A 144,179-nucleotide genomic window follows, 5' to 3' on the forward strand; every position below is an offset into this window, starting at 1 on the left:
ACATTACATTACTTCAAGAACAAAATGCACATTTCCTTCATTTTTATCTCAAACTGAAAAAAAAATAATTGTATCTCTCAGCCATGAAAACACATCCAGTATATATTTTAAACTAATTATTAAGGGTTGATACAGAGTAACACAGCAAGTTAAATTGCATGAGCATAGAAATTTCACAGGTAACACTTTGCAATAAGGGTGCATTAATTAACATTTGTTAATGCCACATTAATTATAATTTGGTGCCATATTTATAAATGTTATCAAGACAAATTTCTTAACAGTTACTCAATGCTTTTAATTATATTAATTCACTGTAAGTTAATTATTATTACTGTATAAACTAATGCAGTTAGCATCTATTAAATCCTGCATAAATTAAAACTTTAGCTATCATGAACACCATGAGTAAATGACCAGTGTTTTCCAGTTTCTCTTGAGTGTTTTTATGAATTGCTAGAAACACAAGACAAGTTTTGAGAATGAGTAACGCAAACACCAGTTTGTTAAACAACAAATTCTTCACAAGGTGTTGTGATATCAAAACTCTTCTGCTGGTGTCCAGAGAAAATACTGTTCAGGACAGCAGGAAGACAAATAACCTTTTTTTTTCTCAACCAAATCACAAGTTCACACCTGCGGTTATTTATAAAACTGAAAATAATGAAAAACTGATGAAATACTTGAGTCAGTCTGTTTACTACTCCATATATTTCCTGTCATTCACACACCCCCACAGCACGGCTGCATGTCCCACTCTCTCTGATTACAGGCTGGTTACAGTACATGTGGGTCCACTTTTTGAAACTCAGCATATTTTGTCACAGTTAATTAGCCAAAACTGCAGAAGCATTTATCTCTTCCCTGGGAACAAGAATGACAGTGTTGTTAGTAGAGCACCCTCTGCACTCGTTCAAATATTTTTGCAAACCTTTCTATGTGATTGAATAACGTCAAGAGAATCAGAAATCACTAAAACATCACTGAATGGAGTTACGATCGCTGCCAACACATTCTCACTCAGTTTTGTATGTGCAGGGCTCAACAGTCAAGTTAGCAAGAATAATTATGCAACGTAAATCAAGGCAGAAAACCTACTTGGGTAGGTTTAGGAAAATATCATGGGTTTGGTTAAAATAAGTACATAAGTGACATACATTACATAACCAGTTCAGATGATCATGGCGCAGCTGTAACATGACACAGTCCTGCCCAATGGAGTCGAGATATTACTGTGAGTGGTACATTAACCAGGTAAAAAGGAGGTGGAGAAGATTTTTCTTTTATTAATTTTAGTCTTGACTTTATATTTTGTGGTTATGGCTGTTGAAATACTACTGCTTTTGTCCAGTGGGGCCTTCAGAATCAACACAATAGGAAAGTTCCTTGTAGCTTTAATTTCATTCCCTAAACATGGGCAATAACAGTTTTTCTCATTGTTTTTATGTATTGTTAGAAACAAAAGGCCAGTTTTGAGAACAACTGACAAACACACCAGTTTGTAAAACAACAAATGCTCCAGTCTACAAAGAGAACACTGTGACTTCAAGACCGCAAAAACACAAAAACTTTCTTTCTCACCAAGGACCAAATCACAAGTTCACACCTGCCGTCATTTCTGAAACTGAGAATACTGTAAAACTGATGAAATACTTGAGCCGGTCTGTTTACTACGGCATATATTGCCTGTCGTTCACACGCCCCCGCAACACGGCTGCACGTCCTGCTCTTTCTGATCACAGGCTGGTCACAGAGTGTGTTTATAGTACATGTGGGTTCACTTTTTCAACCCACCTCTGCATATTTTCTCACAGTTAATTAGTCAAAACCTCAGAAGCATTTTTCTCTTCGCTGGGAACAAGAATAACAATATTCTCAGCAGAGCGCTCGCAGTTGTGGAAATAGTCTGCAAACTTTTGATTGATCGCTAAGTGAAAAGAAAATTATAGAAAGACAATTAGCAATCATTAAAATGACACTAAATGCATTTGGCAACACGTTCTAACTCTAGATATATCTTGAAGGGCTCCATGGTCAACTTAACAATAATAAATATGCAACTTCTAGGTGGACTTTCAACATAAAGGTACAAACACTACTTAGGTAGGAAAATATCATAGTTTTAGTTGAAATAAGTACCTAACTTACATAAGTTCATGTACATAATATTAGCTACATACATATCTATATAATGTAAACCCCCCCTTCCTCTATATGTGGACTTTCTTGCTATTACGTCACCTGACTTTGACCCACATTAAAATATAAAGTACAGTGGCGCCTCCAGAAATAATGCCCCAGGGGTAACTACAGCATCATAGTTTGAAGTATATAGGGACCCTGACTGAGCTGTTACATTTGACGCATTGGAAGTGAGAACGAGCTGTCTCTGCAGTCTTGGCAGAAGTGCATTAAATCACAGAGAAAAACTGCAATATCTCCGTAACCCTGTTCTCGAGGCATTGCTCTCTGCCAAATTGTCCGTTGTGCTGTCCCAGCTGTGGTGGCGCTCCCCTCTCATCGTGTTATTCCTGCCATCCTTTTTGGACTTTTTTTTTTTACTGCCCTGCTCTTCTACTTTTAGCTTGGTTGCGAGCTTTGGTTCTGGACTGCGAGCGAGTTAGGCCTACAGAACCTGAGCTGTTACATAACCAAAATTGTTTTCATGTAGATAAATTTAAAAGAAAATCTATTTGAATGTAAACATAGAAAGCAAACTGAAATCTGTTGAAGGCACAGTACTTCATGCACTGAATCTCAAGTGAGGGTCCACAGTAGGTTAGCATGTGAGTGACAGAACATCAGATATACCACTGGCAGGGAGTAGCGAGACCACCGTTATCTCATATATCCTTTCTTTCTGCCTCTCTAGTGACACTTCCACGCTGTCTTGCAGCCATCCAAGCGAGTTTCATATTCAACCCAACTGGCGTCAAGAGACCAGTAAGGGAGGCAGGGGTGGAGCGAGGTACGGAGAGACATAGGAGGAGGAGATACGGAGTGAGGAATGATGGAGGAAATGTGAGAGACAGCAAAAAAGGTGGGAGGGGGATAGTAAGGGAGGATGGAAAAAAAAAATCCAATAGAGGTTTTGAATGCTCTCCAGAAAAGGCATTAAGGAGTTACTTAGCTAAATCCATTACGCTTCACAGGATGTGACTGCCTCTCTGCTCTAAATCAAATAATGCATCCAGGTAATTGTTCTCACATTAGACAAACTACATCCTACTTCTATCCCCCTGAATGCTTGTTCAGCCGGCCCCGTCTATCTGGGAGGAGAGATGGTCAAAGCGGGGATGAAGAATGAAACGTATGATGATGGTTTATGATGCTGGTGATGCAATACGCACTATGAGGACAGACTGCGTTGAGGAGATGAAATGCACTATAAGGAAGCAGAGACAACAACAAGGATGACAGCAACAGTGGTGATGATGATGATGACATGTTTGCCTGTCTTCATAAAGCCAGGATTTGCTGATTGTGCCTGGGGATTTTTCAGCAGTGCAGTTTCTCCGTTACACACTGTTATACATGGACCCATACAATACTGTACAATGCCATTCTACCGCTGAGTAGCACCACTGGCAGCTGAGAAGGATAAGTACCTTTCTCAAAGTCAGCATGATATGCATTTTTGGAGGACCATTGAAAACCTGAGACAGGTTTAGAAATCCCAGATGACAAAAAAATGTCAGCAGTGTACAGGAAATACTTGTTAGGTCAAGCTTTCAGAATAGCTGCAGAAAACATTTTCTATGACCTTCTGTGTTGGCAGCTGCAAAAATACTCCTTCAGTAAGAGACGGCGGAGGTAAACTCAAGGTTTCCCATCAGTATCAGCACAACAGAAAAATACACCACTCTTCAGAAAACTGTAAAATATTGGGTTGCATACTGTACAGGTGCATATAAATATTAAGTGGGAAAAAAAAAAGATGAACAACAAGGGAGATATTTCATGTCACGGTTGGTCAGGACAGTGAACACGGGGGAGGCTTGTTTTGCTTGTGACAAACATAAATTGAATCACAACAAAGTCTGTGGCAACTAGTAAATTCTATACTGCCCGAACTTGTTGTTTGTCTGTTCCTCTGTTGCCTGTCGTCCCAAAGTTTCAGAATGACCCTGTAAGCAGTGTAAAAGCTGTCAGTCTCCTGCATGAGGCACACAGCACAAGGGGAGATGGATGGATGCTGTACCGCTGCCAGGGGAGAGCTGACTAAGATCAATGGGAATAAATTACAATGTAATAGATGTGTATATATTTCTCACTTTGCCCCTGATGGTCTGAATACCTCCCTAGATTTGTCGCTAATCTCTTAATTCATACATTAAATATTTTGGCAGTGAAAAGAGACCCATAGCTACAGATGGGCAGTGGACCAACTGCAGACTGCAATTAAAATGTAAATGTTAACCAACCAATGAGAAAATGTATTTAAATGCCTAAATTGGAAATATAGTCACACAATAACACAAAAAATAAGTCTCTGAACATTTTATTGTATGTATATATAATGTATTATACCCACCACATGCCAGGGCATAACCTACACGGGGCATGATTTTTCTATTAACCATTGTAACTCAAAATGAACCCATTGAACCCGGTAAACTGCAGCCAGTATCTGCCAGCAATGTATGAAAAGCAGAGCCTCTCATTGCTAGTTTACTGGAAAGCTCACACACCACAAGCTCAATAGGAAAACTCTGCTTTCATACCAGAGATCAGATGAGATGGAGATGCCTACGGAAGACAGGGAGTTGCAGGTAGTTCATATGTGCACTAGACTCTGTGACTTCTAAAAGTTTAATTTCTTTGATCCATTTCATCTTTCTTCAAGTTGCACGTGACACATTATCTATTCACAGTGCTACAATAACGCACCATATGTGATCTGTCAGTTCTATTATTCAAAAAATATGCAGTATGGCTGTATCTACTCAAAATGTGAAGATGAGTAGGCGTCAAACAAAATAGAAAGTAAGACAGCATTTTATGCATATTCAGTCCTGTTCTTGCAGAGTTTAGCGTGAGGAACATTTTAATTTTTAACTTTTGTATTGGTTACCGTAGTCCCTAAATGAATGTAAACATGCAGGAAATGGGATTCATGTTGCTATTTTGTTCTGGCGGAGAACTTCCAAAAACTCAACAGTGGCGGCTCTAGAATTTCACTCGAGGGGTCCAGGCCGGGGCCACTTGTCTTGTCAGAGGGTTAAATTCAACACGGGTGGTAATAGTACACAGAGTAATGGCACAGAAGAAACAGCATAAAATAGATAAAAGATCAGTATTTGTTTCAGCAGCTAACGGTTTCAGTTATTTGTTTCACTGACTGACCGGAACTTCGCTGCAAGAAAGTGAGTGAATTTTATTATTTCACACTTCTTAAACCAAGTGAGAGACTTCATTTATTTGAAACAGTTAGTGTAAACGTGTCTTCTACAGAACGTAAGTCCAGCTCAATAAGGAGTTTGTTAATATGGACTAACGCATAATTTAGAAACTCATATAGTATATAATACACTAGCGCCCAAATCAGAATTTACAACACGCTGCAGGCAGACCGCATTAGTCCTCATTCGTTCTGCTGCAAGTAAGAAAAATGACTGTGCCACAGCAAATGAATTACTCAAACCGTCAACGTGTGAAGCCCAAATTGACCTTTACATAGCGCCTATCAAAGGGCTGCATTGCATAATTGAAAATCTTTAAAATATAAATGGACAGCGAATCTCATCAGGTTCCAGTGTAGAACATCAACAGGAGTGGACCCGTGTTCTGTCCTTGCGTTCTGAGTTAAGTCCACTTCTTTGGCTGGACAGGTTTTTGTACTTTAACCAGAAATGATTTCAGTATCACTTACTCCTCCACCACACACACACACACTCTGCCCGCTCACTCTGTCTAAAGCCAAGAGAATGAGATATTCCTTTAAGACATTTAAAAGTGTTTACAACTGCAACATAAGTTATGTTAATCCCTCTCTCCTGTTCCACAATGTCTTGCCCATTCATTATCTTTCATTATCTAACACTGAAAATTACTATTTTTGGATTTCCACCAGCTTTTTTTTCTCTTTAGAGGAGCTATCCGAGATGCACACTTTTACAGAACTGAGCTCTTATAGTCAGTTATACAAACCAACATTAAATTACAATCTGACCTTGAATATTTTAACGTCCTTTGCAGCTTTCTGAAGCATTCCTGAATCGAATGAAATGTTGTTTAATTCAAAGTGTGCACTGTGTCTCCATGACCTTGCCTCGTTCAGTCTAACTCTGCACACATGAAAAACTCTCTGGAAGTCGCACACAAGAGAGTGGAGACAAATCTTTGAAGTCATCAAGCGACACCTCCTGGAGCTGTTCCATTTGCCATTTCCACGGGCCAACTTTTTGAATAGTGTGACAGCGCTCAAGGCTATTTTCTGGGGATATAGGCCCATCTTTTGCTTCAGAGCGCTTTTATGAAATAGAACCCATTTGGGTGTAAAAGACCAAACTGTTTTTCCAAAGAGTCAGAATGTTTGGTGCCCCATTATGTGACATGAGAGCAGCTGAACAAATGGGAGGTTGATCATATAGTCGTGCTCGTCTGCAATTCAGTTTTGGGGTTCACTTGCTCATAAATATTAATTGGACTGTTCAAGATTATCAGAGCGTTGGATTTTCTTTCACATTCAAATATTATACCTGGTCTCAGTTGAAATTAACATAATATGATTCAATAGTGTAATAATTACAAAAACATATTTCATGAGTGGAACAATTTTGCAGCATTTACTGCAGTATGGAAAGATTAAGAACAGTTGACAGTTGTAAAGAAAAGAAAAGAACAGAAAACAAAAAACAAAAACTTTATGCATCTTAAAAGAAAGTTATTGATCCTGACACTGCTCCAAAACTACAGCAACAATGAAGAGTAGTAAATATAAACTAAAATATGAATATGATAATATAATGACAATATGAGTACCCAAGGGACAAAAAACATCACCGTAATATGTATCAGCAAAAAACAGTAAAAAAACATGTTACCCTAATAAGAGCCAACAAGCTATAATTTGTATCAAATTACACAAGAAATCATATATTCTTTATTTTAAAAAATAAGCTAGCTAACATGCTGTACTTTGTATCAATTACCCACCAAGAAAGTCTAATAAGGGTCACAGAAAGTCTAACAGTGGGAAATAATACACTTCAGATCATAGCATAGTTCTATTGTAATATGTCTCTAATTCCCCTCTAATAATATCTCATAAGGTCTAAACAATAATTAATAAAATAATATGTAATGGTTTCCATGGCCTGATGGGGTGGTCTACTATGTAATAAAATATATTATTTCTGGTTTATGTCTAATTCCATACAAATTATCAAGTTAGCAGTTATTAGTGTAACATGGTTTTTATGGTCTGATAAAAATATATATATATATATATATATATATATATATATATATATATATATATATATATATATATATATATATACATATATACATAATATTTCTTCTTTTTTTATATAATATTTCTACTTTTTGTCTACTTTCACACAAATCATGGCTTCTCAGCTCTTATTAGGCAACAGTTTTTTTTCCCCGTTTAATAAAAAAAATGTATTATTTCTGCTTTTTGTCTTATTAGTGAAAGTACAGTATACAGTATTAGTAAGACTGTCACAGATTATTGTTCTGGGTTTTCTGTATATCGGTGCTTTTGTGGACAATAGTTGTTCTGCTTGGATTGTTTAAGAATATTTCTCAAACAAACTTTAGAATTATGGGTGAAATTACTAATTCAACAAAACAAATTAACCACAACAGTTTGGAGGATTTGTGAACGCGGCAGCTCATCACCTAAAGCCTGTAAAAATAAAACATAACCTGGGGTGTTGCCGTGAACTCATGCACTCCCAAAGCTGTGTCTGACACACTACATTTGCACCAAATGCATCGCGTTCAGCCCAAGGCACTTTGTCTTCTCCCTAAATTAGACACAAAGCATGTTTCAGTTCCCCAGGTAAGAGGAAACGGCCTTGGGTTAGGCGACAGGCATGAAGACACTCCCACTGATCCAGAATACATTTGGCTGCTTTATAAACAAAAGCACTGATGGTAAACTCTTTGAAGCGTCGGAAGAGCAACACAATGAAATCTGTAAAAATTGAGAATGTGATCTCATATTGTCATCAACAGCTCCTGCTGTTCCTAAATATCATCACCTTATCTTATTTTATGTGTTAGGTTGTTTCTAACTGAGTTTTTATCTTTGTCTCCCTGTTATTTTTCAGATATGACAGTGGCTGCCGGCAGATTTTCCATCCTTGATGTCTCAAAACCACAGTCCTGTCCTTCATGTGTCTCCAAACATCACCCCGGCGGCGCGCTTCACCTCCGGTAATTCTTCTGGTGGTATTTCTGAGTGAGAAGCCCAAGGTTCTGAATTCATAGAGGCACACGACACATGGTTATAGCTTTGCTGTCTGAGTTCATACAGCAAGCCAGGCTGGCACCGGGGCTCCCGCCAGGGCCTTTAAAGGCCGCTGATCAGAGGAGCAGAGAGGGACAAGTTTCCACAGGCACCCCACTGCTCTGTGGAGAGGGATAAAAGACACAGAGGCAGGCAGATGACCTGCACTTTCCAGGTTTACAGCCAGATCTCAGGGTACACAAATACAGGTGGGTACAGAGGCTGCTGGTTCTGGACCAAAACAGAAGCTCATGAGGAAAAACAGTGATGGTAGCCAAAAACATTTATTATCTTTAAAGCTGCACTAATCAATATTTTAATATCGACAGTGGGTTGGTGACAAACCTACAAAGAATTATCACCCCTCTCTGTAGTTTCCTCCAGTTCTCCATGTCTTTAACTGCACTGTTTAGGTTTTACAGGCTGAAAAGTTGCCGTTTTGGTTCACTTTTAGCTGCAGCAGATAGCCGTTTCCAGCAAACAAAAGCTGAGATGAAGCCACTGTACACTATCTGTCCACCACCAAATGGCAGCCAGTTAGGTTGTAGCCGATGAACATGGAGCATTTAACAGCAAACAAGCCAGACAGTAATTGGCGAAGACCAAAACTGAGCTAAAAGTAGCATGGCTCCAAATTAATGCTTCTCCGTTTCTGCTGAATGATTGAGTAGGCAGTTTGCTTTTTACAAAAAAAATCAAATAAAGCAGGATTCAACATGTTTCATGTAATTAAAATGGTTTGTCAAGACATTTTGAAGTAAAACAGTTTTAAGAAATATCTGGAGACGCCCTTAATAATAAAATTCTCTTGGGTTTTAGCCAGACTGGCCACTCCTTAAAGGAACGTATGTGCTTTGGATCTGGGTACCGCTGATTGTAAGCAACAACTTTTGGCATAATTTGGTGAATATCTTTAGTCTTTAGAACACACTGAACATAAGGATGGAAGGGTGCTATGTTTGTTTTTATTTTTAATTTTAATCTCTGCCAGGCATAAGCCTTGTTTGTGTGTGTGTGTGTGTAAATCTGGATCAATCAGACAATTTTTTTTTGTCACTGACAAACAATATGTAGAATTACAGCTTCTAATCAAAATGCTGGCGATTACAAAGGGGCTCCAACTGAAAGTCTTTTCGGGTTGTCTGGCTGAGATCTGCGGTGTCCTGAGTGCACTCTTGTAGTTTTTCTTTATTTTTCTTTATTTTTATTTTCTATATTTTTTTGCCATGAACCTGAACTGAACAAAGGAACAAAAGAAACACTTTGCTCGTCTATTAAACAAGACAGGCGCGTTGGAGAGAAAAGACCAAAAAGTTGAACCATGGACCTGAGTTGAAATTAAAATTTGCTGTAACTGTTAATTAAAGCTCACTACAGCTGCCATCCTCTTTGAAGAGCGCACAACACATTTTTCGCTGCCAACTTTCAAGCCTACAGGGGAGGAGTTTTTGAGGTTTATGTAGCTCTGAGTCTGAATCTATACAAGCTGAGGACAATTTCTGTGTGCAATTTTTCATACTGAACTTGTTTAAATAATACCCCTCATTTCTTATTTGTCACAGAAACTTAAAAACTGCATTTTCAACAGTTTTAAGGTGTATTCAAGGAGTTAAAGGCCCTGGGTTGTTCGGATATGTCAACACTGGCTGTTGTTATCCTCCTTATCATAGACAAAATGTGAGCTCCCCTCCACCATGAGCACAACAAGGCCGAGAAAATTATCAACTGTTGTTTTGAGTAAACAATATGCCGGCTATGCACAATGGGACAGAGTGCTATGGCCTTGGGTTGAACAAGATGTTATGTAAGCATCCTGATGGAGGCACAGAAAAGAGTGATGAGCTTTGGATAATGCCCTCTCCTACGCAATGAATTTAAATCAAAGGCATTAAAAACCTCTGAGGTGTGTGAAGATGTACTGCACTGATTAGGCGAGGAAGGCCCTATATTCATAAAAAATAAAACTGTGATGCTGAATGAGAATATTTTTCTTCTCTACTCCTTTTGAATGTCATCGTAAAATGAAAGTGATGTTTCGCTCAGCCTGCATAAAAACAATGTTTCCAGTGAAAGCCACAGTTACACTTTCATCTCTATTCCTTGCAGGTAATACTGTATGATGAAAAGTATTTCGTGGTAAATGTTTGAGAGTCGTTTTATAGGTTCAGAGATTCAGTTTCTACTGGTTGCAGTGATCCTTTTTACCTATATTCTTGTGAATACAGAACCAAAAGAAGATATTTAATATTCAGACTGGTAACCTTTATTGTTTTTTGAAATATACACTGAATCTGATGGCTGCAACATTTTTAAACAACATTCAGTGAGCATTTGGCAGCAGAGGACACGAATTGCTAAAATTTTGAAACAAAATGCAAAATTCCTTCCCATTCTTGCTTGATATACGACTTAAGTCACTCAACAGTCCAGGGTTCCTGTTGTTGTATTTTGCTGTATGATAGTCATTATATTGTCTGCATCAGTCCAGCCAGGTTGACATATTTCATGACGTCCCCATGTTGCTAAAGAATAACAAAGACATAATAGTGCTCTTCTCTCCCAGCCGCAGTGGTGTGAGTCACAGCCTTTGGCCACCATTAGGAAACCCCTTATGATATTATCAAAATGAGACATAAAAATACAGCCTTGAGAATCAGCTGCCCTGCTGTTTTCTTAATGACTTAGGTGACATTCTCCCATCTGAAGGTCTACTGAATGTATGGTAGTGATGACAAATGGACAAAAGAGCAAATTGACTAAATGTCTCCTCCTCTGTGTGGTGCTTTGGATGCCATTAAAAACACAGAGACACAGGGTTTATAGCTGATGCTCGGTATGACTGTGAAGTGTTTCCCCGGGGACTGTCCATTTAGTGACAATGGGCGCCAGCGGCCTATCCTCTTTCTGACACGTGCATCAAGCTACATTAGAGCTTTTTGTGTTATCTGTGATTGAAGTAAATATGCATCTTTACAGCTATTTCGATATCCCTACACTCTAAGAAATAAGGGTTCCGAAATGAGTCTTCGCCAAAGGCTTAACCCATTGAATCCCCTTTTGTGGTTTTTAGACGAAACCCTTGAAATATAAAAGGGTTCTTGGTGGTATAAGTATAGTAACCACCTGTATCTTGCTAGAATACAAGTTGTGTGAGTGTACAGAATATTGCAGGTAAGTACGTTTGAGACTTATAGTGTTGGCAGATATTTTATGTGTCATGGAAGTTCGGGAGTGAGTGGGGGTGTTTATTTGACCCCTATGTCATTCTGTATCCATAGCCTGCAGCATGCAGCCACATCACTCTGAAGTGCTTGTGTTTCTGTGTTTCCAGAGTGAAAGACAATGAATAAAGGGATTGTTTTAAACCCTTGGAATATGTAAGGGTTCTCCAAAGAACCCCCTTCCACAAGGAACTCCTGGCATGTAAAAGCGTTCCCAGTAGCATCCCCTGTTTAGGCTGTACATGAAGCCCTTGGAATATAAAAGTGTTCTCAATAGGGCCTCATGGGTGGGTTCTTTTTAGCACCCTTAGAAGGTGGAAGTCTTCTCCATAGAACCCCCAGAGAGGTTTCTGGGTGGAACCATTACACCATGGAAGGTTTCACTGTAGAACCTGTCATATAGGGTTCTGGGTGAAACCTTTTACAGATGGTTCTAGGTATAATCCTTTATGCTGGGTTCGACATAGAACAAGCTCCATGTGGAACCTTTATAAAGGATTCTACTGGGAACCAAAAATGGATCCCCTATGAGAACAAGCCAAAGATTATTATATGGTTCTGGTTAGCATCTTTATTTCTAAGAGTGTAAAAAAAAATGGACCAACAAGATGATACGGGTTCTCAAACTAAGTGTTGAAGGTTTTTTTGGAACCTGGATCCTGTGATGAATGGGGGATGGCAAAGCATTAGGGTTCCTCGGATGACAAAGTGGGCCTCTGGCACATCCTCAGCTACAAACAGAAAAAGAGAGGCCACCTTGAAGGTGAAAATACCAGCAACACTTGCAGTGTTGTGGAGAACAACTTTATTTTTGAAACATCAGGGTGTGATGAAGGCCACAGGCAGAAATGCATTTGTTTTCCATTAGAAAGTTGTTCTCTGCAGCACTACAAGCACTGCTGAAATTTTCAAGGCATTAGCATTCTGACAGGGGAACTGCTAATCTTGATGGCAACTGTTGTGTAATGATAGGGAGATTTACTTTTGATAGAAAAATGCATCATACTATAAGTACATCCCAAAGCAGATAAATATTTTGGCATCTGCATCCAGTATGTGTGTGTCTGTGCGGCAGAATTTCTGTGCTGCAGCTTTTTCGCACTTACATTTTTTTTTTTCCTTTTTCAAGAGGATTTAGAAAAAAATAGACAGATTCCTGAGGGTTCAACACAGAAATAATCTAAAAACACTTCACATATTCCAGTACACCTCTGTTTGTTCTTGCTTGTCTGTATTCTGCTTGCAACCTGCACCATTCTTTCATTCTGGCATTTTTTCCCTCATATGTAATCTGTAGTATCTGCATCAGTGACTTTGGGCTCAATTGTGGTTTGTGTTTGATAAAGCCGTGACCCTGAAGAGAACATAAAAGCCTCAGAAATAATACCACAGCTGAAAGCAGAAACTCCCTGTGATCTACCTTTGGGAGTGGAGATTATACCTGCTTAACGTCAAGCAGACCAAATACCATATAAAGAGGCTATGAAATCAGCCAGCTAAATTTCCCCCTAATCACAGTGGAGAGGTTAGATGCTGGCAGGCGCCGCACAAGCCACAGTTCAGGAGCATGTGCAAGCCTCGTGGAAAGCAGATGACTGAGCTTGACTGTTACAGGCTTATAGAGCAAACTGAATTTCTAAATAATCCTTATGTTCTGTTCAAGCTATATACAATGGAAGGTTCACTGGATCAGAACAATTTAGATAGAGCCAGATCCATTGTCTTTTTGAACTTTCTTTCAACTCATTAACTCCACTCAGTATGTTAATCACTGAATGATGAAAACTCTCAACTGCTGTAAAACCTCACAGAAGAAGAAAGCAACAAGCACGATCACGTTCACTGTGAGCAGGAAGTCAGACTCAGTATTGACTGAAAGATCAAAATCAAGAAAATCGATACACGGTTGAAACATAGCAATAATACAGCTAAATATATATGAAGACAGATGTGAAAGGAAAAGAAAAGCAGAGCCAACACTAGAAGTGTGCATTCAATAGATCCCTGCCAGGCAACTCAGTGAAGCACCTACTGCAATGCCACCCCAACTGCCAGATGCAACAGAGATTTGCAAAGTTCAGCCAACATCAACATGACCTCCATTCCAGTCCATATACATTGTCCCAGGCTGAAATAATATTTCAAACTAAAGCAGCTGTTGATCACTTGCAGTAAAGAAGAGAGAGAAGTCAGCTCTCAATAATAGTCAAGTTGCAGTTTACATCCATGTCTGTCCAGACTCATATAATGTATGTAGTGAAGACTTTGAGGGATTTTAATATGGAACTTAACACTACATTGAAACACTGAAGTAATTTAAGAAAAAGGTATAAACTTTTGAAAAATGGACTATACAGTGAAAAGTTTTCAGTCAGAAACATGCTGTCTTTACTCAGATACTATTTTTACAGACGAGCACAGAGGACTGATAGAGAGGTGAAGATTGTGATGTCACAGTGAAGTTGACCTTTAACCTTTTGGATATAAAATGTCATCACGTCATGATGAAATGTCATCATTTTATCCAGTCCAGTAGTATCTGAGATTAGCTGCAGGCAAGTGCCATGTCTGTTGATCACTCACACGCGCACACACACACACACACACACACACACACACACACACACACACAAGCAAGCAAGCAATTGCTTGAAAACAAAACACTGTCAATATCAGGAAGAGAATGCTTTAATGAGATTTACCTCAATGAGCTAATCTTGACAGCGCAGTGCTGTATTGTATCTCTTTATACAGGTATGGAATAGCCTACAAAAACAAGATAAAAATATATACCAATGAAAGACTTTCATAAAATTGCACACACACATAAAAACACAAACAATTCCATTCATAGATTAAGTAAGCAGGTTTGCATTAAAAAGTATTTAGCCTTGTTTAAAACGGATATTGCAGGTTTGCTTTTTGGCCAAATGTGGTCTGAAGCAGCTGCCTGATGCGAGTAGCTGAAAGGAGGGGTGAAGGGGATGTGAAGGGTCCTTAATAATGGAGCCTGCCTTTTGTAAAGCTCTGACAGTCAGGTCTGAATGGTGCCAGTGATTTTTTTTCGTAAAGGTCCTTGAAAGTATTTTTTTTTTCTCTGTGAGAAAGTTGGACCAGGATGCAATGTTGAATTCTAGGATTGATAACATTCAAACCTTTTAGTCTCCCCGGGAGAAATATGTGCTGGCGGGCCGACCCTGTCTGCATGTTGCGCGAAGGACAGGCGGTGGTCGATCCCAGTGCCCAGGTACTTAAAGATCTTGATCTGTTCCACCGCCTGCCTGTGAACAGCATGCATTTCACTGCTTAAAAGTAGAATCTGTAGGATTTGTTTGAGCTGCTCATAAATGCACCAGAAAGATGCCAGAGGAGTGCTCTATGAACAGGGATGGGTTAGTGATGTTGAGTCTAAAGCCAGAGTTGTCAGTGTCACAAAGGTGGCTCTTTTTTAACCTGGCTAGATCGCCATGGCAACTTTGGCTGAATTGATAACCGGGTACGGAGCAGGAGTTTCAGATTAAATCAGCCACTTTTTTTAAACAAATTATTTTCCTGGCAATATTCTTTATGAGCAACATAGATTCTCAGCTGCGGGAGGATGTTATATGTGCAAAGTTGCTCAGCTGTATGTTATTACTGCCACTGAACAAATCCATGTAATGTAATTACAAACTGCACGTGTCATGTTTCCACAGGAACCTCAGTTGGTGATGCAGAAAATCATTTTGTCGTCTTTGCATCTGGTCACATTAAAACTTTCAGTTTTACACAGCAGAGGATCCATACACTAAAATAATGATGACACAGCCTACAGACACTCTGAATTATAATTTTAAGCTTGATCTTGACTTGCTGCCAAATCCATTTTGCCCTGCTGGTATTACAGCTCAGAACACTGATTAGATAATTGATTATAGGCTATCCTATTTATCACAGATAATATTCAATCTACTCTGATTTACTTTCAAACTAAGTGATTTCCAAATCTCCTGCATTATGAGACAGCGTCAGACCAACAGTTTCAGTGGTTTAATGTGTCAGTTAGAAATAAACGGCAGGCATCAAGAGCACATGAAGTTGATTAGAGTAAGTTTCTGACAGGATTCCTCTGTTGCCTTATTTGCAGTAAAGTGCTGCTTTCTGCCATTATACGTTTTCATATTTTCCATAGATCTCCATTATAACTACCTGTTCATCTTGACTGAAGTAAGCGTCTCATGATCAGTCCATATGCCAAAGAGGAAGAGGAAGAGTTAACAAAGAAAGTTGTGAAACCACCATCACGTTATCTCTGACAGGGGTTTTTAGGTTTTGTCAAGCTAGCTCATGCAAAGAAAGCTCGGCTTTGTTGAGCTTCTTTCGTAGTACAGCCCTCAGGACACTGAATACCAACATTTTGGGTTGGTCCTGAGTTTCCCCAAGCACAGCAAAATAATGAGGAACAAAGAAAATACATAAAACTACTCCGATACCCCACACTCGATACCACGTCACGAAAAGTAGCCGCTCAATTCAAGTAAATGCACGATGCAGAGTTCAAGGCGTTTGCTGATGCTTACCGTCTTTTTTTGGACGCATCCTCGTTATCGTCAGCAAGAGACTCGCTGTCCTCAACATCATCCATTAATGACCGCAGACACTTTGGAAACTGTCCGTAAAATCCGATGTAAATCCATGTAAAACTGAAATACATGCACAGAGTGCACCTGTAGGCCGCAGCCAGCCGCTGTCCAATAAGTCCTGGCGGGTGAAAACTTCACTTGATGTCTCGACAAATTAATCCGAAGACGAGGAAAAAAACACCGTCTGCAACCCTCGTTTCTTCGTAATAAGTTGCTACAACTTCTCTTTGTGTACTTATTCTTCACGAAAACGGCCTGACAGCACGGGACACGCAACTTCACTCTTCAGGGTTCACAGCAGGGGAAACCAAACTGTTGCACACATGGCGCCACACTCATACCTGTCCCCCCCCTAAACAATGACAGGTAGGAACTAATTACCTCTTAGACAAGAGGGACATGAAGAAGAAACTTAAATACTACACACGTAAATGTGTGATTAAAATACGACTTAAAATGCTGTAAATGTTAATGAAATAATTATCATATATAACACCATTTATAATTGTAAACTTAATTCTGCAAGTCCATAATAATGTGAAATTATTATAGTGAAATATATCATAGAAATAGTAAACTCCACAGCTTAATAAGGAACACAAAATCAGTAAAGTAACTTACTACAAATAACCTAAAAAAGTAATGTCTACAGTAACTATGATTACATTTGTAGCAGGAAACAGCAATGATGATTTGTTATATTTAGAAAGTGACCATCTATTGAAAATAAAACATGTTTTAAAAGTTATTGTAAGAACTTTAAAGGCATTATTAAGTACTCAGTATCGGCAAGTACCCAAATGTAAGTACTTGTACTTGTACTTGGTCTGAAAAAAAGTTGTATCGGTGCATCCCTAATTAAAAGAGATTATGTTTATATAAGTCTATACATTATTTTTAAGGAAAATGTTGTATATTTTGCCTTTAAATTAAGTACAGCATTCTGCCTAACAACACTTGTCCTAAAACATCAGTTATTCATCACATCTGCCTGCTTAGACAGTTATTATCCTCGAAGGCCAGTATTTACAGTGAGATCCACCCATGACCTAAACATAGTGCACATAGTTTGCAAGGCTAAAAGCAAACAGCATGAGGGTAAAAGCATGTTTAGGCCTGTCATCATACCTGAGAGTTGATTGATTTGGTGGGCTCTGCACCCTTCAGGTTGACAGATCTGACTGCCCGCAAATCTGAAACAGTTCACACCCTCTGCAGCTGTCTGTCCACAGCGAGGTGGTTGTTGGCATCTCATGTGAAGCCTTTGTACTGATGTTATCCTCCATTGTGATTACATGGTGTTATTCAGCTGCACACCTCCAGGGTCTCAAGCTGTAACTTGAGATTTTGAAAACAAACACCAAAGATGCAATATTAAGAAGAATTCATTCATTCGTTCAAATAGGAAGACATGTTTTGTGACCACGAGCAACATGAGTTGCATGTTCCTTTCACACACAGTCAATATCCTGGGTAGAGTATTTGAAAGAAGTGGACATGGCCTCTGGGTCTGAAAAGTGATGTCACTGGGGAAGTGCCTCAAACTTGCATTGTTTCTATTGGCCAGCAGGGGGCAACTCCACTGGTTTCAAAAAGAAGTACAATCACCTATGAGAAAATGACCATACTTCTCACTTGATGCATGACCTATACACTTTCCTAATGTATTTATGGTCTCAATTACTAGTTTCAAGTCATCTTCAATACAGCATGATGTTCATTTTGTAAATTATAGTCCTATTGAGAGCAACATCCAGAAAAACATGGGATACCCTTGATACGTCAGAGAGAAAGGACAAAAGTCAATGTAACATGACTAAAACTTTAATACATTACCTCATCCCTGAACATGATTTCTACCTGAGTCTTGTCAGACAGATTCTCATCATCTATGGTGGTTGTTTTACAGTGACGATAACAACTCCCATGACCACGTCATAAAGTCAACACTTTATTGTTTGTTTATCTTTTGTTATTGCATTAATGTTAGAGAGAACCCTAGCAGCAGAACTTACATATTGTCTATTTAAAGTGAAGTGATGCACCTTACTAACAAAGCAAGCTATAGCTAGCTAGCATTTGCTGATAACTCACTTTTCCTCACCTCCACCCTCACCCATCGAAACGTCACTCCTGGTGCCAAGAACTACAATGGCAAAGACCAAACTGCCAATCCTAAGGCCTAAAAATGATGGTCCACCAACTAATTGGTGACACCATGTTCCTTTTTAAAAAAACCTAGATGCAATAAGATTCTGCTGAGTAAGTCATGTTTCAAAATTTCTTATTTTCAAGGCCACTCCTGAGAATGTCCATTAGTTTGTCCCTGTAATCCCATTGTGTTACTAGTTAACCTGATATATAAAGTATGACAGAAACCATTATGAAGGTAAAAGCAAACTGCAGCAAATCAAGAGACACAGAGATGTTATACTTAATGGAGGCCCTCATTAAAACAGCAGAGAGCACCAAATCACACAGCATGACAAGTTGTTAGTTAAAGGATCTATTTCTAAATGGGATCTAATAAGGATAGATTTCAAAGGAAAATTGAGCTATATAACAGGCGGGGAAATAAAAAGCCAAAGTCAGTTGGGCTGAGGACAATTTAGAGACAATGTGGAATCCAGTCCGGTGGCATCAGATGTGGTTTAAAAATTTTAGTAATGACAGGCCACAGAGTGCTTTCTCATGTTCAAATCCAAAAGCTCTCAGTAAGGAAGAGTTTAATAAACAGACCACCTGGCCTTAAACTGCACCTGTCTTTTCTAGTTTTCGGGCTCTTTATTTATTATTTTTGTGATCGCTGCAGGAGAATCATAGTGAAAGCTTCTTGTGAACAAGTTTCAAAATTCGTTGCGTATGTTTTTCTCCCACTGTTTTTAGATTCCTGAAGTTACATCACTTTGGTCCGAATGCCAGATTGCTTTTCATATCCAATAGTGCTTACAGTAGTTCATTCTGCTCCCACAGCTTGATGCTAACCGAGTGGGGCTGTGACAGCATATGTGTGGGTTGTAAAACTGGAATGGTAGTGGAACTGGGCATCTGTGTGTTCAATGATGCCATTATAGGAGACTATACCTCCCCCAGCTCTTATCTAAAGATGACACAACCTATCATCACAGCCAGACTCACACATGCCACTCTGTCTGCAGAGAGAATGGCTGCCATGGAAGATGAAATCATTATTGAATTTCTGAGCAGATATGTCACAAAACTAAACCTTCACATGCCAGCAATGTCAGCGCCTACAATGTGCTTACAGCAATGAAAACACTGCATGCTGTATAACAGCTGTTATTTATATTATGCTCCATTGTAATACATTCAATAGATTTCATGCACTCCAACATGACACTATAGTCAAATGCTTGGTTTTTGCTAACTATAGATTAGAATCCGACCGATAAGGATTTTGGGGGCCAATGGCAACACCATTATTAGGTTAAAAAAAAAACATTATATCTGCCAATATTCTTTATATAGAATATAATGTTCAGAATATGTACACAAAGATTTTTTGCAATGATCCCTCAAAAGTGGTTAACACTTTTTGACAAAGATATATAGGGATATTTTACAGTTTGAATTGGGTGTCCAATAATGAGTATGATGGTCCAGTTAGCAAGGTGAAGCCATAGACTGTATATTAAAAAGGTTGAAACTCCATTTAATATACAGTCTGTGTTTGAAGCGAGTTGTCCCTCCCCACACCCCCCTCTCTAGACAGAAGAAGCTTAGGCGGCTGCAGGGACACAACATTGTAAACTGACAATAATACACAATGATAAGTCCTAGACTGCAAGTTGATCGGCTGTCAGGCCAATATTGGGCCAATAATATCAGTCAACCAGTGTGTCAGTCAGGCTGTATTACTGAAATTGGGATCAGGTCTGTGTAATATAAGTGTCTAACACTAATTTCACATATAAGCTAAGGCCTGTATAAGATTTATAAACTGATGTCAGTAAAGGTAACTACCTGCATGCATTTTTTCAATGTTATGAACACACACAGATGAACAATTTCTCTGGAGGTAGGTCAGTGCATGAGAGCCCAGGTGCATCCATGATAGGAGGCTGCGCCAATTTGGCTCAAATTTGTGCTGTGACTATTGAACCAAGTGGATCCAACCTGACATGTCTCTCGCTTTCTCTCTTACTGCGTGCATGTGAGAGAAAGAGAGAGAGACGGTCAGAGGGTATGAGAGAGAGGACGGAGGCAGATTCTTCCAGGGATATTAACAGGCTGCCGCAATCAGAATAAACGTTCAGTATAAGCCATATAGATTAAAAATAGACATTTACTCACATATTGTAACAGCAAATGAGCAAACAGAAACCCTCTCCTGCACCCATCCTGTCTTTCATGTATCTAATTATCAACCAACTGTGAATGTCTCCCACTAACATCCACATGGGTTAATTAACTGTTACAATTTAGTGGCCATTGGGTAAATCAGCATTTATCTAAATTACGGCCTCCATCTCAGCTGGATCAATACCTCTTACCGCTAACCAGCATCTCTGACGCCAACATTTGGGTCATGACCTGCATGGCCAGAGTCTGTGACAGCTGTGGTGACATGGCCACAGGGCAGAGAGCGATATCCAGCCCTGGGGACCAAATGATATAGTCTGTGTGTGTGTGTATGTGTGTGTGTGTGTGTGTGTGTGTGTGTGTGTGTGTGTGTGTGTGTGTGTGTGTGTGTGTGTGTGTGTGTGTGTGTGTGTAGATATGTAGAATATTTATGCAGGTAATTAGAGATTACCCTTCTCTGCTATTTTCTCAGTTCATAATAGCAAAACAAATAGAGTTAAATATAGTTATGTTTTGCAAATATTTAGGTGGCTGGGTAGATAATTAGGCAGATGCTATTAGCACCCAGATGCCAGTATCCAACAGTAATATTTGCACAGACATGACAGGCACAAACCATGATCTTTTCCTAAAACTAACCAAGTCATATTGTTGCCTAAAACAAACTACAACTAAGAAATGAATAATGAATGAATAATAAGATGTGAAAATAAGTCACCATATGTGTATATATGACAGAGATAAACTTGCATGTGGCTTAAAGAGCAGTGGACCTTGAGATTATCAACAATGCAGTTGGCATCTTTTGACCATGCAGTCAGATAAGCTGGGTGCGCTGCTGCGGACCACTCCGGGAGGAGAGGAGGAGAGTAGCTATAACACTGTTTGTGCCCTCATCTTACAGACACCCGCTCCACCACAGTATTGTGGATCAACTTGTTGCACTTCATGTGTGGACCGTGCTCTGTGCTGACAAGATGCAACATGCAAGACTCGAGCAAGATGAAGGGAAGAGGACTCGGCTGACTTTACAGCAATAATACTTCATGTACAAACTCAGTCAAAAGTAATGGACGATGTTTACCAGAAGCAGAACTGCTGAGGTAAAGATGTTGACCATATTATCAGCATCTTGTAGTTGTTTACAATCAATGTGATGCAAATTCAATAAATGCACTACAGAATTATTTCCTGGGTGCATATGTGTATATGTACATGTATTATTTTATTGTTTTATATTTAATCTACTCTACATTTTATTTATTTTCTGTACATATGTTGTATGTAATATGAAGGAACTACTGCACTTACTTTGTTGGGCATCCCTGTGTTGTGTGATGATATCTTATAAAAGATAACAAAGGGTGTTAAAACATGACCTGAATGACTGTCATGTGTTCCCTGTTTGGCTTGTGAAACCTTTGATCACATTAAAAGAAGTGTTGAGGTACAGTAAAGTCAGGGAACGTACCTTGCCAGCTGTTTATAGTGGTATACATTTAATATTACAAGAGACTTCCTCTCTTTATCTATTCTTTATTTGAGAACAGTTGCTAGTTTACTCTGCTTTGATGAGTGCTGCATGGCTGATGAAGCATCTGTCAATTTCCTTAAGATGATTAACCTACGCTGAGCCTCACTTGCCACAAATAAACACATGATGGTGTTTTCAAATCAGACACACCTCATCTTCCATGCGTGTCACACTTATGCGGCAGCAGCTGCAATCAACTTTGATTGCCATAGTCAAATTTTAATAACTAATGTTGAAAAACAGAGAGCAGACTGTCTAGTTATCATTCTGGGTGAATGAGTTTATAATGCTAGAAACATAGGAAAAAAAAAACGGCAACTGTGTCCTCACGGGACAGTAAAAGTGATAGTGCGGCATGTTCAATGCCTGTACGCCTGTGGAATAAATGTTCAGAAGGGAATTTGGGCTAATGCACCATGACAAGACGACGAATCTGCAAGCACCTGCTTGTTTCCACTGCACCTGCCACTCTCCTTAGTTCTCGCTGTTTCCTCCATTCAGCTTTCACGCTGGTAGGTTTTGATTTGAAATGAGATCAATCAACACTATTTTTGTATGTTTTTGTGTCACCGGACAACAACACTTTACTGGAAAAGGACAAAATATAAAAACAAAGAAAACATATTGGCATTGATATACTGTATATACATGTGTGGATATACTGTATATATACTGTATATACCCTCTACAGGTTACATTAATGAAAATTTCAGTCACCTGATCCGATCTTGCAAATTACAATATCATCTTAATTAATACAGAACACTTGCTCAATGTCCAATCATCAATCATATCAATCATACTTGTACATATTGTTTCTGCTTTTTTTATTTATTTATTTATTTTTTCATATGTTATTGTCAGTTTTCTATTTATGCTGTTTGGACTCACAGTACTTTATTTACTGTCTATTTATATGCATAGTATTCTTTATTTACATTTTCAGTACTGTGTTTGTTCATGTATCTACACATACACAGCAAATTCCTTGTATGTGCAATAAAATCAGTTCTAACTCTGATGAAGCCAAGTTGTTCCTCCCATCTTTTAGTGAATATACAATATAAAACAAATGCTGCTCAGATGAAAGTATACGGTATACACACAGTTGAAAATAGAAACTTGGCAGATGTAGAAGTGTCCTTGACTCAGTAAAAACACAAGGCAGGACAATGCTGGGGACATGGGACTGACTTTGCTCTTGTCATTTACATCACACACTTATCCCTAACAAGCACCAATTGCCGTTTTTACATATTTATTCATTTATATTTTCTTACTCACTTATGAAGTACCATTTAAAACTTGCCATTCAAGCAATGTGTGTGTCTAAATAGATGAAGAGAGGGAGAGGAGAGGGAGCGATATGGTGAAGTGCAACAGAGGCATCAAAGTAATTTATGAGACAGTGTGGGACAGGATACCATTTTGTATTTTAGATTATGAACACATATTTTCTCTCAAACATCCCCTCAAGGAGTCCTTGGAAATAAGTTACACCCCACCAAAGCAGGAGCATTAGCATACTTATGTAAGGATTTTGAAATGGGTACTAGAGCACCTAACAAAGGACAATGCAAACCTCAGGATACACTTCCTGGATTGGTTTCAAAATATGTCAAAATACTTGGAAAGCCATATATATCATTGAAAGAATTGTGTATGCTGCCCAAATACAAATATATCCTCTGGCATGGGTTGTATTCCGTCTTAACCTACTTCAGTCAAACAGTCAATTAATGTTCTAAACAAACAGCAAACTCTTCAGATTTCTGGACTCCATTTTGGGCGGATGACAGTATTTATTTATTTATTTATTTACTGTTAAATCAACCGGGCTGTGAGAAGCAGCATTACTCTGATTTAAGCAGCAACAAACTGACGGGAGCTGTCCTTGGTGCTGATTGGTGGTTTGTAATGCAGATGAAACTAATAGAGCTGTCCAAGGTGCTGAAAGCGTGACTGGACTGGACTCATGCCTGCAGCTCATTTAGGATTCCAAATAGATGTGCGTGGCAGCAAGGAACACTAGCACACACGCCCGTGCACACACATACACACACACACACTTCTCCAGCTGAAAGGATTTGTGTAATTACTTATATAAGAGTTTCTTTGTCTGCACTGTAGGTAGGAAAAGTGCCAGTGAACTGACAACTTTCAGTCTTCTATAGACTCTCTCTGTGGCCACTGATACCGTATAAAATGTTTATGTTTACTGGACATTAGCACATTAGGGACTCCAGGATGTCACCTTGGATAAGAGTTATCATAGATTTGTATTTTTCATTAGTTTTTATTTTTATTTCAATTTTAATTTTTGTTATCAATTCAGCTTAGTTAAGGTTGATGTCAAGAGTGGGTTTGCTCATCTCAGTCTTGTTTTTAATGTTTAAAAATGTTCAGTTTTGTTTTTTGTTTATTGTAATGTGTGGGCTTTGTCAGGGGCAAGATTTAAAAAGTTCAGAATAGGTATTAAAACACAAACACAACAATTTGCAAAGGCAAAAAAAGTTGAGTGCACATCGATTACAATAAATACGACATGACAGTACAGATAGCGCCGAATATTGGGACTAATGTCCATGCATCAACAAAAGAGATCAAATTCAAACAGGAAGTGTAATAAATAATGAATTATACATTGTAGCAAACAGATTTTGTAATATGAGCTTAAGTTTTAAGCCTTTGCTTTAAATTGGCTAGACAGATGAGGGAGGGTAGATTGATTCTAGCCTGAAAACTACAATAAGATAAATCTGCACACCTTTAAGCCTAGCTTATTGTTGGATCTAAGATTGTAGGTATTTTGCACAAATACAAATTTAGAGCATATGTACTAAGTTTGCACAGTATAGTAAAAAATATCTTGAATAATTTGACAGATATTGCAATTATGATATGACTGAGTGGAATTGGTGGGAATGATCATTTTACTTCACAATTTTTACTGAAAACTATTAAAATCATGATTATGTGACACTTTTGGGAAGATCAGACATGTTCTCTTACATCAGGAGAACAAGATTTGTACATTTGGATATGGCCACTGCACTTGGCCATACTGCGATTTTGATAATATTTTGATTCATATGTGCACCCCTAATATGTACATTTAAGTATACCACTGTTGCAGCCTGAGCGCAAGTGAAGGCCGCCCGACTAAAGTGACCTATGTGCAGTGACCAGATCTGTAGCCTGAGCTTGAAATATATCTCAAAGCAGCATGATAAAGTGGATCGAATAAGGCCAAGGAAGAGCAACAAACAAATAAAGCAAATAAACCTGTGTAAGTGCACAATATTGTTTCAGTTATTTTTTTTTCTAAAGTCTATATTTATTTTTATTTCAGTTGACTAAAATGTTTTTTCAAACCTTTTAGTTTTTATTATATACTATATATATATATACTATATACTATAATTATAGTATCTTGTCTAGATATCTTAGATCTTTTGTGAACACTGAATTTTTAATTTCTGACTCACATTATGGCAATAGTTACACATTTATGCAAGTTTATACACACAGTAGCCAATATAAATTTTCCCATATTGAAAATATAATTTTCATCGTATTGAAAATATGGGGGAGACCAGGGAGTGTTTAACACAGGGTTAGTTGTAACATCAGTAACCGTCAGTTTGACCAATTAGAAACGTGCTGCAGTGATGTCATCAATATTGTACACACTGATTTTCTTTTTTTTTTTATCTCACTGGAGAATGGCATGTCTCTTGCGGGTTTTCTGAACAAAAACTGCGATTGTGTGCTAAACATCCAAGTTAGTTTTATTGTAGTAGTAAATTGGGAACCACGCATCAAAGTTTGAGAGATCTAACGTGAACAGCCACCTAGTTACTGACGCTCGAACAAAAAGTGTTACTGCCGTCCCCGGTCTCCCCTACTCTATATTAAAAAGCATCACGTGGTACACAGCGATAGCGTCCCAGCAGTAAAAATATGAAACCACCATTTTTTCCCCCCGTAGCACCAAGCTAAGTAAAGGCTTTTTTTCCTCCTCTTCTGTGCACCCCTGCTTCCGCTCGGTGAAACCACGCATGTGTTGATCCGTGCTGCAGCAACGTGCATCAGCTCCTCTCTGACCCCAGTGTTAATCTGCATTCAGACTGAGGCTCCACTGCTTTCCTCAGCTGCTCCATATCAGTGTAGCTTATTATTACAAAAGTGGGGGCTTCTCCGTCTGTGGCTGGCAGTATTTTTTTTAGGGCCCTGTTTTAAGGCTGTCGATTCGGCGACAGACACGAAAAGAAACGAGCGATATACGAACGAAGCCAAGCTTTCGGCTCGCATCGATTTTGTTGTGGCTGATTTGACTCCACCGCACGTCCGTCCGTCCGCCCGCCCGCCTGCCTGCCTCCCTGCCTCGGGTCTAGATTTGGAGACCCGCTGCCGCTAACGTGCGTAATGTATCGTAGAGAGGAAACACAGTAAATAAGACGGACACGTCCATCTGCAATAAAGAGGAAACGAAGATGGTGATGATGGCTTCACCAAATTTAGCCTCGACAGCAATGGCGAAGCCTTCCCTCCCCCTGAAGCTGTTTCTCTGGGTGTTTATTGCCGTTAATCTCCCGACAAGGTAAGAAATCAATGCGTGATGTTTCATGTTAAAAATTACATGTCGGCTCTGTTGGGTTTTCTTATTTTAATAACACATAATTTCGCGGTGCCTCCCGTCCAATGCCAACACAAGCCTCCTATTAGTGTCACTCTGAACGGCGAGAATCTGTATTTTTTATTTTTATTTTAGCAGAAAACTAAAACATGTCGTGTGTTTATTCCATTATTATTACTGTGGATCGACACGGACGAGTGATATTAATTTTTAGACAGATACAGCGACACATGCATCACGTTATTGGGAGACTTCGTGCCTCATAATGTACATTTGGCAGAAAATTTGACGATACAATACCTATCTTTTATTTTCTTTTACAGATAAACATGTCTAAAAAGATAAAATTTGTCCAGTGTCTCTCACAATCTGTCCGGCGTTAGAAATAGCATAGTGGCAGGCTAATTTGCTTGGAGCTAAAGCTACATATAGTCTCTGCTAAGCTATCTTTAAGGATCAAGTCTATTCTAAGAGGCAAAGCCTCATTAACGGAGGCAAGAATATTTTACAGAGTCCTTTGTAATAAAGACAACTTGAGCATGAATGGCTACGTTTCATCCCACGTATTTGAAATAAAAAAAAAAAGCATTTCAAAATGGCAGACAATCACAGAGAATACAAGTGTAAAGGCACAATAAGGACAAGGATAACACATATGGACTGATTCTTGTCCTGCACGCACATACGGAGTGGACGGACTGCCATTTCTAGCCTTTCACCGAGGCAGGTTTGAGTTTGTTGGGAGAAGCTGCTCGGCTCGTCCCTGTCAAGACGTTATTCACCGAGCACTAAGATAAGAACAGTCGAGAGGAGGAAGGATGGTTAGGCTCCTCGCAAAGCTTTCGTCTTGCGCCGCTGCTGGAGGGTGAAAAATGGAGGCAGATAAATCAGTCGACGTTCAATCACCGTCAACCTCGGGGCTCACTGCCCAGCCTGCGTTGTCAGGCCCCTGCGTGTGTGTGTGTTTTGTAATTGTATGCACAAGTAGTGCTCACCATATGCTTGAGTAAACACTACACATTGTCCCATATTGCATGGCAGAGTTGAGATATATGGACAGGGTGTTGTGCATGAAACATAATGAACTGAGGTAGATCAAAGAGTGCTTCTTAAATAATCACAAGGCCAAAAGTAAGGTCTTTATGTACTCACCTGTGTAAAGGTATTACGGGTTGCTCAGACCTCAGCATGGCTGAAATACTGTATATAGGCTACAAGTCTTTTGTGTGATAATTAAAAGACAACTATTGGTCGGGAAGTTGCTTTGGAAGTCATTTGTGATTCATGTTTGAGACCTCTTACATAAGACATCTCTCAAGGCCTCCGGCATGCTTTCAGTAATCTATGCTACTTTGTGACTCATTGTGACAGTTACTATGTGTAGTGATGTCTGATGGCTATCAGCACACATTAACCCCGCCGCTCAGTCAAATGCTGTTTTTTGCATCGAAGGTATCGCAGCATCATCGAGGTTTAGCACAACACCCTCAAGTAGAAGTGGAAGAAATTTTGTTGTTGCAGGTGTTTCGGCATTGGTCGGTCGAGGCTTCAGAGGGCCCAGGATCCACTGGATAATAACGTGACAGGAAGCTCAGGTTTCCTGTTCAGTCTGGTGATGTTTGCTGTTCTTCAGACTCACCTCAAGCGTTTTAGGTGGCTGGTGAAATTCATTACATAACCAGTATTTGGGACATACTGCATTTTTTTTTGTTTATTTTCTAATTTTAGTCCCCCCCCACCCTTGACTGTACTAGAATACATTTAATACTAAGTTGTAATCCTCATTGATCAACAACAACCTGTATTAGTTTGTTGTGTCTGCATGTTTTTCCTTCCGTGTACCAATTCTGATACCTGAACTTTATGAATCGCCTGACACAGAGTATTGATCTGATACCAGTGTGTTTAAAAATATATATAATATTATCTTTTAATAGCTACTACTATATTCCTGATTCTGTATGCATGTGATAGAATTGCTGTCAATGTTTTATTGCCTGGCTCATGTTGAAAACAGTTGGCGTACAGGACACTGCTGCGAAGTAGCAGGGTCCTGTTTTGGCTTGGGATGCACCATATGGCGAAAAAATCATTACGATTAATTTGATAAGTATTGTGATTTCAATATGATTAACAGTTAGTGGGGATTATAGTTTTTGCAACAATTTTTATTTTCACTGAAATGGGTTTAAACACACTTTTCCTTTATCCCAAAAAATTGCAGCTTCTGTAATTTTAATATTGCACTTGGCCATATTGCCATTTCAATAATGTTTTGATTAATAGCACAGCCCTAGTTTCGGGGCTAATAAATTACGTGATATTGGACTCGGCATAGACTTGCATATAAGTGATCCAGCACCAGGCCTTTCTGATACTGAACAACCCTAGTTTGACGGACATGGATGCTGGATAAACCAGAACATTTTCCTTTAATGCCTGCTAAACAATAATATATTTGTTACAGTCCTACATAATTATATGAAAAATGAAAAATAAACAAAGGTTTAATCGGTTCAGTGGGGTGATACTGGTTGTTAACAATAAAAAGTAGTGAAAAATACTTTTTACTGCATATTTTCTCTAAATCTTTCAGGGTTTTACAACATCACTCTTTCCTCGTTCTCTGATGTGAAGATTTTGTGTTATGAACATAATTGTATCCCTCATCACCTATCGCCAACAATGCAGGTTCTCTAATGAAATGCAAAGTACATTTGTGGTAAAATAAAAAAAATCATCTTGCTAAAGAAGTAACAAACAAGTAACAGATACTTTGCCAACAACATATGCACCCACACAGTTATTTGCAGTTTGCATAATTGCAGATAAAACAAATGATAATAACCTGACTTAAATCTGTCATCAGCTGCTTACATGAGATATATGATCTGGATAAAATTAGCTTGCTAGCAAGAACATGCTATGATTGTAATACATGACATGAGGATAAAATTATCACAGCTAATAAATATGAATATAGATTTATAGCATTCTTTTGAGCTGCCAGCCTGGGAACCAGAAAAAAAAAGGAGCTCCTGTTTTCATTTGCTCTGGCAGATATGTTTGGCCCCCTTACACTCAGACAGAATTAGGGCTGGGAATTGAACTTCCATACTCTTTCAGGCACTGAATAAATTGCTCCAATATTATCAAAGATATCAAATTTCATTCGATACCAAATTTCAATACAAAAGGGGTAAATCTCAGCAGTGTCAGTGAGTCATTGAGGACACAGCATGCTTGTACCAAGATCTAATAATGCTGGTGATTGGCTGCTTGACATTACACATCCTAGAGGTATGCAGAAAAAAACCCCACATTACACCCAGAGACGGGGATCGTTGTTTTGTTATTTTACCACCAGGTCTTTTAACTGCATCCTCCTTTAAATTGAGAAATCGCTCCATGATGTGGAATGCGATTTTGTTTTTGTTGAAATTGATTTGTTATCGAAAAAGTATTGTTTAGGAACCGGTATCAAAGCAAAAACAATACCCAGCCCTAGACCAAATTCCACCAATGCATCCGGTCAGGCCAATCAGAACTGTTTATTTAAGATGGGATGGGGTCTTTATGATCATTGACAGGGGAGCGTCACTGGTCCAGTTTTCCACTGGTCTGGTCGCATGTCACACATTTCCCTGCATCTATCGTTTGCAGGTCTAAGCATCCAGTCAGCAATGCAAGCGCGACACCTCAAACACACAAAACTTAGACAGACGAGGTTCTGTTAGATCATGGCCTATTTCTTGCCTTAAATGTTTTCAGAAACATATTTTACTGTCCCTTTAGCTGTAATATGACAGCTACGTCACATGCTTTGTCGCTCTGATTGGCTGTTGCATCCAGAGACACCCTGGTCTTGGATACTGAAGATGAAGTGAAAGGTTCTGCGATGCCTGACTACTGAGCTGCCGTAAATGTGGATGATGTGAAATGAATTTCACAAGAGAACACATTTTATGATCATTTTATTAGGTCAGTCCTGAGTCCAACACGTCAATCGTTGCATCCCAGTTATTCCCAGCCAGCATCAGTTCCCACCAAATGGCCAGTGTTTATGAGTAAGTGCAGTCCATTTAAAATCCCATCTCTTTAAATGAGAAACCTGCAGTGAATTGGGCTCAATCAAGCCATGTCTCACGATGTCTCTTGTCATCGCTTGGGAAGGGTTGTGATGTATAATTTTGACGAGCTGTCAATCTGTCATGTATCCCATAATGACTATCATATGTATTTATGTTTTAGGAATTCTGAGACAAAGTTGATAGCACAGATATGTCAATCTTCTTTTTTTTTTCTGTTCATTTAAGACAGTTTGAGATGACAGTCAAAGCTCATAGCTGCCTCTTGCTTACAGTTTCTGTCATATTCGTCACCCAGGAGGTATTAAGGTCAGAGCGATTTTAGATTTCTGGGATAGATTTGGGAGGGGTGTGAATTAACAGTGGTGATGATTATTCCCTTTTACTCATCAGCTCAGTAAGTATTTCAATAAACCTGAAGTAGGGTAATGGCTATTGGCAAATAACATCCCTAACACAGTGTCTTATCTAATGCCTTTCCACCATGGCTATCTCAGCCCTGATAGTTCTGTCTTTGACTGGAGAGATCCTGTGGATAAAAATAGGTCTATTTGGCAACCTGTATTCAAAGAAGGTTTGTGCCTTTCTACTTTAAGGACACAAGTGCACAGCAGGTGAATTTAGGATACTTTTAAAAGTAGTCTGCACATGTTTTGTTTCCCTTCAAGGTAATATATATGGCCTGCTTTTACATGCATGGAGTAGTTTTACTAAACAGTCAATGGTGCATTAGATTTGTCCTCAATGCAATATGTCAGTGCATATAAAGCTCAGAAAAGGTTGAAAGCTCTGCGATTTAAATGCAAACGGAAAGTTTCGCCTCACACCCTCAAACTTTAAAACAGAATTGGACTCTGCTATCACTCTTACTTTTTTGACAAGCTTTTTAATCTGCCAACTAGACAGCAGATTTTATGTTGCTGTTAAGAGTTTCTGGTGTGCTATTTTATGTGTCTAGGACTCATTTCTTTTTGCTGTGGCATCAAAAGAGGTAGTGAATATTGTTTTGGTATACTAGTATGGTATTGAACTTTAAAATTTCGCTGTCATGACAACCCTAAAATGTAGTCAGTTGAAGCAAAAAATCCCAGTGCTAGCTATATTGACCGAGAAAATTGAGTTCTCCTGCTTTGGAGCCGTGCCAGCAGTGCCTACATGTACCAGGATGCATGCAAGCTTCTGAAGCCCTCACCCATGTTTTCGCTTGTATTAGCCTGGCCTTGAAATTCAAGCTGAAACAGCCTGTAGTTCTTCCTTAACTCCAACTACATCACTGTGACATCACTGGATGCAGGAAGAACAACACATTTTGCTGCATGAGAATTAAACTCTCTTAATCCTGAGGCCTGTAGCACACACTGAAGAATTTACTGTCTCCATTGACTACATTTACCATCGACTTCGTCTGGACGAAGCTTCCCTGCTGAGAGAGTTGGGCATGTTCGTAAAACCTCTCATTTAAACAGTCCAAGAAATTCCTGGCAACATTACAAATTGGCCTAATTTGTTTTATTGTACCTCTGAGAGAAACAAGTCAACCTTGCATGCCGATATTAGCTAATCTATTTGATCTGATTTAGACTGGACTGAGTGAAGCCTGTAAATACACTGCACTACACTGCACACTGGCAGAACTGGTTGACACAGTCCAGGTGATTGTTAACAGTCCTGTATGCAAGTACTATAACAGCAGATGTTTGTTTTGGCAAATTTGGCAGACCGATTAAGCAGAAACACAATTTACATCCATTTTAAATGATAACAGTTTGTTAATTAGTAAAAGCGGCCATTGCTTTGTGTTATTGTGTTTTGTGTAAGGAGGGTAGTAGCAGCACCTTGTTGTGCGAGAACGGTTTGTTTTTTTGTTGCCATAGGTGCAGGAACATTTTCATGTTGGTTGAGGGCTCATTAGATGTTTCTCCTTTATTAGCTCCGTGCAAAGATGATAAGTCAAGGGGACTTGATGTGGATACTAATTGTTGGCACATAGCCATTACCATAGCTGATATAACCCTTCTTAGACCTTCTTTTGAACATGTAAACTGCAGAGGAGGGGGCAGTTCTCTGCTGCTTTCCATAAAGCCTGACATGAGATTTTAATTGGGATCCGCTCCATAGTAGGGACAGGTTCTGACTGCACACGGAGCGGTGAGAGTGCTTTATGATGATGGTGCTAAATGTGAAGGGGTAGAATGTATGAAACTATCAGATTGTGCTGCGAACACAACACTTAATTCCAGTACTCTTCATCATAACATACCCAGCCACGGACATGCATATGCATGAAAAACAAACACGAGCACACACACACACACAAGCACGTAACAGCACGCACTCACTGGCGCAGACCTCTCTGTGGATCTTCAGGTACCAAATTAGTAGGCAAAACCTCAGATCTGCCTGCAGTGGAGAACACATGGCTCCTCCTTTGATGTGCTTGTCTTTGGAGCATTTCCATACACACAGAGATACTCTGGAAGATGAATATAGATGATAAAAAAGCAGCAACCTGAAAAACACGAGATATTTTCAAGTCCTCGTACCCCGCTCTGTGCTGTTTATCTATCTATTTATCTGTCTGTCTGTCTTTCTGGTTTGTGCCACAGACAGGTACTCCTGGATAATTTTTTTATAGCGTAAAGTAAGTCACATCTGAAAGTTTCCACCTGAGTAAAATAATGCAGATTTAATATTTTAGGCACTAGTGTTATGGTGGAGATGGATGGCACTTAATGGAACTTAATGCAGTCTGAGGAAGAGTGCTGGTCAAAACATTATTCCTCGCACCCTGCCTAAGAACACGAGAAAGCTATCAGGGCTTCTATCCTTGTGCTTTACCATGGAAACAGTGTCATTTTTTTTCTCACCATTACCGATTCTTTGTTATTTCATTCAGAAGTCTATTTTCCTCTCATTGCTCTGAAGGCTTGCTGAAAGCTCACAACTGTTTTTCAAGGTTGCTCTGTTATGCTGTTGGCCGCCTCTCTGATCTGCTCCAGTGGTTACCGGAGGTGCACAAGTTATACAAGAGCTGTGACGGCACAACTTAAAAATGCTTCACCTCTCTATTTATCCATCTATCACTTTTCTCTTTTGTCTCTGCCTTTGTTTCTGATGCATTGTGCATCCAAATGAGTCCCTGTTATTTATTGAACAGCAACAAATGCAAGTTCTCTTTCATCTGAGGCATGAACTGCATGTAATTAGTGAAGTAGGCCGCTTTATGACGCATATGCATAAAAGGAAGATAGCACAAATAGCAGGAGATAGGGAATGTGTGGCTGATTGCAAATTCTATTGGATATTACCCAGGCTCTTGAATTTTCAGTCTTGTTTGCATGGAAAATTAACTCATTCCAGAGAGTGTGTCCAAATTTACACTGCTATATTACTGCAAGGAAATACTGTAGTGGGAGATATATATTTTACTGTAATTACTCTAATTTCTACAAAAATCTTACCAATTTACTTGCAAAAACAAAAGAGTAGGGTTGCAAATTCTGTGCATTTCCCTTAACCAGTAGTTGACATGAACATGAGGTAAAAAAAAGGCAGTCCTCCAGTCCTTACACAACAAAAAATACCACCATACAAAATTAAAGTCAAATGCAGTACAGTTACTGCCACTAACAAGGAAAACCAAACCAAATAGTTTGAAATCTTAATAGATTTGGACAAATGGTACACAAAACATACATTATCAGTTAATGCATGTTTAATTGGTTAATCTTAATTGCAATTAATTGATTACCATTAACATCCCTGCAAGAGAGACAAAATAAAGTGCAACAAATGACCGTATATGTCCATTTTCTTACACTCAACGTAGAGGGAATTGAATAATGTGGCTTTTTCATTAAAAAAAAAGAGCTTGATGTTTGGTGGGCTGCTGCAGTACCAATATCCTCACTGCACTCTTGATAATGCTATGGTTGCATACATAAGATATACAAAAGTATTAAAGGTCCAGTGTGTAAGACGCACAGGAATTCATTGGCATGGCAGAAATAGAATATAATATTCATAAGTATATTTAACTTTGTGTGCCTGAAGATCATAATCATTGTGTTTTTGTGACCTCAGAATGAGCGATTTTTATCTACAGAGGGCGCAGGTCCTCCTCCATGGTGTCCACTATGGGTGGAATATTATGTGTTCATCTCAAATTATTCAGTTCAGGACATTTTGATCAGCATGCACTTTCCTCAGACGTTATGCCCTGTGGCCTAAGCTATCAAAATCTATTTATATTTACTACTAGCCTGTGTGGAACAGAAATTCTAGAGTGCGAGTTTAAACCAGAATGTTTTGGCAGCGAGCCTATTGTTGTGCATCAGTGGTAGCATGCTAGTCTGCTTCGCCTGGTCAGTCAAGCTCGGTAGTGTTGCTGCTTCTGGTTACAGTGAAAATGGACAAAGATGAATATCAAACAATGCCAACATTGTTCAGCTGAGGTTGGGTTTGTCTGTGGAAACATTTCCAACACATCATTTACTGCGTCACCTGAATGTGTTGATTAATGGAACGAGACTTAACGCCGAGTCCTTCTCTCCACAGCATTTAGACAGCCTCTCACTGCAGATTCAGACCAAAGCAACAACTAATACTATAGGAGTGTTTATCTCTGTGGATATGTGACCAGGCACAGTCTAAAAATACAGGATTTAAGCATCTGGTCAAAGTGCTTGAGCTCATCTACACTGAGCCTTCACATGTGCATGTTAGTTATTCTGTAGTGCTGCTCTGAATAGAATGGAATAGAATAACTGCCAAATAATAAAACTAGTAATCTAGAATAGAAAAATAAATAATAAATACAATGAAATATACTTTAGAATGTGAGTATTGTTTCACAAGGATAGCGGAAGTGGTAGTGGTATGGATGTAATATTGCTCTAGAAGTAACTAAGAGTAACACAGGAATAAAAGTAATATTGCACTAAATGTATGTTGCAAATGAAGTATTGCACAGTGGGTTGTCATGGAGGACAGTCCTGTGCATGAAAAGGATCTGAACAAGCACAATTTCAATAATTGAATGGGTCAGAGTCTTATGATATGGAGCATTACCTATCTATGATCATTATTTGTTTGTTTTTTTCTTATTAACAATATGATTTTGTTTGCCTTAACTGTTACAGTTGGCCACTGTTGAATGTTTGCATTTTTTCAAAATAAAGTACACAAATGTTATTTTCTACTTTTTGTTGTTGTTGTTGCACCAAAAACGTACCAAACCGTGACCCCAAAACTGAGGTGCATGTGAATTTCGTGTTTGGTTCTAGAGTCCAACCTGTTGCACCGACATGTCTCTGCAGCAGCCCACAGTGGACAAACCAAGCATTGGCTCTGGCATTTTTTTTGCCAGTTTTGCAGCCATGCTCCTTGAAAGGGAAGGGTGACGTGAGGTGTCTGCAGTTTGCAAGCTCACTGCTAGATGCCGCTAAATCCTAAATACTCGTCCTTTAAGACAAGATCGCTGTAAAAGACATAGACACATATAAAAAGAGTACAATAACATAGTAAAGCAGATTTAATAGCATAGTAGAGAGAGTACAAGATATGAATGAATAATCAGATTTAATTTAATTAAAGGCAATAGCAAAATGCAAAGTTTAAATCATTGACTTAAAAGAGCTTTGATTTGATATATATATATATATGTACAGAAAAGATATATATCTTTTTTTAAAAGGCATATTGTGTTTTGCTTTTGTTTTCATAGCTTTATCAATTCCTCTACCGCAGAACCTTTACAAAGCTTTCTTGAGATTATTATAATTAAAACTTAATCAGTCATACTTGCTTAAATAATTCACCCAGTCTTAGTTATCTTGTGATTTGTTTTTGCACTCTACTGAAGTCGCTAATCTCAGAAAAATCCCACCACTGAACTGCACTTTCTGAACTCTCTCCACACACGAAACATGTCTAGGAGGTAGTCCCAGACACTGATTGCGTAATGAACTGCTGCCTTAGTAAATCACACACTAATTACACACAGATAGTGCTAGCACAAATTGAATGAAAAGATTCAGTGCAGATTTGCCCTGTGCTTTTACATAAATCTGGCCCAAAGTCTCTTCACACACATTGTGTACACACTTTTCCACTCTTCTCTTTCTGTCACACGTACAGTACTCGCACGTCTCAACTGTACCCACTGGCAGTACCAGCCTCCCTTCTTATTGCAGACAGCATTATGTAGCACTAAGTCTCCTGACATAGAATAGTCGTATGGCAGCATGTTAATTCGCCCTAATGCATCATCATTGAAGATCATATACCTCCATCTTCTATTCAGGTGTCTAACCTGAAAAAGATCCATTCTAACAATGGATAAACCTCCGTTCCAGACATATAATTTACCACGAGAGTGCAGGAAAAACATTTGCAGCTCCGCCGTGGTTGTATTTGTGGTCGTGGGCTCTTGAGACATCATTATCCTTTCAGTTTGAGACGTCTAGGGCGAGGAAGTAAACTCAGGAAAATTGGCTTGTCTTCTGCAGCTCTCACAGAAACTTGTGGGCCCTAAAAACCCTCTTTACGACACGACAAACAGTTCTGCTGTCAGGTTCCTCAACCTTGCCTTCTTGGTATTTATTCATTATTTTTGCAGAGTTTGAAATTGAAGGAAAGCTTTAGCTGTTATTGAAGGTCATTGTAGAGGTTGCATTCAAATTCTTGTCCTGACAATAAGAGTATATGGACTTTTTACATTTCTTTTGAGAAGCAGTGACTTAGAATTCGATTTTGTTTTGCCATTTATCTTAAATATTACTTTTTGCGGTATTTAAACTGAGTACTTTGTGTGCAATGATTATAGTCCTTCATCACAAGCATGTCTCATTGGTCAAACTACACTTAGTCACTAAGAATGTATTCGGCCGCAGGTTATTTTTATGCTTTTTTGCCTTCATTGGACAGTTAGTTGATAGTGAAGAGGCAGAAAGTAGAGAGAGAGAAATGTAGGGAGAGAGAGGTATGACAAGGGGTATTACAAGCAACAGAGGTTCCCAGCTGGAATTGAACAGGTGACTTTGCAGTTATGGTGCACGAGCTATAACCATTCGATTACCAAAGTGCGCCCAGAATCAGTCTTTCAGACTAAATTGATTAAGATATTTGTGTGTCCAACCTACCACTGTGATGGTATGGATTTTTTTCTTACTGCTGGGACAAAACAACATCTTCCTGCAGAATGGCGGCTTACCGCAACTGCCTTCACAATTACAATTAATTACCGTTATTGGACTTTATTGAAGCATATTGTTATAAGTATAGCTAAGCTCCTTTAAATAATAGGGCAGTGCTTCAATGTGTGTGACGTGCAAGCGAGGGAGAGCAGACAGCGGTGCTGCTCATAGTGGAAATCTAAGAGCAAGTTGTTAATCTGGCAGTAAAAGAACAGTACAGGTTACAGCAGTGTTTCCCAAACCCTTTTTTTTCCAGAGGACCCACTTTTTAAAGATGACAAATCGTCACAACCCAATTCACAAGAGACCTTATCAATAAATCTTGGGAAGATTTGCCATTTTCACATCTTATATTATCTTGACACGTTATTAAAAAAAATTCTACACATTAATAATTTTATAAAGGAGAAACCAACGCATTTAGTCCAAGTTAACAGGCTGTCTCGTTTTTGTTTCCTCTCATCAGGAAAACAGTACAGGAAATTTTAGCTTACTACAGAAATGAGACAAAATAAATGCATTTATGCAGAATTAACAGGCTCCCATTTCTTCCTCTCATTAGTAAAACAATATACACATTGTAAGTGCTTTATAAAAAGGTGTGCTGCAGGTATAAATCTTAAATTTACTGAATTTCCTCCATGGTCTTTTATTTATTTGGCGGCCCAAATAAAATCTTCTGTGACCCAACTGTGAGTCAAGACCCAGTCTTTTGGAATGACTAGGTGAAAGTGTGTCAGTTAATAAACACTGCAGCCTCTCAAGACCAGGTTGTCTGTTATTTCCCAACTGCTGGAAAGGTGAAGGATTAGCTCCGATGTAAGCTGAACGGGAAAGGTTAACATTACGGTAAAGCTAATGCTAGCATTATACCTTAACCATGTTAGCTCCTATGTGATTGTATCCCTTTCAGAAGTTTTGTAAACCAGCCTTGAACTGCAACATCTTTTTTTGGAGACACGGTAAAGTCAATCAAGTATTGAGGGAAAATTATCCATAGTTGCTGCCCTTTCTTGAGATGTTTTGTTTAGTTTTGTTGAGGGCTGAAACATGTCTATTATTCTGCTGCGCTGCTGCGGACTGCAAACACCTCGTCTCACTCTTCAATTGTAAGTGTGTAGGAGAATCTCTGGTGGCCAAAACGTGAAAGGCTGTAGGTGTATCTAGAGCCAGTGTTTGGTTTTCCCGTTCTGGCCTTTTTAGAAACATGGTGGTGCAACATAGCGGACTCCGTACACGAGGACCTTTGCCCTCTGTAGATATAAACGGCTCTGAGATAATGGAAACACAACAATTCTTATTTTCAGTCGATTATACAGTTATGAAAACGTACTCATGAATATTATAGTCCATTTCTGCCATATTCTGTGAATAAATCCTTGTAAATCTTACATACTGGGCCTTTTAAAAATTACTATTAAACTAAAAAGTGTTAAGCAGAGATAACGCATCATCTCCTGTAAATCATTTAATGGCACATCCCTTCAGATAAAGTGTATTTCTTGTCACCTAAACGTTCTCTATATATCTATTTTGTGTCATTAGATGATATATGTATGAGCCTCATGCCTTTTCAGACTATGATTGTTTTGTGCTTTTATAATTTTTGCATCTCATACTAGTGTTCTGTGACATAAGTAAGACTGAGAAACAGGATTATGAAAAAAAAAGATTAAAATGTCATCTCCACACAGGGACTGCAAAGATCTAAAGCAAATAAGTTCAGCCCTTTCATCTCATTTTCATATCAAATATCAGATAGCACAGTTTCTTTACTCTGTCTTGTCTGGTTTGGTCTAAAAGTGTGATTGCCCTTAAATAGACCTGCAATTTTGAAATACATGATAGGGGTATTAATTTGAATTAAGCAAATGAGGCAGGTTTGAAGAGACGCTTTCATTTCGCAAATTACAAGAAATGCACAAGATGGTATTGCTGCAAGATTTTATGCATTTTACAGTAAAAAAAATGGATTGTAGACTAATTTACAATATAATGGAGACAAAAGGATTGTAACTCTGTAATAAAAAAAGCTTTGCCGGGTGGAAGACTAGAAAAATATGAATGTTTGATTAAAGACAACCTTATAATGTGATTAAATTGATTAAATTCATGTTCTGAATGTGTACCATGGTTTATTCATATGTTAATCCTACATAATGATTACTGGATTTTACTCTTCCTTTAACTCTTATCAGCATTTACATGCAACCACTTTATTTCACAAGAAATAGCAGAAACAAAATGGAAAGGGAAGATTAATCACATATGTTTCAGTGTGTCTAGCAATAGCAATGATGTGGTGATGAAAAGCCCTGAAATTCGTCCCAAGTTCATCTCCCGACCTTGGATTGAGAATTTCAAAACACTTTTCTCTCGCCGTGTCTCTCATCTCCCGGTATATCTTCATAGAGACAGCAGAGCCGACTAGGATATACACTGCCTGCTTGCTCTGCTTAAAAAAAATATTGATTGCATGCATTTTTTTTTCTCTCCCTCCCTCCCGCAGCTCCTTCCAGACTGATGACGATGATGAGGTGTCTAACAAGACGTGGGTGCTGACTCCCAAAGTGTACGAGAGTGACGTCACGCACATCCTAAACAGCCTACTAGATGGATACGACAACAAACTCAGACCTGACATCGGAGGTGGGCGCAGATTTTTCACGGATGATCCGTTTAGTCACAGAATCACAAAGACGTGCACCCACATTTATGGTTGAATTTGCATTCAAACCCATGCATGTGCTCATTAACTGACATACATGCTTTTACACAAGCACTTTACCCATTAACTGTAGACAAATAGAGACATAGCAGCTGTGATGTCACCCAGTGATTTCTAAGGGACTCTTAAAGCTTGGAGCCTGCTATTTTTTCACTTGTTGACAAAAGATAATCCGTGATTGTGCAATGACGTGAAGCCTGAAACAATTATCACTGGACACAAACCAGCCCCAAAATATCTTGAATTGTTTATCTCCTAATATAGAAATGATTCTCAAAATTGTCATGAAGAAATGAACATTAGATGAACAGAATATTTCTCAGGCTTCCTTTCTCCCTTTTGTGGAGCCAAAATTGAGCAGCAATTAGAGAAATTGCATCTTAAGGCACTTATGCAAACTGAGAGGAGACACTTACATATTATAAAAACACATCTAGTGACACTTACACTTTATATGCACATACTTACTCAGACCAGAGTTTTTAAAAAATAGAAAAGACACCAGTTTTGAGGAGGTGAGAACAGTGTTGCCAGATCAGGCTGTTCTCTGGGCTGCTTTGGGTTAAAATGGTCCTGGGCGGGTGGACTGAATTTGGGCTTGTTTACCGTAAGTTAGACTGTTTTTTAAATATGTTAAAAATCACAGTATGTTAAAAAATATGTCAGTAAAGTGTATTCCTTAGTTATGTGAACACATCCAGTCACTCAGCACAACTTCGATATGAAATAATTTTTATTCACTCTGCTGAGAGGAGACCTGTGGATCTCAATTCTGTTCTTACGTTAGAACAGAAACTGTCATCGCCAACCGCCACCATCATTTGTTTTTCTTTTGAGAACATGGGATTGCACATACTTTTATTTCATCTGTTTCATGCATGTGAAAATGGGGGCTACACTATATTTGGCATACTTGTAGAGCTTTGACCAAGTGAGATCAAATCTATTATTTTTTTACTTGAGCTGTCCCTTTATTTATTCTTTTATATTTAAGGCAGAGGGCAGAAAAGGCAAATATTTCATATATGCGTTGTACAATGTAACCTTCTATCTGCATTCTAGCCCATTTGTGAACACTAAAATTGTAGTTTTAGTATTATGTCATATTGAAAAATTGTTACGAACCACAATACTGTTGCTATTGTTTATGTATTCATTTGTATTGTTTATTATAGATACTATTTGGGTGTTTTTTTTGTCAATTTGGGTGGGTTTTGAGCAATTACTGAGCTGGAAAACATCAAACTAATGTGGCAAGACTGACTTAGAAGAGAACCTCGTGTTTAGGTTGATGACAACAATCTTTTGTCTTTATTCATGGGGCTTTAAAATGATATTATATGCCAAAGAGGTCAGACATTTCCATCAACATGAAGAGGAGGATATAAGAATTAATAAAATTCACCATTACAGGATTATTCAATCGTAGTGTTTAATATGAGCAAAGCAGGAAATCTCCATATTTGAGAGGTTGAAAACGGTATGTTCTGACATTTTTGCATGAAAAATTACTTAAACGATGAGTCAATTATCAAAATAGTTAAATAGTTTAATTATTAAGCACTTGCCCTGCTGGGCAAAATGATTAACCACGAAAATACTTTGCAGATTTATCAATAATGTAAATAATTATTAGCCCTGGTGAACAATAATATTGTTAACTGCAAAACAAAACTCTTAGCTGATGTTTGGATTTGAAACTGGATTCAGATTTGATAAAATGCTGTCAAACCCCAACCCAACAGAAATACAGGAACAGTATACCAAGGCACATGTGATCAACTTATTTGAAAGTAGTAAATTCACATTGAGAAAAGCATGCATTATTTCTGTAAATCTATTATTCTATCACTTTGTTTAAAAATGTAAAACGATGCTAAATTTGATGAAGGATGCATGAATTGTTGGAGACTCAAAACGCAGAGTTTAGGACTTGGACTCGACTTCAGACTTCACACTGTAGCGATGAGTTGAGACCCGCTTGTGACTTGGCTCACCGTGGTCGTAGCTAGTAATAATGTTAGTCATGCCACCTGACACATATTTTAATATCTCTGCGGCAAATTGTAAAACGATAAGAAATAATGACTTTTTAATGGCATGAAATGAAAACGGTCCAGTTGTAGCTGGATGGCCCGTTCATATTCACCGGCCGTAGAAACTGAACACAGAAGATTCAATATTCACAGCGTACAGTTCATTACTACACTGCACATGGCAGTACAAGGTGTGTGTATTTGCCTGCGTCCCTTCCATGAATATGTGTGCGTATGTTGTGTGTTGATAGGCAGACAGGCTGTATATAAAATATGTTGCTCATGAACACGCGTGTGTTATGGTCGAGATAGCACTCCGTCATGGTCCTGCAAGCCTCGTCTTGTCAGTGTGAGAGGGAGACAAGTAGCTTAGTCCCTTCACTTTGACAGACAGCTGGGCAGGTCTCCCTTGTCTACACAAGTACACATATATCCTAAAGCCTGTCACGTTCATCTGCAAGAGCTGAATAGGGAGATCTTCAGTACCCTTGAATACTTGATTCATGGGTCAGTATTCCTGGGAAAACTGGTTTAAGTCACAATCTGTCACATACACTTATAGAATAATAAAGATTTACCACTCTGTATGCTAGCGGTGAATTGCTTCTCCGCTCACTGTAGAGGCTCTGGGTAGTGCTGTATTAAAGCTGTTAAAGGCAAGAATAGAATGGCAAGCCGCGGTCTTATCAGTCTATGTCACACAGTTACAGTTTAAACACTTCATATTTGTCTTGTAGTGGAGTACACCCACAGGAAGAGGGAAATAAAATGTGAAAGAGGCGGCCTGCATCCAAACAGCGGAAGTGTTTCTTTCGGAGGAAGAAAATGTTGACCTTTTTTTTTTTTTAATTATTTTATGCTACAGTGACTTTCAATAGGATGATGATGTCATCCCCTCTGTACCCTGTATGCCTGTTCTCGCTTATTTAACTTGGAGGGCTGGGTTGCGACATGTGCGTGACGCCTTATGAAGCTATGACACAGACCACCAACCATGTTGCTGATTTTTGAGAAAATGGATAATATTTTTGAGAAAAAACATTTTCTAGTTTGCCTTCTGATGATATTAACAGCAGTGTAGAAGTGAATTGCACTCTGAAAATGTAGAGACACTAACTACCAAAAACAAAATAATAATTCCCTCATAGTGTTGCTTTAAACTTGCCGTTAATCTTTAAGGCTTTTTTCCCCATGTTTTCTAATAATTTCGGATATCTAGTCCGACAATGAATGCTAAAATTAAAAACTGAAAGCATCTGCTCCATACAAAAACAGTATAGTCACAGCACAGAGCAGCAGGAGTCACATTTCAGACTTTAAGCCATAAAATAATCACAGCCTGATGTGACGTTGACAACTGAATATGGTTGTACAGACCGCTGAAAGGACACTGACACAGATCTCCAGCATCAACAAATAGTTGTTGGGTGTAGGCAGACATTTTGAACACATTACCATGAAGGCGTTAGCAGTACTACTGTGTCAAAACTAAAGCTAACTTGGCTAAATGAAGCTTAAAGTATAACTTGCATGTTAAATGTCCTAATGAGATTTACGCATAATCTTGTGTAAAATGACATTTTTGTAACTTAATTTAAGATTGTTTTGACATAAAGACCAAAAATTATAGTAAAACTTGGTTTGTTGAAGCAAGGCTCTTAAAAAATGCTTTTTTCTTTTTTTCTTTTAGAAATGTCGCGTCATATGACTGAATGATCTATGAATGCAGTCCGTCTCAAACCAAATACACACAGTTTCATGTTCACTTTTCACAGTGGGAATTCCCATTGTGTGTTAGCACTGAGCTAACATACTGAGTGCTACATATTTAAACATATAAAAATAGATTCAGCAGTCAAAAAATGAATTCAGAAATCATTAAAAAATAATCACTGTTCTTAAGAGAATCTTTTTTCCCCTCACACTCCTAATCACTCCTGTCTGCTCCCAGATTCCACATCCTTCCTAGCAGGCGCTCAGCATCTCTACTACACAAACAGGACTCATCCCTCACTGGCTTCTATACCACAAACATGGCCATTTGATTTTAGTTGGGGGGGAAAAACACCAAGCCTGAGGTACCTCTTCTGGGACTTGACCTAATACAGCTTTAAAGCATGCCTAATGAACTGACTGAAATGATGGCACAGGATGAAAGCGGCGTATATATACTGTAAAGCCGCTACGCTGAGCTACTTTCGGGGCTTCTCCCATATATTGCACAATATGTACAATGCTGCATATAATGTGTCACATTTCGTGAAGGGCATCATCTTTATTCTTCAGACTTTAGAAGTGGGCTCGTGCTATAAATTGGAGAGCAGCTCAGATCTGCTTTGAGGTGCGGCTTCAACCCAGAGAGCCGCTGCATAGCTGGGCGGCTGGCTGCCGCCGTCTTAACCATCATCTTCAAACACACTATGATCTCGCTCTCTCAGCGTTGGTCTTCCAGCTGCTGCCAAGTTACACAGCTACAGAGGGGTTATAATTAGCTGGCTATACTGTCATCTGATCCACCAACCAATCAACCAGCCAACCATACCAAAGCAAAGCGAAGTTTCTCCTCCACTCCTCAGAGCGCTGAAATACTGTGGATTTAGATTCATCGCTGATTGTGCCACAGCTTCCCTTTGAAGTCCATTGTGATGCTCATTTAATTTTAATGCCCCTGGAGTCTACTGTACGTATGAAAACTAAAGCAAATAGGACAGAGACATTGAACGAGAGAGAGCGGGAGAGGAAATTCTTAATCCTTAATTCATAATACATCCATGGCATTGATCAAGGTCATTGCCTTCTAGAAAATAGATTGTTTCAAGTATTCACAAATATGGAGAGCAGCGACAAGGGCATAAAGTTATTGTACGCTGAGTTTAATGAATTCAAATGACACGACTAAATGTTTGGTAATGCACAGTGATGCGTTTGATGTCTGCTGAGTCTATGAGCTAATTCCATCAGCCTTTTAACCAGGATGCCTGTGCTGTGGTGGGTGTATTGGCATGTATTCTGTTGTCTCAGACACCAAGTTAAAAATCTTAGCACAGCCACTTCATGTTCACTGGCATCTTGGAATAATGTTTCCTTGGCATCTGTTTGTGCCTTTATGAACGACATCCAGTTTTCCAGTTGGCTGTACAAAATAACACAAATTTGTTTTTATTTATTAAAATTCTATTTATGCTATGCCCATAACTTTATATGTAATTTTACTAATAATCCAGTCCAAGGTTACATGTTTTGTGCATCACATTTTCAGTATGCAAAAATTCTAATTACGCCGATGCAATAATAATGCACTAGTATTCATAGCCACTCACTGATATAACTGGATAAAAACAATATGTAACAATTGCACGGCATTGCAAATAGCGAGTTGGAGCCATAGAAAGAATATTAAATAGGTTCAAATCCTATTTAATATAAAGTTGATGGTTGAACTGAGTTGTTGTCCCAGACTCTAGGAAGCTCAGGCAGGCTGCAGGAGCACAAGACAAGCAAAACATTGTAATGGGACAATAACAAGCGACAACAAGTCCTTAACTGTAAGTTGATAAGCTGTTTATAACCATCAGTTGTCTGTCGAAGCAAAACTAAGCCTGTTATCCTGAAAACAAAAGCCCACTGCTCTGAAAATACACACTTTGGAGTTTGAGTTCTGTCTGTCAGACTCTATTTACACATTGCATCTTAAATATCTACTCCTTCTAAGATTATTGATGATTTCTTATGACTCATGAACAGACACTTACTCACTCATACACAACATTCAGCATTTCGACAAAAAATAACACGTTACACCACAAGGAGAACACCACAGCTACAGTGTTGTTGTTGAAGAAGCCAATATTTCAGCTTGATATGTTTCCTTAACCTCTGATGACATATCATGGTCATTTTATGATATATTACAATAAATATATTATAGATTTATCCTTTAATTGTTGGGAACTTTATGCAAGATAAAGTATAAAGCAGGAGGAGCATTTTATGTGTGTATTCTCGAGTTTGTTCATGCATGTGAAAAGTGTGTGTCGAGGGCCATGGCTGCAATGCACACGCATGTTTGCCTGTGAGTGACATGAAAAATGGATGCAAACCTGCACACTCCCTCTGCCCATCTCTCACACTCACTGTAGCTCCCACATCAAGCCTTGAGGCCGACTGAGTCCCTCCTCTCAGACATAACGTCCAGTCATCCATAAACATACGCGTTAGATGGCAAAGTGTAGAAGCTGATCCAGCCTGACTTAGAGGATCTGAGAGAGCATGGACGTCCATTTGACACCCAGCTGTCCAGTTTCCTCAGCCATACTTTGTCTGACATCCGTCTGTCCATCACACTAAACTGGTGTAGGCAGTAGACCCCGAGAGGTGTAGTGCCTGGCGGGGTACACATGTAAACATGGAGGTTCGGGTGAATGTCTGCGTGTAACTTATTGCACTTTCCGGAGAAAGACAGTTCATTGTTGGGGATTTTTCCCAGGTTGTCAAATTACTAACACTTTGGATTGGTGGTTTGGAGATAGGGGTGTTATCATTAATCATTAATCGATTAACAGCTGTACAGATCAGTGTAAAAAGTTGAGACAATTCAAAATTTCAAAGCAACATTTTGCTATATTTTTTTGAGTTCTGAGCACAACTCAAGCTCTTTGTGTTTTAAGTGTACCAAGTTTTGTCAACCATAATCTTTAGTTGAGAAAATTTACCTTCCTTCTTTAGATAAATTTAAATGTTTGAGTTTAAGAAACCCACTTCTCAACAAAACATTACTGGTTGGTAAAACTTTAAGTAAAATCTATTGAAGTAAGTTGCCTTGAAATTTTGAGTTGTCTCAAGTGGTTTTTATAGTATATAAAAATGTATTAATTGATAACCAATAGTATAGAATAGTTATTGTGCCTCATTTGACATTGTTTTGACTGGCAGAGCTATTTGTTCAATAAGGGAACTTAAACACCAACTTAAAATGAGGAAAAAGGAGAGGAAACGCACAAAATTTGCAACCCTACTTGAAGGTGGTTGATGGTTCAGTCTCATTCCCAGGTCATGAAATACCTGTGTTTCTGGGAATGAGTCATTGGCCAAAGTCTCCCTTCATGGACCAGTTTTTATAAAGCTTGACAATAGAGTCAATTAGAGGAGGAGCAGAGGTCCAGTTTTCTCTCAGATCTCTTGAATTACATTATGCTAAAAGGTTATTATGGAACTTTTGTCCAGTGATGCCCCAAAATATACTGCCCACCCCAGCTTTAAAAGTTTCCAATGTAACTGCAACTCCAAGTTTATGTTGCACATCTGTCTGGTGGTCTCTGTTGGGCTAAGAATCGCAACCTTTCCTCAAGTCTTGTCAAGTCTAAACATTTAAGAGGAAGTTCTAACCTAAAAGTGTGTCTATGTGGGAGCGCAGGGGCACCAGCAGGTCTGTAAGAAAACAGAGTAACTGATTGGCTATCAAGAGGGTCTCGCAGGCCTGAAGCATGGATGGACAGGAAAAGGGATGGATGGGATGTTGCAGAGGGCACAAAGGTATTCTGGCAAACGGGTCGGGAGTTTGGCCGTAAATACAGACAAAGCGCTCGGTTCTTGGATGTTGGCAGGAAGCCTGTTTGACGATGAAATTGGTCCTGTAGGCTCTGACGTAGTCTTCTTGCAGACAAAGGAGCCAGGTTTTCGATTTCATCAGCTCTATCTGATGTATCTTAGACCAGGTAATATCCTGATAATGTAATACAGTAACATAAAAGCAAAGTGTATTACTACAGCCTTGCATTGAGTGGAGTGAATGTCTGTAGTTTTCACAGTGGACCTGAAATGAAATGAAGAATCACAAACACCACCCAGTTGTGTCCCAAGCCAAAAAGATAGTATCTCTGTTCTTCACTGTAGTTTTGTAAACACAGTACATTTTAGGTATTATTTCGTTTCATTTTCATTTTTAAGAAGTTTTCAGTCAAAAAACAAAACGGCAAACTACAAACACCTGAGACAACAGACCTGTTTTTCACAACAGCCATATCGACATGAAATAGCAGCATAAACACAGGTGTTACCAATGATACTAATTAAGATTCCTTCCCATTCAGGTCAGACAGAGTCGGGGTGCTGCTATTTTGCATGTTGGCTCACTGGAAAGCCTCTGCTACACTAAATGGAACAGGACCTTAATTAGTATCATTGGTAACACCTGTGTTTACCCTACAGTTTCATATCAGTATGGCTGCCATGAAAAAGGGTCTAACAACATCAATAATAGATGGAAAAAACATCCCTGACATCGGACAGACGTTATTCATCTCAAGTTTGGTTTTTACGTTCGTCTTCATTAGTAGAGCATTGAACTATCGGCCTCATATGTTTAAAAACCATGAGACAATTTACACAGATATTTTCACTCGAAATAGGAGATTATTTGCTGCAGATATTTGCAGTTTGGATAAGAGGGTCTGTTGTGATAAAATTGCTTACTTTGCTTTGCCCATCTACTTTTTTTCTGTCTGCATTTCCGTCTTTTTTTTCTATCTAAAATATATTGTTTGTCTTATTTTAGTATTTTTCACAAATATGGATGTTGTTTGGCTGCCTTTTCAATTGCTTGTTGATTTTAAGATCTTATTGTTTTGTACTGTGAATTTGATGCCTGCTGAAGGTTCATAGTTGCTTTTTTACTGAACTCAGTGTGGACAGTGTGTTAAGAAACAATAATATATTATTATTATTATAGTATATCATTGTTTATTGTTATATATCTTTGTCACAAGTGTTAGCCACTTGTGAGGGATTGTTGCAAAAATGTGTTTATGTGTGTACTCTGTATTCAGTATTTATGGACCAGTAATATTGGTATTGGCATCGCCCCCAAAAATGCAGTTATCTGTTTGACCCTAATTAAGCCTTCTTCCAAAGTAATGACACTTTCCAGTAGTTTTATATTTATTCTCAACAAGGAGATTATCTCCTTTTTTTTTTGTTGATGATGATGATTTAGACAAATTTGATTAGCAACTTCCTGAAACTTGTCGTGGATGATACGATGCTCTTCTCTAAAATGGACTTTCTTGTGCTTCTTTGCAGTCAAACCGACAGTGATCCACACAGACATGTTTGTCAACAGCATCGGCCCAGTAAATGCCATCAACATGGTGAGTAATAGGAGAGTATAGTGTCAAAGTCTCATCATTGTTATTAATTATTAGTCTGAAACTGCATGTATAACTAAATGAGTATATTTATTCCCACATTTTTGTTTGGCCTGCCTCTGTCCTCAGGGAGAAACGCGTATAATGATCCGGAGAGTAGCTCTCCTCTCTGGAGCTGGCAGGGGTTCAGGGTCTTGCTCAAGCACCCTTCAGCAGGGCATATGCTTGCTGTCATGGAGGATTGGTTAGTTCAGCTAATCACTATGCTGCCCCACTGCCCTTGTAGTGTAACAACACAATGCAGGTGTCAATCAGCTACTTAACTACTGCACCGGCCTTTGCACCACAGTGGATAAATGTGGTCCCTTTCTTGCAACCGATTGCGCTACACTCTAATTTTGAATCAGAAATACTGGTCAGCAATCAACCAGTTGTGTTGCTAGAAACGCAGTCCAGACCTCAAGCAGCATATTTGCAAATGGCTGTGTGCGTTGGCAAATCCCAAGATGTTCTCGCATTGTAGTTGCCAAGAATTGCATCAGCTACAATCTGAGGTGTCACCTGTTCAAACTCTTTGTGGTTTGTTCAGATAAATATACCAATTTGTGATTATCCTTGGATCTGGTTTGCAGACAAGGGTTTTTTAGGCTTTTGATCTTTTTTTTTTTCTGTTGTCATGGTTGGAGTGACACGTTCAAATTGTGTTCTGGCACTAGATATATTTGTGTTCATCAACAGCAATGCTGTTTATTTCTATAAGCATTTCTTTTTTTTCAATTAAAAGCTTTTTTTTAATATATAAGAACATATCAATATATTACTATCCATTTTTGAAATATCAGTATTGGACTGTTCACATATCACTGAATGCAATACAATTGTATTATTTTTTTAACCACTTTATTACTTTAAGATGTTAGAAGCATGTTTGGCAAGCTTAGCTGATGTAGCGTTTGTTATGTTACTCTTACAACGGTGCGCATCAGTTTCAGCCAATATGAGTGGGAGAACTGGTTATTTGTACAGTATCAGCTTCCAAAAACATATCACTGTATTCCTATTAATTAAAATAAGTGTTTTAGAGTTTAAAGTATTGGAAATGCTTAATTTTAACAGATTCAGGTAGGAAGAGCCTGGCAGTTCATTGGGCCTCATACAAGAACATTTTTGTATTCTTATCTTAAATTTTTCTTACTTTTTTTCTTACAAAGGCCTCGTACGAACACGCCACATCAGATTCAACAAATGCCTGTAACTTCAGATAACTCTGTAAATTATCCACGTGTGTATCTGAGTGCACGTGCATGAGACTTATAAGTTTGCATAATTATTGCCCCAATAATATATGGCTGCGCTTCCTGACACATATGTCAGGAAGTGTTCATTTATGGAAATGGCATCAAAGGGAAAAAAGAAAAAAGAGTTTGGAGTTTGATGTCCTGCTTTCAGAGATCCATAAAGGGAAATCTGTCTTTTAACAGGGTCAGCAGTGGAATTAAAAGATCTGCTAAAGCAAACAAATAGGAAAAGCGAGCGCTGTAAAGCCGTGTTACTGGAGGATCGCACTGTCACTGAAACAAAGAGGACATCTCTCGATATGAAAATGACTTGAAATGAAAAAAAACGACCTGCCACAGCAAGGGGCGATTGATGAGTGCAGTGAGAGGAGAGGGTTAAGGGGAAGACGGAGGACAGAATAAGCGAGGATCTTCACCTGAACAGAGACTTCATAAACCTGTATGTGAAGATATGCAGTCAGTACACCTGACAGCAAGTAATAATACATCATTGTCTTAGGCTTTATATGTAAATTTACAATTATAATTTGAAATGTAGTCAGACAAGATAATTATAAAGCGTAGTTTACTTTTCAAACTCAAAATGTCTTCAAACTAATATAATATGCAGTCATTAATAAAACACATTGGTTTGGAGACCAGCAGACTGACTGCACATGACTCAGCGACAGGTCTGGACCAGTAAATTGTGTTTGCATCTGAAAGAAAATTCACAATATAAGAAAAGTGGTGAATGCAACAAGTTCTCCTAAATCACTGGTGCGCACCACTTAAGAACAAATCTGTTTGTATGAGTGGTTCTTGCATGAGGCCCATTGTCCTTTAATGTATAATGTCCTTTTTCAAATAGATAAATAACATACATCCAATAATGTCAGGAGGGGGGGCAGATGTATCTGCCAGAGCAAATAAAATATTAGCTCACAGGCACATCTGGTTCCTCCAATACACAATGAATTCTATATTTGAAACCTGAGGAATAGGAATAGGAATTAATTGAAGTAATTTGCTTTGTTGTTTATGTGTGTAATGTGTAATGTAAATTTCGATATCCAACCTTGTATTGTTGATTGACCATTAAATGAACCCTTGACAATATATCTGTCATGCTGCAGTGACGGCCAAAACAGGGCAGAACAGGTCATCTAATTGTGGGGAGGAAAAATATTTGTGTGAGACAAAGACGCACTAGAAAAAAATGCTAATCAGAAAAATTTAATCAGCTTTGTTTTATGTGTCATTGTTTTCTGTCGCACGTTCCCACTGAGAACCCACTTCTATTGTACTGAACAATCAGCTCTACATGGTGGTGGCGTTCCATTTCACTTAGTCTTGGCTAAAACACCCACTCTCAATAACTGCAGTCACAGTGAAGTTGGAAGAGAAGCGTTGATGGGATCAGTTAGAAAATGTGTTTGAGCTCACATCAGGGAGTCTGTGTGCAGTGTGTGTGTGCAGTGTGTGTGTGTGTGTGTGTGTGTGTGTGGAGAAGGTATTCTACTGACATGAAACGTTGACTTATTGCTTCACATTCATATGTAATGAACATGAATGGGCCAGTGCGTTCACACTGTGACATGACAAATGTACTGAGGTTTGGTAGATGTTCTGAAGAGCATCTAAGCACGACCGGGATTATGAATTTTTAATTGTGCTTTTGAAGTATGGCGAGGTTGCAGCTCAAATGAGGGAGGCAGAAAGGATCGAGCAGACGAACAGAAAGGTTTGAAGAAGAAAAATAATCATAAAAGTGATATTTGTAGCTGCTAGAATTCATCTGTTCTTAGTAGGGCTGTGACGATAACTGCATTAATACACAACCCTGGTCATGTGATGCCCACTACCGTCACTACAGCAAATTTTATTTTGAAGGATTAATCTCATGTTGAGATCAGCACATAGATCTATTAATACATCTATGGATAAGCGCTGTCACACACAGGTCAAGAAATAGCCTCTGATTGGTCAACAGACTCAACCCAAGGCATCTTCGGATTGCCAGTGGATCGCTAACAACATGCTAACAGTAACAATAACTGTTTTTAAGATGAACGAATGGATGAATAGCTACAGAAGACTGATATTTTACAAATTCTTCAAAAAAGGTGCTACAGTTCAGGGCTGGAAAGCTTCCGAAAAAGGGTCGCACCGGAGCCGATGTCCAGCTAAACTTGCAATGCTAACTTCAGAAATAGCTTAACGTTAGCCTTTCCTGCTCAGCTTACTTCAGGGCTGCGTTGAGAAGGTGCAGCGCTTATTAACTGACACATCATAACATGTACTGTACATTTACTGCCACTTTGGTCACTTCCTGCTAAATTTTTCTGCTCCACTGTGAGCAGCACTGTTAGTCTGCGCTTGCTCTCCTTCACTTGCACGCTGCACACTCTTCTGCCCTGTTCCTTAAACACTTGTGACAGTATAATTCAATAAAGTCCAATAAAATGTAATTATTAAGACAGTCACAGTAAACCCAGAATATCTCTGGGAATATGTTGTTGTCATCACGGTAAGAAAAAATCCATACTGCCACAGCCCTAGTTTTTAGATGCGTGCAGGGGTTTAAATTGAAACAAGTGTGATTCAGTGAGAAATCTCAGAGTATATATAGGTTAAAGGAAAAAAAAATACAAGTTTATCTCACTCAGCAGGGCCCAGATGAAGATCCCAAGGCATTCAATCTTCCTCTCATCACTGGATTTGAACTGTCTGTCCTTTGTGGGGGGGGGGGAAAAAGATGCTGAAAGGATGGGAATGTTGCCTGGTGAAAATGTTATTTTTCAAATCTCGTTTAGGATTCTTTGGCATGGATTTAGGCTTTATTGTTGGGCTAAGCTTTGTCAGGAAGTTAATGCCTCTGTGCCCTCTTGCACACAAATCCCCAGATTTTTTTTTTCTCTCTCCTGCTGTACTTCATTTTGAACCCCAGGGCTCAACCATTCCAAATAACAAAATAAATAAGGAGGACTGATAGCTCCCTCCCTCTCACTCGCTGCTGCCCCTTTCCCTCTCACGTCTCACCTTTGCTCTCAGCTCTTCAACTCTGCCCATGTCTCTAGTGCTTATCCCTCATACGTATGTTCTACCACAGCTCTCACAGGCGCTGAATAGGAGGCAGAAGGTTTTGTCAGGCTCAGGAAAAAAGTGCTGCCAAGGCAGCAGGTTATGAGGTTAGATAATACTAGAGCCAAACAAGGGAAATTATTAATTGCCCCGTTGAACATTTAATTTTCAGGTTGAGGGCGTCAAGATGGTCTTTTTCAACAGCGCTCTTTAGTAGGCACAAAAGAACTCCTTGGCCTGAATAGACACCATCTTGTCTGCGGAAAATGTGCCTGCAAATGTGTTCCAGCATCAAGTTTCCACTGGCATAGAAAAGTTCCCCTCAGCCGGAAGAAACAGAGGAGTGCTTCTGCAGCCCACATTTCCATTTGATCTCATTGCATCTCCGAGTTAAAAGCTACATATTGGTGACAGCGCTGGATGCAAACAATACTGTTTGCAAGGGTTTCCTGACAAAGAGAGACTTTTATCTGGTGTGTTACGTAAAGTATGTTCAGCTTTTTGAAGTTAAACATAACCGTTCTGGTGAAACTGTGTTTTATCTGTCTTCAGGAATACACCATCGACATCTTTTTTGCTCAGACCTGGTACGACAGGAGGTTAAAATTCAACAGCACAATGAAGGTTCTGCGCCTCAACAGCAACATGGTCGGGAAGATCTGGATCCCGGACACTTTTTTCCGCAACTCGAAGAAGGCCGACGCCCACTGGATCACCACGCCCAATCGCATGCTTCGAATCTGGAATGATGGTCGAATACTCTACACGCTCAGGTAAAACATCAGGCATGTTAGTAACAAACTGATCTGGGTGTTTCTCATCCATTTGAGACTCACAGTTTGATGGATTGTGAGAGAATCATTCAATTTACCGGTAATCATCATTGTTTTATCACATTGAAAGTTAAATTGTCATCATTATCTCTGCAATTTAGCATCCTGTTTCCCTGCTAGTGTGTCTAAACCAGAAGATAAAAGAAAATGCTTTTAATTACAGATTCAATGGGAAAAAAAGAATCTATTTACATAAACAATTAATTCTAGTGCTCTCACCTGAATAAAGCAGAAAACAATGGAAAATACATGGTAACTAGTCTCGTCTCAACAATTCAAGCACTAAAGGTGGACTGATAACATATGTGCAGCATTTAATTTTGCATGTGTATTGTTATAAATTTGTTCCCAAAAAGGTGCTTCCTGCTCTTTCTGCAGCAAGCAATGCACTTACTTGAAATACCTAACAATTTACGGGCTCTCTGCTTAAATGATTCATGGTACTGATTATCCTGCGCAGGCCTTAGGCGATTTTAAATTTCAGCATTTTAGATTTGACATTAATTAGCATGCAGGAACTCTGTCCTTTCCTACTGAATGAGGCAGGAAGTTGTTAGTGACAAGGGAACACAAAGGAACAACACGAACTGTTGTTCTCAGACACTCTTGAATTGAGCGTACCAGCTTAAAAGGGAGCTTCTTAATTTTCATTAGTTTAAATTTATGAATTTAAACTAATGAATTTACCATCGCCATAACTGAACAGTTCAAAAATATATTGACATTTAGGGGAACTAAATTACTATTATTATTGTTGTTAACAACAAAAATCTACTCAGATAGGTGGGTCTGTATTCTTCTTAATGTAGCTTAGTACCTTCCATCAGTATATGCACAATCAGGTTTACAAGGTGGACTATCAATTTCCATGTATGAGACCAGTTTGTTTTGTTTTGAGTGTATAAGAGAACATGAATGATTTATTCTGTATTATCATGTTTTGCAAGCCATCATAAATACATCAGATGTTACTCTACTGACAACACAATATATCATCAGTGATAATAAGAGAGAAAGTGAACTCTTCTGGACTCAATCAAGCCATGATGGATGTTCTACTATGCAGAACACTACCCCTCCACTTCATTAATTTGTTAAGGAACTCAGAATTTAACCACTGGTTAATTAGGATGACCGCTGTGATTGGGAGGACAATGATACATGACAATAGCGAGTGCATGGATGGGTAAAGTCGTTTAAGGTCATTCTCTCATTAAGAGGAAGTTTAATGACTTTGCCTTCAAACTCTCTCAAGTGTGAAAAGGAGAGACGTGTGTGTTGCTGTGAAAAACATCAATTTAGTTTAGTGAAATTTTAATTAATAATTCCTTGTGTTAATGCAGATAAGCTAAGGGCTTTAATTCTGACTTTCACAACACACTTAATGTAAACTATTTTATTGTGACTGCTATGCAATTTAAAACCTATAACTAAGCATATACATTTTACTGTATATTTTTTACTATAGTAACTGAGTCAGTCGATCCAAATATTGTGTCTCTGCAGGTTGACCATCGATGCTGAGTGCCAGCTTAAACTGAACAACTTCCCAATGGATGAGCACTCATGTCCCCTGGAGTTTTCAAGCTGTAAGTTTGGCCATATGCTGATACCCTACCGTCTTACCCCGCCGCCCTCTCTTCCTCTGTTTCATCTCAGATGCACACATACACACACTAGAAACAAGCAACATATGAGCCTAACAAAGACATCATTTAAGGAACAGTGATGCAGCAGGCCAGATCAAGGATGTAAGCTGCAGTCGACTGAATTCTGATTGCGCTTGCACTGAAGGTCATTTTTGTATTTGAAGCTTCTACAGCGTTTTTGAATGAGGCTTTCAGTGTCTGTCGTTATATTTTATAACATCACTATCTTTAAAAAAAAATCCTCGAACAAAGTGCTAGATTTGAATGACGTGATTCATCGGATAAATGAATAGGTCTTTCTTGTGTGTTAGATTGCTGATAGATCTCTCTAGCTTCTTCTCAGTAAATTTGACTTTTGGATTATTGGAAATCAGAAACAACCCTGTGCTGCCACAACTGGAATCAAATTCTAAAAATATTATGTGCAACTCTGCAGGTTTGAACAGAATTAATAGACATGCAAAAAAAAAAAAAAATACAACAAATGTTGATTTAGAATTCAGATTATTTGGTACAGCCCTAATAAGAGAACAGTATGTTTTCCTGTGTTAGAATATAAGAGATATGAACAAAACCATTTGTTAAACAATTCATTCATTCATTCATTCACAGTATGCTCTGGCATTTCAGCAAAGGGATTCAATAATAGATGTCTCGTTGCCAACTCGACCAGAGGCAAAGCACTGATTGATTTTTCTGCACTTTGTCAATACTGCTCTAAAAGACATTTCAAAAAGTGACACGAGTCCAAATGAGTCAGTCCCCCCGTGTGAGGAGCGGATGGGGGGTAAGTTATGCTAATGAGACTGCTATGGATCTACAGAGAGATGCACCATGGGATATTCTCTGGAGAGAATGCTTCCTAAATAGCTCCAGAGCAACAAGAAAGCGAAACCAGGGGGTAGCAGACCTAAAAATGGAGCAGCAGCATTCATTTAAATTTGATGAAAGGGATGGATGTTTTCAGAACTTTGAAAATCGCTTGATGTACAGTACATGAGCCCAATCTCTGAGGCAGCAGGCGGAGCAGTGTGTGTATGTGTGTGTGCGCAGCAGTTTATCACGCGGCATATTTTCTCAACACGTGCCACAAAGCATTGTAGATTTTCCAAGTACAACCTCCTTTGCTGTGGTTTTGACTGTGGTCAGACAAGATCAGATCATGCTGTAGTGAGGTTGAGAATGATGCATTATATCATTTGTCTTTGTTCGAAATCGCATATTCATTTTAATATGTTAATTTCAAGAACACAACTACTTCCGTGGTGAATTCTTGGCTTGAGCTCCAGGAGCATTGTTATTCTAGCTTCCCAACAGGACACTGAATCAATCATTTGTCCTGGATGCTTTGCCAGGGAGCGAGCAGACAGTCTGCCTGGCTTGCTGTAATGTGGCGAATGGGAAGATCCTTCCATCCCCTGCTCCTCTGGAGGTTCAGCATTACTGAACGTCTGAGAGCACTTTAGTCATAAAGCCATTTAAAGTTTGCACCGAGGAAGCCTCATGTGCATTATTCAAGCCACTCCCTTGCCGGCTGCACACAGCTCATCACTAGACTGAAGATGGGACTAGACTGAAATCGAAAAAAAGTTGGCTGCAGATGATTGCATTCAGACTTCAACACCTGAACACATTCTGTCACAGGATTTAACCCAATTCTAAAATTGAACTTGCTATTAGTTTAAAGGGATATTTTGGATTATTAGAAGTGGGGTTGTATGAGGTACTTATCAATGGGCATTGTATTATTTAAAGTAGATGGCAGAAAATGCTGTCTGATGGCAAAGTAAAGCCATGAAAACATGGTTAAAATATCTTTTGTTGCAGACCCCGTCAGCAGCAGTTAATTGCTTTGCTTCCGTGCTGGTACTCCTATCTGCTTATCCTAACTGGGGACATGCACCGGCTAGCTGTCAAAACCTCATACAACCCTTCATCAAATAATCTGAACTATCCCTTTGTTTTTCCAAATTTGGATACCAGACAAAATCCAATACTATCAAGTATAATTTGATTATGAAAATGCATCTACTTGTCAAAATGAATCAGTACCAGACAAGTTAAATTGTTATTGTGATTCTCACGACCTGAGAGCAGCCTCTTGAGGTAATACAATTATTGAAATCCAACTCATAGCCAGCTATTGATCAATCATGTAATGTTGCTTTTAAGTCAGCTCAGTGCTTCAGGAAAAGAAGTCTTCTCCCTGCAGATGGACTGGATATCTTGTGAACATGTTGTGCAGGAGTCTGTTATATAATGGATGCTTCATGAAACAGTTTATTTGCAAGCTAGCTGACTTAGTGGGTATGGATTACTCTGAAATAAGACTCGTTTTGTTTTATATTGAATGGTGTTCCAACACATTGCTTTATATAACAGAGGGTTTATTGAAGGAGTCGAGCCTTAAGATATTTCCTGAAAGGGATAAATGTTATTGCCATTTTTTGCATCAACCTCCTCTCCTTTCCATTTAACTCTGCACTTTCCTGCCCAGATGGCTACCCCAGGGAGGAGATTGTGTACAAGTGGAAGAGGAGCTCAGTTGAGGTTGGAGACATTCGCTCCTGGAGGCTCTACCAGTTCTCATTTGTGGGCCTGAGGAACACCTCCGAGATTGTTAGGACTGTCTCAGGTAAGAAAACAATCTATTCTTTTTTTGTTCTAACAAGCCTCTTCTTTCTAGTTTATTCAGTAAAGGCTGACTAAATACACATGTTCTCTGCCAGTGGATTCCTGCCTGTGTCGTCGGAGGGTTGCGTGTGTGTCAGAAGTAATTTCTTGAACATGTGTTGGCTGCAGCATATTAGCGATTCCATGGGTGCTGCACGATACAGAGTTCATGTTGGGCGTGATGCATTTAATCTGATGGAGGCTGGAGCGTGCAGGGCAGGCAGCATCACCCTAATGTGATGATATGGTGGAGTTTCATATGTGAAAATATGAGCGGCATCATTATTATTATTATCAAGCCGAGTCATGCATGTCAGTGAATCTAAACATGTTATAAAATAAAGTAAATGCCTCTGTCTGACTCTCTCAAAGCTGCAATTCATCTTCCAACATATTCAGTGTAGACTGATCTGGTTTGTGTATTTTCCTCGGGGCTACAGCATGAACTTTTAGAGAAACAGGGACATGACCTGTAACGTTTTTTATCCACTTTCACTTCCACTGCCGCAAGTCAAATCTATACGGGCTATCTCCGGGATATATCACTTCCCCTGTGGGACAGATAGACAGATCTTCAGTAGAAAACCATTTTTGCTGACAGAGTGGGATGGCACATTTGGAGGGAGCTGGGGATGCGTGGTTAAAAGTTCATAACATTGTTCCAAGATGGCGTCCTGTTCATTCACTCAGTGCATGCTACAACAGGCACACACATCACTGACACAGTTCTTTTTGTACAAAACTCTACTGTGTGACAATAAATTCAAAATTCAAATGCAGCTTCTATCGCACTTTTCTATTTTACTGTTCCGAAAACATTTCTAGTAATTGTGTAGTCTTATACTAGACCTGATGATTCAAATTGTGATTGCAAATGCAAGTTTGTGTGACGGTTTTGAAATCCTGCAGTTTAGTTTCACAGCCACTTCTCTCATTAAGGATGTGCATTTAACTCTTTCTGAGCCTGACTGCAACTTGACCTATGGCCTAGTTTGTGGCCACTATTTCAAAATCATGCAGGTGCCTGTTATATTAATTGAAAATATACATTTGAGCATTAATTTGGGAAGAAAAGACAATTTATTTTGTTTAAATTTTCATTTATTTTTTTTTAGTACTGATGGCTCTACCGTTGTTAGACTTTTGAGTCTTGATTTGTTAAGATCATCAGATCATCAGCTTTATGCCAATTCAAATTCTTTAAAAGAGTCTATATGGTATCAAGTGTAATGTAGTGTAGTCAAATGTTGTTTTTTTCCTTGGACATGCACCTGGGTGCTGCAAGTCAGCTGGAAATATACTTGGCAAATCACTGATTTTGCCTTTTCAATTTGATTATTGAAGTTGAAAACTCATTTCAACTTCAATCATTTATTATTGAAACTGTGATACACCTAAAATTCATTGTCAAGAACATAATGCACAATGGGAAATACATTTTAAAAGCCTTTATTTGCAAAGTGGAATTACTGTGTGCCAGTAAAACTTTTGACTTGACTATTTCTTTCCTATTTCCCTGCCATTGTACCTGAGTGAACTGCCCTTCATTGTCTGCTCTGGCAAGGTTGGATGATTTTAAAGACTGAGGTGTCTATTAAATAACACAGAGACGTGAATGTGCATCATTCATGCAGCATATTTATGATGCTCTGGCTGGATTCCATTCAGATAATGCAGGGATATGAATATGTGCTTGAGGCACAAACAGCTGCTTTGCCTGGACAGTGTTGATGTTTTAAAGATGGGCCAAAACTGTGTTTGCATACATATGCTTGTGTTTGTTTATGTTTATATTCATAAGATGTCAGTAAGTAATGTATGTAATGTTCTGCAAGGAAGTGTTTGTATTCTTTACGCTTGTCTGTGGTGTGAGTGAAAGACAGCCTGCCGCAGAGATTAACTTGGCCAGAGGAGAGTTCATTCTCATTAGATCAGCTGCATTATCCAGAGAACTGACTAGACTTTTAAAATAAAGGTCTGTTATATATATACAAGTGAAAGAGCCCCTCATAAATCCTACTGTTAAATTACTTAGAGAGAAATACAACCACTTCAACGTTTATTTGCCGCAACAGCTGTCATATATTTTCATAAAGGTGGCAAGCATTTATTTTTTAGGTTAAACTCAATCTCCTTTTTATGAAATATTCAATTCATCCTATTCTATCTGTTAAGTGAGTATTGATCATGGGGAATGGATGTTTTTTGGCTGTACTCCATCTGTTTGGAATATACTGTTGGCTGGAAGGTGACAGAAAGTAAAGTTATTGTATCAGAGCAGACGTGTGGCGGTAGGGTCATTTTTCTTGCTATCATTTGCAGCTCAGTGCTTCAGTTTCACAATAAAAGCCCAAGCTGTCTTGCGAGAAGCGCATAATGCATCACAGAGGAGGTGCTGTATACAGTTTTGAATACTTTTTAAAAGGTCTTATTTGTTTTTTAATAATGCATATGAGTCTTGTTGTTGCTGCAGTTGTAGTTTTACTGCATTAATGTTCAGCCCCGTCTGCCCAGACTCGAGGAAGTTCAGGCAGGCTGCAGGAATATTGCAGTGGCCATATTCACAAAATATTTGAGTCTTCTCAGAGAGCTCTTAATGTAGCCTAAAAAATAGTCCTAGCTTAAGAGTGATTTAGGAAACTTCTCAGAGTAACTCTGAGTAGGAAGGGGCAAAAACCTTTCTCTTAGAGAATAGGTGTCATTTCCTCAATTTACATGTCATGGTCATTTTATGATTTATTACAGTAAATATATTACAGATTTCTCCTTTGAATAGGCAAGTATAAAGTGAAAGAACTACAGTATACAGTTTGAAGTGCTTTTTAAAAGTGCTGGTTTGGTTTTTTTTTTAGAAATGATTATGAGCCTTTCGGTGATGCAGGTGTCGTTTTACTGCTCGAACAGTTCACCTTTCTTTAAATGTAGATACACTGACAGTTGGAAGTGGAAGAACTCATGAACAATGCACTTCTGTGATGAACAATTAAGTTGTGTTTGGAGTGTTTGCTGAGGGTGTGATAGCTGCTATCACTGTTAGGTAACCCAGTGCTCTATAATGGTGACAAACAAGACTGTGACAAAGCACCGTGAGTCATCAGCTTTTACAGAAAACAAAGAAATGTTTGATCACGATACAATTTTGATGTTGACATATACATTAAAAAATAATGTGTTGTCCTAATATAGTTTGTTATTATTTCAAATATTAAATTATATCAGACACACAGAATCAGATTCATGCTTTCTTTTCAGTGGCAGCCAACAAACCAAGCTCTGTCAGAAATATACAGAAACGCGCTTGTATGCTCTCATACACAACGTAGCCATGGGAATAACTGAATTCACCCAGTCGTTCTGTAATTTGCCACAGTTCAACAGAGTGTCACTCCAACGCAATGCTCACACACACCCGTACACACACAAGGAGGCAGAGAGAGTGTTTTGGCGTGTACGGTACATGTGCGAGACCAAATGCTGCAACTGCTGCGGTGCAACTTGATTAAAAAAAAACAAAAACATGCATGTAAATTTTGTGTTTTAATCAAAACATTTTTCAAGTGACAACATGAAAAGGCAATCTGCGTAGGAGGATGAGCTGTAGTGGAGAATTTTGCAGCGTCCTCTGACTCGCTCCCTCTCTCTGATCTGGTTTGTTATTTCCACAAACAGCCATCTGCTCTCTTGTCAGAGCAGAGAACCTTGTCTGTGGCTGAGAGACCTCTTGTCTCATTTTGCAGTCGGTTTGGGTATCTGACCTGCTTCAAGATTCATGAACACAACATCTGTCTCAAAAAGCAGTCAGTTAGAGCCTTATAATTACCTCGTCATCTCAAGTACTCGCCATGCAGCGGGTAGTGCTGCTGGAAGGTGTGCTGGAAATGTAGAAGTTTTCCTTAATATGCTGCATCATTATCAGCTCTGTGCGGCCTTTTAGGTATACACATGGACTCTAATGATAAACAGTTGTAATAGCGATTTAGATGTTTTACTTTTTTGATCACTGAAATGATAAACCCACTTTTTTGACAGTAGACTTCAGGTCGCTTTCAGACTATATGCTTACTGACATGTTTGTATTTAATTTTTTTGCTGTAAATTCAATGAAAATAAAATTTTATAAGACAATGTAATTTGCCTTTTTGGATTTAACTAGTGATTGCATCCTCTTACATTGCTATCAAATAGTCAATATGCAAAATGAAATATGAGATATTTGGTGTCGCCCCGGGACCCAAACTTACAAATATGCATCATGAATACTGATACTGGACATTTGGGGCCAATTCTGATATCGATATTTTTGAGTAAAAGTTTATTTTTTTAAATCCACATATGTGCTGATATTCTTTGTACAGAATATACTATACAGAATATATACATAAAAACACCTTTTTTGCAATGATCACTCTAACGTTAACACTGTAATGTGTTGGAGGCTGGATATTTTAGAGTTTACCAATAAACTTTATTCTCCAAAATGATATCTGGTCACTGAAGCTGTTAAATTTTACCTCTACATTTAATGATTATTTTAAAAACACACACACACAAAGTCAACAAAAAGGATCAAATGCACTTACTGCCTATTAAAGCTCACAAATAAAAACAGTCTGCCTTATGTTTTAACAGTTAAAAACAATAAAGTTTTCTTATCGATGATTATTTGACAACATGTCCTGATATCGATAAATACCAATATAGCTGTGATAGACCAATATCTGGCCGATATCACTGGTCAACCAACTGAACATTGGTCAGGCTCTTAAAATGTATTAATTTCATAAAAAAAATGCATCACAGCAACAAAAAAAGGTTACTATAAAGTTTATACCACTAAAACGGTAGAAGGCTTTTAATTTGAAAGGGATACAGGAAGTGTTGAGTTGTATTAACAGCATGATGCTAAAAATTGAACGGGGCAAATGGCAGCAGATCAAATTGAGACCAAAGTATTAGTGATGGCTCACGTTTCCCATCATGCCTAGTGGACAGAGTAGTTTGTTTATTTAGCTGACTTTTTTTTCCAAAATAAATGTTATTTTCATGTTTGTAATGTACAGTTGTTTGCCATTTTTGGGTTGGTTTGTAGTTCTTTAAGTGACCTGGCTTATTTTATTACTTGCGACTAATGGCCAAGACAAAACTGACAGAATTGCAGGATCGAGAGAAAAAGGCACAATTACAAAGCTGCCTGCTACCTCAGCACCACGGACAGATTTATCAATACACAGCACTGATAAGCTACTGACATTTCAGAGCCATAGTTGGGGGCCATAGATTATAACTTACACAAACCTTAAAGATGAGCAGACTATACTCATTTTTCTGACAACTGGGATAGTATTCTCCCTCATCCTGCCTCAAATGTCCTACTTATTTAGGGTTTTTAAAACTTCGTTGCCATGTCTTCTGGTTGTGACTCGCTTGAAGTATCGGCCGCACTGCTACACTCCCCTTCCTTTGACTAACGGTGGCACTACTCAGTTTCTTCTGTATCTGTATGTGTACGTAATGTTTAGTATAAATGAGCCCTATTGTTAAAAGTTAGTCTTTCATAAAAGAAAAAAAAAACAACAAAAAAACTTTTTTACAGCACTGAAGTTAAAGCTCTTCGCTGCATCACCATCGGTTAAACTGAGCTGTAGTGGGTCAGGTGAGGCAACAGAAGGATGTGTAATGGTAAGCGAAGCAGACAGGCAGACAGGTGAATTGGCCTGATCCAGACAATGATGACTGTAGCAAATAGTCAGAAGAAGAGAATCCCTCTCATTCTATGAGACAAGCCAAACTCTTCCAGGCTCAACTTGTCACAGTGCGACTCTCCTGCATTACCTCTGCTCATATTCTCTGAGTGCTTCTTTTCCAAAAAAAAAAAAAAAAAAAGACAGGATGATAAAAAAGTGATGCATGATTAAAAAACAATTGAGTGATATTGTAATTAAAGTGGGCAGGGGCGGTGACATGCCATCTGCTGCTCGGATGCAGTTGCGTTGTAGCTTTTTATAAAGGCCGTGTCTGTTTTTATTTGGTTTCTCTTCCCTCCCTCAGCCAGTGTCCAAAGGCTTGGTCTCTTAACATGTCACTTCACATCAGGGCCGCTTGTACTGCCTGGAAGCCTATACCTGCATTTACAAACACACACACACACACACACACACACATATTTGCATGCACACACACCATCTCAGGGCTAGATTAAAAAAAAAAAGCATTTGCTGCTGCCTATGACAAGCAAGGACCCTTGAAAGGACACCAGTGGACAGAATAGAGAAGCTAAAAGAGATACAGAGGAGGTGAATGAAGGACAGCCAAGGCACTAGGTGTACGGCTAATGCTGCAGTTTAGCTAACCTCATAGTTAACCCCTCAGTGGCTGGGTTAAGCTGGATGCTGGGAGCTGTGCTCTCTCACCCATCTGCCAGGCTGGAGTTCAGAGATGGACATCGCGGTGCAGACGAGGACAGAGAGGAAAGAATGAGAGCAAAGCGGGGGAGGGAGGAGGAGCAGGCAAATGATAGAGAAGGATGAAGGGAACAGAATGGAAATGGATGGTAGTCATGGCATCTTATTGGAAATTACAGATAACTTTCAGAACAGGATCCATGCTGCAAGTTTACAGAAGTTTTCAGTGGGAGTGTGAAACTATGTGAGTCTATGAGCAGAATATGTGTGGATTTATCGCATCTGAGACTATATTTTGGGGACTTGTGTCACAGTAACTACATAAGCAATGCGTATGTATGTTGGCCTACTGCAGCTATATCGCTTTATATCAGTATCATGATAGATGTTTTCTTACAGAACATAATGCATAATGTTACATCCTTATTATACAGTAATGTATGCACTGTATGATGTACCCTCGCAGAACCAACAAAACTAAATTTACTTTTTTTGATTAAACAGCGGTCACCATCAGTTTGCACCCAACAACAGTTATGATTGTGATAGACGCAAGTGTTTGATGGATAGAGAGGAGGTAAAAGAAGATATATTGTGAAGGGAGAGCCAAGATAAATGACTGATTTGTTTTATCAGATGATTAGTCTTTTTGTCTAAAGCCACTCAATAATGTAGCCAGCGTGGTGCATTTACATTAACATTCAATATTATCACAGAGGTCTGTCTGCAGCCATCAGCCATCTCCCTCGCACATTAGTGGAATAAATGAGCGTCGCTTAGATGGGCAAGAAGCCTTTTCCTTTCAAGCATAAAGGGTTGATACCATTTGCTGTCTTTTTTTCTTGTTTTGCAACTAGCCTCGCTTTCCTCCGCAGTGAATAATGGGATTGTTTCAGGAGGACATGAGGTGGTTAATTTGCTGTGCTTTTAGCTGAGTACAAATGTGCGCTATGTGCAGCAGCCAATGGTACGTATCTGTGTGCGTTTGACAGGGTTCAGAGTGCTTTGGTCTGAGCCTGTGTCCATGAATTAATGCATGTTCTTATGTGTCCATTTGCTTGCATGCACATTTCAGCATGCGCTCTCCACTGGATCTGGTCCCTGTTTTTTATGTATTGAAAGCTATTCTTAGAGTGACCTTCCAAAAGCCATGGCGTGCAGCCCTGTTGTCTGTGTGCGCCCGCCTGTGTGATTCAGTTTGAGTGGAGAAAGCCCAGGGACACATCAGTGGCCCTCTCCCGATTACAAAGCTCCACAGTTTGCAGATGATTCTTTGATGGGGCGAATCTGGAGGCATTGTGGTTGAAAGGAAGTGACCCAGCGAAGGAAACAGTCAACCAAACAAACACATGAACACCCATGCACGCGGTATATATAAACACACTCATGCTGAGCACAGTCACTGGCTGACAAGCCAAAGGATTCCCCTTATAGCATAGCAGAATTGTTCTATCTTTAGGCCCCGTGTGCCGCAAATGGGGACCAACACCATAATTTAACCCATAACTACACTCCTACACATTCTCACACACAACTAGAATAGATGTAGTTCTACTGCAACAAAATAATATAAGGTGAAGAATCACATCAGAATGAGCCCTGAAGGGTCCTCAAGATGTAAAATGTCATGGTCATTCAGTTAGGTTCTTTTCTCCATCTTTCTTTCTGATGGGTGTGTAAAGAGGTGTCTTTCCATAAGAAAATCATTGATGTTGGTCCTAAGTAGCACAGCATTTTGCCCAGTGGAAAGTTCAAAGTTCAACTTGAAATGAGACAAAGGGAGGGAGGGAGGGAGAGGGAGAGGGAGAGGGAGAATTTTTTTTTTGTCTTATTAATTATTAACAATTATTTGATTAATGGTTGTTCGTGCTTTCAGCTATCAGTTTAGAAATATACACAAACTTTGCAACCCTAACCATGATTAAAAGGCCACAATATGGTATTTATTTCAGTATTAAAAAACAGAGAAAAATGGCAACTTGAAAAAATGCCCTTTATTAAAAATAAATCTGATGTATGTAGCATTTTTGTAAAATGTAAAAGTGTAAAATTTGTTTTTCCTTGTAATTTAAAGTCCTTCTACTTTCCTTCTTTTAATAAAATATAATAAAAGTAGCCTTACATGGCCTCTGCATGTGCAAAAAATTATCATACCTTGTCTTTGGCATTGAATGCTTGAATGTAAATGTATGCATAATTGCAAAACAGAAACAATACAGCAGCTTTTTATAAAACAAAATAAAATAATTAACCATGTAAAATCACAGTAGATATTGGCAAGAATCTGGTGTTGCAATACGTATCATGATTCAGGGGTTGCTGTGCAATATATTTATTATTTATATTGCTTTTTTCTTAATCAGATTTTAGAAAAAATGTCACAGTATAAACAAATATATATTACATGATCTTAATATCACAGTACTCAAATATATTGATATTTTCTTACACCACTATTACACCACTGTTATTTATGTTATTGAAGTATTGCAATATTTAATATATTGTTATGTCCTTAGTCTGTAGACAACATTTGAGTTTTCTTTCAGCCTTAAATAATAACTGTTATTATTGTACTTCCCAACATAAAGATATTTTTTTTAAGGAAATTCACTTGAAAGACAGGGGGACAGGCAAGTGGCAATATTATTTGGTGTCAAGAGGTTTGTTAAATCCCCCAGTAGTGATGTGATAATGGTCACGTCACATATGGGTTCAATAGCAGAAATCCAAAGTAAATGAAGGGAAAATGTTAGATTCCTTGAAAAAAAAAGGATGCCATGGAGACAAGGATGCTTGTCACCATCCTGCTGGTTTAATCAAGAAAAGATGGAGGGAGACAAAAAGCAATAAAACCAAAATGCCAATAGTTTTTTTTATTGTTACTGAGACATTGCATCCCTGATCAAATAAAACACCTGTGAAAGCTCAAGCATATTGTGTGAAATTATTCCTGTTTCCAATGCATAAATTGTCTGGATGAGTAACACTTCATCCTCAGAATAATTTACAAAAAAGTAAAAAAAAAAAAAAGGAGATGCAATATGAGATCCAGGAATATGAAGACACATACAGAGCAGGAAAATGTTCAAATATCACTTGTGGTTGTATTGTGTTTCCTGTCATGTCATTTCAGTCGTGCTTGGGTGTGGATGATAAAGTAAAATACATCAAATTCACATGCAGTGTATACTAGAGGTGAAACAGCCCATCTTAATAAGTTAAAACGTCTTTATTTTTAGGAACTATTATATCAAACATATTGGAGCTGGGTGAAAAATGAAAAACGGGTCATTTAAGTGAATTGACAATTTTATTATTTTTTAATAAAACCCAGGAGGAAAAGGGTTGAATTTAACCACATTGTTTTGAATTTAACCATTTTCTCACTTATGGTGGTACAGCTGTACAGCACACCTGTTAAATGATTGGCTGTTTGTGTTTCGCTCGTAACACGCTCCATTATCAAGGGATATGATGGGCTGTTTATGAGCCAGTATTTATTATGCGCTTTCATGGTGGTTTGCATTTAATGTATCCAACCCTGTGATGAAATTTGTGTCATTCTTTATACATGAGTTTCTGAGACCTCCACAACATCAAGATGATCAATACTTTACTGAAAAACTTGTTGTATGCAATCGGAGACATGACTTCTGCCCTCTGGTGGATTATCAGTGCACTGCGGGCAGCAGCTGGCCTGTGAGTGCAAAATCCAACATTGCTGCCTTCATGTAGTAACTCGTTTTTTTGGCAGGGAAATCTTTGCTAAATTTGAAAAAATTCCAGTGAGAGTAACAGAAATATTGTTACTAATATTTCAATATGATCATTTACTATAACAACCTATAATTACTGAATATTTTGTACCTTATTTGCAAAATTGTGTTGTAAAATGTAGCATACAAGTAAGTATAAAAGATACTTTATCTGTGAATCCCTCCATCATTATTCTATTGAATTTCATAATGAAATATATATTATGTCTACCACAGTCACAAATACACCTAATTAAACCTCAGACATTAAAGATGGAAATGCCATCTTAATATAAATGTAGAGTGGGAGTTCAGATATGAGTGTTTTTTTTCATATATCTGCAATCTGCTCTCATTATAATCACTTTGATGTTGCAAATAATTATTGGCAAGTGAGCATTTGTTAATAATTGAGTTTTTTAATTGATTTTCACTAAAACTATTCCTTGTTTGTCATAATCTATGATATACTGGCCTATACAGATTAACATACAATATGCCAGATTTTCCAAATTTTCCATAAGCAGTGAACAATATTTGTTTTTGTCCCTAAAATTAAGATTATTGTGATCAATTAATTTTAATAAATGCCTAACTAATCAAATATGCTACAGACAAAATTTCATATAAGTAATTGATACAGAAAAAAATGTGATTTTGTCAAAAGGTCCACTAAAAACTAGATTGAAGTATAAGCATTGTTATTGATGAAGCGTCTATTGCTGACACATCGCTATTGTTTCATTGCCCAGGCAAGATGCATGTAAGCAAATTGAAATAGCACACAACTGGTGCACAACAGGTTATCCCTGACTTCATGCTGTATGTGAAAACAGTAATTTAATCACAGTAATAATACCCTGCAGCTCTTTATCAGATGACGATCGCTCCGTCTTTGCTGAAGGAAAAAGGTTAAGGAGTGCTGAAACAATGCATTAGCCGTGCTTGCTCTGTTGCTATAATAGCTGCTGTCTCTAATCTCTCCCTCCCTTCAACAACCCCCCCTCCCCTCCACTCTCTCTCTCTCTCTGTGCGTTCTCCCTCTTGCTTCTGGGTGATAGTTGTGATGGGCAGGAGTGGGAGGCAAAATGCTCTGACTCAGCCAGAATCCTCCTTTTGTGAAGTTAAATACCAATTTACACTCCTCCCCGTCGCCGCTCCCATCCTCCACACACACGCACACACACACACACCCTAACCTGCCCAATACACTACAGCAGCATTCACATTTACAAGTGTCTGCTCCACACAGCCCACCCTACCCCTACTTCCCTGCTCGCTCTCGCTAAAGAGATGATTTTTTTTTTTTTATTTTGCGCCCGGTGTATTCCTGTGTCCTACTTTTTACAAACCCCCTCCCCTCCCCCCTTTTGCTCTCTCTTCCTCTGCTGCCTTTCTCAGTTGACAGTCTAATAAGGCAGTAATTAAAACCTGAAAACAGCGAATGGTGATAGGCCATAGGAGAAGAGATTGCTTTGGGAAAATAAGGCTCTTGTTTTCCTCCCCATCGACCACCACCTGCATATAAAAGAGCGCCTGTGGTGCAAAGCAGAGGAGCACAGATTTAGAGAAATAGATTTTTTTTCTGTGTTTGTGTGTGTGTGTGTGTGTTAGATTGTCAGTTCTCTCACTGTTCCATTCTTTTTTGGAGGACAGACCATGAGGCACACAGGAATATGGATTGAAGACAGTGGGTGAACATCGAGAAATAGAATAATATTCAGGATCAAAGGCGGCCTATTGCTCCACTCCTGCAATTTAAAGGCAGAATCAGTAAGATTTGTACAAGTTGTTTGTAATGCGTCAGAAAGATTGATTGATTGTTGAGTTTCATCCCCAGGATGGTTAAACAGGAGACTATACAGAACAGAGCTGCACACTGTTTTTTAGGCCTTCATAGGTTTGCTCCTGTCTTGGCTGTTCAAGGTGATATTTGCCGGATTCCTGGTTCAAAAGGCCAAAATGTGACTGCAGGATCAAGGCTTAATATGTCAGAAAACAGGGTGAAGAAGAGGATATTTCTTTGGAGTAAATTTTACAATTCTTCAAGGGCTGAAGAGATTGATGCTTCTGAGGGAGCTGAATTACAATATATGTATAGTGATCATTTATCTTGCAGTGTGAGCACAATTAGAGGAAAGCTACTTGCTAGCTTTGAGGCAAAATAGTTAATTTGGTACTTTATTGAAGCCAAAATTAGGAACACATGCTCATATCAAGTACAGTTATGGACCTGAATCTCATGTTACAGTAAACAGGGAGTCAAAGTGTCCTTCAGGTTCAGGTTGTGTGAATTATGTGAAATAACACCTATATACCCAGAAATGTTTTAGTGTACTGACAATGACAGAATGGAGTGGTCTTTTAAATGTAATACTCTTAGGTCAAGTACCTTTTGTTTCTCAAGCTTGGAAAAAACATCAGGATGGTTTATTTGTTTAGTATTGTAATAAAACTTGTAATAGGCACCATTAAAAGCAGCCCATTGCTCCACTCCTCCAACTCAAAGGCAGAATCAGTAGGATTTGTCCGAGCTGTTCGCAGATGCACCTGAAAGATCGTTGATTGCAGGGTCTCATTCCCAGGACATCAAATACAGATGTTTTGGGTTCATAAAGCATCCCAAGGACAGCAAAATAAATGATAATAAATACAGAGGATACAGCCACCATTACACCATATTAGTGGGTCATAAGTAGTGATTGAAAGGGTATATATTTCTGAGTTTACGCATTGTCTTTTTTAAGGAAAATGTTGCATATTATGCCTTAAAGTCGTAGCCTCTTCTATCTTAATATGTGAATATAAATTTCCTCATAATCCACTTTAATGACACCAAACCCCTCCGTAGCACAGCTTCAGTTGCAACATGAGTTTCAGGGCAATAAACTAGGACACTGGAATACATTGACTACAAAATTAAAGTCATCTAATTTGCAAGGGGGAGAAAAGTGGTGGACGTAAATAAGCGAGGGTGTTGTTAGTCTCTGTTTTTCGGCTGAGATGCCTGTAGGCAAAGATGGAGGTCATGGGGCGGAGATATGCGGGGATTTAAAAAAAAAAAAAAAAAAAGGAAGGAAGGGGGGTGGGGTGTTCAGCCAATACCAAAACAGGTCAAAGCTGTCAGAGATGCCATTTTCGGAGGTTTGTGTGACTTCTGCTGGTGGAGCTGTGAAACATTGTTCTCACTATAACAGTGTGAAGCTCTGGAAGGTCAGACTTAAGTTGATGGGGTTGGTTTTGGATTTTGACAAGGGGAAAGTGAGAGACTTTGTAAGCCTGAAGGTGCAGGAAGTGGAGACGCTGTAAATCGTGATGAAATGTCCTATTGGATGTTTGGAGCAATATTACTGCTCCTTCTGGTGCTGCAACTGACTTTACTGCCACAGTAATTGTCGCCCCTACTGTGTCCTAAAAACAGACCAATGGTTTAAAAAGTAGAAATACCACAATGTAAATTATATTAAATTACAAGTCCTGCATTGAAAATGTTACTACACTAACAGTATGGTAGTATTATTAAATGAAGTTAAAGTACTCATTATCCAGAATTGCTTCTTTCCTGCTTGTATATTATAATGTATGGTATATTCTTCTTATATTTTTAATGGTGTCTTAAATGTTTAATGTGTATGATTTACGGGGATTTAATGGCAGAAATGGAATGAATAATAATATATTCCAATATAAGTCTGCCATTGTTTGCTTAGTTTCAGTTGTCATTGCAGCATCCACTACTTAGGCTTTCATAATCCCCAGGAAGCCGCAACAACCTCTGAGCTGCAACCTACACAGTGAAAGTTAACAAATTAGCGCCTGGGACGGACGTGAACAAGCTAGCAGATGTTACCTTTCCTTTTAGGGTGATTTAGTCATCTTTATGCCAGAGCTCACCTCCCAATGCGCAAGTGTTCCACCACCTTCCACCTTTTTGCAGCAGTACCACCGCTGCATCCTGGACTTAGCTTTGCCCAAGATGTTTGTGATTCGTTTAAAGAAATGCAAACAAAGCACACCATTTTTTTCCCCTATAGCAGAATGTGTATGCCTGGAGGCAGACCTTTGTCCAGCGCTGAGTGCTATGGACAGTAGCCTGGCTATGTGAGACTATCATGTATGCTTTATAATTGTGTCATTTTTCTGGTGCATTAATGTATAAATATTTTATTAATGTTGTAGCAGGGCATGGTGGAGCTGATTTAACTTTTTTTTAAACAATGCACCATATTTTTATGAACTCATCATATATTTTGTATGGAAAATCTCTGCCAAATAACAAGTAACTGCAGTTATCATAACGTATCATACTCAAGTATTTGACCTAATATACATCACACCACTGAAACAGACATAATACAAGTGTAGAAGCATTACTCTTATTCTGCAAGATCACTGCAAATAAACAAGTACTTGAATAGCAAGTGTTTATAGTGGCTAGAGTGGCTCTTAGAAAGTACACAATAATTCTGTAAAAGGTGTTATTGTAAATTAGAACAATAGGGCTTTTTTTTTTTCGGAGGACTGTGCATAATGAGGGATTTTAGAAATCTTACAGTGAAACAACTACTGCTGTAGCCTAGAGGTTTTCAAAGTGTGAGGCTGTGGGCCTCCCCTCAGACAGAGCTTAGAAAATGCCCTTAGTTTACTTGGTTCAATTCCTGGATGTCTGATGGGTCATTATTATGTTATTTGATCTCATAGACACTCAACAATTGAGCCAAAACAGCCTAATACTGCTGTTTGACTTCAGTCTACACCAAATACCTAAAAAAAAGGTCTGTCCAAAGGCTTAAATTAGTTTCTGTCTCTGGGAAAGTGGGAAAAATAGTAAAATTCCCGAATACTGTACATCTTTGAACTATCATCTCTCACATTTAGGTTATTCTGTGTGATCTCCTTTTGATGATGAATGTAATAACCAATGTAAAACCTCTGCTATAGCTTACAAATTGAATTTTTTGTGTGTACTCTACGTGCTCACATCTGCATGCACACACAGTTTAAGAGTCTCCTCTTGTTACCCTGTCGAGATGGACAGAGCTGGTTTAGAAGCAGTCCGATGTTGATGCCACTCCGAGGAGCAGTTGTTCCTCGGCCAAGCCCTCATTGCTCAATAAATTGTTATAAAGTTCCGTGCTTGGGTCCTAGATGCTCTTCTCGCTCAGCTTATTGGCCTTGCGTAATATTCTGCAACCCAGAGTTTCAAAGTAATTAGCCATAAGAAATAAGGAGAGACCAGTTGTGGAACATCCTGTGTCTGGCTGGTTAATACCTGTCATAAGAGGATAAATCTCAGAATTGCTATTAAAACAGAAGCAGCAGTTTCTCATGAATCATAATGATATTGTGCAGCACATAACCTGAATTCAGGGGATTTAAGACAGTTATTCTCTTATTGTGGTATTAGAACTCTGCAGAATCGATATTTATTCGTCATATGTGGCATACGATATTATCATCCTGAGCCTGAAAAGAGCACAACAGGTCTTATCTGTAGATATTATGCTAATACATGTCACGGATCCTATAATGTATCAGAGGCCTATTACCAGTACGTCTAGCAAATTCTATTTCAATGAAAACTGCCTATGAATCTGTATGAGGGGATGCATTGTTAATATTCATACTGGATAGCTGGGATCATGTATGAACACGTTTGCTTATAAGGCTTAGTGCATTGAAAATACCACTTTCTTTAAGTGTGCATGCTGTGTTATTCTGGGAGTGCTGTTTTGGCAAAGCTTTGTGGTTATTAAAGTACTTAAAAGAAAATACTACTTAGTCTGAGTACAGGCATAAATCAGTGTTGTAGTTTTGGGCAACCGAGTCAGGATGTTGAATGTGATTAATTAGATTTCAAAGCTTAAAACTGGGGATCCAAAAACTCTAATCTGTAATAGCACACAGCCATTGGCAAAGAAGTGGAGACTGATTGTCTAGGCTTTTACAGTGTTTGTCTGAGCTTATCCATCGAATTTAAATTTAAATTGCATTGTTGCTATTGTAAAGAGATGTTCATTTTGCCATTATGACAAAAAGTCATCCTGAAGATATCCCTTAATTTAATTTGTTTTTGGACAACACTTAGGATTTAATGAATGGGACCTATTATGTTTTTCCTTATTATTATTTTTTTTTTTTCGTCATTTATAGCCTATAATTTTACATCGGTGGATGTTCATATTAAACATGGCCAAAGTTTCAAATAATGGGGTAAACGTTTGTTAAAGTAATCTCACAGAAAGTGGTCTTTTCAGTTGTGAAGGATTTTCACATTTTCTGGTCATCCCTCTGATTTGCTCTGGCTGCTACACTCTTGGTGACTTACTAAGTTTCTGATGGAAACCTATCTTTATGCTAATGTAGCAAGTTAGCCCTTTACTCCACCAGAGTTTGAGCTGTTTAATTGAGCTAACTGCAAGTTAAGCTAACCGCTAACAAGGAAATCACAGGAAGTTGAGGCAGAGCAGCCGGAAGACATCAGTGAGAAAAACAGAAAATATTTTCTCCATAAAAAATTATTTAGTTCCACCAAAATCAGTGAATTAAATTAGAAAGTTGTGTGCTTGTATACAGTAATCAGCCCCCAGAAACCCCATAGCCCCAAACACACGACAAATCCAGTGCCCCATATGGCTATTTTCCATGCTAAGATGCTCAGAAGGTGCCAGTCTCTGAGCTAACTAGCGGCTAACAACATGTAACTCTGTGTCAATCAGAAAACTCTGTAGCATAAATTGCCAAAAGATGAGGCAGAGTAGCCGGGAAGAGCAGAAAATATGTTCTCCATGAAACATAATCCAGTTTCACTAAAATGAGTGAATACAGTTGTGTTTTGAGTAATCAGTTGTCAGTGAGGCCTGGCAGCGTGCGCTCTTCTCCCAGCAGAGTCTGTCATTGCAGAGCGGAGCTCACAAACGTGGTTCATGCCCCTCAGCAGGCTTCTGAGAGGCTGGCCAATCAGAAGAAAGTGGGCTTTTAGGGAGGGGGGGCTTAAAGAGATGGCAGCTAAAACAACTTGTTAAAGACAGAGGGTGAATAAAGGGCCTGTACGAGATAAATAAGGATGTTTTCTAAGTGTGAATCATGCAAAGCGAATCTAGTGGAGTCCCAGAGTGAAAATACAGAGCTGGAAATAAGCATAATGGGTCCCCCTTTAAAGTAGATATTACAATAAAATGAATTAGTTAATGTTACTGATTCATCTGGCAAAAGTTGTATTAATCTGAGTCATCTTAATCAACCTAATGTAGCAGTGTCAAATCCTCTTCTGTATCAGATGTGATCATTGACAGTTCAGTTAGTGATTTTAATCTTCACAGCTCAGTGAGTCAGTAATGCGTAATCGTTTAACAGGTCAAATGTTCTGTAACATCACATCATAACATGACAAAGTTCATATTCAGTTGTTGTGAGTCTTAAATGCGGGAGGTACTTGTAGTTTTTTACAGCATCTTTCAGAAACGATCTTGTGCGAAAACACCACAACATCAACAGTTTATATCAGTTATTAAAAATATGGCCTGTGCAATGACATCTTTGCCCTTCGATTTTCTCTTTGAGGCTCTGCAGGCTTTTCAGCCACAGTGGTTATTATGACCAAAGCTAACTACTCGTTGCTTCTGCTATTTATTGCAGCTAATTTGTTGTGGGCTGTTTTTTTTCTGAAAAGAGACTATCAATATTCTGCACCAGGTGTTTAGAACAGAACAATGAAAGTGAAAGCTAAAGCTCAAAATGGCTAAAGTTAAATCACTGAAAAAGATAGAAATTTCAAATAATGTTCATCTGTCTCCTTCCTACTGCTTGACCTAAAACATCAAGTCCCCTGTCTGACCATCTGTGTTTTGAGGCTTTCTATTATATTTACTTTTTCAAGCATACGCCCACAAATCAAAGCTGAAGAGATCCCCCACCAAGTAGCCTCAGGAAAGGCTTTTATTTTCTGTGTTCATCATCACATTGTGTCCTCTTTTTTGTTTGATCTTAGTTTTCCCAAATTAGCTCCCAAATTATTATTTTTTTGAATCGCAGCTCAGCCGTCCTTTTTAAAGAAGCACAAGTGGACTAATAACTTGAGCCACCAGTGCGGTGACTGTTTAAGTTCTGTCACCTGGCCAAAATCCTGAAGTTAGAACAGAAAATAAGAGCAACGAGGTGATATTTTAAACATCAGGAGAAAGCAGAGTGTGAGTTGAATTTTAGAACTTGGAGCTTATGTAATGGGTGTGAATCGCATCTTTACCCAGCGTGTGAATAAGAAATAATGAAGCCATTTTTAGACGAGGTAAGCTGTAACGCGGAAAAAAAATGGAGAGAGACCGAGAGCGAAGTGAGAGAAGGGGCTTGTGAATGTGTTGGTGTTGTTTTTAATTATATGACGTGATGGAAATAAACTCATGGACGGAGTTTGGGTAGAGAAGTAAAACAATTTAGGTGAGAACAAGAAATAAACAAGGTGTTGCCTGAAATAAGATGGCAATTAGATGGCAGCCAAGGCTGGATTACCAGCCGTGCTGAGGGGCCAACGGTCCCATGGTCTATGTGGTAATTACTTTGTGGTGATTTGATTAATTACAATTTTGTTTGGTAATATGCACCACTGAAGCGCAATTAAAAACCAAGCCACAAGGCGGCATTTTTACCCAACTACCCCTGTGTCAGACTCAAGTTTTAATACCTCAGATGTTTCTGTTGATGATGCATACTTGGTGCATAATCTTTACCAGTTTTGTGTCTTAACAGATTTTAATACAGCAAACCTGGGTTGTATTTCAGCATTGAAATACTTTTGAATGCGCAAAATGGGTTGGTAGAAGGCATGGGCTTAAAAAGAGACCATAAAGAACGTTTCAACCGCAGGAACTTTCCAGAGTTTTAAGTGTTTATCTTTTTTTCTACAGCTAAGGAATAAATTAAGATGTGGTTGACTAAACTCTTCTCACTGGTTTGTTCAACTGTTAGGAGGCAGCACTACTTTAGATCATGGTGGAAATTAAGACAGAACCCTTTAGTTCCTTGAAAAGTAGTTCCTGTTAGAGCTGGGCAATATGGCTCATAAATAAAATCTCAGTACTTTTAGGCTATTCTGCATTATGCAATATGTATCCCAATTTACGCATTTTCTCTAAAATAACATACCATTAGGGCAGAGCAGACAAAATATCACAATATTTTTATTTAATCATAGCTTTTGCTTTTCTAACTTTTCCACTTCCTCTTAAACTCTTCAAATAATTGTAAGGAAAACAGTTTTGGCAGCTTCTTACTACCTGTCATAAATCCCATAAACAGCCTTGCTCTCAATAATTTGAGAGCTATTAGTGTGTCTGCGAGAGGGATAATCATCTGTCTCTGTCACATTCACCACAATGTTAACAACAAGGCAATCAAACTCTGCAGACTCCTGTCTGGTGTTTAATCACGCTGCTGTGCTTGCTGCAGTTACTCACCATGACAATACTGTGTCTTTTTCACCCATGACATCATCTTGCCACCCACCGTCGGGTAGGAATAGCTGCAATCGCCTGTGGAGGCAAAATGCAAAGCCAGTGTAACTAGTTAATCACTGGCGTATAGCCTCTAGTCATGTCACAGAAAGTGGTGAGTTAACATTCTTTGTAAGTATTGTTGACCCTGGCAAGCAGCCATGGCATAACCCTGGTCATTAGCAAAGCTGCCGTCTTTCTAACACACACACATATACTGCACATGCACAATAGCATCCGCTGTCACCTCTGATAAAGATGACCCCTGACAGGAGAGGAGCTCAGTAAGACAGCCTGTCAGCAGCTCTGCAATGTGTCTGGCCTGTCTGCCTTCATTGGATGGCCAGCATGTGCCTCAGGTCTCTCCTGCCCATCCATATCCACACCAATTTACAGCCTGCCTGCCAGCACAGTGATATTCTCATATGACACTTTTTTTTTTTTTTTTTCCTTTGGGTCAGCAATCCACAATTACTATGTTACAGTCCTCTGAACTCCCCTGTGGCTATTGTGCAATAATGTACAACCATATTGGGATCAACACTGCCTCTTCTAGGTTCTCCCAACAAATACAGAACGTTATAACATTTTCTGTATTCTAATAATAATAAAACATCCATCTTTTTTTTTTGTATTTCCACTGTGGTCGAAGGCTCATAGGGAAAAGTGATATTTTTTCCCCTCTGCTGCTGTGTATATGTTTGTGTGCCTACACTCTTAGAAATAAGGGCTCCAAAACAGTTCCTCATGAAATGCTGAGGTTCTAGTCAGAACCATTTGCTTTTGACAAACCCTTTTTTTGAAGAAATGATTTGTGAAAGGTCCTTTGTTAGACTAAGTGTTCCATTAAGACCCCTTTTTGAAAGAAAGAGTTTTTCCAAGGACTGCTGAGATCCTTGAAGGAATCTTTTGTCAATGCGCCAAAAAGGGTCTGTGGTAGAACCCTCACAGGTGGGTTCTAGTCAAAACTTTTAAAACTCCCTGGGTGGGTTCTTGTTAGCATCATTAGAGGTTCAGTGGAACTATTACACCATAGACAAATCTCTCATGGGAAGTTCTGGGTGAAACCTTTCACAGATGGTTCCAGGTATAATCCTTTATTTTGGGTTCTAGGTGGAACTCTCTGAAAAGGAAACCTTTAAAAAAAGGTTATACCAGGAACCAAAAAGGGTTCTCCTATTGGGACAAGCTGAAGAATCCTCTATGGTTCTAGTTAGCACCTTTATTTCTAAGAGTGTAATTCTGTTCTGTGTTGTCTCCGCAGCTTTTAACAACAAAGCAGCTCTGTTTTCTGATGAATGATCATCCCTGCCAAGTTTTTATTGCTTTCCGTAGATTACATCAGCTCGTAGTAAATCGCTTTTGCCAGGGAAATTTGTGATCCTAATAAAAATACTTCAAACCATATCTTAATACAAACTACAAACAATAGTTTTGAGCCGTCGTCTGCCTAGTTGATTTTTCACACAGCTGTCATCAGCATTTTTCATTCATGAATTATAAACAGGAAGGAATGGATAGGAATGTAATCATAGCAATAAGATGATCCAGAGTTGGAGAAATTTGAAGTTTTTCAGGAATTTTAGATGCAAAGAAAAGACAAAGATCTAAACTCCGAGTGTGTTCTTGTTTTTGTTGCTGAGAATTTAGCGCATGAAGTTGGAGCATTGATTATGAAGTAAGGAGTGAAGTTGGCCTGTAGGATCACAGCAGATGTGGGCGTTATTGGATACATGCAAAACGCTGTGAGATCGAATAGCATCATGTATGACATCTCTTTCATATTCATTGTTGATGCACAGAAGAAGCTAAATTTGACCTCGGTGGCAACAGCCTTGAAAAAAAGAGCTTTCTATAGACCCCGCGAAGATGGAGTGTGAATGCACTTGTGAAAACACCCTCATTTGATGGCGTTGACAGATGTGCAGCTCTTGCTGGGGTTAGTTTGAGGGCTCCCATTAGGAGGAGCACAGGCACGAAGGTTTGGATGCTTTGATATCCAAGCTGCAGTCTTATGAGAAATAAACAGGGACCTTTCATCCCACACAGGCAGCCATGCGAACATGTGAACATGTTTTGAACAAACAATAATAATAACAAGACAAGAGCAAAATTAGTTTGCTTGTATGTTTGGAGGTCTTAAAGTTCCCATGAAGTCAAAATCGATGTTGAAGTGTTTTTATCACTTATGGTTTACGGTATATGTTACCTACACACTGATATCTGGTAGTTTTTGGCATTCAAGGGTATTCTTAATGGAATTTCAGAGTTTTTTTTTATCCTGGAAAATGATTATAAAGTGTTGATGATTCATCCTGTGCTCTGGGGCATCCAATTTCTCGTTTATGACGTCGTGGGAGAACGGAAGGAGAACGCACGAGAATACACAACATTCACCAGCGCAGACTGTTATGTATCTGGGGGCCGTGCCTCACTGATCACTGTGCTGATCACTTTATAACTTTATTCAGTGATTTTGGTGAAACTGGGTTATATTTTATGGGAAAAATATATTTTGGTTTTCAAATAACCAGTCACTAGGACAACCGCAGATTCTGAGATCAACAGGGAATTCAGTACCAAGGTCATTTATGAAGTTTTCTCGTGTAAAGATAGCTTTACTTTTGGTTAAGTAATTTAGCTAACCACTGACTGCCAGTAGCTTGGTCAACCCGGCCAAACCCGGCAGGAAAACCACTTTGGTACTGTAGCCTGTTCCCTCTAACGGGGGTTGTTTCTCGGTTGTGGTCTGACCGTGTTTACTGGGAGTTCTACTGGCTGCACTAAATGCCAAACAATGTCCACAACAAATCCCTCCATGGCTGCTTGTTTTTAAAGGAAACACGCAGCATGAGTTATTAAAAAGCAGTCCTCGAGCCATTTCGTGGGAACTTTAATGACATGACAACAAGGTATAGTGGGGGACAAAGGCAAACCCTATTATCCACTAATAGTTGTGGATAAAGTTGATGTAATATGCATCCAAAGTGGAGAGAGAGAGGGGAGGGGGGGGGGATCCATGAACTGTTTTTTGCAATTATGGTAATATTAATATTTAAATCCCCTATGTGGGGGATGCAGAAATATCTTACAATCACGACTCCACTGTTTCACCACCCACCCCAGGCATAAATTCCACCGTTTTTCAGCAAGATTGTTGCTGTTGTTTAAAAAAAACTGCAACATAGGTCATTAGAAAATTTTGAAAGTTGGCAAAGGGCAGCATGATATGGTAAGAAAAAAAAAATCTAATATGATGGTTTTGACAGATATTGCAATATGATTCATGATAAGTGGGAATGATAATTTTTGTATCACAGTTTTAATTTTCAGTGGGAAAATAATAAAATCATGATAGTGTGACATTTGTTGGGGTCTGTACCAAACAAACATCTTTTCTTACATCTGGAGAACAGGTTTTGTAGCCACAGCATCTCTGACCTACATTTAATCTTCATAAAAAAAAATTGCAGCTTCTGCAATTTCGATATCGCAGTTAGCTATATTACAATTTCAATAATATTTCAATTAATTGTGCACCCTTAGCGGAAATGGATTTGACAGTTGAAAACAGGCAATCAAGTACAAATGTGAAACCAAACTGTGTAAAGTGTTCACAGTCCACTAATTGCGTTGGGACTGTTTATCTGGAACGCTAAACTATTTGCTCCCCATGCGGTAATGTTGCAAAATCCCAGCCAAACACTTAAACCAGTGAGGGAACTGGAAACCATTTTGTTTTTAGTGGAATCAGGAAGTCATTAACAAAGTGATGCATTACTACAGAGCCATAATGGCAGGCGGGATGATGCAGATACATCAGGCTGCCAGGATGGAGGGCATCGGTCGATAACACCTCCTCAAAGTGTCTTCCTGGCAAGCGCTGTGGCCTGTAATGAAACTGGCGAACAGACGAGGAGAGGCGTATGGCAGCGGGGTCTTACACCAGTCGACCTCACCCCTGTGGTGGAAATCCCATTATCATTAAGAGTCTGAGGTAATGTGAAGGAGGCATTGTGCTGCTGACCAAGCTGGAATAAGTGTATTAACCGGCAGTTTCTCAGCTGTCAGGGGTCTCGGTTTTGGGCCCCTGCTAATGTAATGTTAATAAAAAACAAAATAGTGGGCTGCGGGACCCCTGAGAGCAGCCTTCATGTGTCTCCTGTACTCCTACAAACCGAGGCAGCGATGTACTGTAATATCCCGTGCACATGCCTGCATCAGCAGAAAGCACACGTGGTGATATGAACAGTTATGGTTGTGCTGCTGGGGTTATTGCACTTGGTTTATTTAATGATGCTATCAATGGCTGGGTGAGCAGAGGTGCATGCTGGGATAAATCACCAAGACTTGGTCCCTGTCCAGACACTACACGGACTCACTCACACAGGGCGCACATGTTCGCAGACATAATAAACACTGACAGTCTCATCTCTTCCTCTCTCTGTCTCTCATTAACACACAAATACACAGATGTTGGCTGTTTCTCACTAAACTGCAGTATGTGTTGGGCGCCCTTTCTCATGAGGAAAATTATTAGCCAGCTGTTCAGTCCCCAGCTGCAGAGACTGTTCCATGTGTTGTGGGTGCTTAAACACACACAGACACACACACACACACACACACACACACACACACATACTGTAGATACATGGCTGAGAGAAAGTAGGTTTGTGCCCTGCAGGTTACAAACCACAGCGAGAGGCCAGGGGAGGTTTCCGACACCGTTAACAGTGTGATGTTAATCAATTAGCAGACAACTGACTGAGCTGGAGGCCAACGGTGAACTGCCATTAAACCCAGAGAAACAGACAGACAGGTACACAGATAGACAGCTGAAGAGGGCAGTAACTATTGGCAAGCACCGCTGCATTGTAAATCTGGCACGGATGCAACTGTGTGTGTCGTGAGTTTGTTTGGTCTTGCTTCAGTTCTTGCAAGGATGTTGGAAGCACATTTGCAGGAGTGTGTGTGTGTGTGTGTGTGGAGGCATGTGCGTGTCCGTGTGTGCATGCATTGCCTTGCACGCATTTTAAACAGGCAGGCCAGATGATCCATATTGTCAGGGTCAGGTCTATCTGGGGCTCAGCTAACCTCAACCTCTTAACACCTAACATCTGCTGGGGTCAGGCAGCCAGCGCAGGGATGGCTCATCATCAGCTGGATCCTGGTGTTCATGTTCCCGCTAACTACTGGCAAGAGACAAGGGTGTGTGTGTGTGTGTGTATCTGAGCAAGTCCGGCTCCTGCTCTTCGAATCGCTCTGTTTCATGTGAGATCTTCAGTTGCCTCGGGCAAACGCAAACGCAACATTATGTATTGATCAGTCCATGATTTACCATTTTCTTGAATCTACGCTTAGTGTTTTTGTGTCGACAACCTTCTTTGATGATAGTAAGATCATGTGAAAATATCCACTTTTTTACTCTTTATCTTTTTGTTTTCTAATATGAATGGTGAAAATTAATACCCAAGACCAGCAGGGTTCCTACGGGGGCTGGAAATCCTTGAAAACACTTACTTTTAATGTAGTGTTTTCAAGGTGTGAAAAGCCCTTGAATTTTGCATAACTTGCCTGAAACTGTTTGAAATTGAAATTGGCTTATTTTCATATTAAATTTCTACCTTACTGAATTGTTCAGTTTTTAAATAAAGTCAGCCAGGTTGCCAAGCCTACACACATTTTTGTGACCCATTTTGAAACATTAATATTGTTGTGTTTTCCTTTAATTCGTCACCCGTCTTTAGAATGTTATCACCAAACATCATTTTGGTTGTTTATAGCTCAATAACATCTGATTGAATGTGAGGAAGAGATGAAATTATCATTTTGAGACTGTTATTTAACACAGCTGTAAGGTGCTGGAAAAACTTGAAAATGAACCTTTTAAAATTCTTGAAAATTGCTTGAATTTGTCTTTAGAAAAGATGTAGGCACTCTGGACTAATCACTTTGCCTTGTTTTACACTTACGTAATGAAGAAAACTCTGTAACCCTTTATTTGAAGGGGTGTTCATGAGACTGGCATGACACACTCATAACAGTGTCATGAGCATGAAAGAGTCTTTATGAATGTTTATGACCATTACCATTAAGTGTCATTTTAATCCAACTTTGACTTTGTTTGAGATGTCTTTGTCATGATATCTCGACATTAGTAGATTGCATAGATTTGTTGTGTGCACACCCCTTGAAATAAAGTGCATACAGTATAAACTTAATATCCCTTTTACATTATTTTTCCACAACGTCCTCACCCTTTCTCTGTCTCTCTTCTCCTATTATTTATCTTTCTCCAGGAGACTATGTGGTGCTGACCGTCTTCTTTGACCTGAGCAGGAGAATGGGTTACTTCACCATTCAGACCTACATCCCCTGCACCCTGATTGTTGTCCTCTCCTGGGTCTCATTCTGGATCAACAAGGATGCAGTACCTGCCAGGACATCATTGGGTAAGAATAGAACTAAGAGCTACTTCTGACAGATTTCGAACTTTTATTGTAGATTCTGACATCCGTTAAAAACTTATAGTCGGTTAATATTTTTTGTCAAATTGTTTTTGCTTGTTTTTTTTCTTCTACATGTCCCTCTCTTCTGTAAGTGCTCATAATGCCTGACAAAGCCTTTGCCTTAGTTCATACTTATATCCAGTCCAGCTAGCCCAAACACACATATGCTCCATTTACACCACTGAGGTTCATTAGCCACCCTGGCCTTAATTACTCCCTCCTGTAAAACCCATCAAGAACCCTGTGGTCTTCACACTCTACCTCATACTGAAAAGCAGTCTGCTTTAAGCTTCCTCCTTCCTGCCTTTCACTTCTTTCTTTTTGTCTTCATCTTCACCATCCTTCCTCCTCCTCTCTTCCCCTCTGAGACAGGGCAGCTGCTTAGGAATCTAGTCCATCTTGATTAGAAGAGCCTATCCTGGCACATATGTTTTCATGCATGCCTTAATGAGGCATTAATTATGCAGTACAGCAGGGGAGATGCAGAGATGCAGCCTCAGCACGATAATAATGCAGGTGGCCTCTTCGCTGCGTGAAATAAAGGGACACGGAAAAGGGGCAAACGTGAGGATTTCAAGGAAATTTGTCAGCTTTTGAACTTGCCCTTGGTGTCCAGTGGACATCCTCGAAAGTTCACTTGTGATGCAGCTGGGTATATATTCCTTAGTCAGCTTTCCTTCTGTCCCCTTAAGGCTCTAAGCCCTGACCTCAAGTCCATGTGATGTGATCATTAGCGAGCATAACTGAATGTATAACATTCCCTGCAGGCAGAAACACTCACTCTACCTCACTATCATCATTACTTTGTCCATCATTAATCTCTCTAAAAATAGGCTGTTTTGTTTGCTTTAGCTTCTGCAGCTCCAGACGTGATTTGCAGTGGAAATAATAACACTATTAATTCTCTGCTAAAATTGTACCAAGAGTCAAATATCTTAATTTCCTTTGAAAGATGATGCAGGAGCTACAGGAAGCCAGGTGGTTAGGAAGCGGATTAATGCAGATGACATAATTCTTAATCCTTCAATGCCATCCCGAAATAAATCAATTCACTCACAATACTGCAATGTTAATCTTGACGCAGACTGAATGTCTTTCAGTCCACATTAAATTTAGACATAAATCATCCTCTATATACAAGGCCCTTACATGCACGGTCTATTTAAAGGAACAAGACAGTCTTGTTAGTCGTTTGTTTGTTGGTGCTTGGGAGTTGTGATGCTGCTGTTTGTAATCTGTTGTATCTGTGTACTTATAAATGGATTTTCCTGTCATTATTCCATCACCCCGCCTCCATCTACGTCACCATTAGAGGCAGACAGAGTGAGAAAAAAGAGAAGAAGGCTACCAGATAAAGGAGTGTGGTGGTCAATGGCGGCTTATCCAGTAAAGTATGTGGATCAAGAGGACACTAAAACAGCTGTTCACTCCTCCCTTCTGAGCGTCTGTTAAGAGCTTGCAATCAAACAACCAACGTTAATCCTCCTTTACATATGTATACATACAGTATATCAGTCACACAACTTGATATTTCTGCACTGCATTATTACTTAAAAACTTTTCTAGAAGAAATCTGCAATATATTTACTGTAATAAATCATAAAATTAGCAGGATATTTCATCAGAGATTAATACTCACAGAGTGAGCAAGTGTATGTTTATGAGTCAGATGGGCAAATGCTACATATTGCTCCTTTAAGGGATTTGTAATCCTTTAAGTAATTCATCATTTTTGTTGTGAAGTTAGAACAAAAATCTGTCACACCTTCCATCATGGATATTCAGATATGCGACTCAGATGAGTTTTATTAATTCAACGGTGATTTTTTTTTCATTGCTAAAGTGAAAAACATACCTCCTACGCTGAAACATTTAGGAGCACATGTGTTCCTAAGTTGAAAAATGCATGAGCGCAGGGCCATATGAATTATAAAATGTATTCACACATTGAAAACTGGTGCTCGATCTGTGAAAAAAAAAATTAAAAACGTCCACGCCGAGTTTGAATCTTCACTTCAGCTCGTTTCAGTTTCCCTCCACCTGTGAAACTATTCTGGGGGACAATATTTTATCAGTAACACACGCGATTGTTTTCATTATTCTTGAGCATCATGATGCATCAAGTTCAGCTTCATGACAGATTTAAAAGCATAAAAAGTGAATGATGCTTGTATTAATGTTATGACAACTAATATTATTATGTTGGAGTGCTACTTTTAACAACAGATAAGACAGATTATTACACGGCTTTGTTCAATACTTGATTCTGATTGATTGCTATTTAGAAATAGCAGACTGTTGCTGTGAGTGACAGACCGTTGCAATGAATAATAAGAATCAGAATCAGTTTAATTGCCAAGTAAGTTTTCACATACAAGAGATTTGCTGTGGTTTGTAGGAGCAAAACAAGATTAAGGGAAGAATACTGTGAGTCAAAACAGTATAAATAGAAGAAAAAATACAATAACAAGACAATACATACGAAAAACATATATAAATGCTGGAGAAACCATATGTAAAAACTGTCAGGTGTACGTTGCTGTGGACTAAAACTGTAAGATTGTAAATGTATGAGTATATTTAAAAAGATGTAGGAGCTGTACAGACCGTGACAATGAACAGTTCTGATCATGGACTCTGGAGGAGCAATAGAATTATTGTTAAATCAATAAAATCATTTTAAATTAATATTTTGTGTCAAATTATTTATCTTTTTTAGAGATAGTAGCGACGTAATGAGCAGGATAATGTACAGTGAATAGGTCATTATTGCAAAATAAACCCATAATGCAATAATGATCCACTCACTGCACATCTTCTCTTGTATATAGGACTGGAAGCATTTTGATGCAGGCAAATCACTTTTACAACATACGACAACCAAATGATAGAGATTTCTATACAAAACTCAAGTTTTCCGTAATCATCCAGCCAAAAGAAATCAACCTAAATGGAGGACACTTTAATAAAAAGCGCATCCATTATGTCCTTGTAGACAGGACAGCACAACAAGCCTCATGCTTACACAAAAAAGTCTGTCCCCCTCTGGAGTGGCATTAAACCTGCCAGTCTTGGGGGTAATAGCAATGTTCCTGAAAGAAATCCTGCAAATTGAGATATTTGTCTTTGGTTTCAGCTGTAGCTGACATGAGCGTCTGCACTCCAGCTATTGCCAGAGTGCAGTATAATTGAACTTACTTCTCAATTTTGTCTTGATTTGTCTCATTTTCTCCATTCTCTCCGATCTCATTGCTAGGCATCACCACTGTGCTGACTATGACCACGCTGAGTACTATTGCCAGGAAATCTCTTCCAAAAGTTTCCTATGTGACCGCCATGGACCTGTTTGTGTCGGTCTGCTTCATCTTCGTCTTCGCCGCACTTATAGAGTACGGCACGCTGCACTACTTTGTCAGCAACAGGAAGCCGAGCGCCAAAAAGGACAAGAAGAAGAAAAACCCGGTGAGCGTCTTTCTAAAATTAACCGAAGTGAAATTTTTATACATAAGAAAGGTTTCTCGATTTAAAAGCGTAGCTACAAACATTATTTTGATTTATGTAATGTGTCTTTGTGTACTGTCTTAACAGTGTTTACAGTATCCTTTATTTAGGTCAAAGGTCAAGCACTACACGCTCTCTGTCCCCTCCCCCAGTGCATTACAGTACTGGGATAAGCTGTAGAGAAAAGCTCTACACTGTTAAGTATCCCTAAGGGAGCATCTTCCCAGGGGCCACCACATCAAATTACTCAATGAGCGAGGCGCGCAGCTCCAACCTTTTCCTAATCCCCCACACATCTGTTACAGTTGTAATTTAGACCCGTGTCACATGACGGGAGAGTTGGCCTCATGTGAGCCTGAAATCTCTCAAGAGATCATGCCAGCTCGGTTGAAGGGCCAAATATATGAGCACTTATGGAGCTGCATTTACCCTCGACGGCAAGACTAGCACTTCTCTCTAATCAGCTTGAGTTGGCTTATGGCTCTAGAAATTAAGAGCGTAAATTAGTTCAGATCTATCACACGAGGCCTGCTTATTGGAAAAGGTTTATGTTTTATGTTTTTTTTTTTAACAGCTAAATTATATTCCAGTACCTTTTTAAGGGGTTGTGCGTAAGTAACTGAAATCAATTTTTGAAGTCATGACTTTTTTTTTTTGGGGTGGAATTTGACTTGAAAGATATTAAATCTTAAACCTCTTAAGTATGCTGTGCTTGGGTGAACAGGAGTATTGAACTGGAACTTTGGGGGGAAAGTGGGGCGCTCCAGTTTCAGCCTCTGTAACTAAGGTTTTGCACACTTCGCACACTCGTCTCGTGGGCAAATGAATGACTAATAAAGTGGAAGGTGCAATGCCAGTTTGACATCTCCGAGGAGCTTTTCTAGGTTCTCTGCATGACATGCCAAGACGAGTGAAGGAGGAAGGCTGCAGGAAAAGGAGGTCTTTGACTGAACGTCTTCTGATGTTCATGAATTGTTAAAAATATGGAAGTAATAGGAAATCGAGGAAATATAAATGAAGTTTCTTTTTCTCCTTGTTAGCTGTTTTGGTTCCGTGGGATCCAAGTCTTCTTCAAATGCAGAGGGATTTCCATTTATCAGATTTCTTCCTGTCAGTTTAGTATATCAGTTTATTTTTTTAATTATTATTTTAGTGTACTGACATACATTACTACAATATTCATTAAATTTTACCCACTGGAACTGACAGGGATCCTTGATCATGTAAGACAAATGCTTCCAACTTAAAAAAAAATCTATATCGGCTTCAGAGTATGCTATATTTAGAATATTTTCACCGCTTTACTGTTCTGTCAGACAGCCTTTTCGGACAGCAAATGGCCATTATATAAGCCAAATATCACTAGCACAGGAGTTGTTGGTCTACCACTGCCTCAGTTTTTTTGTTTGTTTGTTATTGTGTGACTTTGGTCAATCTGAACTGACCCCTTAAAACATTATAAACAAACTAACAGATAGAGGCAGCGATAGACCAGTAATTATTTTGTTCTGCAAAGTAAAATTATGGATTTTGCAGGTGGAGTCTGGTTGGTTTGGAGAGAGCGATATTTGGCTCATGTAACTGCAGTTTCCTGTCGGAAATTGCTGTCTGACAGCGAGGTTAAATGCTGAAAATACTTGAAATATAGCGTCCACTTATACCAATATTGATTTTTTTTTAGGTGAATATTTTATTTAGGTAGCTAAAATACCTTTTGTTGCTGACCCTGTCCACACCAGTACATTTCTTAGCTTCCTTCACCTGTACTCCTCCTGTTTCCCATACTGGGTTTGTGCCGACTTTCATCTACTGTAGATAATCATTGACTATCGATAAGTATGTCATATAATGATGTCCAACTGACAGGGAGTGTTTAACCACTGCATTATGAATAGTGTTTACTTGATCTCTGTAGTTTCGAAATATGTATGCATTGTAAGATTTTTCCTAAGGTGATGCTGGCGTAAGACGCATGTGAGATACATAGTATATCCCACCATGCATCTCTCCCCCTGTGTCTGTTTGTAACATGTATGTCTCTCTACAGTATATTTCTTCTCTTTCCATTTTGAGTTAGACAGTACGGTGCTTGTAATTTTCACACATATTCTTGTGTTTCTGTTTATTTTTCTTTTTATTGATGTTTTTTTTTTTGTTCTCTGTTTACATGTCTTCTTGTTTTTTTGTTACTCTCTTTCAATTCCACATATTCTTTGTTTCCTGTCTGGACAAAAGCTCCTCCGGCTCTTTTCCTCAAAGGTATATTGCCTGTGTCTGACTGCATGTGTCTGATGCATTTTGGCTCTTTGAGCCCCCAGCACCTCACTGCTTTTTCTGTCTGTTCTACAGCAGATACGCCTCTCTCTATTCCCTCTTTATCTACCTGCATTCTTACTGTACTCCTCATCAGTTACTAAATAGGTATCACAGATAACATTAAATAGGGGCACTCTGCAGTGCACAGTGCGGAGGCAGCCAGCCAGACGTACTTATGCAGTTTTGAAAATTCAAATAAGCATCCCACACATCCCGTGTCCAGAGGAATGTAATAGTCCAGGCCCAGTGTGGACTCATTCTGGCTCCCTCTGTCCTGTTTCACTCTTTGTTGTTGTTGTAACCACAGTGAACTAGCAGCCGCTGCAATAGCTTCCTCTTCTTTCCCTCCTCCTGCCAGTAAATCTATACCTGTGTGTTTGTTGGGCTTCTCAACCTGACGCTTCCTACAGAGTCAGCAGAGCCTTAACAGACTGAAACAGACAACCCCTGCACTGTGTTAAGTCTAATTAGAGTTGGAGGTCCAGTCAGGAGATTAACACATGCTAATCTTTAAACACCCAAAAAGCATCTAGGGTGGGCGGTAGTGAGCAAAGTTCTAAATTTAACCTCAGACACAAGTCAAGGATGATCTGCTTTCACCACATAGAGGTCCATAATATATAAGGGATGTAACAAGATGCTCAGTGTCGCAATTAAAAAATGTCACGATAACACACCCGCTGTGAGAATATCTACCTTACTGTTGCATGCTTAAGTATTTTATTTTAAAAAAGGACATCCGTAATTCAAACATTAATTGCCAAAGACAAGTCATACCAGTTTTTTTTTTTTTTTTTTTGCATGTGTTGAGGTCATACTACTTGCTACTTTTATTTTATTAAAGAAGGAAAGCAAAATCACTCACATCAGATTTATTATTTAATAAAGGGCACTTTTTCAAGTTTTTTTCTTAGTTTTTTAATATTGCAATAAGTATATGACATCATGGACTTTTTATCGCTGTATAATTGAGGTACCTTGAGTTGTTGGTACTGTTACATCCCTACAATATATTTATTTTATTTAGAATTTGTATCTTATTAGGAGGGATATTTTTGATGGTACAGTTCATTCCCAAATCAAAAGTACATGTTCTTTCTCTTACCCATAGTGCTAATTATCCATCTACATAAATAGATATGGGCCTTAGTGATGTCTGCTTTCTCTCCAGTATAATGGACTAAATGACATTTGACTTGTTGTTGCTCAAAGTGCCAAAAAAACAATTTTGAAAAATTCTACAGCAGTTCCTCTTTCCAGAAATCATGACCTGGTTACTCAAGACAATCTGTAACAGAGTCATGATTTCTGGAAAGAGACATTGATGTTTAACTTTTTTTAAAGCCAGGTGCAAATTTGTTCCATAAGAGTCGAGAGAAAGCAGACATTTCTGTGTTTGAAATCTCCAAAACCCAGCAACCCACAGCAAAACAATCAAGATGAATAGCATGAATAGAAGAATTTTTTTTTGTTTTTGGGGTGAACTGTCTCTTTAAGATCACATCAGTTAGATTTACAGCCTAGTCCCGAGTATAAATGATAAACACTGCTATCAAATATTCAACTTAGGCCAGATAACCAAACGATCCTCCACTAATGATCCAGAATGTTTCCGTCTTTTGTCTTCTGAGAGGTTGTCTACTTTCAGCCAGTTAAAGTTGCCAATGCCACTGTGTTGTTTCTTTGTTATTGTTTTTTTTTTGTTTGTTTGTTTTTGTTTTCTTTTTGCTAACACCAACTCAGCACAGCCCAGCTTGACCAGGCCATGCGGCAGGATGCTGTTAATGCTCCTCCTGCTTGAGCTTCCACCGCGCTTTTCTTCCAGTGCAACCAATCCCCTTTGAGAACTGAGTCATAACCTGTTCCGCTAATCCCCCTCATTAACTCAACATGCTGTCCGCTCAATAAGGACAAAAATGCTGAAACTAACCCGTATGTTGTTCTGTCTGTGGTTATGTATCGTTTTCAAAGGGACAGCAGGTTTGTGCACTAGTGCTGGGCAAGATGAGACGTTGTAGGGAATGAAGAGTTCAATCAAGTTTAAGTATTTTAAGCTTGTTTGAGGATGCATGCTTACAGCAGATATTGTTATGTCCAAACTAAAACTGCAATGACCTGTTTTATTTGCAGCAAGCATGCCTGTTGTAGATGCGTAAAAAATGGGGGCAAAAACATTCATGTGGCAGAAGAAAAAAAAACTCTCTTGTGATGTTTGTTGCAATTAAAAAGAACTAATTAATACAAGGGAGGGGATGCTGAATCAGCATTCACTCTAATTAAGTATCATATTCTCACGATAGAGTGCTTTAATACAGCGTGTAAAACATTTGTCGTGCTGGTGCAGTCGATTATAGATTATTGTTCCTATGTTATAAAGACAGCATATAAAACAACCTAAATGACAGCTACTTGCACTTTTTTTGAGGGAATGTGATGATGGGAAACCCTTAGAAGTTGAATTTTAGAGTATGCTCGACTCGCCATGTCTTTTTTTTAAATGATGAGCTTGACACCCTAGTTTATCAGCAAGGTCAAGGAACCTTCCATTTCTGCCAAACGGGGGGGAAAGCATTTAATCTGCCAAACAGCCAGAATTCCAATTTGTGCAAAGGTGGCGTGGTATTTCAAGATAAAACCTGATGAAAACACTCCGTTTGAATACTAATTGTCTCGCTTTAAAATGACAGCGCCACAGACTCGCTGATGTCACTGTCCTATTTTAGGCGTCTTCACAAATGAAAGGCATGTGCCCTCCAGTGGTGAGCACAGTTTGAAAAGAAGGTTTATTTTAACCCGTTTAGTGACAGAAAGAGTGGGCTGGGGAGATGTTGAGCTGTGTGCTGCACATCTGCCAACACATGCTCCTCCCTAAGCTTGGCTTTACGATGCATCATAAGCCAGTTACAACATATCTCATAAATGTATTTCAGAAAAATTGCTTACAACCTCCATGCAGGTCCAAATACTAACATAATGTTGAGTCACTGGGCTTTAAAAACATTTTAAGAACTGTGCTTAGAACAAATGAGGCACAGTCATCTGTTTGCTACGGTGTTTTCACAGCATTTTTAAAGGAGAAATCTGTAATAAATCATAAAACGGCCGCGATATGTCATGAGAAATTAAGGAATCATGCAAAGTTAAAATATCTGATTCACACTTCAACCACTGTATCCCCCTTTGAAATTTCGATTCCAGCCTCATTGTTTGCTCGTTTCATGTTAATTACAGTTCAAATTAATGCTGAATGTCCAAATGAGTAAGTGTCTGTTTTAAGATTCTTAAGAAATCATTAATGATCTTGTAGAAGGAGTAGATGTTTATAACGGTTAAATTTAGCATTATGTTAATGGTTGTTATGTAACGTTATTAATGTTATGTAAATAGTTTGACACACAATCAGTTATAAACAGCCGATAAACTTACAGTGTAGTACTTGTCATTACTTGTTATCGTCAAATTACAATGTTGCACTCGTCTTGCACTCCTGCAGTGTCCCTGCAGCCTGTCTTAGCTTCCTCGAGTTCTGCGGAGGAGGGGGCAACCATAGACTGTATATTAAAAAGGATTTGATATACCGCCTATGGCTTCATCTCGCTATTTTGACTGCAGTACTCATTTTTGGATCCATAATTGTTACATATTGCTCCTTTAAATGTTGTGTAGCAGCAGTAGCGTAATCAAGATAAAAATATGAGGGGCTTTGCCCAGCACTAGCTTATTATAGTTGCTAAATAGAGCAATATGGAACACTGTACAAATAAATTATTATGATTGCCTCAGCTGCCAGCTTTACCCTGCAGCCCAAAGGTGTAATTTGCATCATGGGTTCCACGGGGAATGACCCTTTGTCACAATAAGCCTCACTAATTGCAACCACGGTTGGTAGTTATGGGTCGATATGTATTTTCTCAACATTAAAAGGGTCCATTGGCAAGTTGAAGGTGCAACTTACATTTTGCTGACTAATGACAGAAAATGAAGTGGGAGAGAGAAAAGCTCAAATTAGGTCCCCGGTCATGTCAGCGAGGTCTTGATTTATGGCGTTCCGAGGCTCCGGTGGCTAACTGTGTCATTTTGTCCTGTCAAAAGCAGACACCCACGGTAGACATCCGTCCACGCTCGGCCACGGCCATTCAGATGAACAACGCCACGCACATGCAGGAGCGAGACGAGGAGTACGGTTACGAGTGTCTGGACGGGAAGGACTGCACCAGCTTCTTCTGCTGTTTCGAAGACTGCCGCTCTGGAGCCTGGCGACACGGCAGGTTGCACATTCGCATCGCCAAGATAGACTCGTATGCACGCATCTTCTTCCCCACCGCGTTTGGTCTCTTCAACCTGGTCTACTGGGTGTCCTATCTGTATCTCTAGGCCTGGGTGTGCGTCCACCCACGTCATTCCTATTCATTGCATTCTACATATGCTCTGTGCCAGCAAGGGACATGTTGAAGGAGGGGACCCACTGAAATACCCAATGATTTGATTTAAAGCATTTGCTTTAATTCCCTAGTTTTAATCTCTTTGAATTCCACTCATTTCATTTAATAACTCTAACAGACATTGCAAATGTTGTAGCACTACATTAAACTGGTATGAAGAGGTTTGTAGATGTGTTGTGAAAACATTGATTGTGTGAGCAAATAACAGTCTTTTGTTTTTGTTTTTTTTTATGATTTCATTTTGGACTTTTTACTTTCTTCTTAAATGGATTTTTATTTCGACAGATACATTCCTTCCATAATAAATAATTAAAATAAATATTAATTCAGATGACAGCAAGCATCCTTCAGTAAAATCTAAATGACTTATTTTCACTCATTTTTTTTTCACTTAACATATTAAGACACAAAATCTGAAGCACTTTAATAGAGCTATGTTAGACAGTGGTGTTTAAATTCATTTTTAGTGATGCTAATTTAATTTTTAATTTATTTAGCTTTAGCGTTGGCACAATTAGACACTGCATTTTCTATGTGTGGTCAGAGAGAGATGATTCTGTTAATGGACAATGCTCAACTGTACAGACACTGTATATATTTTACTATTACATAGTGGTTTACATTTATTGCATGCACCTTTCAGGCCAAAAATCAACATGTTTTATGGTCTTCTATTGTTGGCTACGGAAACTAAAAAAAAATGAGCACTGTTGATTATCATTCAGGATTTAATTACACTATTTTCTAGGAAAATTGGAAAAAAAGAAATGATAAAAAATTGTGCCCGGTTTATCCTTTTTAAGTTGAGGAATTGTCTTTGCATTCAGGTGGGAGGATCAGCTCAGACAACTGGTTTAATCATTTTTCCTCGCCGCCATTAGCTTACTGTATAGACAACACTGACCTCTCATCCTCTCCTCCATTTGCTGTTAAAAGCGAGCATTTACATAATGACACACTGCTGTTGTATTTTTGTTATGCAAGCTGTTACAAGAGAAACTGTACTCAAACAAGTTAGGTCTTTCTTAGAGAATCTCATCATGTTTTGCCCTTTACATATGCAGTGTGATGACTGCAACTGCCTTCAAATAGAGGAATTCAAACTGATCTACACTTTAATGCAAATGTTAAGTAGGGCATTTTGTAGGGGTGTCACGATTCTGCATATCCACGAGTCAATACGCCTTTCGATTTTAGGCTTACGATTCAATTTGTCAAGGTTTGATTTGTAAAGATCAATAGATTATTGGTTTTAGGCCCCCAGAGCTGTAGTTTACATTATCAAATTATTCTTTAAAAAGATGTATGTATGTATCAGATGTGATATAACAACTGGTAGGCTACACTGTCATCTTTGAGGTGTTGTTTTTTTTTTTTTTTTCCTCTTTGGACGTGTGCCAGATGCTGCAAGTAGGTGGGCATAGAGAGAAAAAACAAATAACTGTAGAATCTCCAATTCTGCCTTTCAATCTAATCCTTGAAACTGAAAGCTCATTTCAATCAATTTTCAATTTAACATTGAAATTGTGACACCCCTAGTATTTTGAAATTCTTGAATAATAAGGCATGCTCAAAACAACAACACAAACCAAACAACCTAAAAGAAAGACCCACAAAAAATGGGAATAATATGATAATACATGAATAGAATAAATGAGCCTCAATCAGGTGAAAAAAAAAAAAAATCACCTGCTTGTGTCAAGACCAGACGTGTAAGCCTTATTATCAAGATCTCACTCCCCCGTCTCTTTGAGAAGAGACGCATTGAGAATGTAACTCATCACATAGCGAAGAAATCGATTTGCTCGCTGGGCAGAACTTCATTCATTTTTTTTTTTAGTAGTTCTCATTTTTATTTGCATTTGAATTTACCTTGAATGCTGTCACGTCGTGTGAAGAGGGCAGCAAACGCAGCGAAAAGCATCTGAATTGTAAATGTGTACGATATCCTACAGCGCACATGACTTAACAGCCCCTTACGGATCAGTTTTGATAGACACCGCCAGTATGCAACAAGGGAGACAGTGCGTCAGTATTGATTTGTAAACTCACAAGGAATAGGTGTAAATCACATTGTCTATGTACATAAATAAATTATAAAAGGAAGAAAACACTTGTCAAGCCCTTGGGATTTTGTAAAAGGGTATATATTTTGTAATTTCAGCATTGTTACAGTATATCATCTTACAGTATATTAGACTTATTGTATTATGCTGGACTGACCATGTAGAATACTTCGGGGGTTAATGGGGTATTTATTTATTTATTCATTGATGGTATTTATTTATTTATTTTATTGAAAGAAACTGTACTTTATGTCCATATAGCCCCTGAAAAGAAACACAGAATGCTGTCGTTAATATCAAAGATACATTTTCGTTGATGTGTCAATGGAGCTTGGGCATATTTATCTTGTGTTTTCTATGTTGTGATCGATGTACACTACTCTCACAAAGGCCTGTCGAACTGTTATATCTGTTGAAATTAGTGAGTTGCAACATACATTACCTGTTGTGCAGCTTCTGAGTAGTAGACTTGAATATTTTCAGGGAATAAAAAACACACAAAAAACAGTTCCCAAGCCACCAGAAGAAGAACATTTGCTCATCCAAGTGACTATTAATGATTTCCACTTTTCCCACCACAAGTTTTCATCGGTCTTGATATTTGCCGTCATTAAAGCATCAGTGATGATACTAACATATGCATTGACCGGATTATCTCATATTTCCTCGAGTTCTTTCCCTTTTTTGTATTTAATGGTGGTCCTGTTGTGTTCTGAAGCTGCTACTTATTAGTCTAAACCTGTCCTCAGTGTGCACATACTCTCTCACATCTTTAGGGACGTAAGTGTGTCAATAGCAACGTAGACTGGTCATCATCAGTGTTCAGTAGTTAACAGAAGTGTAATAGAGTGATTACATCTTAATAAAGTGCCAAACTGACACACATGCAATAGAGAATATCAAACTGTAATATCATTTGTGAATCTACTTCTGCAGTATTGCTTTGTGGAAGACAAAAAATCTGCTAAAAGGGAGTGTTTTCTTGAAGGAAATGCTATAAAACGAATGTTGGCCACACCGATGTTCACTCAAGACCTTTAGTTTATTTTTTGTTTTTGTGTTTTTTTTTAATATGGTACAGAACCAAAAAGCATGTATGTAGACCAGACCAACACAAAACCAGCCCAATAAAAACTAATTCTTGTATCAGGGTGAACTGGAAGACATTTCTGATTCAGACTGTATCCGACTTTATTTACAAATCCATCCTTCTAATAACCAAGCATGTCTTGTGTTTGAACAGTGGTGGAGAAAACAAACATACTTTATGGCATTTTTTTTCTTCCATGACTATAAAAGCTTGTTTATTATTTGTTCATTCTATTTTTGTGCACTCTACTGTAAATGCAGAGATATAACAGTGTATGGGAGATACTGAAGCGTGTTTATATTCAGTAGTGTGCATGTTGAATATGTTTTCAGTCAAACGGGGATGTTTTGAAGAATTGGGGACTAATTCAAGCATAATTGTTTCATCTGGTCCTTTTGCCTGCATTGACATGGACTTTTATTACACTGTACTTATTTTTGACAAAGTGATTTTATTTATTTTGGGACCCACAAATGAGACATATATATGTGAAGAGCACATGTAGATATTTTCTATTGTTATGTATTTTGTCAAACTGCAGAAAACAAAATAATACGCACTGGAATTACAGAGCTCAGTAAAAGGTATCCAAGAACAAAATAAATTTCATATGATCCTCATACATACAGTATGTTAGTTGTTTGCCATCTATGTATATTTGAGTATTGTATAAATGGGGCACTGATTGATTCTGTTAGGGTCTGCATAATATGCTATACATGTACTGGAAAAAATCCTTTTCATAAGGGAATTGCACATAGCTGTGGAATTTTACAATAAAATGGTTGCATTTATCAGTGTGCATAGGTTCATCATTATTATTGTTGGAGCTAGTTTTAACTGTTTTACTGAGGGAATATGAGATGATTAATGGAGTAGAAAAGAAAAGACGGGAAAAGTTTTACACACATTTCTATTTTTGTTTTTTCATTGGTTTTGCTTTCTTGTTTTTTCTTTCTTTCTTTTTTCCTTGTATTTTTTGCAAAATATTGGATAATTTTACCTCCTCAGGCCTTATTACAGTTATTTGAAGGGTGACTCCATGTTTTTTTTGAGCTGTTAACAAGGAGCAGTGATGTATCCGGCCCGGGACACTGTGTGTGTGTGTGTGTGTGTGTGTGTGTGTGTGTGTGTGTGTGTGTGTGTGTGTGTGTGTGTGTGTGTGTGTGTGCGCATAGCGGAAGCACTTGCTCTTCATCTGGGTGCCCATATTAACAGGTTAGAGCAGCCACACGCAACGACGCCTCATCGTCTTGCCTTTCTTTACTGCGTGATGCAGACGGTTCTCAGCAAAAAATAGAGAGAGAAAATTATATGCCAGTCATATAGACATTATACCGGCAACATGACACCTCTCACTGTAGTTTCAATGTCTATATCTGTAGAATATGTGACAGATATGAAAAAAATTGACTGAGGGGCATTTTTTTTTCCAGTTCATGCTCTCCTGTTCTTTTTCTCTCTCCTTCTCTCCCTCACTCTCTGAACAAGGGAAGAACAAATTAGGAAAGTGGATTTTTTTTTTCTTCCGATAACAATAGCCAATAATTACTTGCTTCTCATGGCCAATACTGATAAGATAACCAATAATTTCACATTTTTGCATTTTAAAATGAAGCTCATATAACCCGTTGTTTATGCACACCTGAGGATGAGCTAAGATGTAGTTAGAAGAGATGAATGATTTAATATCTCACAACTGTAACACAACCAAATCTAACTCACATAACTATTACAACAAACTCAAAGAACAGTTCTGATTCTTCAAATATTATGTATTTTTTTTTCTAGTACAGTTGAGCATTTTGCTTAAGAATTCAGATGAAATATTTGTATGAAGAAAAAAAACACTTTTTTGTTAACATTTCTAAGATTGGGCCGGCAGCAACAGTGCTGCAAAAGCAATGCTGCAAAAGAAATCTGAGTGGACACCACAGGTGTGCAAGCTGCAGCAGTTCAGCGAAATAGCTGTCACACACAGATACACACAGGCAGTCTGGTCTGGGTATTAGAGCACTGATGCCCTACCCTCCTGTTTATAATGTAGCAGTGGCATCCTGCAGAAATCTATGTCAGGTCATGTTGGTAAATGTCTTTAGAAGAGCTTTGGGGAAAAAAGCATTTTGTCGCTAAAATAGAATAAAATAGAAACTATGCGAGTAGTTTCTTCGGTGGAGCTGCTAACAACGTGTATATATATCTGAAATGCTTCAAGATATTGCTTTTTTGTAGAGTCACAAGCCATAAAGACTAAAAACCATGAGTTTAATCTTTAACAGTGAATGTATATTTGAATCTGGATTTGTATAGTAACTAGTGCTGTCAAATAAATAGTAGTGTATTCATAAATATTTTCATGAAATACAAACATTCAAGTAAAGTACAAGTACGTGATAATTGCATTTAAGTATAGTGCTAGAGGAAACCTAAGTTCAGCTCATTTCCACCACTTTTTCGACGACTCCTGTGGAGCTCAGATTGCTGAGCAGCACTCGTCTCCTGCACAATTAGACTAAAAACATTTCGTTTTTGTGGAGAAACCTCCTGGCTGCGAAGCACCGTGTGACTATAAATTTCAGCTGATGGGAAAAATGTGGCAGACAGTCTTTAAAATTCTGGCAATTCCGGAGTTCAAGCCAAAGACTGAGGCTGATCATATCAACCTGTCAAGAGTCGAGCACTGCGGCGTGTGAGTGTGATGAAAAGGAGAGGCTGATGCTAATAGAAGATGTCACTCTTGTAGGAATCCAAATATTGAGTGTACACGGTAGAAGACATAATTTTCGAGCTACATCATTGCATAAGCACCACAGTATACTGCAGTAACTGCTGATATACTAAGAAACGAGACAGTGCAATCAGTACATTACTTGACATCATTATGAATTCCTGTCAGACAGATTTAGGGACGTCCTGTCAGACAGATTTATGTTAAACTGAACGCTCTCTGCTGTGAAGAGTGAAGTGGTAACTAATAGCTGTATTTACTCTCTGCTACAGTCAGAACAGTCCACAATGGTACAGATACATTTGTTAATTTCATCCAGTAAATGTAAAATATGCACCAGGTAGAAGCATGGATAAGATTCACAGCTGTCTGAACAAGCTGCAATTAAAATAGACCACTAAAACATATGTGTCCAATTTCATTGGCATTTGATAAACCGTCAAGGAGTCACTTTAATTACATGTTACAAATTGCAGCTGACATGTTGAGACATTTTAATAGCTACGCCATTTTAATACGCCGCATCTTGTCCAGAGAGGATTGATGGTGCTGATGATACTTATTTCCTAAATGTGGAAGCGAAACACATTTAACAGTCCCGCCCTCCTCTGCGTCAGTTGGCCAAATTAGACGACAGCGCTTGTCACTCATCATGATGAGCTCTCAACATTGAAACTGCGTCTTTTCTGAGGCAAACACCAGCGTTTCAACTACCTGAATCTGAATATGTCATTCAGGAAAGCACAAGTAATGCCATGGAAACAGATATTTCTTCTACCCAAAGTTGCCGGAATTATTTCAGAAAAAAAAAAAAATCTAAAATGTAACGCAGTAACATTCAGGGTACTACTTTTTATTTTTTGTCTAAGTACATCTTATGACCAGAGGCGTTATGTTTTCTGTCCCATGCTTTAAAGGAATTTCTACAAACTTGGTAAATATGTCCACTCGGACTGAAGGATGAACTGATTAGGTTTTGGTGGCGAGAGTTCAAAGTTCAAGGTCACTGTGACCTCACAACACATGTTTTTGGCCATGATTTAAGATTTCATAGGCAACTTATGACAGCATTTCACAAAAATGTCTAATAGGATAAAATGATGAGGTGATGACATTTTATATCCAAAAGGTCAACTTCACTCTGTCATCATAATGTTCAGCTCTCCATCAGTCCTCTGTCTCCTCTGTAAAAATAGTCTCTAAGTGAAGACAGCATGTTTCTCACAGGAAATTATTCACTGGAATCACACGTGTAATTATAGTGATAAAAAATACACCTAATACCTTTTTATGAGGTAAGTCCTCACTACATAAATTATACTGACATGGATGGAAACTGGAATTTGTCTGGTCGGTGGAGACTTAAAGCATGAGGCAGTAATTCTAGTTATACAACTACTTTTAATAATATAATATCAATATATTTAACTACTAACATTTATGTATAATATTCTAATACTGCGAACTTTAGTAACATTAATACAAATCAAGAAAGAAATGTAGCATCATTGCAATTTAAGATTATTTCTTTCAAGTAAAGTATAAGTAAGATCTTTACTGTTGTAGAATTGTAGTCGTTCCTGTTTTCAGTGTAAAATAAAATCCCTCATCTTACAAAACATTTTTCAGTTGCTCATTGCCCTAATTTAACATGACCTCTGGTATAAACTATGCCCTTTGATGGTCTTCCGTCCAAATACAGACAGAGTGATAGATATTTTTTTTGTTTGAACATACAGATACAGATAATGACGTCTCTGTGCACCTTTAATATCTACATCCACCACGTGTTTTAAAGGAGCAGATGGTGGATGCGATAGATGTTGGAATTCAAATGTATATTGCACCTGCAGTGTAAAAAGGAGGCTTTCATGCACACTTACTGCCAACTTTTGAAGCATAATTGCAAACGATGTGTCGCTGAGTTATCTGATACGCGAATAAACAAGGGTAATCTTAGTACAACCTGCCTTTAGGGAAACAGTGTTAAGGACATTAGTTTAGGCGTGACAGAACTCTACCAGGAGCATATTTTCATTTAATAGGACAGTTTTCATACAGGAATAGCACAGCCTGTTCTAGCCCTGTCCAGTGACTCTCTTCCTTCCAGGAAAGTGCACTTGAAACAGAGCAGCAGTTGGCTGATGGACCCCTGCGCTGGCACCTCTCCCTCCCCTGGCCAGGGTGGCAGCTGCAAAGGACAGCCAGCGAATCCCTCTGATTATTACACAACCGTCTGCAGTGTACCACAGCAGCGTGCCGTCATAGCCGACCCTTTCATCAGCTGAGGTACAAGCTCTTCAGCGAGTGCAGAGCTGGGAGTGCAGGGAGTCCTGCATGAATAATGCAGTCTGCACATGGCTCACTTTTTAGGACTTCACCCTCCCGCTCTCATCACTGTGTGCAATGAGGTATCCAGAATATGAATATGGCTGCGAGTCGCATCAGATGTTTTTTCTGAAAATTCTGAACAGTGAGCTTGGTGACCCATTTTCAATTATTTTATCCAAAATGAATTCAATATATTGTAGACTAGACTTAATTGTCATCAACAAATTCTACAAAAAGACCAAAATCAACACATAAGTTTTGTTTGTATGAAGCCAGATAGATAGAAGCTTATTCTGTTACGACATAGACCACATCAATTAGCCACATAGTTGTAGTGATTAACATGTTCTTTCTAGCCTGGGAACCAGACAAATCTGCAAGCAACGACTATAGAGAAGAGCATAACGTTGTTGACATTTTTGTCAGTGTTGCCAGATGTAAAGAAATGATCAGAATTCCAAAAAAGGCTGAATGTATGATAATTTTGTCATTTCAATAAACTCACAACAAAACTTTGTTTGTGTTTTAAGACAATCCAATCACATCACCAACACACTGATCACACCAGCATCACACTGATCAAGCAGATAGCAAAGCAGTGACGTCATGTGTGGATCTGGGGTTTTTGTTTTGGGGGATAAGAACGGAAGTAGCGATTGTGTAATTGGCTGCATCTGACTCTGTCAAGCAACACACAGTTGCCATTTTGTTCAGATAACAGATTATGGCGTACTTTTGCCGTTCAATTCAGTCCTGGCCCTTTCCCATTTTTGTTAAAAGACAATTAATTTTGTAGTGGCAGTACAATATTTCTGTATTTGTCACCTTTTTCAAAAACAACCAGGATGATGATGATGATGATGATGATGATGGCTGATTAGGAACTGTTTGTGTTAAATCTGCTATCATATCAGGATTTAACAAACCGGATAGTATAATTTCTCAAAAAAAAAAAAAAAAGCAAACAACTTCACTTACAACTAGGAGGAAGTTTGCCATACGTCTGACAGGATTTGGTATGTTTAATTTAGAAATCTACGTCACCTATCATTGTTCTCATTGTCTGTAAGGACATCCAGTTGCATCCAGAGGCATTTTAGTCTGTGCCAAAATGTACGAAAATGAACTGAGAGGTTCCAGAAGGCCAGGATATATTGTCCTGCTGCTATAAATTCCCAGTAACTCACAAATGGAATTTAATAAAACTAAGGTTACCTAAAACAAACAATGGGGTTTGTAGGTCAGTAACGGCAGCAATAAAAACAGCACATGGACGTGTGGGATGATGTGCAAACTAAAAAAAGAAGTGAAGCAGGGACGATCACAGTCGCTGGAAGAGTCAGACATGAAGAGAGCACACATGGGCCAAATTTATGACCTGGAAGGTGAGCAAGATCAATCGGTGACCCTCCCATGTCAGCCACTTGCCTGTGAGTTGGCCAGCCTCCAGACAGTGGGAGGGGCATCATGGCACATAACTGACAAGTGAGGGTAACATGTAATTAACCTGCACTGGATATATAGCAGATTCTGTAAGAAGATCATAGAGGCGTTTCTGCAACATGGATGAATGAGTCAAGAGGAATATGGAAAATTAAAAGGGGAGTTCAAGCAAAGGGACAACTACAGCTTAGCGGACCACTTGTCAACTAATGTGACGAGGTCTAGCCGTCCATTTAATGTACTTACTTTAAAACCATGGTCGCACTTCTTCTTTTACAGGACACCAATAAGACGTAACCAGCTTTGCTTTGTATTAAATTAGAAATTATCTTGTTGTTTCATTCAAGCAAACTGCACGTCCTGGCACACGTGTGCAACAGAGTAAGTAATTGTCTGCAACATGCAGAATAACCACTTGCACATGGTTTGCTGATCAAAACTAATGAGGTGATTCTCAGTGAAATAGTCAAACTCTCAACAACTTATAAACATTTTATCACCATTTGAGCTATAACATGCAAAATAATCCATTCAGTTATCACAGTCTGTCCCACATACATGTATATTCTGTAAATATATATGACTGAATATTTGTGATGTATAAATAGGCAAATGACCTGCGAAGACAGTAATGAACTAGAAATCACATGGGTGTCATTTTGGGGGCAGATTATTCATGTAGAGTTGGGTGTAGCTGTCTAATTAGAGTATGGTTGTGTTTGTTTAATGTCTAATGAGGAACATATTATTTCTAGTTTTTGCCTAATTTGATAAAAAAAAAAAGAATGCCTTGCGACATCTTATTAGCGTGACCTCTTTTCACAATGTTTAAAAAGTCGTGATGCTGAAGACACCGGCGTGTTACATCAATATACCACGGGCTTCATTAGAGATGACATTTAATGACTCCTGAACTGTTCAATCAATGATGCACGTTGTAAAATGTCAGCCATAAAATAATTTGACCTTTCACATTAATTTAGACGATGCCCTCTGCGTTAGGACCGCGGGCCGGCTGGTGGGAGTGACCGCTAATGTCCGTGCATGTGAGTGCAGGTATTTTCCCGCTGCACGCAGGATTTTTCTGACGTTGGTGACACGTATTTAACTGTGCATGCATGTTTCTGCCCGCTTTTCTGCACCCCTCATTAACAGCTCAAATGTAATCTGCTTGGGCTCAGTAAGTGGGAGCGGGGTAACAGAGGGTTGGTTGCATAACTTCTTCCTTTATCCAAGACACTCTGTATAGACAGGGATTAATTACCAAGGCTTACTGTCAAGATACTCCAGTCCACAATCATCACAGACAGATGATGAACAGGATCTGAAATGCACAAGGACCACTGAATACACACATGACACACACACTTTTACTACTTTATTTGTTTACATCTGAAGTCCCATATGTAAAAGTTTCTTATTGATTAAATGGAACTCAATCCTGTAAAAATCACTGTCCCACATAATAGTATTTCATAGATCTTTACTATCTCCAACCTCAAAAGGCCAAAAGAGAACAAAATGAGAGACTGAGGGCAAGTAAAAGACAAATAAAAAGATATTTGACTTTTTACTTCTGTAATTAGGAGACACTCTAAAGCCTGTACAGACCTCTGACATTCATGCTTTTTAAATTCCCACACAGTTTACAACTGCCTGCAGTCTCCTTCTTAACAGCACATATTCAGTTGGGATTCTTCACAGATCCAAAAGATATCTATGTTCATTATAATCATCTGCAGTGCTGAAAGACAGTGTTTTTACTGATTTTATTTTTGGCATACCTGTAGCTCGTATAAATTATGTTGTAGTATATGCAGTTATTTTGGTTCATAAATGAATAGTTCAGGTGAAGTTAAAGACTCAAACCATGACTTTCTGTCCACTTGAAGAATAGCAGTAGAATTGGGTAGGTTTTTACTGCCTTTTCCCCCTAATATTCATTACATGAATTAAGTGACTAGCAGCAAATCTAGTGAGTTACTCAGACCATCAGGGGGAAAGATAGATATACATAAATCTATTATTTTGTAATTTATGCCTATACATGTTGTAATCTCAGTCAGCGCTCCTCTGTCAGCACTGCAGTGTCTTTTCATCCCCCCTTGCACCATGCACCCCCTTGTTAATTGTCCCCACCAGGAAACATCCACCCGTGAACCAGGGGGCAGTGTTTTGTGCTGAGGTTATCCAGCCTTGGCACTGGCAACCATTTAATATAATGATTTACTACACAGCTTTGTTCAACACTTAGTTGTGTTCAGTCTATTACAGCATTTTGAACTGGAGACTGCTGCTATAATTAACAGACAGTTGCTAGGGATGCAGTCCTGATCATAGACTCTGGAGGATTTGCTGAAGGAACAGAATAATTTTAAATCAGTATTATAATTTTTAAATCAATGTTTTGTGTCAAATTATTGATTTTTTTTTGTAATTAGCTATGTAAGAGACCTGCGTGGGATAATGTGCACTAATATACACACGTCATTAATGTGAAATAAACCCCTTAAGGGTCATGCAGGAGGGGATTTGAATTACCTTGAATAATGACTCACTCACTGTTTATTATTCCTTACATAATAGATTCACATTATATGTATGAGTTTCTGTGGCAGGGATTCCTAATTGTGTGCCTGAGCCATTTCTGGCCCCGACTCCCACTCCTCCCAGGCTATGACATTATGGCCAAAATATGGTATGATGTGGCCAGTAAATTATTTAATTGTATTAAATCATTTTCCAGGTTGTTTTTCACCAATTCAAACAACTCCTTCATATACAATTGAAATAAAAACACAAATCTCTGCTTGACAAAAGCAATGGAAAAACAGACAATGCTCAGCTTTCCATTTTCATCAGGAGTATTAATGATCAATTCAAAGTGACAGAAGAGTTTGTGTCCAGTGAACAGCTAATTTAAAATGTATGGAAACTGCTGTTTGCATTTTTTTTTACTGATGAAAATATGTTGGTAATGGAAGTTATGGAGAAAATAAGTGATGCAGGGAGGATTACAGTTGCTGGTAAAGTGAGACATGAAGAGAGCACACATGCTGCAAATCTATGGTCTGGAAGCTGAACGAGATCAATTGATGACCCTCCCAAGTTAGCTACTTGCCTGTTGAGGTCAGCCAGCCTCCAGACAGTGGGAGGAGCATCACAGCACATAAATGACAAATAAGGGTAACATGTTATTAACCTGCAGTGGTTATACACTAGACTGTTAGAAGATTGGACAAGCATTTTATTGATAAATGAACACTGACTCGAGGTGTGTGGAAAATTAAAAGGGGAGTTCAAGTAAAGGGACAAGTATAGCTCAGTGGACCACTTGTCTTAGTCTTTGCGTCCTTTTAATGTACCTACATTAAAACCATGAACAGTCGCACTTCATTTTTCAGCACACTAATAAGATGTAACAAGCTGTACTTATTAAATTACAAAAATACATGAAATAAAATGTTCTTTATTAGACAGTATTAGGCCCTTTATGAGATTTTTTTTCCTCTTTCGCCATGGCTCAAATAAGTTAAGTTTTCATTCTTAGGACAATTAGTTAGTTTTTCACAACAGAGTGTAATTTTTCATTCATTCAAGCAAATTGCACATCTTGGCACATGTGTGCAAAACAGTAATTACAAAAAAAAAAAAAAAAATTCATTTGCTTTCTTATAGTACTTGAACACTGGAGAGGCCATCCGTGAGACGGAAATAACACCAGTGCCCAGTTTGAGTTTGAGAGTCCTGTTCTAAAGTTAATAACTATTTGATTAAGGTAAGAGAAAGACTGACGTTACAGGTAAATTAAGAATTATGATGATGATCATCATCATGCAAACTTGTGACGCTTGCGTTTAAAGCAAATGCTACATGCCTATGACCCATTTCAAAATACTATTGTTATATATTGTATCATTTATAAAGCTCTCTGTACATTTTTTTGTGATTGCTTATAGTTTATAGCATGCTAACCAGTGCCCTGCATGTGTAACTTGCACCTCCTTTTATTCTACATTTATCTTTGTACAAGCTTTGTCTTTAGGATGAAGAGAGTTCTGTGCTGCTGTTCCACTCTCATAAACCTCACTTTTGCTGAACCACATGCACTGAACATAAATCACTAATGCAGAATGGTTAGATATGTGCATACACTTGTACAATAATTGGTAGGAGACGGGATTACATGATCATAGACTTGAAGAGACGTAGAAGAAAACCCAAAGGTTTCTGAAGAGACATTTTGAAGCTTTGTTCACAGATCACAGATTTTGCCACTTAGTGAGTTACTAAAATACAAATTTGGTAGAAGTGGGAGAAGTGTGTGGAGCTGTGAGGAAGTTGCAACTTCTAGGGCTGGCTGTGACGGGCTGAGAAGGCTGCCCGTCAAGCAATAATGCCCCAAAACATCATCATAAATCTCATCTAGGTGTTCAAAGAGAATCCCTGCTGAGTTGTCAGGTTCAAAGAGCCATTTATTTTCAGCTGCTTATCAAGGCTCTGGTAGCACAGAGTAAGGAGAAACATGGCATATTGGAAGCACTTTAACCTTTAAAATGCCACTAAAATTCTGTCAAGTGTACAGAGGCTGATATTTGTCAGAGGTTCATTGCAAATGTGATGCATTTGAGAGTAAGAATTACACCTGACTTTCTCTTTCACCATTTGTTGAACACAAATCTGTCTTACATCCTCTTCTTTTCAATGCAAGAGCAAAGACCTGACACAGTATGACATCCTTGAACAATGTCTTTTTGTAGACAAGGTACATTGGTCAGGAAATGAAGGCACCATAAAGAGCAGGCTTTATGGGCAACTCAAGTTCAATGACCCTTGACGCTTGGAGCTGCGACTCCCGTAGTCCTTCAATAAAGTTCCCCATTGTGTTTAATCTGACCTTCCTGGAGCTTTGCAACGTGCTGAAGTTTGGGTTAGATTTATAGATTCATGTTAATGTATAATAAAAAATATAAACTTTAAAATACCAGATGTTAATGTGAGTAACAAAGTTTATGTGTCATTAAATCATAGACTCGTTTTTTTTTTCTTTTCATACAGATGTTGGTGTATATATCATGTAAAAATAGAAAGAATCACATGAAGAAAAATATGGCAACATGTTCTCTCTGGTCCAGAAATGGCATCAGCTAGTGTTGAAGTTTGAAGTAGAGCATTTACACTTTGGGCGCTAGTGTAAACACTGAACAGCTGAAAAACAAGGTCACATACAGCTGGTCACTCATAGCCAAGAGGATAAAACTCAGCTGATACGCCACGAGCGGTTTGCCAAAAGCAAACAGTTCTTCCTGCTTACAACACAGGTGTTGAACATATGGCCCACAGGCATGAATTGGCCCACCAAAGGGTCCAATCTGGCCCACTGAATTTATTTTCAAAGTGTAAAAAATTGCAGAGCAGTCATCAGTTCCACAGCAGATACAGCTTGTCTGAAAAAGCTTGTCTGGTCTTATTTAAAGAGATTGAAGATTGTGTAAAATATCATATCATCAATCAGCAGCTTCAGTACAAAATACTACCATAAAAAATTATTGGGGAAATCCTAGTACTAGCTGTCAAAACTTCTGACAAGTTGTTTGAATCATAAATAAGTAAAATACTGCATTGTTGTTCAGTGTGATCTATATATTGTAATGTACCTATAATGACTAACTGAATTTAGAAACATCTGGAGACAAATTGCACTTATTTTTCTAAGACAAATCAAACTTTAAATCATCTGTTTTGTAAATGGGTGGTTCATTTTGTAGCCGTTTAATTGCTCCGTCCCACTTCAGCTCTAATTGGACTCTGTGGCCTATGAACTAAGATTAGTTTGACAGCACCTTCCAGCAAACAGTTTTAGACTTCTTAAACAGATGTACAGAGTGAAGCTGGGATAAACACAACAGGATATTAAAGGAAAATGCATGTGATCATGTTATAATTATTCATAAAGCATCAATACAAGGTTGATACAGCCATTATGGAAAATCTTTCTTTACTTTACTAAGCAGAACACCACATTTTTCAAGCTCCTGGTGTGAACCGTATCGACTGTGCAGCCAGACTTTATTAATACCTTACTGATTTTTAATTTTGTAAGTCATTTATAAGCTGTGGGAAATTTTATGAAGTCTGTCTCCATCACCAACAGGAGTCAGTGGGCCATGTGTTCCACCTGTTTGTAATGGCTAATCTTTTTTGTGTCGATGTACTGGGGAGCCAGAGCAGAAGAAAACTCTGGATCTGTTGTTGGGCTGAGCTTGGCACCCTGCAGGCAGCAACAGAGGTGAGAACAAGGACTGTACCGCATCCTGAGCAGAATCTAGCCAACTCCCACACCCTCTAAAGTTATCACCTTCATCGCTCTTTTCAGCATCGCACTTTTTGCCAGCAGCCATAAGACTGTACTACACCTCTTCCCAAACAGCCACAGTTGGAATGCGAGTAATGCACAGTATATAGAAAGCACTTAGATCTTTTTTCAGCACACGGTGTGCCACAGTTTTGTATACACAGCACCAGCGCTGTTCTTCAAAATGTAAGCTTTCTCGGAAGTGAGATCAAGAAGCCTTTCCCCACAGCATCCATCTGTCTCCCTACGTATAATCTCTCTATCCGTTCTATTTTGTCTTCTATTTTTCTTTGCTGTGTCCTGTTGCTATTTGCTGATGCAGTTGAGCTTGTTTCCCCTCAGGGATCATTAAAGATTCATCATATCTGAAGTATGAGGTAGAGGTTAAGTTGTTAAGTTGTTTCTTAGGCTGAGATCTTCACCATTTCATGTACAGTATAAAACAGGTCGTGTAAGGTCTCAGTTCTGTCAAGGAAGCCTCAGGTGTTGTTCTTGACGCAGGAAAACACCAGGGAGGGGAGGGGCAAGCAGGGAAAAGTGTGCATTTTATTTCAGATTATAGGCCTAGCATATAGATGAATGGTTGACTGGCTTTGAATAACTTCAAATGGGATTTCACGGTATTCATACATGTTTATTTATATCACAGCAATAGCAGCAGCTCAGTGGCAGGTGCAGGTCGGCTTAGATTTCTTATATACATTCAGTGTATGTTCTCATAATAAAATAGGATTTCAATCGGATGTCAAGTGAATAAGCCCGAACCATTCAAGGAAAATATGCTATTGTGATTGTGATTATTGTCTGTAAATACCTGTATTATTCAGTCATTGGTCTTACTTCCACGTGAAAATAATCAGAAATAATGATGCAGTTGCTTAGTGATGTGATTTTTTTTTTTGCAAACTTCAAAATCCAAGTGAACTTGACTGATTTTCTGCAGATAAAATTACAAATTTTGCTTGACATGACTCAGGCAGAAATCATGTTCATGGAAGATTTTCATCAATTTATCCGACATATCTTTTAGTTATAACAGTTATAGCAGCTCAGCACTGGAGAAAGATGGGGCTCCATACTGTATCATTCTGTTTTTGAGGAAAAAAACGCAGTGGTTTGTTTGTATTTCTCCAAACCAATCACAATCATCTTGGGCGGTGCTAAGCCACAGACCTTGTTGTGAGCAGTTTCATGAAGGAACTTTCTTTTTTTTTTTTTTTTACAGTGTTATCTGCCTGAATTACTTTCCTTCTACAGTAAAATCTTCCAAAACTAATTTCTTTCTGCAGTAGAATATACTGGAAACTGAAGCCATGTGAAACTCCACACAACAATGTGCATTATCTCGAGTAACCAGGTCATGATTTTTTTGGAAAGAGACCCTGTTGTTGAATTTTTAAATGTATTTTTGGCACTTTTAGCACCACAACCACAGTGCCATTTAAAGTTATGTTTTGGGGTTTTATTTGCCTTTATTATGATAGAAGCTGAAGAGCAGACAGGAAATGGGGTGAAGAGAGGGGGGATGACGCACCAAAGGGCTGCAGGTAGGAATCAAACCAGCGGCTGCTGCAGAGGACCAGCAGGCGGACGCTCTACCAACTGAGCTACAGGGCTGCCCCACACAGTGTCATTTAGTCCTGTTATTTTTGAGACAAGGCAGACATCTCTACAGCCAATAAAAAACTCCAAAACAATCTAGATGAATAAATAGCATTACAGGTAAGAGGAAAAAATTGTGTTTTTGATTTTGGGGTGAAATGTTCCTTTAAAGCTTTTTGTCAGAAGTTGTCAGAACAAGTGGCAGGAGTCGAGTGAGAGGCGAGAGTCATTAGGGAAGGACATTAAAAACTACATTAGACATTAAAGACATAATAATGTTGGATTATGGCCTTCAGTCCTATCAGAAGCCATTTATGCCTTTACTCCACCGTCACGTTCAAAAGATTAGCAACTGTGTACTGGGAAACTAAAAGTCATTCAAGTTCTTTTGTAGTGAATAATCCCACTTTCCTGCTACCCCCTCAGAGCCTCGTGGACGCTGCGCATCTACTCTGTTCCTTTTTAGCATGCTGCCTCTGCAGGGAGAAAAAGCTGCAGGTGTAAAAATGTTTAAATCTCTAATCTCTCACAGTGACTGACTTCTTCACTGTGACTAAATCTGTGAAATTAGAGCACTCTGTTGCTTTGGGTTACTCTGCAGATAAGAGTACAGTCTGGCTGATGTTGATTAAAACAGCCTGGAAAAGTTTAGAGACATTCCTTATTTAGAAACTACTTAGCATTCCCTATATAAAAAAAAGAATGTGTTTTATAGCACGGATAAAAGATTTAAGAGTTTTCCCTGTGATTTCAGATTATCTATACTTTACTCGCAGCACACACACATTAGCTCTGAATCTCCCTGTGGGGCAGCCACCTGTTCTGGTGTTCTTGCAGGCATCCTCACATTCTGTTTTCCTTACCATTTATGTCTCATCGTTATTTATGAGTAATGAAACAAGAGTGAGTGAAACGTGAGGCCCAAGCCCCTCACATCATTGTTTGCTCAGCACTCAGTGACTATCAGACATAATCAAAGCCTGATAAGTCAAGCCAATACCATTACAAGGTCTGTTTCACAGTTTGGTTTCGAGATGAACTGTGGCAATGAGCTTTGGCAGGATTGATGGAGCATACAGACAGGAATGACACAATGTTATACACATTTCCCCCCACAACACAACCGTATCACCTTGTACCAGGAAATAAATTGTTGGAGAGAGTGAAACGTGCTGTGACAGTGAGACATTTGAGACCTGTTTATATATCTTACCACAGACACACACACAGACACACGCACACGCACACACACAGGATGGTGACAAGAGTGTTTTTCACAGATACAATAAGGAATATGGTGTACTGACCCAATCCATTTTTGTCCTCTGGGTTGTCTTCACAGCTAGTTTACAGAAAATGTGATACCTGGATGGTTCGCCGGTAATATTATTATAAAAAGAAACTCAACTTACACCTATTCTAACAATCTAAATCCACAAAAATAGGTTGAAATACAAATAACTATGAACTGCCAGTTAGCAAGTAATCAGTGGTGAAACCTGTATTCTTGCTGAACAGTGACAGTGTTGGGGAGGAATGAACTAGTAGTTAAACTAGCAGTTTAACTACATTTTGCAGGAGCTTGCTTATAGTTCAGCTACTGCACATTTGCACTGTGATGTTTTGGGTCATTTTTGTGTAGTTTAAGCCACTAGAAGTGTTTTACTGCTTATGAAAGAGTGTGAATTTCACACTGATGCCTCGATGTGACCTACATCTGTCCACCAGTGAGAAGACTGGTTATTTCTGTGTACTCATTTTTAATGCCACTGAATTTGATACCGAATTGAAAACCTGATGAAACGGATCTGTTTACATTTTACTTTACAATAAGTAGCACATTAGCCAGTTAAAAAGAAGCAGAAGGAGATTTTTCTTTTGATCATTTTATTTTTTAAGTTATATTTTGTGACTATGGTGGTGAAAACACTACTAATTTTGTCCACATGCACCTCCAAAATCAACCTTTTCCCTACATCCTCCTTGTATCACAGTCCTGTAGTTCTCCAGATTTTCACACCTTTCTTTCTCTTTCATTAACACGTGTTTCTGACACTGCATGAATCAGCCCTATACTAGTCCTCTACTGTTTCCACGCAGACAAAAATACAGCTACACCAAACCAGACTTCCTACGAAGAATTCCTGTTTCTTAAGGAAAGTTTTAAAAGAAAGGGAAATTCGATTTTGTAAAATCTTTCCTTTGCTGCAGTTCAACTTCTTCCAGTGTTATGCAGTTGGTGGCTTGCAAAGCTACGCTTTCAAAGTAGCTTCCCTAACACTGCTGAATAAAGTGGTTTAGTTTATTAACCCTAACCAAAGCCGAACCATAGCTCATTTACAAAAACCATCAATAACCAATGCCATAACCAATTTTGCCTTGCACCTACCTACTTAGGTGTAAAAAAACAAACAAATGAACAAAAAAAAGTCTTGTAGAATAATCTAGGATTTTACAGAATCATTCAATATTGTCATTCTTGTCTAGCAGTTGTTAATGAAATGGTACACCTGAATCTGTAACCAACATGAGCAAAGTTTTCAGCTGCAACTTTAAAAAAGGCAAAGGTAACACATATTCTACTCTTACTGATAAACTTCTTCTTGACAGCCCATCCAAGGCTTTGCAGGAGCAGTGGAGTGTCAGAGCAGGGAATACATGCATTGACATGACACACAGTCGAGCCCTTAAGGTTCTCATTTCATCAGATGAGTTTTCAGTCATCTTGACAACTGGTTCATTTTTCATTTTTCTTTGCCAGTCACTGCCGTCAAGTGGCAAACATATGGACCCTAATTTAAGACTGAGTCAGATTAAGACTACACATACTCATACCATCTGCAAATACAGTGTCAAAATCATATGGAGACCTTTCTAACACAGAAAGGCAAAATAAGCCTTTGAGCATATGTGAATATAAACACTGGCAGATGAAACATGCTGTGACAGCAGGGGCACAAAAGATATGTTTATACCCCAACCCATACACACACACACACACACACACACACACACACACACACACACACACACACACACGCACACAGGCTTCTGCTTGTTTTACAGTACCTTCGGCAGCTGCCTTTTCCAATCTATCAACTGGGTAGATGACCTGATCTGTCAGGTCCAGGCTTGGTTCAGGGGATGGACACACAAAGGGCTGTCAGTAAGCACTGCCACATTTTTTTAGATTTTGGTGCATTCACAGATGCACTTCATCACGTATTTGTCAAATAGCGGGGAAAGCAACATTTTGGTGTATAAGTTATTTTAGAAATGCCCATGTAAGATAGTCTTTGTTTCAACTGCAGTAAGACTTACATAAATAAGCGCTTACCATGCCTACATGAGAAGCCAACCAGTGATTTAATTAAATGTTGTTTCTGTGCATCATACTGAGTATTATTTGATTTGATTAGATAATTTTTTTTGTCAATGTGCAGTGTGCACATCAGCATATTTCTACCTGAGTGGTGTAGGAGTGTATTTACATCCATGTTTATACACCTAAACGTGTGCATGCCTTCGATGGCTGGTGGAGCACACTTTCTCGACCACACATGCCCTTGACGCTACCTCTCTCCATGTGACCGCCCTTGCCTGAGCTCCCCGAGGCGATGTCGCTCCAGCATCAGACCTGTCTAGTCGAGAAAACTGGATCTCTGTCTCCCCACAGGGCTGAAGGCCTATGCTTGCGTGCCTTAGATATCTCCTCCTCTACTGGCTGTCCACTCTCCCCCTGGTCCCACTGACTCACCCAAGCACACAGCTGAGTCATTCCCATAGGGGGAACACAGGCAAGACACAGACACAAACATACTGCAACATACATTACATTACAAGACGTATTTCAAATTGTAAAATTTTGAGAAGTCGAAATATTGAATTAAATGTCAACAAGACCCTGGGAGAGTACATCACCAGCAACATGTGTGTTATCTCTGTGTCCACATTCATCCATTTAGCCTTTTTCCAATGCTCGTCTGGATACAGGCCACGGTGGAAATGGGGTATGCCAGGACACTGTCCCCAGATATTCCCTCTAGAGCCTCCTGGAGGTTCCTGAGGCGTTCTCAGGCCAGGTGACATAAATGATCCCTCCAGCATGTTGTGGGTCTGCCTGCAGGGTTTGCTCCCAGTCTGATGTTCTAAGTCTACCTCAGGGGCCAATCCAGGAGGGATCCTGCTCACATGAACTGACTCATTTCAATCCTACTGGCGCAGCAGATCTACTCCGAGCTCCTAACCGATGTCTGAGCGACTCATCAAGTGAAGGAAACCAATTTCAACCCCTTGCATCAGAGATATCAGTCAATTCCTGACACAAGCTTGCTCCGATGTCCTTGGAAGAATGAAGGCATGGTCCATTGTTCCATGACTAGCATGGATTTCACAGTGCTCCTCCTTACTCAGTGGTTCTCAGCACCGTGGTAGAGGTTGAGCAGTGGAAAAAAAAAAAAAAAAAAAATATATATATATATATATAAACACTCCCTAGAAAGCCAGTCCATTAGCACTGTCCCAGCACAGACACTGCAGCAATATTCAAAGCCTTTTAGCAAATGAGTGTGAGAGTTTTCCGCCGATGCCTCGGTCACACTACATGACTTTAAAAGTTGTCGCATCGCAATGTACTGTCCACACTACACAATTTCTGTCTTGCATTCGAGAACGCTGAAGTTGTTGTGCTTTTTATACTACATGAGTGATCAGTGGCAGGGGATCACACTTTACAGGCTCTTTCACCAGAAGGAATCCTCCACGAGTCTAAAACTATGTTTTGTCATGGAAACACGCAAAAAGAGACTTTGGATTATTAATACTGAAGCATCAGTATACAGCATGTTGCTACTTTATATTGCTCTTTAACTTATCTAATATCTTTCAGTTACATTGTGAGGCAGCTGCATTCATGCAATCACGATAGTGCAACTTGCCAGGCTTCAAATTAATGCACTTGTGACCCTAACCATAGACCAATCAGAACCACTGGCAACTATGGGTGTGGTTTATGTGTGATGACAGGCAGCTCCTAAAGAGCTCAGCAAAAACATTGCTATAGCATCAGTAATATCAGTCCTGGACAGTATTTCTTCATTGAAAGACGAGCAAAGAATGGCACGGAAGGCTTTTATTGCTGTATAAGATGTTTTTGCTCTTCTTCTCTTCATGCTTGGCTTTGGCAAGAGTTTCGCTGTCTTCTTTTTCATTGATTTGTTTGGTTGAAGTTAGCAAATTATTTTGTGAAAGTGCCTACCTTTTTCTAAGCAGTTCCAAGTACAACATGCCAAATGATTCTGTGTAACAAACCATACATACAGGTAAATCTTCCAGGTGTCTGTGTTGGTTTGTGTCTTTGAACAGTTCACACATAGCAATCAAGCACCTACAGTACGTGCCTCTCAGCATAAGGGGTCATCAGTTGATTTTTGGAATTTTTCACTTTTTTCACTCCCCAACGTGTCCAGTTGAGGTTCGCAGTGATCTGATGGTATGCAAGAATCACTTTGAGGCCAAATTTGTCTGACATTGGGTTCTTGGGTTGTCATAATGACAAGCACTAATAACCTTCTGACCACAACTCCAAGCACCTGCCAGACATACATTCACTGATGAGATGATACAACCAGAAAGTCTATAATCAGTCTACCATCAGTACCATCAGTCAGGTACACTTATGTAGTCCCTTATTCTAGCACAAAAATCCAATAACACAACATCACCTGGATTCAGATCAACTCAGCCCATCCTTTGTAACCATCCCTTCTATGTGTCCCTGTCACTGTACCCACATAAGTGGCACATAAGTGCTCTGGCACAGTGGAATCTTTGGACAGCCATCCAGAGACTCCAAAGAGGCAGAGTGCTTCAAAATTCAGTTCAGGCACAAAGGCAATATGATGTGACTTTCTTGTTCTCTGGGAAGAACTCTAACCCATCAGTGCTCAGCCAGGGGTGGAACCATACTAACACTTGGCCAGCACCTCTCACAAGGGCAACACAAATAGAGGGAGTGTAGCCCCTCTCCCTTTGCAGAGGTAAAAGGACTGAGCTACTGCACACACTGCTGGCATGGATATATGGTCAGTTCATATAGCACATTAGCTTAGATGCACACTAACATGACAATTCATTGATTTCCTAATGAGTATCACCCTTTTATCTTTTCTATTTTATTAGGGACAGCTACATCCTATATTTATAATATAGATCAAACACACATGCCTGCACATTCTACATACTATGGGTTAAACTACTTATAGTATACATGCACACACATACACAAACAAAGCACAAAGTAGATGAAGCACTGACGCATGCCGAGAAGAATCATCCATATGATGTTTAAATGTAGACCGTCATCTTCCAGGAATTTCCTGTCCTGCAATTTGGCCTGGCAGGGAACGAGATGAGGGGGAAGGCATCTGGAACATGGGCTGCTTATATAACAGCTGGATAGTCTATTCCCTACTAAGCCTGCTCTGTTGTATAAGTGTAAGTATTTGTTATAAGTGTATTTCCATGTGCATGTGTTTGATTGTGAACTATGTCTTACAAGGGGACAATTTTTGGAAATACACCAGTTAATAATAACTTTCCTAACCTGTAACTTAAAGAATTTCAAGGTGCTTCAGTCTGCATGACATTCATGGTTCATTTATTGTATTACTTTTTGCAGGTGTTATTGTAAAATAAACTATTTACACATGAATCCTGTTTTGGAGGTGCCCTGCTGTCTTCATATACTGTGCATTCTCACACTTTCACTTTATGAACTAGAAGATTTGTCTGCTCGCTTGCATATCTTTCCTCAGTACCAGAACTCCAAACTAGTTGTGATGTCACAAATGATGCGTGTAGGCCTGCCCCTTAAAATCAGATTTTCAATGAGCACGAGAAACTTTACACATTCAGCAGATGAATGTGAAAACAGCATTCTAGTGTCAGACTCTGTAATACATTATTCTGCACAATGAAGCTGAAATATCCAACTGTAGGACTAAGAAGAAAAACATATTTTGAGCAGGGGGGACTTTAAGAGGTGTCCCCAGCTTTAATTTAATTACAATTGGTGCAAATTAAAGTCCAGAGTACTATTTGCTTCTCCATTTTAAAAACCAGGCAGCTAGGGAGAAGCTTGTTGCAGTAGCCGATAGTGCTGAATGAGTGTTAATGCAACCTACTTTAGCAAAACAAATCAAGCAATCTGGATGCTCAGGAAAGAATCAGGAAACTTGGTAGATGACATCAGTACTGTGTTCCCTCTTGGTCTCAGTCTTCAGATCTGCTCCAGCTGTGTTCACCAGGAAGGTGCTGAGCCTGGTTTGGTTGCCTGCTAACGACAGCGAAGCTAACTAATGAAGCTGCCTTAGTTTTGCACCACTTAAAGATGAAGACTGATTTACAGGTGGATACCATGATAATACTGGCTGAAACTGGTGAGTTGTACATACATAAGCATGGGCCAGATTTTGTTAACAGGCAGAAAAAAGACAAGATTTTCCAGAAGTTTAATATAAAAATACAAAGAAATGGATTGTATGTATGTATTTGTTAAATGGGTGCACAGTGTGACTGAGCATGGGAACTAACAGGTTTAAACAGGCTTTTTTCATTTCATTTTGACTCTGAATGTTTCCCGTCTTAGGAAACTGAGAAATTCTTCCTCAGTGGTAGCCATTTCATCTCATTGCAAAAAGGCTTGCATGCTATGCCAGTATATGCACTGTTTTTTTCTCTGGGTGGCCCAGTTTCTTCCCCCAGTCCTAAGTCATGCAAGTTAGGTGAATTTGAAGCTCTAAACCAACTGTGGTTGTGATTATGAGTGTGAATGTGTTCATGTATCTGTCAGTCCTGTGATACACTGGCAGCTTCTCAAACCTCTCTAAGCTGTACCTCTTGCCTAATGCAGGCTGGAAGCAACCTCACAACCCGGAACAGGATTATCAATTCAGCAAATTGATAGATGGATGTTTTCATTGACATTGGGTTAAGGTATGTGTCAGCTATGGTTAAGACTAGCATGAGCCCCAAGGAAATAAATAGAAATCACAGCAATATCCTCTCGTGTGACCTAACACTGTGTTTGTGTGCGTAGTGTTTGTGTGTCTCTTTGCCTCCTGCATCCATATGACTTTTGTGTCTGTCTGGACTTTGTTACAAATCTTCCAAAAAGTAAAATCTGAATGATGAGACAACAACAACAGCAAGGTCACAAGTCACTTTGCGGTCTCCCCCTCATTCAAATAGCATTATCTTGAAGCCGCTGTCACAGTCACGAGTGAAAAATGTTGTCAGCTGTGTGATATAATCATTTATAAATATAAATGTCACAGCAGATGTTGGGATGAGCACCGTCATTGAATTCAAATGACTGTGTGTCAAGTCGCAGGATAAATCACAGGCATTGACAAAAGGTCAGGGGTTTAAGGAGGTTTTTATTTAATTATTTACCCTCGACCTAAAAATAAATCCACAGAGTCCTTGGGCGCTGGATGGCCTTTAGGAGTACGCTCAGCAAGGCAGCATTGATTGATGAGACTCCTCTAGATGCAAATGTGAGTTTAATCAGATTTGCTTTGATTCTTTTCTTGATTTTCTTTTCTTGTTATACTGTAGCACACTTGGCACTCACAGCGCCAAAAAGCATGACCTTCTCCTGACTATTTAGACCCACGTGGAAAAAAAAAAATACAGAAATGAACAGCGATGACTGATTAAACACTGTGGTTTGTTTACGGTGCAATTTATAGGTTGATGTGAGCTGATTGCACCTGATGAACCTTTTAAAATGAGTCTGTAGAGTCCCTGACAGATGGAAATGCCAACCGACTATTCAAACAGAGCAACATAACAAGCGTTGCACAACTCTAAAAACAATCAGCTATGACTCAAGCATGACTTAGTTTAATTGAATAACATTTGTGCTCTACAGTTTGCCCATATGCTGTTTGTTTCTGATGTGAAATAGAGTGTGGACTGAAAAACCCATAGAAGCATGTAAAAAGGCTTTGAGTTGTAAACTTTGAACTTTTTCCAACAGCTGTTCCCCCTCAGACTATTATTAACTTGGTATCATATTTGTATCATATTGTAATTAAACAATAAATGGGGGAAAAAACAAAATATAAAACCCATCTCTTATCATTCACAATGAAGCAGGATACCAAAAAATTCTGAGTGATGACAAAATATCCCCTGAAAGCACGTATGGAAATTACAGAGCAAAAGAGACAACTAAACCAAAAAAAAAGCTTGACGAAAATTGAATGAGCCAGCTGTTAAAGCGTGTTTTGTCATGCACAACCAACAAGCATTAAACTTCAGCTCATATTCGCATCGCACGAAACAAGTGAAATGAATATTACCGCAACATTATATAAGAGAGCATAACAGAAGTCTGCTGAAAGTCAGAGAAAGTTGACTGAGCATGCTTGCTCATCTGCCAACTCTGTTTACATTCATCTAAGTCCACATTCACACCTGGAAGCTGCCGGTGCAGCCGTAGTTTCTACTGCTGATAAGTGAACAGCTCAGCTGGAGTAGTTAGGGGGTTTGTGCCTGACTCAAGGACAAACAGGAGAGGGGAGACTGTTTCATTTTAGCAGCCCATATTTTTCCAGCCAACCCATAATTTTGCACATTCACAACTCACTTCTCTGACTTTACATGAAACATTGACTTAACAAAGCAATTTGTAATCAGCTGATTGCGTAACAAAATGCTAAAATATCCGGCAACAGCAATTACAAGAGTTAAAAAAAGAAGCACTTCCTCGCCTGTTTGAAAGATAATATTTCATTTGTTTTTCAGTTGTTTCGATGTGGGAAAAGCGGCAGACTGAAGGTTTGTTTAGTGTTTGTAGTTTTAAAAATGCCATATTGTTATTTTTCACTCCTGACAGCTGAAAAGTACAACCAAATCTTTAACGTTGTACCTCTACAGCTCAAGACCAAAGGTGCCCGAGCTTTTAAAATGGAGGCCTTGCTATGAAATTCCCTGCCTGAGGATCTGAGGTTTGCTGAATTGGTAGAATTTAAATCACTTCTCAAAACTTACCACTTAAAAAAAAAACCTCAAGCACACAATTTTATTGCCAACATGTCTTTTCTGTTTTATTATTACTATTTTATTGTTGCCAATTTTATTATTATTATTATTTCATTTATGAATTGTTTTAATTGCCTGATTTTATTGCCTCACACTTGAAATGTTTTAACCTTGGGTCAACCATGTTAAGCACTTTATCATAATTCTGAAAAGCACTGTATAGAAAAAGTTTATTACCTTCTATGGCTTGGATTTAGCTGCGTTCAGTTAGTGGTAGAGTGTAGACACGTTGAATTGGCTGCACAACAGCCAGACTGAAACAGATAACTTATGAGGAGTATTTAATGCATTATTTAACAGTATTGTTAAATTGTTCTTCTCGATCAGTGTATGTAAAAATGAGCTGCTTAGACTGCCTGGTTTTAATCTGGTTTTAATGCTGTATACAGTGTATAAACATATATAATATATATATAACATATAATATTTAATGATAAAACATTCAGTAAGTGTAACACTAATAGTCCAAATGCTACAAGGTAGAAAGCATCAAATTACTAATTTGGATTTTGATTTGTTGCCACATATATTATTCTATACATTTATATTTGCAATAGCAACTTTCTCAAAACTCCACAAAATAATATAGCATATTATTCTTAATATTTCTTTTACACGATGAGGCATAAAGTGTGTTTTGCTGCTGTGATACTGGGTCTCTGTGATGCTCTTTACTGTGAGAAGTTTCAATGAGTATCCAGTCAGAAAAGTGCTTTATTTTATAAATGGTAGTTATATTACTCGAGTCAGCTGTAAAGTTTGTAGATCAGCTCAGGTTGCAGCATAAGAACAACTGAAAGCTGCCACAGAAGAGGAAAAAATGTTACTGCAGAGTTGGTTGGGACTGTGAAAAGCTCGCTAGTTAGAAGCTACAAGCCAGGATAAAGTTAATTAAAATAGCCTGAAACCAAAGACAGCTCAGAACGTTGCTCCAATTTGCTGCTAAGCTGTTGTCGAGTTGAGATCAGCTGAAATGATTTGTGTTGATATCATCTGACAAGTTCAGAGTTACCAACTGTTGTGGCTGAGTTTCAAGAGCTCTGCCGAGGGTTTTACACAGCGTATCCCAGTTTCCCCTAAGTTTCAACAAAATAAAGTTGTGTGAAAATGTCACCATGTAAAGCCAGCCTACGCCTCAAGTAAACATCACGTCACATTTTATTCTGCTATAATGTACACATTGCACCTGACCTGATGTCAAACATCACCATTTCAGACTTAAGTCAGTCATCACTGTAAAATCAAGAACTTGTGTTGTTGCACTGGTTCTTTATCATAACTATTTCTAAGCTTCCTGTCTTGCCCAGAGCAAGAGAAATGATGCAAAACTCACTGAAATGTTACACTACTCTCTCTTTTATCTCCCTGCCTTCCCTCTTCCCCATGAGACACGGTGGTAATGGTGGGCTCTGGCCCCTGAGGTGCAGGCTGACAGACACCACATTTTAATCTTCTCTGCATTGTATTCTTCTTTTGTCACATCTACTTAACCTCTCTTGGGGAGTCTTAAGATAGATGGATTTTCCTTTTGATTTTTTTCAACATGCTCTAGTTTCACTCAAGTTGGTCTGATCCTCTTTCGAAACGACCCTTTGGCCTACAAACAAAACAGCTTCTGGCCAGAAAATACTGCAAATTGCCTCTGCTTTACCAATGACTACAGACACATTTGTACAATTTGAACCGTTTTCAGCTAAATGGCTTTTAAAGTCTGTGTCACAAGATAAATAGTCCATCGAGGTGGTGTTATTATTTCATGTACAGGCATGATTAGTTTTGATAGCTCTTACAATAATTAAACCAATGACCTATAGGACTGAAAACCAAGTAATCACCGGTGTGACTTCCAAAGTAAAGAAGCGTCTCTGCAGCTGACATGTTGCACAAAAGCAGTGCCATGCTTGTCAGCCTGAAAGAAGACCATTTGGGTTAGAGATGCCGCCATTTAATTAGCTTAAACGCCTTTCCATCCTCGTGTGTATTACATCGCTGTTTGTTGTCCAGATGGCTGTCAAGCTCCACTTTACTCCTTTCTATTTGCCCGAATCATCTCTGATGTTGAGGAGGAGGACAGTGAAGTGGGGACACGAAGGCGGTGGGCTTTTATTTCTCACACAAAAATTCTGCTGACTCTCCCCATGGAGGGAGCGTGATTGATGCTTTTAAAAAAAGCAAGTGATTAAACATTATTGCGTCCATTTATCCACGGAGCATCAGTCTGTGCATTTCTCTTTTTGTAACTCCACAAATCCTTACCACAAATGCATTTACTAACGCTGTAATGAAAGAAGATGGCTAAAAAAATGTTTTCCTCCTCTTTGAAAAAAATTATCATTACTGGTGGCTCCATTAGTCTGTTTATACCTGGACTCTGTCTCTGCCTACACTGCTGTAATTGATTGGATGCTGCTTTGTTGCTGCCGTGAACCATAGAAGTAGGTATTTATCCTCCTGCCAGCCAAGTCTGGAATATAAACTCTCAAATATAAAAAAGTGTTTGCTTTCATGGATATTTAAAAAGAAAAATCCACTTACAAAAACTGTCAAACAGCTCTCAGACCTTTACTAAAATTAATATCCCAAACAGGTTATTTTACTCCTGGTGTTCTTAGCTACTCTGTATATAATTTAAAAACCTACAGATTAAAACACAGTAAAACATTAAAGATGCACCAACCCACTTTTTTTCCAGTTACGATCAGATTTTGAAACCTACAGAATGTCTATTCAAGGCCATAATAACTGTTTTTGTTTGCCTGTTTCACGTTAAATAGAGTAAAATTAATGCCAAATGCGCAAGTGTCTGATTATAAGTTGTAAGAAATCATTGTTAATCTCTCTTGAAGGAGCAGATGTTTATAATGGTTAAGTTGAGCAATATGTTAATGGAGTTTGGTAGGCAGTGAGATAGACAGCCATTTAATTCAGTGTGTATTTTTTAGAACAGTCAGCTTTTGTTTTCAGGCTTAAATTTACATTGATAGACAACTGACAATTATCATGATCAACTAAAAATATTGGACTTAATGTCATTTTTACATGTGCCATTGCTACATGTTGCTCCTAATTAATCTCTTAATGAAATTTGCCAATCCAAATCGCATATTGTAAGACTTTCCATCTTTTCCACGCTTGAAGGTGGGACATGAAGCTAGCTGCATGTTACAGGTATAAGTCCTGCCATTGGTCACTTGCTTCGAGTGGCATCATGGCTTCCACTATTTTTTCAAAGTCCCTGGGAAACAAGAACGACCTTCTAGTTGCATCCTGGGCTTAGATGTCTGTGATTGGTTTAAAGAAATATATATAAGAGATATATCTATCCACTATAGCAGAATGTGTACATGTGTAGCCAGATCCTTCTCCAGCACTGAGCGCTGTGGAGCTATGTCTGGCTATGTGAGACTAATTCTCACCAGGCTGCACAGTTTGCATTAATGGCTATTGTGTCAATGTTGGTTTTGTTTTGTAGCTGTTACAGCATGATCAATACAATTTAGTAAATGCAAGTAAATGCAACTTTACAAAGGTAATGCAATCGTCATAATCCAATCAAATTTTACAACCTAAAATTGCATTTAAGACAATTGAAGATGCAAAATTCTGATTGGACTTTAGACTTTTTAAGGACATATAACAAGTTGCTATGTTGCTTTTCTCTGTTTTTTTTTTCAGTGTTTTGAGCCTGAAATATCTCCTAAGGATATGTTGAGTTAGCCAGCTGGCTCACTCAGATGCAGAATCTCTCATGTGACGTTACAGCGGGTTTATGGTCCAACACAAGCTCCGCCTGAATTCTGGAAGCCAAAAAAATATGGAGACTACTGGATAACTTTGTTGAACTGTGTAATTACTAATGAAATAATTCATCTATGCAGCAAGGTTTTAGATCTGAGTTTGAAATGGCATTATTTTATTATGGGATCTGGATTATTTTATGGATTGGTCACGTCAGTCCGATATCCAATATGTGAGGGACATCAGTATCAGCAGCTGATGCAGATATTGGCTCGTGTCAGTCCCAACACTATGATTTATGCCTACTGACCTCTTAAACCTCATTATTTTCCTTTTCGCATGCTGCTGTTTTAGTTGGGTTCAATTTCATCCAATTCTCTGTGGGTTCCTATGAAATGCAAGTAATAATAAACAGCAATATTGTAATCTCTACTCAATGTATAGCTTTTTACTGTATCTCCTAGAAAACCACCAACCTTATCATGGATTCATGCCTTTGGTGGCAGCTCGAGCTGGAGAAGATGCATTTTTTCCTACAGCATTCACAGCCTTCCCTCTGGGAACAACGTTCAGCACATCCATACTCTGGCTCCTATCTGAATACCAATACACCTCTTAGATCCCTGTTGCTACCCTGGCTCTTAAACCACCTTTGCTACAGCTGCTGGTAGGTGAATCATTCTGCCGCCTGGGTTATTGCTGGAGGCAAAGGCATTAGGAAGAGATCTGATAATTAGCCCAAGTCAGCTGTTGTCTTGAGGTTGTTCTTACATTGTCCTGTTCTTAGGACATCTGGGAAAATCGAATAATCCATGGCCTTTAAACCTTGTTATCCTGGATCATTAAAATGGCAAGCTTTGTTCAGACTGACAAATTAATATTTTTTGACAAAAATATTGAATTATGTACAAATGTATACATCTGGAAATGTTACCTCGTCACAGAATCATTTGAACACGCAGAAAAATCTGTTTGCTTGACTGTAAGACTCAAGGAAATTGTAGCTGTTGATAGCTAATAAATTATAGCTGTTGAATGTGTTAAAGCAGGGGTTCTCAACGTTTTAAAGACTGAATGGAGTCAGCATATGATTTATGTCTGGGCGGGAAAATCCATGAACTTCTTGTACTATTTGACCAAAAAGCCTCACGAGAGTGATCATTTTAGCACAAACTATGATCTTTCTCCAACATTAACCAAGTGTTTTCTGTTCTTAAACTTACCCCTTGACCACAGTCACATTATAAAACATAATTAATTTGTAGTATGTGCACATGGAAGAGACAACACATACAAATCTGGGGTTCCCATCTCAACACAACCTGACAGATGCTTGTTAGGGGGTCACAGTAGCCAGGTAGTATATTGAATGTAGGTTACTGAACGACAGTGGATGATTAAAAAATAATACCAAAAACACAAAAATAAAACCAGTCAAGTTGCAATTTACATCCATGTCTGTCCAGACTCATATAAAATAGACTTTAAAGGAATGTTAGAAAAATGTATTGTGTATTTCTTTTGATCCATTCTTTGACAAAATGGAAGTTATCAATATATTGACGTGTGATTCCAGTGAATAATTTTCAGCGAAAAACATGCTGTCTTTACTTAGAGACTGTTTTTACAGAGGAGTGCAGAGTCTGAGCGAGAGCTGAATATTATAATGTAACAGTGAAGTTGACCTTTGACCTTTTGGATAAAAAAAATGTCATCCCACCGTCATTTTATCCTATTAGATATGTCATGATGTTTGAGGAAATTCCCTCAAGGCATTGTTGAGAGATCACACAGACAGACGGAGGGAAAGCCTGAAACACAATGCCTCAAGTCACGGCTTTTGCCGGTGTGGAGGCATTAAAAAAACATGTGAAAACACATCACCGAACAGAGATAATGAAGCTAGAAGCTGGAAGTACTTTTCTTCTGATCTCTTTAGCACCTATTCTGCTTTCTCTAACAACCTGCTGTCAAGTTGGAAATAACTCCTATGCACCACGTAAATGTCACACATTGTACTTCTACACCTGTCACACACACAGGAAAAACTTCCTGACATGTTGTGGTGAAAATTACTTTTTTAAATTCCAAGCACAATAAAAAAACGAGTGAGTTATTTTTGCCGTTTTTTCATGATGTCTAGGTGTTTCGTAATATTGCAAAAGTGGAGAAAGTGAACTGACCAAAACTTTGAGTGTTATGCCACAAGACCTTAAGTCATACAGAATGACAGATATTAAAGTGGAAAGAGCAGACATGAGAGAAGAGAGAGTTCCTGAACCTTGTTATCATACAGACACACACACCCATTCAAACGCCACCTGTCTTGGCCTAAAGCTAGAGCCAACTAGCACAGGGAAGCTGCTTGTTCAGTGAAGCTGTCAGAGGCTTCGCTCCGCCCTACAGATGTGAGGGTGTGCATGTGCGCGCAGGTGCGTGCGAGTGTGTGTTTGGGCGAGGGAGCTGTAGGGTGCCGCTGTGCAGGAACAGGGGTGCTGTAAGTTCAATCCTTTCACAGAGATCAAAGTCGAGCTCCTGGCACTAACGATCTGATGCGAGCAGCTGGCTGCCTGCCACTGCTGCCACTGACCTGGCTAAAAGTTTTCATTTGGACTAAGATAGATGGCCTTATTTGCCCGTTCTCTGTTAGTAGGCAGACATGTTAGCAAACAGGACATCAATAGAGTGGCTAACGGTGCAGTAAGCTGTGGCCACTCAGTCTCACAAGAAACAAGTCCCACTGCCAGTCTAAAGAAAGTAAAATAGACATTGCAGACATTATATGCAAAGTGTTAATTTGCAAAGGTAAATAAATGCCATGGTTAGTCACACAGCAGTAAAATCTAGACCTCTAATCAATATATGCCCCAATATTGCTTTGTAATTTCGACGTTTTAATTACATGGATAAGCACCAGTATGTGTAAGGTCAGGAGTGCAAGCAAGGTCCTTTATATTTAACACTATTTTAAATTAGTGACTCTTATAATTACACTAAATTGTATATAAATGCGAGTAACAGTCTCATTTATTTGATTAATATAACACAATGTATTACCCACCGTAGATGCTGGTAGACACGACCATGTTTGGGGATGCTTAATGCTTATATAACACACAGAATAAATTATAGGTTAGCTATAAGTTAATGAACATCTAGCTGAAGCTAAAGGAACAAGCAAACCTCTACATGTAGACCAAGTATAGCGTCCACTGATTTGAACCGTCACCAAAAATAAGTTTGAGGCAGGGAGTATGAACAAGTAGACGATTATTACCCTTAAACAAACATTTATAAAAACATTTTCTCTTGATGAAATTACTTCATGATATAGATGTTAATTAACATGTTTATCAACCACATATGGTCAGTACACTAATTAACATGTAAAGCTTTAATAAATGTTAAGAAGAGATATTTGTGAATGTTTACTTAATGCTTATTATGGTTCTAATTATCTAGTAGTTAATGCTTATAATGGTATTAACTAATGTTAATAGTATCGTTATAAACTATTGAATAATGTATGATTTAATACTATACTTAACATGAGTAACTCAACACCATTAGTGAATGATTACTGGACAACAATTAACTGTTATAAATGCTTATTACTGCAGTATTACCAATATATTTTAGCCATGTAAAATAGGTCCATCGCTGTTATATTGGCCAAATATCGCTCTCTCCAAAAACAGACTCCTTTGTTGAAAGCAGCTATTTAGTCTAACACTGCCTTGCTTGGTTTTTTGTGTTATTGTGTGACTTTGATGTTTTGAAAGGTCAGCTGGAATTCACCAACGTCACACAATAACACAAACTATATATAATTACTGTGTTTTGCAAATGGAGTCTGGTTGGGCAAGAGACAGAGAGGTGGCTTATATAACTTATGTTTCCTACCAGAAAAGGTTGTCTCATGGCAAGGTAAAGTGGTGAAAAAGTGACTAAAATGTATTTTGTACTGGTACTCCTCTATGTCTTTCCAAACTCTGAGTATGTCAGCCTACTGGAGGTAATACACTGACTATCGATAAATACCTAATACAACTCCACTTCAAATAATCTGAACTCTTCTTTTAATCTCAACATATCCTGATGGTTGACAGATGTTTGGCAAAATTCTGAAATTGTTATCATAAATATATAATCTGTATAATATTCAGCACATGGCAGGATTCTTTCTTATAAGGCCCTCTTATATTGAAGCGTGCTTTTCCAAATATTTTATTAAACACCAATATAAATTCTTCTGTGGGTGTAGTCTGTATGATTTGATTCAGAATGGGGAGAAAAGGTTTGTGAGATTGATTGTGCTGAGGCATTTCAGTGTATGGGCTTTTTTTTTCAATTTTCATATCCTTTTTCAAGCCAAGCACATTGGTATCAAGAGATGGATGTAACCTATAGCGGTTTCATTTTGTAGATACAAAACACTTTCCTGATGGTAACACCGGGATTTTTTTTTCCAGGGTAACCACTGTATAAGCCCAAAGTGACACCTGCAACCACCAGGAAGATAAATGGATTTCTTCTCCCCACTAACTCTATACTTTCTGTTGCTGCCAGACTCCACTCAAAAGACCGGTGCCTTCCTCTCCTTCCTTTGTCGTGACACACAAACACAGAGAACTATCCTGTTCCGGTCACAAGAAAAGTGCATGATATCACCCAATTTTGTATTTTCCGTGGCAGTGGGATATCCGCTCTTTTATTGTGAGACAAGCTTTTGTGAGTATGACAAAGAGACCTGTGCCTACCAGAGGGCCTGATCTGTCCTAATGGGGCTTGTCTGGCTTTACACAGGCTTTCGATTTCTGAGAATACAGTGCAGTCGCTTTCACACACATACAAGCTGGTCTTGCAGAGGGACTGAACACAAGGTAACATATAGACATGGGTCAAATCGTGGTTGAGAATTATTCTGTGTGCTTGGTGGAGTTGGTTGGGTGGCATGAGTTTACCAGATATATACCCAGACAAGTTTGGGTTTCTACCTGGGTATCTACCTGGGATCAGTTTTGCAGCCTGGCTAGTGGCCTGCATGTTTTCTCCACTGGCTGCATATAGAAATAGACAATGTAAGAGCTCCCCAAAAGTCAATCTTGATCTCCCCCTGGTGGCTGGCTGCAGTAAAGCTTATAAATCCTGCCTCCCCAGTGTTGATAAACAGGACATGGACCAAAATAAAACATCAGGGTACACATCAAATAATCTTTTCCCAAAGATAGTTTCTGTCATTTGAGGTACTTCTTATCACACTGATGTTTGTTCAAGGGTTCAATTTTCTGAGCAGTGTGGTTTTATTTAGTTATCCCTGCTCACATTGAGCCAACTGGGTGTATGGACACCACTGCACAGAGTCTGGCTCCAAATGACATCACCAGCGCACAATGGCTGTGCTTGTAAACCCAACTCGTAAAATACAGTAGCTCGGTGAGAGGCCCTGTGCTTCAAACTATGACACTAGGTCACCCCACGGTTTAAACTGTATAATAACAGTATAATATTTTTTGCAGACTACACACGTCTGTTTGCGAGCATGTAACATGTGAAAATAGGGCTCTCCCAAGAGTCACTGTGTAATTCGAGCTCTGGCTAACCCGATAGCATCAGTTTCGTACAGGCAGGGTTTCACGGTCAAGTAAGGAATAATAAATATGCGACGTCCAGGTGGACTTTCACATAAAGAAAAAAAAAAGAAGTCAGCTTTGACTCTTGGTTTCACATGGGACACAAACCCCAGTTTCTCCTGGGTGAAAGTCCTGTGTTTGTTTGACTCAGTCATCCACTGTACCTCTTTCATATGCAGATTTTTTTCAGTCTTTTTACTCCATCATCTGACTTGGTGGCATATTAATATATAATGCTATAGAGATACCTCCAGAATTTACACTATAGGGGTACCTACTGTGTTTAGTTTGAAAACTAGGAGCACTGACCAAGTTGCCACATTTTAAGCACTGGGAGAGAGTGCAGGCTGCTTGGACTCAGAAAACTTCAGGTGGTCCAGGACTTTTTCAAACTTTACCCGCATTCACACAAATCTCCTGAGAAACACCTGTAAACTCTAGCTGCCTGAAAGACCACCGACTCAGCCTAACAACCCTCGCAAATTACCCTTTCTCAACTAGAATTTAATTGAATGCTGTGAAGACAGAATAATCAGTTTGCTCTAGGGTAAACTAAAGCCTCATGAGCCCCATGAAGACACAGCTTCAGCATCCCAATGATGAAAATAATGAAGCAGCTAACAAGAACCCAAATTCTACACAGCACACAGCAAGTGGTGGACGTGTACCTTCGCTGCAACTTTCAAAAGTCTCAAGAAAAAGCCTTTCTGCTTTCTGGTTCTGTAGACGAGCCAACTCTACAGGAGGTAAATTGAGTTGTCCATTAATCCCAGGGTTGGCGGTTCAATCCCTGGCTCCTCCTGTGCATGTGTCAAAGTGTCTTTGAACAAGACACTGAACCCAGAGTCGCCCCCGATGAGCAGGCCGGCGGCAGCTTGCATGGCAGCTCCTCCACCATCAGTGTGTGAGTGAGTGTGTATGAATGGGTGCATAAGAAGCAAAATTGCATGGCACTTTGTCTGTTAACAACAAAAGCAGAATATAATTACAGTCTATTTAATTCTTGCATTTTCTTCCAGTCACAGAACCTGGACTGATGATGAAAAACTGGCACACCAGCATCGTCTTGCACAGCACATGCACTCATGTATCCTCATCTTGCATAACTGTAACAATCAGTGAAGGTTAACCACACAGAATCCACCTCACCTGACCCCCCTTTAGTCACATCTCATATATGTACATGGAGAAATGGTGTTTAATGTGATGTTTCTCCACCTACAGTACAGAAACTGCAACCTCATGCACTTATAGTTGTGAAAAGCTTGTGCTGGAGTCTTTTCCCCAAAGCCTTGTCATTCAACAGGCTGACAATATTGAATGCTCTTTCATGTAACACAAATGTTCATTGATTTTCTCTCCCAAAACCTGAACCTCACACTGCATTATTAATATGGAGACTGGTACTGCAGCACTAGAGGGAGTGTATGTGGTTGCAACAAAGGCACATATAAATGAAAACTGCATTGGCCTTCTGACTCAACTTTGGAAGATTTTCTTTTTTCTTCATAAGGAAAATGCAGGCATTGATATACTATAAGGAAAGAGAATGTGCAAAGAAGTGGCTAAGAAGCTGTGCAGTAATGGATTATCCATTTTTAACACACTTATTAACCCTTAAAGGACAGTAGGAATGTCTTTGTGCTGCTGTGCTGCAGCTGGAAGCTCCTTCAAACTTTGCCTTTAATGTGGTGTGTTCTTGGCTTTACTGCTAAAACTTTTGACAGAAATACACTCATAGGCATCGGAAAAGGACGCACAAGGACAAACACAGTCAGAGTTGATGGACAGTGTTTCCCAGATGTCAAACTTTTTTTATGCGATGATGTCAACCACATTATTCTCACCATCTTGCCACTGCTGTTTTCGTTCAACCTGTAGTAAATTAAAAAAAAATTCAAAAAGAATTATTTTCTGGGTGAATACGTGTGTATGAATATGTAAATAACTGTATATATTACTGTATTTTATTTTGTTTAATATTTTTATCATATTCCACCCTGAATTGAATTAATTTTGTACTGTACTGTATGTGTAGCACAAAGGCACTACTACTACTCTCACTTTATTGTGCAACCCTGTGTTGTATAGTAATAATAATAAATTACTTGGTACCTTGATGCCCTGGGTAAATAAAACCCTAAAATGTGCCACTGAACATTTCAAGTCACAAGTTTGTACTATTTCTATTTAGTATATATTCTTCCACAAATGCATTCTTTATTTATACCCATGTATGGTGCACATCTGATATTTGTATTTGGAAGATTTGCACAAGCGCATCTATAGATCAAGAAAATACCTGAAAATATCACTGATATTCAAAATGTTTTGTCAAATAATTAACTTAATTTACGATTTGTATAGCAGTTAAACATATTGGACTAATTTAGTTGCCTAAGGTTTTTATGGCAAACAATCATGTAACACTCCTGGCTTTTATACTAGAATATGTGCTAATTTTTGAGTTTGTGAAATAGAGATTTATTTTTGATTATCATAATAGACTGAAACTGACTCCTGTGCATCGCCTGTTAACTCCAAAACATATCTAGACATATCTAAAGAGATGAAGAAATGGGACATGTGTGCAACTTGATAGCATGACTCCCGATAGTTGTCCGCTGCTATAAATTTGGTGTTCTCATTGCAAGTGCACAGACCTCAGCCCTCATTACCCCGGAGTCCCAAGAATAACATCTTTTTGAGGTGAGAACTGAAACTGCCCTAAAATGGATCAGGACCAGATGGCAGGGTGCTCTTTGCCAGGGAGGCCAACAAGTTTTAGCTTCTAAAATAAGGAGCGTTAGATGATCCAAATTAACAAGTTTTAGGATCTGGTAACAACATACAGATGTGGCATGTTTCAGTATAAACATGCCACATCTCATTAAAATCCCAGTCTAAAAATCAACTATTCCTATCAGTCATAATGATACTTATTAACCATAAGTAGTGCGTTTGATTATGAGATTGCTGTTAGAGTACTAGCTTTTGGAATAATGCCATCAGACATGAATAATTTATCATAACAGCATATCATAAGGCACTGTAGGTGTGATGAAGAGGTAGAACACAGTGTTATTCCAAACTGCATTTACATATGAAGACCTTTTCAGCAGTTATTTCCTGCTCTAACAGTGAAATAAGAAAAAAAAAAAAAAGTCTGTGGTTGTGTTAACACGGCTGTGAGACTGTAACACTCATTATCACATCAAAACAAAAGTTTTCCGGAGCTGTAAATGTTAATTGATGAACGGATTTTGACGCGGACGCCCTGCTGCTTTTTTTTCCAGATGATAAGTGATCAAAGTATCCACCTGAGGGGTCTTTTTGAATACTTAAAAACCTCGAGAGGAAGACAAAACTGGTTGTGCTGGAGGAAGCTGTAGTGTTTTTATTATATTGAACTTAAAGTAGATTATAGATAAATTCTATATAATTATATATATATATAATATTGTATATCCTCTTATCATGAAAAATCAGTTTATTTACAGTAAATGTCTGTAAATCTTTATTTATTTCTTTTTCTTCACAGTGTACAGTAAATCAGTACCCATGATAAGAGAGAGAGTAAATAAGAACGTGTTAGCATTTCAGCAATCCCATTTGTCCAGGCTGGGAAATTAACCCTTCAAAATGTGAGCATCTACCAGCTACTAACAAATAAATGATAAAATTCATCAGCCAGTCAAGTAAATAAATCTTATGTCTGAAATCTGCCAAACACTTTCATATTCTACCAGCATTTGGCTGGTGGCCGATGCTGATCCCCCACCTTATTACTGAACTGTCAGTGTTGGTAAATATCAAGTGGTAGTTGATGAGTAAACAGAAATACAATACTTGCAAACACATAATCCTACATGAAGAACTATGCAAATGACTGCATATGCACACAAACACACACATGCACACACATTTACAGACACACAGGCCATCAGCCTAGAACATACGACAGAATAAATGTGGAAATAACTCTCAACATATCATTGCATGTTTTAACGCTTAATCTAAGTGTGAAATTATATTGGGTTACAACAGTTCATACATCACACATTACTGCATTCAAGAGGTGCTCGCAGAATCTGACTCTATGAATGTTTGATCCTCAGCTGCAGTAACACTGAGCTGAGAGCTGATGAGGCTAATCAGAGACCACGGCTTATCTGTGTGAAAACAGATCCATCCGGTTTGAAATCTCTCATGTGACAGAACATTATAAGAGGCTGTAATGTTTATGTCATAGGCTCCATAATGGTGCACTTCAATAGCCTGCTGTTTTTCTCTGTTCTTCCACCACCCACTCCTTTATTTCCAGTGAATGACAGCCATTTGATCGGTGGTCTGGGCTGATTAGCATTTAGAAACCCACTGTGAAACCGCTCTCAGTTTAAAAGCTGCTCTTAACGTGATTTCATTTTGTTATGCATTATCCTACTCTTCACAGCTCTACAACACTAAAGTAAGTTTTGTTTGTGATGCGGTATCACATTCCATTTAACAACTCAAATGACACTGTGTAAAATTTCTTGGACTGAATTCAAATGTGACTAAAGTGAAAGGAAAGAATTGGTGTGCATGGATACTGAAAGACTTCCTCAAAATCCTTTTTATTCCAAAGGAAGCTGAGTGATGGTCAGCAGGGAACCAGAAACACCTTGCAGCTATGAATTAAATTAATTTATGGATGACAGAGGGATTTGGATTTTAGCTGACATGGGCTTATTAATTCAGTTTGATTTACTGAACTTGGCTGCGGTTAGTGTTCCCTCTCTCTGGTACGACATACATTTTATCCCAATTAACTTCCGTCTCCCAGTTTTGGATGGACAAGGACTGTAGGTGATTTGAGGGGGGATGAGAGAGGATCCCATCCTCCTTGTTAACCTGCCATCTGCCCCCTCCATCCCCTAGTAGCAGAGAGAGCGCAGGGACAAAGGGGTTGTTTAGTTGAATATGTTAGTCCGGACTGCCTGACTCATTGATCTTCTATCCGATTGAAGTTTGTACAAGTTAGAATCAAAGGGGTGGCTCCCACCATGGCTCTGAAATACCATCAACTTAAAGTGTTGTGTGTTGATAAATCCATGGAACTGTCCTTGGTGCTGAAGCAGCAGACAGATTTGTAATTGTGCTTTTTTCTCTCAATTTCACCTTTCTGTCAGTTTCGTCTTGAATTTATAATATTCTCTAAATTATGGAGCTATGGCAGAGAGTTCACTCATCGCAAGAGCACAAAAAAAACAAAGTTTTAAGTGGCTAAAAACGTGTAAACCCAGAATCTTTCAGGGTTCACACAGCCTTTTAATACTGAAGGCGCCTTACCCCACCTTGCCACAAGTCGACAGAAAATATTCATTTTATTTGAGGTATCGATGAGTGCCATTTTCCACAGTATTCCTATAGTGTAAGTGTGTCAATGACACATGAGTATGTCTGGGAACTGGGGGTCAAATTGGAAGGTGTCTATTTAACTGATGATGTGCTTCTCTTAAGTCGAGTGGCTGTGAAACGGCGGATAAACATTTATTTATTTTTTGAATTCTTCACAATAAAAGTCCCCCATTGTTTTGTTATCTAAAAGCTTTTATTATGAAGCAGCAAAATCAGGAAATGTTGGGTTTTCATCAGCAATAACTTAACTCCTTGATTCCCCTGGACACGGCATATCTGCAGCATCATCTAGCCTCCATACAGCTGCATGTCCCATCACCTTTCCAAAAGCTTCTACTTGCTCTTTGTGCTTATACAATAGATAAATCATTTCTTTTTTGTCTTTTTTTTTTTATAGTTGCGTGTCTGCACAGGGTCTTTGATTTTAAAAATTGACTGGATTCTCAATGGTTTTTCTGTGTTTGACTTTCTTTGACGGGCACCATGAAAAATAGACCAGGCATACATTTAAAGTAGTGCAGAGTGAAGAACCACTTCTGACACTCCAAACAGTAAAATTAAGCAGACACCTGAACGTACAGGTATGATCGTGAGAAACTAATCTTCAAAACACTGAATTTCAGTTAGAAACTACAAAAGTACATGAGCACTGAGCACACAGCAACTTTTAAAAACCTCTTTCTCTTGGCTCTTGCACCGACGTGAGATGAGCATTTCCAGCGCACATCAGAAAAAAAACAGACAGGCAAACTCATCTCCTAGCAGTGGGAAAAAAGTCACTCATTTATTTTTAGTGAGTTTAGCTGAGCTTAAAAAAACATGCAGATACACCCTAATTTTGCTGTATGTTACCTCTTTTGTGAGAAACCCTTTGACAGACAAAGACCGCTTGAAGATTGCACTGTGCAGAAAGGCACGTACTACCACAGAAACAAATGTCCATTTTGCAACTCAAAAGCATAAGAAGTCAAGTTGCATTTTTCTAAGAACATCTCATCTCATCAGACAGTAAAACTATTTGTGGCAACAGTTTCCTCTATCAACAACCCAGCATATAAATACATATAAGTGAGTTAGAATATGAGTGACTGCTCCACAATATACCGAGAACAGGATGTGTGGGGAAGGTGCTGCTGCTATTTTCAAACCTACAAAGTTTTCAAAAGTTTTTCACTGGCAGCATGTCAAAAAGACACTTGGTGTACCTTCTTCTTTTTTTCACATCGATGTCTAGAGAATGACAGAATGAAATACTGAAAGACAGATCAGGCGGCCTTCATGCCGAGTGGTTGCTGGAAATGGCACTGAGAGACAGGGTGCAGGGGGGAGAGGAGAGAGTAGTATCAAACTTTTAAATGCTAGTTGGGAAAGAGACAAGGGAAGGAAGCAGCCCTCCTATGTAAGCTTGATAGGTCCTGGGAAAACATGGCATCTAAAGACATCTAGTTTTCTGTGACTGGTGTCAGGGGAGGTGAGCCTCTCAAGCTCTAGATGCCAATTACGGGAACCCTTGCCGAAGTGTTTAACGAATGGCGCCATGCTCCCTGATGCTAATGAAAGTCCTAATTATTTCAGACAAAGCGTCCAGGATTGACACCGCAGGTTTCTGAGGGGATTGACTCCATGTGCCTTCACGCCAAACGTCGACAGTAGCTTGAGGAGAAATCGTTGGACTGATAGATTCCAGCGGGGTAGCTAAGGATCGGGCGGTTATGGACAGATGGATAGATAGATGGAGAGAGAATGAAAAAAAGTGGGAGGGGAGATGGGAATGAGACAAGGTGTGGGCTGGAGGAAGGCCAGGAAGGGCCTTCTGTCACCGGAAAAGAAATGCAATAGGAGGTAATCTGTAGTCACAAAGAGCTCTCTGCTGAGTTGCACTGAAGGTCCCCAGGGTGCTGTCATGCCTTAACCACTGCTGTTGCCTTCTAAAAGCTTAATGCCGAGGAGGAATTAAACCACTGTGTGTGTGTGTGTGTGTGTGTGTGTGTGTGTGTGTGTGTGTGTGTGTGTGTGTGTGTGTGTGTGCGTGTGTGTGTATGAATGTGTGTGAGAGAGTTGGGTGTGTAAGTTAGTCTGTGTATGATCTCTGTTTGACAAGCTTGAACAGGCAAAGCAAATAATCAAGCCCATTAACAATGACTTCCTCAGTCACTTCCATTATTGGCTCTGTAGCCGAGAACTGAGCGCAGGTCAAATGACAATCCTTTCATGAGCCTCAGAGGAACCACACACACAAACACACACACGCACACACACAAATCCAATACTACTCAGATGGGCAAACAGTAAATCTGCATTCAGACCGTTAGCAACCACTACTGCCTAGGCTACATCTTCACACTACTAATTACCAAGACCTGAGAACTTTAGCTATTGTATCGGGCTGTCATGTGCTGCTTTTACAGTAACGCTATCACTTTCTTACTTCGTACATTCAGCAGATGCTCTTGTCCAAAGCAACTTACTTAATCCTCTGAATAGAAACACACAAATCAAACCATGTACCTTACAATTAATTAGCTGAACGCTAATAGTTACTAATCCAAGAAAAGCTCTGGTATTCCAACACATTGGAAGGAGGTGGGCTTGTTTGCTGCAGAGATGCATCAATTTCATCTCTGTGGATTTAGTGGAGAGACTTGGCTGGGATATGTTAGCTTGGCACAGGGATTACAGGCAACTAGCGCCCAGAAACAGGAATATGCATTCTGGTAACTGTAAAATTGTCTTCCTAGCTGGCTAACTTGCCTCATCCAGGGCTCACCTGTATCTTGAGTCCCGTTTACACTGGACAAAAAGCCCACTAACACCCACAAAGATCTGGCATTTGTCTTTAGTGGGAAAGGGTACAATCAGCATTTACTCCCTGGTCAGTGTAGTAGTCATGTGCATTTGCTCCTTTTCTATCCATACACTGCTGCTTGGCTTGACAGTCTAGCACAACAGAGTTTTCATCTGCTTGACAGTGTGTATTTACTGATAAAGTTAACATCTTTACTCTAGCAGCTGTAAGATATTGTATATTTAATTTCTTCTAAATTGCTGACAATAAAGGTCCCTGTTATTTTATTATGTAAAAGCTTTAATTATGAAACAGCGGAACGAGAAAATGTTGGCTAGAGAGGGTGTGTGAAGCTGGTGGCTTTACTGTAAGGACAGAGGTTGAAGGTGTCGTGTGCAGTCAGTGGAGCTAAATTATCTGTTAATGGTTAGTGATTAGCTCCAGTGCAGCTGGCTGTTCATTAAACCAGTGTTATGACTTTTATTTCTACTTTCCTTTGTTTTTAATTTTAATGGCTGCCTCAAGCTCTGGTGTTGCTAGAGAGCATCTGTGACAGAGCCAAGACGGTAAGTAATGTAATGCATTATATCAGTAATTACTGTGACTGTGGAGTAACGTGCATGTGGTGTGATTCTTTTTTGAATGAGTAATATGTGCTGTAATTTGTTACATTTTCAAAATCAGTCAGTTTCAGTAGTAACTTGCACAGTCCTGCATATATTGAATGCAATATATGACAGCAACTGTCATTAGTTGCTCTTGTCCGAAGCTACTTACATATTCCCCCACAGAGACACACTCTGAGACCAATTTGGGGTTTAGAACTGTAAGAGCAAGAGATTGAACCACCAACATACATTTAATGAGCCAGACACTAATAGTTACTCATCCAACAAACACTCTGGTATTTCAATATATTGGAGGGAGGTGGACTTGTTTACTGCAGAGATGCATCAATTTTATTTCTATGGAGTCAGTGGAGCGATACTTGGTGGGGACGTCTTTGCTTAGTGCAGAGGCCACAAGAAGCTAGTTATTTTGGTTACTTTTGTGTCTTCCTAGCTGGCCAACTTGCCTAACCAAGGAATTAACTGTGTCTTCTTCAGTACTGAGAGTGTAATGAATGAAGCCGATGGCTTCAGGACAGAGGTTGATGGTGCTGCGTGTGGTCACTGGAGCTAAATTAGCTGTTAATGGTTAGTGATTAGCTCCAGTGCGGCTGGCCTCTCATAAACCCAGCGTCTTTCTAAGTTAAATGGGTGTTCCAGCTTTGGAGTTGTTTGAAGACATCACTGACAGAGACAAGATGGTCAGTAATGTAAAACATAATTTAAATAGGTCAAACTTTTTTTTTTTTTACAGTGCCCTAATAAGATGTAACAAGCTGTTATTAAACACTAGGCCGTTTATTAGAAACTTATTAGACTTAATTATAGGGTAATGGAGTTTCCTTCAAGAGAACGTGATAACAAAAAAACAAAATTCCCCTGTCATATATCAGTAAATGGTTTTTCATGGAGTGAACATATAGTTACATTGCATCATCTTCATTAAAATACACACACACATACACATATGCAGTGTTGTTGGCACGGCGCACATCACTAAAGCTTATTTACCGCATTAGCGATCAGTGATCGCTCCCTTTCCCTTGTGTAAAGTCTACCTCAGTGGCTCCCAGATTTCTCCAGACATTTCCCTCAGGAGTACTTAACGGTTGACCTGGCCAGCACTTAGGACTTGTTATGTGTGCATTGAGTATGTTGGTGATTAATTAAAGCAATTTATCTGGAGCTCCAGAGGGGAATCAAGATGCTGTTGGAAAGATTAGTGGCTGAAGAAGCCTTAGGATGCCTGCAGCACTGCAGTCCCTCAGGGTAACTACAGTTAGCCAGAAGAGAATACTACTATTATAATACATTACGCAGGCCTCTTTTTTGTTTGTTTTTATTCACATTATTATATTGCAATACAAATAGTTCACATTGCAATATACAAATTAAATAAACTACAATAAAGTCCATAAAGGAACATGAGACGTTGGCAGCAAAGATCTGCAAAAATGTGCCAGGTTTGTAAGAAGGTCCTTAAATTTTAAACAGTGTATATACTGCCAGTTGGGACAAAATGTCCTGAAGCACTTTCACATTTCCAAATAAATAAGTTGTCAGTGCACATTATTTATGTGTGTTTATGTATGTGTGTGACAAAATTGTTGTCCAAATAAAAGGGATAACTGAGAGGCTTTCCAAGTGTGACTGTGGTGACAAATGAGAAAATTAATTTCTTCACAATAAGAAAATCCACTAAAAGAAAGCAGCTTAGGTGGGTTGTAAAATAAATCTAAAAATATTGTTGTTCAGGTTACTTGAGTGGAAATTCACCCTCATAAATTGTTTATCTTGGCTTTTCTGTGATTGCCAGATTCCCTTGCTGAGCAAAGTTTGTTAAATATAAAAGTTAAAGTGTTGGCATGATTGAGAAATTTCTTACTTGAGTCAATACATAATAGATTTGAACAAAATAGCATGTGAAAGGGCTCTCGTATCACGTTTCACGCAGGTCGCAACCAAAATGTGAAAATATTGTAGTGTATGCAAAATCCCTTCTCTCTCGCTCTCTGTCTCTGGCGTTGCAGCAATCCCATTTCAGAGTTAATTCTGTTCTTGTGTCCTTTCATCCATAATTAAAATAACAAGCAACTAATTACTTTTGAATAATGTCAAGCCAGTCAGGCGGGTTGCACAATCCCTCTCCATAATTAAAGTGCACCCAACAGTTTTGGCAGACTTTCCCCTCGTAGTCACATCACTTTGCATTGTTTCAGTGAACCAGTGCACAGGCCAACCCTTTGGAAAAACCTTCGAGATACTCCAGGGTCTGAATGTCAGCTAGCTTTCAGATGCTCTAGGCGTGAGTTATTTGAGGACTGGAAATACAACACAGACAACGTCTG

General features: G+C 38.9%; 1 protein-coding gene across 4 annotated transcripts; it reads left to right on the forward strand.

Annotated features, from left to right (window-relative positions):
* Positions 1-26,218: 26,218 nt before the first annotated feature.
* gabrg2 (gamma-aminobutyric acid type A receptor subunit gamma2) lies at positions 26,219-99,892 on the forward strand. 4 transcript variants are annotated; one of them, XM_084729842.1, is made up of 10 exons: positions 26,219-26,785; positions 40,615-40,754; positions 49,947-50,014; positions 54,925-55,145; positions 56,712-56,794; positions 59,352-59,489; positions 85,474-85,626; positions 88,940-89,145; positions 91,420-91,443; positions 95,593-99,892. In XM_084729842.1, exons 1-10 carry the CDS (start codon positions 26,679-26,681, stop codon positions 95,872-95,874), a joined length of 1,422 nt encoding a protein of 473 aa, XP_084585968.1. In that variant the 5' UTR covers positions 26,219-26,678; the 3' UTR covers positions 95,875-99,892. The 4 variants fall into 4 exon arrangements, with proteins under 4 accessions (XP_084585968.1, XP_084585969.1, XP_084585970.1 ...); XM_084729843.1 differs by having other exon boundaries at positions 95,596-99,892; XM_084729844.1 differs by lacking the exon at positions 91,420-91,443.
* The last annotated feature ends 44,287 nt before the right edge of the window (positions 99,893-144,179 follow it).

The sequence above is a fragment of the Lutjanus erythropterus genome, chromosome 11 (assembly GCF_056507025.1).
Source record: "Lutjanus erythropterus isolate fLutEry1 chromosome 11, fLutEry1.hap2, whole genome shotgun sequence".
In the NCBI taxonomy this organism is placed as follows: Eukaryota; Metazoa; Chordata; class Actinopteri; order Lutjaniformes; family Lutjanidae; genus Lutjanus; species Lutjanus erythropterus.

Excerpts from the sequence above, each read along its gene's own strand:
- gabrg2 (XM_084729842.1), top strand. The coding sequence starts at position 26,679 with ATGGTGATGATGGCTTCACCAAATTTAGCCTCGACAGCAATGGCGAAG. Across the intron at positions 50,015-54,924 it reads CAGTAAATGCCATCAACATG|GAATACACCATCGACATCTT; the intron begins GTGAGTAATAGG and ends ATCTGTCTTCAG. Across the intron at positions 56,795-59,351 it reads TCCCCTGGAGTTTTCAAGCT|ATGGCTACCCCAGGGAGGAG; the intron begins GTAAGTTTGGCC and ends TTTCCTGCCCAG.